This window comes from Triturus cristatus, chromosome 4_2 (genome assembly GCF_964204655.1).
Source record: "Triturus cristatus chromosome 4_2, aTriCri1.1, whole genome shotgun sequence".
In the NCBI taxonomy this organism is placed as follows: Eukaryota; Metazoa; Chordata; class Amphibia; order Caudata; family Salamandridae; genus Triturus; species Triturus cristatus.
In genome coordinates, this window is record NC_140586.1 from 786,436,957 (window position 1) to 786,581,135 (window position 144,179).

Sequence of the window (144,179 nt, forward strand, 5' to 3'; positions counted from 1 at the left end):
AACAACACACCCTTAGTTGCAGACTCAATCTGGAATCAAGGAACAATAGAAGGATAGACGCTAAGTTATCTATACCAGAAAGTGAGGAACATGAACGTGAAGAAAATCAGTTCTTACCGACGATACACAATCCAAAGAGTGACTGATGGAGTTTGCAGATTCACACTGGCTGATTCAAACCGGGCATTAGGGCAGGTTCACATTTAAAAAGGCAGGGGAGGTGATCACATGATCAATACTGAGCGTGTGGTCAAGTGACCTATCAATTACCTTGTGTTAGAGGAAAGAGGCACAGCCATTAGTGACAAGCTACCGGCCCCTCTAGTCAGGGCTTTAAGTGGGGGGTGGTCTGTGCACCCTCAGTTTTTTTGGGGCGACCTCGAAAGGTGTCTCTAGGGGGCTCTATTTTCGGGCCTCAAAGGTCAAAGGTAGGGTGACCAGACGTCCCGGTTTTTGTTGGTGTTTCGGGTGAGCATGCGCGCGCACTGCTTAAGGCGTGACGTCATTGTAGCAGGAAGGGAAATCCTTTGAAGAGAGACACTTTCTCTCTGGATTTCCCTTCTCTTTGAACACGCAGCGCCACCTACGTCATCGTGCCAGCCATCGGCTCAACAACAGCTGGTTAGAACCGGCACGACCCTGCTTTTACGGCCTGCAGCGAGATTTCTCCAGCAACTAGTGTGACTCTGCTTTGCCTTAAAGCAAGCGGGGGACGAGGGTCTACAACAGAATCCAGCAGCAGTGAAAAGGAAACTTACCTTCGTGACGCCTCCCCAGCCCTACCAGCACCGTCGGGACCCTGCCTCCGCATCAGAGCTGCCTCAGCCAGGATCCTTCTGAAGCCACACAAGACTTGCCCTCCCAACCTGCAAGCCCGCAACAAGAGTATTTTAATGGCTCTAGTTTAATATGTGAAAATATTAAACTTCTCTTGCCTCGCCTCGTGCGCGCAACGCATACCTGTAAAATGTTTCTTTTCCATAAAGCAGCCGATGGAGACTCTATCTTTGCGGCCGTGAGAGTATGAGCCAGACGTCTAACAGGGATCCCATATATGCAGGCAATTTATATATGCAGTGTTTATCCTGCGTACTATGAAGCCACCAGGAATGATCCGAGTAGTGTACAGGTGAGATGATGAGAGAGTGTCAATTAACAAGAAAAATGATAATAGTAAATGCCAGTCATCCCAGTAAAAATGGCAGTGTTGAAAGAACCTACATTTCACTAACACTACAAGGAGCGTAGAATAGGTTTGCATGATAGAAACAGCCCAATGTCGAAGCATTCCCGGGGGGGATGACGTGGGTGCAATATTATAAACTCCTGCAGGGAACACTGTAACTGATACACAGGAAGATGGTGTAGAGCCCTATATCTAAATATGAAGACAGGAGTTCTCAAGGGGAGAGGTTGCCTATAACTCACCTGGCAGCAAGGGAACTGGTTCTAGACCTACATTATAGCGTGTCGTGAACTCAACCTGCGTTATAACGTATTGCTTGTTCCCATGGAATTTCTTGATTCAAGCCGCGGGCTATCATATCTAAGGTGAATATCCAGTATACCTCTCTACTTTTTGTTACAGCATCAGGATCAAATCCTGCTTTATGATTGACTTTTTCCAGTATCAACCAGTTGATATCCTCAGGACCATGCCTTTGTTCCAGATATTGTTCTACGAGGGGGGCCATTAATTTTTTGGTGCGAATGGCAGACCGATGTTCTGTAAGTGGTGTCGCTAGTGATCTGGATGTTTGCCCTATATATCCTAATCTACAAGGGCACAGTAGGAGATATACAATGTTTTTAGTCTTGCAGTTGGTAAATGATTTCAAAGTGATCACATGCACATTGTGTTCATAAGTGGCCGTGATGAATATATGAATGTTTATTTATTATGACAAAGTAGACACATACGTGGAACAAATATTTTTTTTAATTGAAAAAAATATTTTTATAAATGATAAAACACAGTTCTATGAATTAATCATGTTGTAAAAAGTTAATTTGGGGATATGTCTCTAATATCAGCCTTTAGGCCAATAGTAAAGCAAAGTAGGTCAGTATAGAGGTTTCTCCTTAGCTTTTGTTGCTTCCCCCTTCTCTTCGACCTGAAAGTATGTAGGGGGTACCTTCTTCTTTTATGATTGTGATGATAGCACTGTCACATGCTTTAAATTGCGAGCACTTAAGGTTACGAAATACAGCATTTTGTCCATTAATGGTTTTTTGAATGGAGGGCACGTTAGTGTTCATGCGAGAATGGACTACGTGACCTTTCAGATTTTTATTATACCTTTGGGCAAACATAGGGCATGGTTGGATATTGCTCTAATCTGCATTGATGTTCAGGATATGCCAATTGGCACATATAATCTGAAGCACTCTCTCATTCAATGTAGAGTGTCTGGTGACACAAACCAGTTTGGGGTCACTTTTGTGTGTATGGTTTCCCAACTGTTGATCTCTATCATAGAACCTTGCACGCTTATAGGTCTCTCTTACCAGGCGGGTAGGGTACCCCCTGGGTGTGAACTTAGCTTTCATCATAACAGAGCTAGTGTCATAGTCTGTAAGATTTGTGAAGTTTCGTCGTAAACGAAGAAACTGCCCAAATCGGATGCTTTTCTTTTGAGTCTTAGGGTGATAGCTGTTAAAGTGTAGGAGTGTGTTCCTGGCTGTTGGTTTGACATAGAGATCCATTTCTAATGTGTGGTTATGATCTTTGATTTCTATGTCAAGGAATTCAATCTTTTGGTTACTTGAATTTTCTGTGAATTTCAAATTAATGTCACAGTGGTTGAGCCACTCGAGCAGTCAAGAAAGGAATCTGACTCTCCACACCAGATGAAGAAAATATCATCAATACAACGAGCCCAATGATTGATGGATTCATAAAATTGGGCTATTTCGTTATATATATGGATATTCTCAAAATAAACCATGTAGATGTTAGCTACCGTGGGAGCACATGAGGCTCCTATACTGACTACTTTTGTTTGTCCATACAGACATCCATTATATTCAAAAGTATTTTCCTCTAACACTATCTGTAGGATCTCCAAAATAAAGCCTGCACAACAGTCTATTTGGTATTGTTCAATAAACCACTGTACTGCTTTAAGAGCTCCTTCCTGAGGTATATTACTATATATAGACTCAATGTCCAGCGTAACAAGGGTTTCTTTCATAGCATTAAAAGGGAGACCTTTCACAGTGTGAATCATGGCTTTGGTGTCTTTAATGTGTGATGCGGTTTTGGATATATGCGGGCTTAGAGTCAGGTCCACATTTTCAGAAATTGGTTCAGTAACTGAGCCTATAGTGGTAACTATAGGACGATATGGAGGGTCAGTATTGCTCTCGTGTATTTTTGGTACTCCATATATGCTCGCCATTCTAGGATGATCAATGTTTAGGTAGTCAAATTCATTTTGGCAATCATGTCTCGATACAAAGCTTTCTTGGTAAGAATATAAATCTTTCTTTTCACTCTAGAGGTGGGGTCCAGTTTAACAGGTTAGTAATGCTCCAAATTATTAAGCAAGGCCTGCATTTTACTCACATAGGGGCTCATTATGATGGACGGTGATGGGACCGCCCGCTAGACCTGCGGCGGTCCCACCAGCCCAATTAGGATGCACCCGCCAGTATGGCAGGCGCATCCTAATTGGGCTGGTCTTTTACCATTGTGGACAATGCTGCTGAATGCAGCACCATCCACAATGGTAAAAGAGCATGCACAGCATTTCCCTGCACCACTTGGCAGGCACCACTCTGTGCCTGCCACTTGGTGCAGGGAACTGCAGGGGGGTACCGTGGGTACCCCCCAGTGCAGCCCCCCACACCCCCGCAAGGGGGCCTGCTACGGGCTCCCAAAGCCAATCCCCGCCAGCCTTTCTAAGGCAGGATCACTGCCATGGAAAGGCCTATACATCACCCACATCCTAATATGGCGGGCGGTGTCTGCTAGGCACCGCCACCATATTAGTGCCCAGCTCCCACTCAGCAGGCAATCGTAAAGATTGCCACCCGCGGAAAAGCGACGGACGGACTTGCGTCTGCCGCAATACCCACCGCCATCCTAATATGGCGGTGGGTAATTCGCATTACGATGGCGTAACGATCGCGACTGCCAGGCCGGCGGTGGCGATCGTTGCTCCATCGTAATGAGCCCCATAGTTACCAGTGTCCAGCACCACTATGCCTCCATCTTTATCACATTTTTTTAGAGTCACATCAGAGGTGCTCCTGAGTTTCACGTAGTGCTCCCAGTTCTGTCTTATCCTGATTAGGAGTGGGCCGGGGTATTTATTCGTCATAGCTTACAGGCGAGTCAGTACAGCACTCTCAAAGATACTCACTTCTGGTCCCAATTGATTGAGAGTGGGAGTGAAGGTAGATATAGGACGTAGTCCAGTCCTATTGTCCTGTTCGTTCTCATGTGGGGGTGCCTCTCTGAAAAACCTTTTCAAATGTATTTTCCGAAAAAAGGCCATAATATCTTGAAAAAGCTCAAAGATATTCACACCATTGTATGGAACACATGACAGTCCTTTTGGTAACAGGATAACCGTTGAGTGTTCTAAGGCCTTTTGTGACAGATTGAAAATAGGTATCTTTTTTACAATCTCCAATACTGAGCATTCCAGCTCACTATAAATTGTGGTTTGCTCTGTTGGTAACTGCCCCGGTTGAAATTGTCCTGACATCTTGGTTGATATCTGGGTCTCCAGGGCCCTGGACGTGCTGCACGTCTGCCTAAAAAAGGCTGTCCTGTGGTTCGGTTAGATGGATATGTTGCTGTATCACCTTCTGAATTAAATTGGTGAGAGCTTCCTTCATTTTCTGAGCCGGATGTATAGGAAAAGTAGTGATTTTCCATGTGGGTTGTTGGTATCCTGCATTCTCTGAGTCTTGGTATTCTCCCTGATTGTAAAAGTGCTCGCTCAGATACGGGTATGTCCTCTCTTTGGTGGTGAATCTTATGTATTTTTTTAACTTGTCTGCTTTTCTTTTAATTAAGTAGTCTGAGTAAGACGTAACTTCCCTATCTATGTCCTCTAGCTTCTTTTTAGCTTCATCAGAGCATTGTTCTGTTTGATCATATCTTCTAATACTGCCATCTCTGTCAGTAGAGTTTGAAGAAGCTCTTTGGCTGTTTCTATTATAAGAATCATGAAATCTTAGGAGCAACAATTTGCAATTAAAGACCATTTCTCCAAAAATTGCTGAACTTGAACAAATAACCCTGGTATATTTTGCACTCGGAGGCCTTGTGGGATGACTCCTGCCTTTAAGTAGTCAAGCATAAATTGACCATGCAGTTCTATTCTTTTGATTTTCTTCTTTAGTAAGAATAACATATTTAGATCTTCGCTATTTGCAGGATTCCCACTACCACCTACCTCATGGTTGAATTGAGTTTGGTTACCTACAAATAATGCATATTGATCATCTGTGAACCCAAACGTCTGTAAGGCTTCCATAACTGGTTATGGAGAAATTACAACGACCTGGAGTTGCAGAAGATTGACAGTGCACTTGAATTGCACCTAAAAAACATGAACAGGAAATAGAAAAATAGAGAGAGAGAGGACAGAAATAAATCCTTCAACCAAGATAGAGGTGAATGTGATAGCTAAAATAGAGAAAGCGAAAACAGATATAACCTGGGCCAAGACCTGCTCTCAGTATGCTAAACTAAACTAATGGTAGATAAATCTACCTATTTTTCACACATAAGCCCCACGCAGGTAATGATGCGTAAAGAAAGGTGAGGGCCCCCTGCTATTGAATGTGAGTTCCTTAAGGCAGGGATAGTAGAGCAAATGTAAAATCCTAAGGCAACTCAAACAATTGTCACAACATATGATAGTGAATCCATTGAATGAACCAAGATATACAAATATATCAAAAATATGTTATTGTCTAAAAACACTACAAAAAACCTTATTCTTTATATCAATTGAAATGATCAATAGTTGAATCAATTACCATGCTCACTCCAAACATATCTACATTCCCTCATTCATTTTCATACTTAGTGTACATTCAAATTAATGATCGTGAAAAGATGTATGATGAATTCCAATGATGATTTCCACAATTGCTGATCTAGCTTTTTGATAAAAGTTATTCATCAAAATTCATGTTGGTGGATTAAGCACTTTAATGGTTGATAATGCAACACTGAAAACACAATCGCCTCTAAGGCAGGACAGCAGTGATCGAAAACGTGGCTTGAAATCAGATGAAATCTATGCGCGTTTCGGCACCAGGGGTGCTTTCATCAGGGAAAGCCACAAGGTTAAGAGTCTTGATGCCTGTAAATGAAAACAGAACATGTGGTTCCTTCTATGAAACTAAATGATAAACTATTCAATATACTAACTCTTTGATAGTTTAGCATCTGTATGCAGAAAAGATTAAGGTCCCTAGGCATGTATCTATTAAGGTTCCTAGACATCCACTGCATCCACAGTTCTAAGTCCACCTCCTTCCGAGGTTTATTGAGATTCAGGATCATCCTTGTCCGGAGTTCCTCATCGTAGTTAAGCCACGCAGAACCCTCAAAATGCACCTGGACCTTTCATATACTTGAACAAAGTAATTGCCCTCTATTTATGCCTTTCACAGTAAATATTGGCATATACCAAAACTCCTCTTTAGCCTGTATGTCCCTATGTAACAATTTGAATATATCTAAGTATTCGTGTCTCCAGATCCTGTTCTTGGTCTTATCTGAAAGATGGGAACCCAGGGGCATTTCCAACCCCATGTATGGCAACCTCTTCTTATGTTTATCCTCCTCAGTGGCATCCTAGCTTCATCCTCACCCCAGCAACATCCGACTCCTTCGAGTCATTCCTCTAACCCTCTTTTCCGTCTGAAGCCTTAACGCTGCCGGACCGCTTGGGTGTCCCTTTCCCCTCCAAGTGCTCTTAACCTTCACAACTTTATTGTCAATAACCCGATGACCAATACCCCCTGACATGCAAGTCTTACCCCCAACCATCGGTTCCTCAGCACCCCACACTGACTACCAATCTCCATTACCTGAAGGTAAGAGGTCAACGTCCCACTTCTCTCTGTGACGTCGGCGCCTGCCTTCGTCGCCCAGTCCATGGGGCTGACCTTGTCCTCACTTGACTTCTGAAAAACACCAACTGTGCTTGTTGTTGCTCACTCTTTCCCTTTCATCAGACACATTCCTGCACACAGCACCACCACACTTCGGAGCAGGTACACCTTTGTCAGGCAAAAACTGCCGTTCTTTCAGTGAGTGAGCCCTCTGCATACAGGTGGCTGCTGTGGACCACCCCACCTCTTCAGGCCAATGTCCAGGGGCCATCATGCACCCTGTCGGCATTGCTACCTCTTTGCCACCTCACCTGCTGACCTTGCCACACCATCCCCTGCCAGAATGCACCAACCTGGGGGTCCCTTGCACAACCGGGTTCCCGAGTCGCAGCAACTACCTGCCTGCTTGTGCCTGGGTCTTCCCCCTCAAGCACCCAGGGCTATTGCCCCCCCTTGTCTGTACCTACAGCCCATAGACATTGCTCCTCCTTTCCTGGGACTGAGCTCACATCCCCCGGAGGACCTGTAAGCAGTGCAGCCTCCCTGCCCCTGCACATTTCTCCTCAGTCTCCTGGATAAGGAGGCGCTGTTCCCTGATCCGGCCTCAATGTCTACCCCCTGCAACTTATTAATAGTCGCACTAGGCCACATAGGTCCCTGACACCCTATGGGGACAATATCCCCTTTCACTTTCCCCCTCCCTCACAGGCCTATGACCTCCCCAGTAGCAGGCTTGTATCGTTTAGTGGCTATGCCCTTCGCCCCAGCCACTGCCATAGAGCTACCCTCAGTGACAGGGCTGGCCAATAGGTCTCTAAACCCTTCATTTCCTGTAAGATCATCAGCCTGCTGGTGAACCGCCGGCTCATCGCGCAGCATCAGCTGCCCCCTCAGTACCTTCAGGAACCTCCTTAGCGAGGGTGGGGGCCTGAACCTGGCTGGGAGGCAGCGCCACCTCCCCACCTTCTGAAAAGCCCCAGCGGAGCACTGCGTGCTCCTGCCCTGGCCCGCTCCAGATTGTTTCCCGCAGGTGAGAGCAAGCCACTACGGCCTCCGCAAACCCATCTGACGCGGAATGCATTGGGCACTTAAGACCAACCCAGGCCCGAGCAGATCAGCCCTGTCCGCTGTCCTCATAGTCTGTAAGGCTCCCTCACCTCATCAGAGTTGGGCACTGACATCCACTGATACCTAAGCTGTCTAGGTTCCAAAACCTTCAAATTTCCCTTTCAAACCCTCCCGGTGGTGCTTGGAGTCAGGAAGAGGCTGGCCATGATCATCCTGACTCTTTTATAGAAAAACTCACCAACCCGCCCCCTAAACTTGGCCTATCTGGTCTATGTCCTGTTTCCCTAGCATGAAGTACACAGGAGAAAGACTAGTCTGGGACTGTCACTTCCCCCAGGGACCATCATTACATTTTTATCAAAAGTGCTCCCTTCAAATCAGCAGGATCACATTTCCACCAGACGGTCAACCTGTATCCACCTATAGCTTAATAGCGCACTGTCATGCAAGGGGCGGCACATCCTTTGTTACAGTCCTCCTAAAATCAGGACATGCACCCACACTGCAGGACATTGTTGACTCTTCTACTGTTCATAGTTTGAAGCACAAGATTCAGTTGTCTCTCGCGGTGAGATGTCTCTGTTGCTACCCTGACGATATGTGTTTCCTGTAAGATGTCCAGGATATCTCAGCCCCAAATGCAAAAATCTCTAAAATCCACTAGTGGGTGTCTGGGAAATGCAAGTTCACCCGTTTATCATCTTTTCTCCGGCCTTATCATCTTTTCATTGACATCTTATAAAAGGTCTCAACCAAATGTTTAAGTCTTTATCAGGCTTCCCTCTGATGTGGCTTATAATGATCTGTTATTAGAATAAGTAATTTTGTGCAAAACAAATCTGTCGGGTGTTGCTGTGACCGCCCAAGGAAGGAATTACCACGTCAATTTCTCAGTCTCTGACCGTGATAAAGTATATCAGGAAGTGTGGCAGTAGACATTTATGCAGGTCGCTGTTGTATGTCTGTTCTAGACAAAGACAGCTCTCTCTCATGCAGAGAGCGCACTTTGTGAACACTGCCTGGAAGAAAAGAGAGCGCCCTTCCGGTGAAGTGCATGAAAAGGAACGTGCCGTCGCTGACGCTGCAGCTCATCGCTCGCTGTTCCTCTTTTTTCCTGCTGCAGTGGTTAGCGTTTCCTTGGTAACATCAGCACGATTAAAATTTGGGCAATACATTCAGTGTTCAACCTTTCCTGTTTAACGATATGCAGCTCTCGCCTATTGTTTTTGTGTTGGAACACGACTGATGTTTATCGACGTATATTGAATATGTCACTGAAATGAACATGGTGCTGGTTCTCTTGGTGATGAAGGGGTGCAGCGACCAGGCAGAGAATCCAGGGGCTTAACTGATACTCCTCAGACTTACATGGGAAGCACAGACAGTCCTAGGTATGATTGGACTTCTCAGGGAATATATTTCTTTATACGCATGCGATACATCTCATAACGACCGCGTTGTTACATCGCAAACCATTACATCGCAGGTCGTTACAGCGAATTGCTGTAGGGGGCGCACTGGATTTAGGAATAGTATAATTTACTATTCTTACTCCAGTTTGTGCAACAGCAGGGAAGGTGTTGGATTGGAAATCCAACACCTTCTGCCCCCTACAGCAAGTCGTTGTAACGACTAGCGATGTAATGGTTTGCGATGTAACAACGAGGTCATTGTAACGACCATGTTTTAATGGCATGCGATGCATCGCATGCGATCTAAACGCTGTTTCCCCTTCTCAGGACGCCCTTTGAAATCCTCATTCTGTGTGAACACGTTTTTCTCTTTGCATCATGGTCTTCGGCAGAGACTGCCCACTGACCTTGGCCGAGTGCAATGTATCACTGCGCCTTGTGCTCCTGCGCTACCCCTCCCCTACCGCGGCTGGAGTATTTATGAACCTGAGGGAAGAGGACAGTTTGATAAACTGCGCTCTCAACCACTAGCAGAGAATGGGTTTGCCTAAAGAATATTTATTGGGCTGGAGAGCTAAAGGGTTAATATATCAGGCCCCTTCACTTTGTAAACGTTATTTTTTCTTTTCATACATAGCCCCCGGATTTCTGACCCTATTTGTGTGTTTTAACATGGTCATGTTCACACAAAAAAATAAAAAATAAAAATCTCGCAATTATGTTAAATGTTCCCCACATTTTGCAAGTGGGATTACATGTTCCAGAGCAGCTTGAGGGCATTCCCTGCGAGAAATGAAGACACAAATGAATGGTCTTAGTACTGTGCCATTTATCACCATGCATTTATGCATATTCTGATATGTAATGAAGCAGAAGAACTTAAGAACTCAGTGATTAAACCAAATAAATAATATAAAGAGCTCAAGTGAGATTAGAGGAGACATTTTAAAAGAAAAGCCCTAAAATCATTTTCAGTGCCAGTTTTTTTAACACGTCCAATATGTGAAATTAAAAGTAAATTGTAATCGAGGAAGCCATTGGGGCTTGAGGTACATGTTATCCCAAAAAGTTAACTAAAATTACAGCTCACAGTTACATTCTATTTTCTCACAGTTAACATATTTAGCATGTCATAAACTGCAATAATTTCCAGCTGTCCATTTTAAATTGGCAAAAGGCTATTTGTTGCCAGAGACACGTGAAGTGGGCGTGGAAGCCTCACTTCTCCTCCTTTGCCACCCACAGGGCTGTGGGTGCGGAATATCGAGTGTGAAATTTTGACTTACCATAATATCGAAGCCAAAATATCGCGACCAAAAAATCATCAAGCAAGTATGTATAGGTTTACTTAAGTCCAGATATATGCTGGAGTGGAGTTAAGAATAGTAGATCTGTAGTTACCTACATTCACTTGCATCCTTGGGGGCATATTATTAAGCACGACGTTAAGATTATCGCCGCTTTAGCGGCAGAAAACTGCCGCTAATGCGGCGATAATGGGCTTGATAATAGGCCACAGAGAATTCCCATCGAAGCCCATGTTGACACCAGTGCATGGGCTTCTATAGGAATTCTCAAGGGCATATTATCAAGCCCATTATCGTCGCTTTAGCGGCAGTTTCCTGCCGCTAAAGCGGCGATAATCTTAACGCCGTTTCTTGATAGTATGCCCCGTAATATTTTAGTCCTCGCAGTGGCGTCACTACAGTTGGTGTCACCCGGTGCGGGTAACTCATGGTGTCACCCCCTCACGACTTACCGCATGGACCTCCTCCGCTCCGAGTCCACCAGTGGACACAGTTGGCAAATAACGGGACCATACAGAATCCTTAGTAACGTTTGTAAATGTAGGTCCTATATTTACAAAATGTGCCTGTTAACAACAGTGTGATAATGACTCATTAATCAGGTTGTACAGTGGGCTACCTGCTAGTCAACAGTTTATTGGAATTTATAATATCATAGGTATAGTACTTTTTACTGGTGTGGTGTTCCCACTATCCAGCAACACGATATATCAGTGGTCGAAGTGGGGGGAAAAAAAGTAGGGGAACTGTGGGCGGAGAATCAGAGGGCGGGAATAACCCAAGGATTGGATCAGTGGGCAGGGCCAGAGGCGTGGCCAGAATGTGCAAACATCCCAATTTTTTGTATTTGTTTGGTTTCACTGCCCAGTTTTATCAACCAATGGCTACACATGATTATTTAAAGTTACAATGAGTTATTGACAGTAAAATGTATTCACAAAATGGGATATGCTTCTAATCACAGAATGTCCCCAAAGACGATAAAATGTGGAAGCACAAGCCATTTGTCTCCGAGCCATGGAGTTTCTGTCATCAACACTTCTCCCTTTTCCAAAACGGCAGTTCAAACATGAATGACTAAAAATCCTAGTTTGCAAATGTTTTCTAAATAATAATGGCTCTGCCATATTTGACTCATAATGCAAGATTTGCAGCATGATCTGACCATTTAAACTAATAAATTGTTTGTAGCTCAAACGTATCAAAAGTTAATAAAAAATGTGACTTGTGTTGCTGCGGAGTAGATGACAGTTAATAGCTCACTGTTCTATGTTAGGATTTTAACTTATAAACTGCAAGTAACAAAAGGATCTCTCTGACAAAAGCAATAGCCCACTGGCCTATTTACATTATGTGCACTTTGTGATCTGCATGGTACATGTTCTTTGCAGCAGGTACATTAAAACCCTCTGAGCTACCTTTCCATGAGTCAAATCTTCCATTAGACAACATTCCGATCTCTCTCTAGGAAGAACATTAATCATCAGAGTCATCATGACATTTTTATTGTTACCGAAAATTACTGGAGGCCAGGAAGGAGGCAGCAAGTGCTTTTAAAACCATAATATACTTGCAAAAATGATGCCTCCACCTAAAGTCAGCACCTGGTGCGGTCACACCGGTTGCACCGCCCTAGAGCTGGCCCTTCTCAAGGGCCCTGTGATCTCAGTGACAGGGTCACTGTTGTTCTAGGGTGTACTGCTTCATAGGCCTGCCCGCAAGACTGGAGGTGAACTTCAGTATGAATGGTGGTGGACAAGCCTTGAAGGTTAGCCTACACTTGTCATGCTAGTGTCCACCTGCTGGTGCTACGACACTGGGGCTTATAATGTCTTGCGAAGCCTTCTAAGGTCTAGCATGAGATAGTGCTCTCTCAGGAGAGTGGTCTGGCGGACTGGTTATTAAGGCTAAACCTGGTTCCCCAGTTCCAAATTCAGCAGCTCTGGCCATAGTGCCACATCCTCTCCCCCACTGAACACCATACTGCCCCACTGAGAAAAACTCAGACTGCCTTCAACTACAACCCAATTGTTGCCGGCTATAAACACCTGGATGCGGCTCAATTTAAATTACGCACTGGGCAAGAGCAATATGTGGCCTACAAAAAAAAGTGACTGCATCCTGGAAAAAGCAAACAATCATAGGGAATGCAAAATTTGGCAAACCATGTGAAATGTAAGCAGGAACAACATGGTTACCTTAACACGTTTACACTCATTGTTCAGAAATCAGTGAGTGCTTTTGCCTGAAAAGTTAAGGACATGACAACAGAGCCCTGAATGGACCCATTTCAATAGCCATTGATTATATCCTTGCAAAACGTAAGCAGTATGGTAAAAAAAAGACAACATCCCTAGATACAGAGCAGCAGTACAAATGTTGTTTTTCAATCCTCACATTGCAGTACCTCCAGGATTGGTGCACTAGTTCCAAGCCCAGGGAAAACAAAGCCAACAAAAATAGCGCTTCACTGGCAAACTCTGTAAAAGTGGCGCTAATGTGTTTGGGTGTGAATAAAATCAATCTGGCCAGTTTGCTACCACTCTGTCTTACTTTATTTAGTTATTTATTTTTCATATTTTTTAATTTTTATTTCAGATACTGCACTTTGGAATTAAATGTCAGAAAAATAGGACATTGATTTCCGGCAAAAGTGATTTTCGTTTTTGGATCCATTGCACAGGGAAGCAAATAAAAGAAAGGAGAGGAGACAGTGCGCTCAGCGCACAGGCACCTCCTCCTCCTGAAAGATTAGGTTGCTAGACGCACACCGGCCCTGTTGGTGTCACCCCATGTGAGGGTGTCACCCGGTGTGGTCCGCACCCCCCGCACCCCCATAGTGACGCCGCTGAGTCCTCGATAATTTGGCTTCAATATTCTGGTCACTCAGGTTTCTCACTCGAAATTGCAGAAAACAACCCCCAAGGGGTGCTTCCCTCAGTTTCAACAAGACAACCACTAGCCTATGATTTCATACAACTGGTTAAGTACACATAAACTGTTGGTAAGGTGACAAATAATTCTCAAAGTCTCAGCCATTTCCCAATCGCCTGAACTCCAAGAGGCAGATTTTAAAAAAAGTCGCGTTGCGTGGCTGGGAAGGAGCAGGAGAGTGCAGATAGGGCTCTCTCCTCCTCTTTCCCTGGCACCCGTGCTAATTTCAGCGCTTCCTGTTCAAGATACCATGCCTAGACAGGTTGAAAAGCTTTTTCCACTTTGCATTTGTGCTGCACAGTGCGCACGCATGCAAAGTCAGAAAAGAAAGGAGAAATAAAAAAAATGTCTACTGTTAGAGCCTCCTTTGAAGTGGCGTTATCTTTTGGCGCTAGAGTTCTTTGTAGATAGGGCTTTGCATCAAAAGACATGGGTGGTTGCATAGGAACACTCATGTAATGCCCCGTTGGCGCAAAGTAACACCAAGCAGTGCTTTGCACTGCTTTGTGCTACTTTTAGGGTATTCCAGCTGGGAAGTAAATTCCCCCCAAAACATTTTGTGCTGCTTAGCGACACTTTTGTGATGCTAACCCGATGAAAATCTACCCCAAGTCCCTCATATATTTGCAATTTGCTTAGCATGGTGCACACATACCTTGAACCCCAGCTTGAGAAATTTTTCTGTGGATTAGCTTACATCCTTTAGTTTGCCCACAATTGTGATTTGGTGCTCTTACCTTAATCTACTCACCTGCAGTGTTAAGGACTATAGCTACCAATAAAGGAATTTGCAATTTTCTGAAAACACATCTGCGTACCATTTCCCAACAACATTGCGCCTCCTTAAGAGAGCAGCCAAAAAAAGGTCTATCACTGATTGGCCAGGTAAGAGTGAAGTATAATTTTTCATTGTGTTGGTTGGGCTGGATTTCCTGTAGGCCTGACATATGTAAGGATACAGTTAGCCGTCCATAGTATTTTCACGCACCATGATGATAGTACAACAAGTGGTAAATTAGTTTGTGTGAGGTGGAATGCCTTTTCACCCCACTGGCATACTTGGATCTACTTCACAATATGGTTAAGGAAAGTATGCATGGGGCGGTGTCCTCCAAACACCCTTAGATCCACATATTTTCTGTGGCTCTACAGTTGTGTAGCTGATGAATCATGGGCCTTAGTGTAAGGAAAGAAATATTCCCCCACTTACCACTTTTTGTACTGTAAAATGCAGCATTAATCAGGATTTAGTGGGCTCCTCAGGCCTCTGGACCCTGGTGCCACATCCTCCAATCACCTCTGGCCCCACATATTTACTGTGGCTATACAGTCGCTTAACCAGTGTTTCATGGGTCCTAGTGTAAGGAAGGATACCCCCCTCGGCCAAAATACAACAATACTCAGAATTCAGTGGGCTCCTCAAACCTCTGGGCCCCGGTGCCACTGCACCTGCTTCACTTGAAAATATACCCTACTGGACAAAATATTTTACTGAACGGTGAAATAAACAGAATAAAAGTTAAATGTGCCTATGCCATCTTAGCTAATCAAACGTCTCTTGTCCCGCAACTCCACCATTGGTAGTGCTTCTTGACTACTCCAGGATATGTGTTTGGCTCCACATGAAGTCAGACATCTACTCAAACCATAGGTCCAAGCTAATTCTGCACATCAGTTCTTAGTGTCAGGTTGTTTTCTACTGTCCCTTAGACTCATGACACTCTTCAACTGGTATACAAAAAAAACCTACAACGTGTAGGTGTCTCACTTTTCTGAATATCTTTGTGAATCAGCCTTATTGAAGTTTGATGTTAGACCCTCCGGACAGAAATATAATACATTATACATCACAAAAAACAAAAGTTAAAACAGACTTTATATACTTACACCATCTTCAAACCTAGTACGACTGCACACTCCTTTATCCCATGTTCCTCATCACAGTCTCTAGTCTATTGCTACTTTAACCTTCATTCTCATATTCAATAATGTGCCTGCAGCAGTGGGTGTCAGGCTACTAATATTTCACATGTGACTTTCTGTTAATTCCAAAATGGCTGAAGGATTTCGTTGATGTCTTGGAAACAGCAACACTGAGAAGACCTGGCCTGGCAACTCAGGCTGGACTGTTCCTATTGGAGCAGGGTAAAGACTGATTTGCATAAGGCTGGGCCCAAACTATGACAGCAAGGTGCGCAAAATGTCTATGGACTGAGATGCTTCACCGAATAAATTACCAGTGGCTGAGATTAATTCAGACATGCCATCCATCATTTTTTTGTATATTTCAGTGTGACGACCTAAGCTGAACAGGTCTGTCTAGACTGGCCATCTTGCACACCGTGCCACTGGAACCATGAAATACCCGACTGATGAGCCAGACAAATATACAGTACATTTTATAAGGAGCAAACTTCTTTGCTAGGGCTTTCATCCCACATGAACTACAATCATTAGGTGTATGTTCATATATTATACACAAAGTGCCCATGTGAAGTAATTTTTAATTTACTGGTGCATTGTCACACTCAACTGGCGAATGAAGTTGGCATATTATTTTAAAACGTTTTAGAAAGGTACATGCGAGTTGAGTCAGTAAAACAATGCTCTGTCTTTCAGTGGAGACCCCAAAATATACAATCTCGAAGTGGAGATCCAAAAACAGTGTCTTTACAATAGGTACATGGAATTATTTATACTGATAATAATAATTGATCAAGAGTGGATTCTTCATGTACTTTTGACTTATCCTGGGCTACTTATTAAGTGTTTAGTTTTGAAAGAGCAGGGCCCATTAGTTCTAGACCTTCTCTAGAGAACACACTTCGATGGTTATTTTTCAGAGCATGAAAGTGTAAACGAAAGAAAAATCGTTGCATCCCAATAAATTAGCCAATAACTCTCCTTGATTCATAACAATTAATGGACAACTATATAAGGTTATTTGGTTTATTATAAAGCCAAGATTACCTGAACATAGAGACACTTCAACACAAGGGTATATAAATACAAAGAATTTAGCATGAAGCCAAATCTACGCATCCAATTTAAACTGTGCAGCATAAACAAAGCTTAGTTCAAGAAGTAGGATACAGAGAATCAAAAAGCGTGAGTCCAAATTTACCTGTATTGAGGGTTGATGAATGAAGAGCATTAAATCTATCCCTACTCTATCACTAAGGTGACATCCCTACATAAGCATTTCAAATGCAGAGAAAAAGTGTTAATGCGTTGAGTCTTCCTAAGGAGTCTCTCCACCAGCAATACAATACAATACAATACTATACAATACAATACAATAGACATTTATAAAGCACACAGCTACCTCAAACAGAGGTTTCCCCCTGCTATCAAATGTGTCAAGTAGCATAAAGCCACTATCGCAATAGAAAGAGCTTGTTCTGAGATGCGCTCTCTCTGAAGGCAAAAAAGAAAGTGGGCACTGTCCCTAATTCCAAAAATTGGTTATCCACAGGTAGCTTATCCATAATGTACAGCGTGTGCACAAGATCACAATGGGTTGAGTCATGAGCGTACTTTTCCACGCTGCTCTCCATGAACATCCTTTGCAACAATTCGTCCTTGGTTCCCATGCTTTCTCCCATGTGAATACGACTCAGTCTTCTTCACCTCCAAACCATGTAACTGTAGCTTCTTCTCTCCTTGCCTGGATACCAAAACAAAGACATTACTTTTGCGTAATGAATGCGTCTCCGCCTGCAATGCAAATGTGAGAAAGAACAGATTCCCCAGTGCACATGAAACTTAGACCATGAATTCTAAAGCAAGAGTTTGTCAGGGGTTTGCAATTTCAGGCCTACAACTTAGGTAACATTAGAACGTATCACTTTAAGCATTACAGATTTGAATACCTCTTTTTTTTTTCAACGACCACATCTGCTAAATGCTAAAATATCATTGGTAACCATTTTTAGTATATGAGTAATGTCAACTTCACAACACAAGTTTATCATGTTAACGGTTTCCCACTAGTCACATTCATTTCCTATGGTAATTCTCCATGCTGCTTGTCAGTAACCTAAATTATGTCATGTAGTTACGTTAATACATTTTAAAATTCTAACACTTCACGTTTACCTAATACAAGATTATATGCGGGTGCATTTTACACATGATTATGATGCACCCCTACAATGAAATTAGGCTTCTGCTCCATCAGTTCCCTCCTCGAATGATGTTGAGTCAGCAGAAAAATCCTCAAAATATACCTGCAGTGTAGACTGATCTGAACAGATGTCGTAGCCAACCTTCTCTGCCTGAACTCCTCCATACACTTAAAATTCACATAATAACTGTCCTGCAGTGTTTCCATCCTTCTCTCTCTCTCTCTCTCTCTCTCACTCTCTCTCTCTCTCTCTCTCTCTCTCTCTCTCTCTCTCTCTCTCTTAATGAGTTCTCCAAGTGCCTCGCGTTGTGCCACTTATATGACCTCAGCATTACTACCAAGACAATGATACACATTATAGCAATCATGATTGGTTTCAGGATGTATCCAAAGATTCCACTTCCCCGATTTGTGAACCAAAATCCTTTACCAATCTAATCCCAAACTCCTTCTGCTGCCAAATCCTGATGTATATCAGTGATATTACTAAGATCCTTTTAACCTGTATAGAATGTATGTATTTTTTGTTAAAAGTCAATGAATTTAGTGACTGTTGTAAATAACTTTTAAAAATTTGTGTATATCCAGCTTTTATGATATGTTTTTATCGAAATAAAGCCTTTTTGACTTGACTTGATATTACTAATATATTTCTTCAAATCTTTACTTTTATCAGGGATATAAGTACAACACTGTTAGACTTTCAGCATGCGACAGACTCCGCACTCCATTGCAAGAAGCACATCTAATGCAAGGCGATTTTGCATCACCATCACCCTTATCGAGACCATCTACCCATTTATGAGTAGTAAAGACTGAGCCGTGTTAACAGATAACTCATCCACTATAGTAGACAGCCTTCTAATCTTGATATCATTCAACACTACTCCCAAACTAGGTATTATTGCTCTAAATATATCTTCCACATCCTCTCCAGCACTCAGTCTACGCTTTTCCCTGCTGTTCGATTTTCCATCAGAACTCTCCAAATCATCCACATCATATATTTTCGGGAACACAACCGCCAGATAACAAGTATGACACAATTTGCTCTGCAACCCAACATATGCATTCTTCTCACAGACAAAAAATGGTCCCGGTACCATTCGAACTGGTTCTTGCAAAAACATCTTCCAATGGCCATTGACCAAGAAGATATGATTACACACATTCTCTCCCACAAATACTGAATTGTAACTACTCTCAGCTTGACTCATGCAAAGCTTGCCTGGCTGTTCCAATCCAAAGCTATAGGACCAGAACTTCCCTTAGCCTTTTGAGCTAACTCCTCCTTGGTCCAATCAGGATCCTTCTCCTTAAACATGTTAACCAATCCCGATGTCTGTCTTCTACTCAATCTATACATTTATTCTCTATATCTGCTAGTATGCATGTTAAGTTATGTCTATGGGCATAAGCAGTTTTTCAGCGTTACTATCAGTGATAAGTAATTTTCCATTCTTTTTACTCTCCTTTGGGCATCATACTTATTCAGATGTTTATAGAAAGGTATTTCTGAAAGTACCATGTCATAAATTGAAAAGTAATACTCATAGTAACCTTTTCCATAAAGCATACTGAGGAGTAAACTACAACTAATGCCATAAGTCAAGGGTAAATGATGGTACATTATCTAGTCTTCTACCAATGTGGGTAATTGCATGCACAGATAACAATCTCTAACTTCCAGAGTGTCCACGTACTAGTATAGCAACCTAGCGTAAGCATTTAATGTATAATCTCCCTTAGACAAGCCTACATGCAGCTAGGAACTAGTTTGCGATATAGTAAGCCTTTCTCTGACCCTATTGTACCCTCTTTTGGAATAGCAGTAGTAGGTGTGGATGTCCCATGTACCCTCAGCCCATTCCCTTCACTTTCAGGAAAACTAATTATTGACTATATGATAACTAAAGCTATTACTACAATAACCCCTGCAATGAGTGCACCTACAATACATTTGTGCCTATATGATTCGAATTTCCAGACTTCATTTTAAAGTAGCTCGGATCACAGTTCAAACAGTGGAATAGCACACAGAGGCTCTTTTCTCCGCCTCTCTCCACCTATGACAAAGTTCCTGAGCGACATTTCAAACCTTGAAAGTTCTTTTTAACAGTCTCTGTTTTTACAGTATTGACACAGCTTAGAAGACCCCCTTAGGCCTCTTTATTCTTCTTCTTTTTTTTCTACATGAAATCCCTGAATTTATTCTTCTTCCATTTGAGTCTAGGTTATCTTCTTTCAAACAACGTATTTACAGTTCAAAGTTCAATTCACATACCTTATCAGGTCAGAGCCAACCTCCTCAATGACTTGTTGTAACAGTTCAGCTCTCAATTCTGCAATCTTTTGAGGAGACTGTGGTGCTCCAAAGCATGGGAATTTGATGCCTTCCAGAATCAAAGTCTGTAAACCACTTAACCTTGGTGGAAAGAGAATAGTCAACAACAGAAATGCATTTGCTTCAATCCCAGGAACTCTCAGCAAAATCTTGACAACCAGCATTGAGATCTTGGTCCTCATTCTCCCCGGCATTTGAGTCCACTCGGGAGAGGAATACGTCCGACAAGGCACTTAAACCCTTCTGGATCTTCTCGCATTTTCTGTGTTCTGCTCGGTCTCACTCAGCTTGGACTCTGAAGATTCACTTATTGGTGCAAGTTCTCTTTCAGAGGCGAGTCTCAGGTTATTTCTTCTCTGTCTTATAGCCTGCAGCATATTTCTTCCTTAACTACACACAACGTTTGTCACACTAGTCTCTTCCAATGAGTCAGACTATCTGTCACTCTCAATGGTACCATCTCCCTCAGAATCTATACTAGGGTCTTGTGTAGCTTGACGCCCCTCAGATCAACCTGGTGTATATCCAACCTTCAGGTACCTTTACAGCTTGGCTTGTCCTCTCCCGTGACCCCTCAGTCACAGCTGAAGATTCTTCTGGGAGAGGAGCTGTTTCATTAGAGTGACCTAGGACTCGCCAGGTGTGAGAGGCAAGGACCCAGTTTGGCACTCCGCCACACTTCACAGCAGTTGTAGTCACCATATCACTTGGTATGGACCAAGCCAATAAGAATCAAGAGCATTTTTCCTCACATTCTTTCTGATGAGAAGACAATCTCCTGGGTTCAGGTCATGGCAGAGATCCTTTGATGTTTGTGTAGTCGCTGCTTCAACCTGATGAGACACAGAATGAACCACGTCAGCCACTCCTTTACAGTAGTCAAGGAACAAATCATCTGAGATGTTCACTAACATGTTAGCAGGCATGGCGGGCAAATGCATTGTTCTTCCCATAACTATTTCATGGGGCGACAACCCAGTTAACCTGTCAGGGATGCTGCATCATTAATACTAAAGGTAAAGCATCAGGCTACTTAAAAAATGTCGAAGCACACACTTTAGCCAACCTCGATTACAAGGTACTATTTATTTGCTCCACCGTTCCCAATGCTTCCCGCCTTTGGCTACAAAGTAGTCTCTGATCCACATTCAGAGCTGTGCACTGCAACTTCATTATCTCTTTGTGGAAATGTGTGCCTCTATCCGACTCCAATGTAGTTGGAAATCCAAATCTTTGCTTCTGGGAATCTATCACACCCTCTAGTCGGGTAGGCCTCGACCCATCGAGAAAAGATGCACACAACAACCAGAATATATCTCATCCTATTACACACAGGCATCTCCACAAAATCCATTTTGCAAACGCCTCTCTTTATCCCATGTGTCAGCAGCTGCTAGCATCATGTTTAGTTCGGTCTTCTCTGTACTCTCACCAGTATACTTTCCATTGAAAACACATACATGAAAAGCACAGTAGCGTATGACTTCGTCATCATACCTATGTCCAATACTAACTGTTGGAAAACGAGGCAGCATCTGTGAGGCCCGCACAAATAACATGACTACATTTGCCCTTCACTGGGAACCAAACACCCAATTGTAGCGCCTTACTCTCAGAGGGTAGCATTGCAGAGCAGTCCGAGGCTTACTCAAGAGAGGTGGTGTGGGCTAGTAATCGCCATTTGCAGGTGGGCAAAAATAACACTCAATAATTGATTGTCCAGTCTGTACTTTGCTTTATAAAAGTAAGAGTACATTTATTAAACACACACACTACTCAATACTATGCACCAATTTACAAATATACAAAAGCTGTTGGAATTACTTTGTGACATTGCATAACATCTCCACCCCTCCCGCGGGGGGGGGTGGGGTCTAGTACCTTCACTCCCATGTATGCACATCATCTTGCCCCCAATGCAGGTAGTTGAACATAACCTGGAGCGAGGGCCCTGCGCACTGGCACCATCCCAGTGGCGACCCACCCCATTACGTCAACAAGCATTAAAAAGGGGTAAACCTGCCTTGGTGACACATGACCCTGATTGAGCATCTCCTACTGACCATAAAGTATGCACCTCTATATCTTAAGGGCTAGCAGTCTGGGGTCTTCACCTAAGCGCAGCACCAAGAATCCATGTTTAAGCACACTTTAGAATGACAGTACTCAGCACATTTGTGGATCATTAGAATGTATTGCAATTACAGCCATAAAGGCATCACAGATGAAATCACAGGATTTCATGTATAGCCAGACACCCTAGCAGGAAAGTCTGGCCACATAACCCCACTTTGCTTATGACATCACCTTACACCAGTACTTCACACTGAACAGGTGAACTTCAGTCCCTCTAAAAGAAATATCCATTAGTAACTGCATTTCAGTGCAATTACACCTCTTCACCTCCAGGGGATGCCCTTCTCCAGACATCTGCACCTCAGCCCTTCACTCCTTGATGTAATTGTCAAAACACCCTCAGCTGAAGAACACATAATCCTAGCCCAGAAGATATTAGTTGCTGGCTGAGCCCTGGAGGGGTTATTCCTTTCAAATCCCCAGGACACCTAGGGTGACTTGTCTCTTCATGCTGGGGGGGAGACTGTGCTTCTCCAGCAGCGCCCCAGCACCTTTTCACCATTGAGGGTGACCCTCCTCTTCTGGGGGCCACCTGGCACCAAAAACGCTCCATTTCCAGATGCCATGCAAGGCATTGTGGGACGCTTTGTCTGATTTCTTTGAATATTTGATGAGCGGCTCTCCCGCAGCACCGGGGAGAGCCGTGATGGACTGACGGCAGCTTCGCCGCATCCTCAGGCCTTGTTGGGGGGCCCGGTTCCACCCGGACCCCCAGGTAAGAGTAATGGCTCGGGGCCACCCCCGGCCGATCGGCAGATTCCCGGGGGCCCGGTCTGACCCGGGCCCCGCGATGCCCCAACACTGCTTCTGGGGTCCCGGTCCCACCCGGGACCCCTGCTTGCCATCTTCGGGGGAGGGCAGCCTAGGGGGCCCACCCCCAGCTGCCCCCACCAGCTCCCTGCCCGGCCAGCCCTCTTCTGTGCTGCCGCGTGAGCCGGCTCCTGTCTTCAGGTCTGCCCGCTCCGGCGGGCAGACGCTCGGAATCCCGCTGGTCGTCCTGGACCACGGGGGAGTGTGACGGCACCCCCCCGCCTGCTTCCGTACATCGGGGCCCGGGGATGGTGTCCCGGGCCCCCAGGCCCCCAGGGCCATCTTCATGGGGAGCGCGACGGCGCTCCCCATCTTTCACATCTTCGCGGGAGCGCGACAGCGCTTCCCCGCTGCCATCTTCAGTTGGGGCCAGGGTGGGCTCCTGGCACCCCATGGGGCATTCTTCACGGGGAGCGCGAGTGCGCTCTCCATCTTTCACATCTTTGCAGGGGGGGTGCGACGGCGCTCCCCCGCCTCCATCTTCGGTGGAGGTCAGGGTTGGCTCCTGGCCCCCCTCTTGGGCACTTCCACGGGGAGCGCAACGGCGCTCCTCAGTTTCCCTTCTTCTGGGGGCAGCACCTGGGACCTGACCCACCCCGGGGGCATCTCTGAGACCGGCAGCGGAGCCCCAAGCACTTCGTCGTCGGTCTTCTTGAGGTCAAAGGTCGGGTACCTTCTAGGGGGCATATCTCAGCCCCCAGGGGTCCGATCTTCTCCATTTTTGCGTCTTCTTGCTCCTGGTGGTGCCCCTCAGCCACTGGGAGCACTCTCCTTCACCCTCCGGGTCTCCAAGAGGGTGGATTTAGCAGGGAGCTGTCTTCACTAGCTCCCTGCACTAGCCTTTCGCCTGGCTCTCCTCCTTGGCCTCTCTTCTCCCTGCGCAGAGGCCACTGCTTCTGCGCACCGATCCTGGGCTCTTCTTCTGGTGCTGATAGGGTCCTGGGGGCAATCAGGGGGTTCTTCATTCCAACTGCCCATTGCGCCAGGCTCCAGCACCTTCAGCCTCAGCAGACCACAACCCAGAGAGAGCTTCTCTTCCTGTGCAAGCAATTTTTAAAAGTTGAGTAGGGGGCTGGCAGGAAGTCTCTGTTGGTTCTATCAAACAGCGACACATCACTTCCCTGCCCCTGCTCCCTCCTTCTGGTCCAGCCTCTGGGTTTGATCAAAATGGCGTCGTCCAGTGTCTCTGGCGACATGGCCTCTGAAGTTCCTTCCCCCGATGCTGCCTTCCCTCCTTGGTGCAGCCTGGTGCCTGGCACTCAGTGACAGCTGCTAATGGATGAGCCTGTAGCCCCACCCATATTCTCTTCGTGGAGAGGAGGCCCTAGCTTGTGGAAGAAAGGTTATCAATCCATCCAGCTGAGGTCAGCCTTCAGCTTGGGTCTGGTCATGGCTGGCTCAGAGAAATATTTGGACTCTGCAGAATACTTTTTTTCACATACTTTACAGTGGACTTAAGTACGTGTCTGGAATTTGTAGGCCTAACGGAAGATAATCTAGCCCATGGGCTCCACATTCCCATAGGGGAATAATGAAGTAAAAAACACAGTAAGACACACTGACTTTCCCTGGCATGTTTCTTTCCAGTGTATAAAGCCTGCTCCTGGACTGCGCATGTTAGGAATCTCCCCTGCGCAGCCCGTACACGTGTGCACACACATGTACACATGTGTCTTCATGTAACCAGCCCGGTGTCCCTTACTCCAGCTGCTGCGCAGTGGCCTGGTCAAGCCAGGGGGACACCAGTAAAATCCCCATGCTGTCTCTTACATCCTGAGTTCACTGTGGGTGAGTCCCAACTTATGAGGCTCCCCCACAGTAAAAGCTCAACAATTAGGTGCTCAAAATGCGAAAAATCCGGGCGGCCCATAGTGTCAGAACCACCTTCTAACACTAACAAAATCATTCTCCTTTCTGTGGGCTGCGCACTTAATGACAGCCACTTCCCCAGGCATTTGTAAAGCTTCCAACAGCTGTCTCACAAACTCCCTGTTTCTTATAGGGGACCAAGATGACATTAAGAACCCTCTCAGTGACTATAGCTGTCCAAAATCATGAACCACTCGGAAACCGTACTGACTGTTGGTATGAATTGCAACTCAGATTTGTTCAGAGACACGACATGCATATGTTAAGGCAATGATTTCAGCCACTTGTGAGGAGTGTACTCTCTGTAACCATGCAGCTTCCATCACTCCTGAAATGTTACAAACAGCAAATGCTGCTTTCAGGTTTCCTTCATTGTTTCTTAAGCATGAACCATCAACGAAGAGGACTTGCTCAAGATCAGACAATGGCTCATCGACAATATGAGGTCTTGGTTACGTACAAAGTTCAGTGATATCCAGTCATGGTCTTGACATTCTTCCCCATCAGCACTTGGAACGGGTAACAAGGTAGCAGGATTTAACACAGAGCACCACTTCAGAGTAACATTTTCAGAGGCAAAGAAACACCTGTTCATAACTTGTCAACCTGTTATTTGTCAAATGCTGTCTTTTAGTTCTCATCATCAGAAGCTCAACTGAGAGTGGTACATATACTGTCAGCGCATGACCCATCAGAATGCTTTAACATCGTTCAGTAGTGACACCTGTTGCAGCAACAGATTTGAGAAATCAGGACAACGCTGAAGCTACAGGATATAGAGTAGCTGAGAAGTAGGCCACTGGTCTACAGGCGCCGCCATGTGTCTGGGTGAGTATAGATAGAGCACAATCTTCCCTCTCATGGTAGAATAGCAAAAAAGCTTTGTTGTAATCAGGCATTACCTAAAGCCTGAGCACGACACAGACACTCTCTCAGCACCAGGAAGGTAAGTAGACAATCGCTATCCTAAGGTAGCAGATCACACACATCCTTGTGGGTCAACATCTGCAAAGGCTTCGCCATCAGGGAAAAATTACGAATCCACTGTTGGCAGTGGCCAAACATTCCCAAGAACATTCTGACCTCTTTCTGGGTACTAGCGGATTCATTTTCGTGATCTAACTAGATATTTCTGGTGGCACCTTTCTCTTGCCCTTTTCAATACGATGGCCCAAATACTGCACTTCATTCAAACAGTACTGAAGCTTACTCGGAGACACTTTATGCCCATTTGTCAGCAAGATGGTTCAGTAAGGCAGTGGTATCTTCCTGCAAGCATCTAGCGTCTTAGACGTGATGAGAAGGTCACCAATGTATTGGACCAGCACTGAGTTTGGGAGCAGAATCAAACTCTCAAGTTTCTTTTTCAAGTTCTGATTGAAAATGGATTGACTTTCAGTGTACCCTTGAGGGATACGACACCATGTTAAGACATGGTTGTGGAAACGGAAAGCAAATAAAATTTGGCTTTCCTCATGCAATGGCATGGAGAAAAAAGCCTGGCATTCAGTCTCGCAAGGAATCTGAAATAGAATCACAGAGGGATTCGATACCATGGGAAAACATGGGATCACTATGCTATTGATTTTCCTAAGATCTTGGACAATGCCATATTTCCCACTTGGTTCCCTCAAACCCATAACAGGGGAAATACACAGACTTTCCATGATCTCCTTTAGGATGCCCTGTGCAATCATGGACTCGAATAAAGATGTAATGCCTGCAACTGTTTCCTGGGTCAAATTGTACTGGGGTATTCTTGGAAACTCTACATTTGGCTAGACTTGTATGCTAACTGGCGAGACTCCTCACATCAGTCTTATCTCTTCTCCTGTGAAGTCCTATACCACTGGAGGGACAGTGTCTCTGAGATCCAGTGTCATGTCTTCCACTGTCAGTAAAGGAAATATGGCAGTGCAAAGGTTCTGGTTTGCTAGTTTTAAAACAATGTCCACATCATTAGTCTGCAACTTGATTCCCTTTGGCATACAGTAGATGATACAATTCAACTTGTACAACAGGCCACATCCTAACAAACAGACTGGACTCGAATCACAAACCACAAACTGATGGTGATCCTGGAAGGTTACGGTTTTCACCAGCACCTCTTCTATCAAAGCGTTTGTCATTCTTTTATTACAGAAACCTATAAACTTGGATCGATTTTCCAGAGAGGGGCAGGTTTGGGGCTACTGCTTCTCCATATGGTCCACTCTGGTGTACCTCCAAGACTGCGTCAAGTGTACAGTCTTCCTCCCCCCTTAGGGCACCATCATAAAGACGGGTCCATATCAAAGCCACCCAGAATCTAAATTAAGGGAATCTGTTGATATGTCTGATTGGCCTGTGGAATTCTCAGAGATTGAGGCACTTGTACTAATTGGTTCTGATTCCCTCTCGCATTATATGATCTTGGTCTTGTCACTGTCTGTAACTGATTCACACCATCTACCATCTGTATGAGTTCTCCTCCCTGGTCTTGGTTTACATGATTAAGGTGACACTCGCGCTCCAATGCCCGATCTTATGACAAAAATTACATGTAGTAGTCTTCTTCAGGTTAGCGACAGCTATACCTGTCATCAGATTTATTGTCCTATCATTCCCTGCACCTGTTCCCTTTTCTGGGCATTGCGCTTTTGGACTAACATCAATTTCTCCTTTATTCTCCTATGTTTGGAAACCATCTTATCACTGCATTATCTGGCATAACGTATAATTTTGTCTACAGACTTTTCTTGCCAACAGATTAGATGCTGTTGGATCATGAGGCTGATCTCCGGCCTCAGCCCAGTCAAAAATGTGGACACACACTGTCCCATATCTTTGGGGTTGAGCATATCTAACCCACTGTACTGTTTGAAGGCTTGTAACAGCCGTTCGTAATAGGCATGTACTGATTCTTTAGGCTCCTGGGATGTACGATCTATAATGACCCAATTGATGTCCTGTAGGGCTATTTTGGACCGCAACCATGTGATCACCTGATCGTACTTTTTCACGACTAACGGCAAAGGACCATGAGTTATTGAGTCCCTCTCTGGTTCAGCACTAGGCCACTCAACAGTTCTCTTACAGGCAGACCATAAATCACTAGGACCCATGATTTCAAACAATGTATGTAAATCAATCCACAACACCTATAAGATTTTTACAGTGATCAACTTGCTTATACAACTCACCAGACTTCTCTCTTAATCTGGTGAAATCATTTGTGAATGCAGTAAGGTCACCCGATCTTCGGGGAACATGCATGTACCCCTAACTAGGCACATCCCGTAACGGATAGGCCTCTATTCCCTGTGCTCCCTCTCCTGGAGGAGGCGTCTTTCCTGTTACCTTTCTTACGCTCTTCTTCTTCCACTACCTCTCTTCCCATTTATCCGGCATACTCCAGGCCCTTATTTCTATTACCTCTTCCCTAATGTGCGTCCACAATCCAGTCACCCTCTTCTTCTCTAAATCTCTGTCACTATAAGTAAGCCTGTGACTTCCCTGTAATGCCTTAGTTTGAGCTAAATCTACCCCATACCTCTGAGCGAACTCTGACAACTTCTCATGTGCTTGTCTTGCCCTCTGGGTGACGTCCTTAGCCATGAACAACAAATCATCTGGCTCATAGGTCGCTAGTCTGTCTAAAAGTAGACTCTCACTGATGATCTCCTACAATTCTGCCTTCATTCTCACCACATCCACTAACTTCACCTTCATTTTAGCCTTGATGGTACCCTGACTCAATTTACTATTCTGACTCTGCTTACTGTTATTATGATCCCTCAACCATGACTCTAAGGTTCCCTGTTGTTCCTTGGTCATAAACAGGAACGACAGGTCCAATGGTAACCGGTACTGTAAGAACTTACGACAACCGTGAAGCAGCATAAATACCATCCTGTTCCACACCTCCCAAGATGGACACTCCTGTCCCTCCTGCTCCTGCCAATATCATTCCGATGACCCCTGGATCAGGAGCCACGGGGACTGATAGGCTTCGTACATTCTCGGTGCCTTCAACGCTGTGTCCCCCTTCACCCATTTGTGGACTGTAAGGTGTGGGCTCTCAGCTAACAACCCATCCAACAAACTCTTAATTTTCACTACTGTCACTCCCATTTGTCCTACTGTTCCTCTCCTGTGCTCCTCCATCTCCTATGAGCTTTGAGTACAACCTCTCTCCCTCAATGGTATCCACATTCCACCTCTTAAGCCTTGCATCCCACTGTGCATTCTGAAATGCCTTCATAGTTTTCTTCATCCTCCCTTGATAGTTCTCTCTTTGCTTAGAGTGAGCTGGGAGCATCCATGCATCTAGCACTACAAACTGTGTGGGTCTGGTTAAAGGTTGCATCGCGAACATCGTTCCCCTGAGTTGAATCAACGCCTCTAGCCTGAATGTGCTAAAACATGGAAATGACAATTTGCCCTCCTTTTCAGTGATTTTGTGCCAATTTTGGAGCCAAATTTCAGTGTCGAGCCCAACCTTTGTCACCATATAGTATGCTGGAGTATCCTCGGGTGGTGCCTCTTCGCCCATTCGAGTAACAACCCCTTCATCACTCCTGAAGAGATCCCAAAATACCCTAAAGCATTGCATGATTTCAAAATGCAATATTTTTTCAATTGATTATGGCATACCAATGCTGATTTTCTGATGATATCCAACAAAACAATCATCTTAAATTCGTAATTGTCTGCCACTCTAAAAGATCAATAGAATTCAACCACTCAAGAGCATTCACACACGTTAACCCTCGACCAGCATGGATCACCCAAATCGGCATAGTCAACCCTTGTACACAAGGTCCACCAGACGATTCCTATATGTCCCATTCACACAAAGTTCCCTGTCTTAGTTAGAACTGCTGATGCCGTCTCACGACAAGTCCTCAATTCTCCTGTCAGACAATCACAATCTCGGTGTCTTCTATGACTTTTAATATTCCAGAACATTAGGCCACTTCGGGACCAGCAACTCAATTTCAATTCTTGGGCCATGTCAGATCCGAAACCATATTCACTTGACTCTTACTTTAATTCCGCAAGATAGTGCACAATCTAAACCATTCCCGTAATCTAACATTGTGCATGTACCTTGTTAATGCTCACTCCTCCTTCCGCTGCTGATCTCGCCATACAGTCAATCTCCCTTGGTCTCCACTGGATTCCTGTGCCTTCCGTTCTCGATCATTAGGCTCTAATTCGTAGCTTTGGGGTTCTAGGTTCAGCCTATGGTAGACCACTTATAGATTCTCCCCTTACTTCATGTGAGAACCATCCGACTGTGCTACCAACTGAAAGGGCCAGGCCCATTAGCTCTAGACCTTCTCTAGAGAACACACTCTGATGGTTCTTTTTCACTGCATGAAAGTGTGAAGGGGCGAAAAATCATTAATACACAATAAATTAGCCACAACTCTCCTTGATACATAATAATCCACAGACAACTATATAAGGTTAGTTAATTTATTACAAAGCCATTACTGGACATAGAGACACCTCAACATGAGGTTATAGAAATACAAAGGATACAGAGAGTCAGAAAGCATGAGTCCAGATTTCCAAGCATCAAGGGTTAATGAATGAAGAGCATCAAATCCATCCCTACTCTATCACTAAGGTGACACCCCTACATAAGCATTTCAAATGAGGAGGAAAGGTGTCAGTGCGTGGAGTCTTCCTAAGAAGTCTCCCCACCATCAAATGGGTCAAGCAGCATAAAGCCATTATCGCAAAAGAAAGAGCTTGTTCTGAGATGCGCTCTCTTCGAAGGCAAGAAAGAAAGAGAGCACTGTCCCTAATTCCAAAAATTGGTTATCCACAGGTAGCTTTCCCATAATGCACAGCGTGCGCACAAGACCACAATAAGTACATTCATGAGCGCACTTTTCTACAGTGTTCTCCATGTACATCCTTTGCAACAATTCGTGCTTGGCTCCCATGCTTTCTCCCATATGAATCCGACTCTGTCTTTATCACCTCCAAACCATGTAACTGTAGATTCTTCTCATCTTGCATAGCTGCTAAAACAAAGACATTACCTTTGCCTAATGAATGCTTCTCCACCTGGAATGAAAAACATGAGAAAGAACAGATTCCACAGTGCACATGAAACTTAGACCATTAATTCTAAAGGGAGAGTTTGTCAGGGGCTTGCATTTCAGGCCTACGACTTTATCTAACATTAGAACTTATCACTTCAGGCATTAAAGATTTGCATAACTCTATTGCGTTTCAGTGAACTCATCCACTAAATGATACAATATCATTGTTAATCATTTTTAGTATGAGTAATGTCAACTTCACCTCAAGTTTTTCGTGTTGACGCTTTCCTGCTAGTCACATTCATTTCCAACATTAATAGTCAATGCTACTTGCCAGTAACCTAAAATATGTCACATAGTTACGTTAATACATTAAAAAATTCTAGCACCTCATGTTTATCTAATACAAGATTATATGTGGGTGTGCTTCATACACAATTATGATGCACCCCTACAATGAAATGAGTCTTCAGCTCCATCATTGTCCTCCTTTTTTTTGTTTTAAAAAAAATCTCTTTTGTTAATTTTTACAATCAAACAATATTATAGAACGGCCACAATAATAATATCAGCATCAAGCAAGGGGGCTACAGGTGTTTCAGTCTGTGTCGCATCAGAGATGCTATCAATCTATTTTAAGAACCACTAGCGTCCATCCGGTTCCACCGGCTAATAGGCATACACATTATCTAGGAAAGAAAAAAGAAGGCGGGGTCAGGCCAGTGGTGACATAATAACATAGATAGTGACACATTGTCTTCTCCTTGTACGGGGTTCTATAAAAAAGGAAAACAATAACCACAAAATGAAAGAAAAGCACACAAAGAGGGAGGAAAAGAACAGAAGGGAAACAATAATTTGCAATGCAATCAGTCTCGCCTTTGGGACCTTATATTTATTTAGCTATGCAGCACATTAGCCTGGGTGCTGAAACATCTACTGTTCTTTAACATGGAGAGAAAGTAAGCACCAAACTGCGTGTCACGCTAGGTATGGGAACACATGGATAAAAATATTGCCTTCCAGTGGGAAATCGTATGGTCTAAAGCTCTGTTTTGAATATAAAATCAGGGCCTTCAGTGGTCATATCACTGAAAATACAAGCTTTGAAAAAAATATTATTGTCTACGGTGCTCGAAGAAGACAATGTCTGTGGAGTGTAATCTAGAGAATGCTAAAGTGATTTTGTTATTTTAGTGACCTCTGCTGGTCGTTTTCTATCAGGAGTAAAATAGAGGCAGGAGGTGCCAGAAAAAGAAAAGACATAAAGTCCCTCAGCAGAAAGCAATTCTGGTATTTTACTGACCTCTGCTGTTTTTTTTCTATAAAGACAGTTAAATAGAAGCAGTTGAACAGAAAAAAAGTCCCTAAGTGGAAACAGACAAGTCCTAGGGCTGATCTCCTAAGCCCACAAAGTACATACACATATATGTATATGTAAAGTATATACTAAAATATATACAAGAGGTCTTGAATTCTCAACCTAAAAAATAGAAGGGGTAGAAAAAGACCACACAAAAAAAAGTGGAACCCAATTGGTCTGAGAAGCAAATTAGCCATAGTAAGCAACCCAAGAAGCCCAACAGTGGTTGCCCCACAACAGGAACTCACCAGCGAGATAGGGAAACAAGAGACCACAGATGGATGATGTGGAAAGGTGTGTGCTTACGGCACACATGCTTCTTGATGTCAATAAAGTGATACAGTCTACCCAGGGGGAAATATGAGCTACATTGCTAGTAAGTTAAGGATGCAAGGGACCCCTTGAACAGCTTGAAAGTTCAGATTCATCCACTCCACTGCTTACAATAGTACTATCACACTTTTTCCACATTAACAGCTCAAATTTCCAGAACCCACCAGTTTTTCTATTTAGAATTCATCATCAAATTAACATAGAAGTGTATATAGGTAACCGCCTCCCTCTCAATACACAATATGCCATAACTGGGCTCCAACTGCTTTAATTGGAGCCTTTAACTGCTGATGTCCTGGTGCTGTGCCTATCAAAAGACTAAAAACTGCTCCATGAACTACACCTCTTTAGGACTTGATCCTCGTGGTGGCAGACACATCAATGATTTACTCTGGGAGGTGTAGTGTAGTATTAGAAACAACTCCGAATACACTGTACTACTAATCTAACTATGCAGATGCAGGCATTTATAGCTTGAGTTAAAGGAATATTGCTTATCATAAAAGGAATATTCCAAGTGCTAAGATAAACCTTCTGCTTGATCAGGTTCCATCACTTACGCCTCTTGTAATTACTCTGGACCAAAAATGTTAAACAAAATTTCAGGTTGGACAACCAATTGCAGCAACCACTTACAGTAGACCCAGTCATAAGAAATACTGTAAAGCAGATCAAAGCTACCAGCTTATCGATTGCGGGGCTATCTGAGGGTGGAGAGGATGTGGCACTACGGAAAGAGCTGCCGAGTTTGGAACCACGTTTGAGTCTTGGCGTTGACTCAACATCCTAGATTCTGGGAAAATCACTTAATCTACCTGTGCCTATAAAACTATATTAATAAAAATAGTAGGATATGTCATTGCGGAATGTAACTGGTGCTCATGTAAAGCACTCCAATACCTTCGGTTCGAGTTCGCGCTATATAAAACCACACAAAAAATGCTCCATCATCTCACACACCTCCACACGTCTATGTGCACCACATAGGGGTAATAAATGCTATATAAATGCTGCACTATAGGTGGCCCTGTGTCACCTGTAGCATTTTCTGCAAGTCTGACATCTTAAATTAACGACACTGAACATTCTGTGGCTTATAGCTTCCAGCTTTACATTACAGACATTAACAACACTTGGCAATGTTGCGACACACAAATAGTGCCACAGGTGGGCAATGGTTGCAGCGACCAGCGCAGCTCTTTCAATGTCCATGTCCAATCCAGTCTGCAAACTCACCTGCGTGCCAGACTCTGCCTGGCGAAAGTCATGGCTCATCCTGGGAGATAAAGGTAGTGAACACCGCCGATCCACTAGCTACACTTCACTTCCCATTGATGAACAGTACATTTTGAGGGATCACGTGACAACGGCTTCTGGTTAGCTGGTATACTGGCTTCTCATTGGATGTTAATTTAGATGCTTTTGCTGTGCGTTTCAGTGCTTCTCCGAGACAAAAATGTTCTAAGTTAGCCACGTCCCACCTGTGTGTCACAGTGGGAACACATTGAATCTGCGGAATACCAAACTGAGCCTATTTGTTTCATCTACATATTCAAAATCAAGAACCGGGACAGGTCACCAACACAGAAATAGGACAACATGTTCACAGTGGCCGTAGACACTGAAAACAGCACTCTTCAAGCTAGAATGACTCACACGCCGTACAACTATATAATACAGGCAAATGTAAGAACAATAATGAGTGTAAAGCGTCCCTCCTCAGTGATAGGTTTGATGACACCAGAGCTCGAGCAAGCTCTTTAAAAAACCAGCGAGATGCAAGTGCGATCAGAGGCATGCTGAAATATCCAATCTGCCTCGTACGTCACAGAAAGGACTTTATAAGCAAGCATTGAAAATGCAATAGGAATCGCATTTACGGGAGACCTATTGCATTAGAATCGGAAGTGCGGGTGGAAAGAAGGCACGAACGGGAGTGGGGGGGGCTGGTGTGGTCTGAGAAGTCACGGACTGCAGGAGGGGAGGGGGGAAGGCAGGGGATGAAAAATACTGTTGGAAGTAAAGGGGCCGGTAGCCGTGGAAGGGTACAAATGACGAATGAGGAGGGACTAACAATCCTCAAACCAATCGGAAGGCAGCATTTAAGACTAAAGCCAATGAGCAGAGAGTGGGCGGAGCTTCCATGAAGCTTCCACGCTACAGTATATACTGCATGCCTTGCAAAGCGATGGCAGCGCATTCGCGCTTCAACGCTAGGCGAGACCTAAAAAAGGGGGGAATATCCTAAACCCAAAGAAAAGGGGGCCAGAGGGGAGAGGAGTACTGGTAGAGGGGGGATGTAAAGGGAGTAGTTCGAACACTGTAGTGTTTGGGGATGTCCCCCAACTCTGGCCTCAGGAGGCGTCTTGCCCCGTGTAGGGGCTAGGAGGAGGAGAGGGGGTAGTGAGGGTGTAGTGGATCTTCTACCTGCTTCACCTCACTCTGAGAGATCCTCCCCTCTTGGGAGCACAGCATCCTCAAACAGCTGGAGAGCCTATAGACGGGGAGGAATGGAGCAGGCGTGTTCTAATTTGGATAGATATTGTACCAGGGGTTGCCAGATCAGTGTGAATTTGGCATGAGCCTGCACAAGGCGGCTGGAGAGGAGCTCCATCACCATTACATGCCACAGGCATGTGAGCCACACCGAAGATGGGGGGTAGGGCTTTTTTCCAGTGGAGAGCGATGGTCTGTTTAGCTCCTCCTAACATATGGAGTATCAAACGCCAGTCTAAGTGGGTCATAGCCTTGAGAGCCTGCAGTTGAAGTCCCGGAACCACCACCATGGGATCGTTCGTAATGGGAAACCCTATTACATCTTTGATGTGACCAAGCACCTCTTTCCAAAAGACCATCAAGAGTGGGCAGGACCACCATATATGCATGAACGACCCGCGTCTGCCCTACACCGTCAACACAGAACTGTGGAAGTGGGGAACATTTTTTGGAAGTGAAGGGGGTATAATACCAACGCATCATCAGTTTATAGGCTGACTCTTGTGTAATACTTTTAAAGGTGTTGAAAATGTCTCTCCATAGCTGTTCCCAATGCTCAGGGGGAAATCCTCAGCAATGTCCATATGCCACTTCGGTTTATAAGAGTGGAGAGGCAGAGGATGAGAATGTTGCAAAACCTTGTATGTTCAGGAGATCAGGTCCCGCTAGCCATCAAACGATCGTACTAGTAATTCACAGGGGGTCAGTGGGTGAGTTGCTCCCAATGTGTTTTCGGTAGTATGTAGCCAGTGCCTGATTTGATAGTACTGGGGGGGGGGGGAGATGGTAATCTTGTCTACATTGGCCAACTGTTTTAAAGGTCTCTCCCACAAAGAGGTCAGCTATCGTGTGGCATTCACCCGCCACCCAGGCTTGAAAGGAGTTCGGCTGAAGGGCCGGGAGAAAGCTGGGGTTACGGGCCAAGGGTGTGTTAGGGGAGGGGAATGAGGCGAGTCAGTGACTGATCCCTATCTTGTCCCATACCTCCAGGACCATGTTTGTGGTGGTAGCGTATAGGCACTGCGAGGATGCGCTCTTCTTGGTAGCCAGGCCAGGTCCCATGGGGGGCGACAGGTCACCGCCCTGTCCATGTGAAACCAATGTTTTTCACTTTCATGGACTACCCACTCCGAGAAAAAACACAGGTGTGATGCCCAATAATAAACAAGACGATTGGGGCATGCAAGACCCCCTCTGTCTTTTTTCTAAGGTCCTCTCTGACAGAACGTCTATACTCCGGCCAGTTTGCCTGAGTCCAGAGTCCAGTGTGGCACTGAGATTAATCCCTAAGTATCGTATAGAGTAAGCCTGGGCGAAGCACTACGCTACGCTCGCGTAGTTTGCGAAGTTCGCGCTACTTCACACTACGCGAACTGCACTTAGCGCAGTGCGAACACGCGTAGCGTAGTGTTGCGTAGTGCTGCGGTCATTTTTTGCTTGCTCGCGGTCCTCAACGTCAAGTTGGCGACCGCGAGCAAGCAAAATGACATCCCGTCGAGACTTTTTCCTTGTTCGCGATCAGCAACATCAAGTTGGCGCTCGCGAGCATGGAAAATAAACCTCCCGGCGAGATTCCCAACGCGAGGAGGTCAGGTTTCTCATTGCGAGGGGTCGCGTATGCTCGCGATGAGAAACTACCAATTCGCGTTGCTCGAGCAGCAGAAAACTACAGCTCGCACTGTGCAAGATGCCATTTTCAATGATTGCACAGTGCCGGTTGCTTGTCCGCACTGTGCAATCATTGAAAACAACATCTTGCACAGTGCGAACATGTTACTACGCAGTTCGCGAAGTGCTACACGCAGCTCGCGTAGTGCGAACTTCACTTTGCGTAGCTTCGCGAAGTGCTACTTCGCGAACTACGCCCACCCTTAGTATAGAGTGAGGACCCACTGGAACCCAATTCTGCAATCTTCTGAGGGGAAAGGGTAAGGTTTAATGCCTATGATTTGTTAATGTTAATTTTTTGTCCTGAGACCTTATTTGAATTGAGAGAGTATGAGAAGCAGGGCAGGAAGAGAGCTCTGGGGGTCGGTGAGAGTCAGGAGCAGGTCATCTTCAAAGAGAGCAGCCTTATGCTCAAGTCCCGCAAATGGGATGCCCCTAACCACCAAAGACTGGCTTATTGTAATTGCCAGGGGTTCTATGGCCAAGGCACAAAGCGGGGGCGACAAAGAGCATCCCTGGCGCATCCCCCTGTGAATCTGGATCGAGGGGGCGAGTAGGCCATTAATTTGAAGTTGTGCCGAGATCGATGTATAAGGAGCCATTAGGTGAGATATCATGACTGGTCGGAGCCCTATTCTCTGCAGTACTGCTCTGCGATAGGTTCAATCAACCCTATCGAACGCTTTCTCAGTGCAGAGAGAGAGAAAAAATGCTGGAATATTTCACAGTTGGGCTTTCTCCACTGAGTGGGCTATCCGCCTGATGTTATCTGCCCCCTGTCTTTGATGAATAAAGCCTTCCTGGTCTGGGTCCACCAAGCCAGGGAGGAACCGTGCCAGACGATGTGCCAACATTTTTGTAAATATTTAGGGGCAGATTTATGTTTCCTGGCGCATCCCTGCAAATCAGCAGGGATGCGCCAGGAAAGATGCGTCACGCAAGTTTACCCTTGCGCCACCACAGATGCGCCGCATTTACAATGCAGCGCATCATGGCGCAAGGATAAACAGATGCGTGATGCATCTGATGGCATAAGGGCGTCGCAAGCACGACGCAACTCCAGCAATGCTCAGGGGCTGCCCATACCGAACATGCTGCGTCATGCCTTACGCCTGCTTCAAGCATTCGCAGGGTTTTGACGCAGCAGCGTCGGAAAAGTGACTCAGTGAAATCTTGTAGATTTCACTGTCACTTTTCCGAGGCTTTTTCCGACGAAATGCCCACCCTGCATACATTAAACCTGACACAGGTTTAATGTAGTGCAGGGCTTTACAACGTGACGCATCTCCCTAGATGCGTCACGTCGTAAATAAGGCGCAACATGGCGCATGGTTTATGCCGCCGCTGCATCACAGAAGTGATGCAACGGCGGCATAAATGTCTCGCAAGGTGCCTTGTAAATCTGCCCCTTTGAAGTCAACATTAAGGAGGGAAATAGGGTGGTAGGAGGCACAGGATGCTGGGTCTTACCCTGGTTTGGGGATGAGGGCTATTTCCACCTTGGCCATCGTAGGGGTCACGCTGGCAGTGTCGGTGAAAGAGTTAAATAACCAAAGCAGCGGAGCCTGTAACTGGGGCAGGAAGAGACGATAGAAGGAGACCGTGAGGCCATCGGGCCCTGGAGATTTCCCCAATGGCAAGCTTTTTAATGCTTTTAGAAGCTCTTCAGGGGTAATTGAGTCTTCCAATTGCTGAACATGAGAGGGATTTAACAGTTCCCAGGGACATGAGGCAAGGAATGTCTCAGCCTCTTCTTGGGCTATTACGCCTTGGTCATAAAGGGATGAAAAGAAGGCACAGAAGGTCTGTTGTTTATCCACTTCAGATGTGGCCCATTGATCCCTACTGATTTCAGTCTTAGAAATATGGTTCCGAGAGATGCGTGCGCAAAGCCGGCGAGCCAGTAAGGAACCCAGCTTGTTCCCTCCTTCATAAAACTTCTGTTTCAACGCAAGGAGTGAATGTTCAACCTTATTCGCCCGGAGTGCTTATATTTGTCCCCGGAGCGAGGCTAAGCGTTTGTAATGCTGTCTAGAGGGTACAAAATGTTCCTGTCTCTCCAATGCCTTAATATCACGAGAGAGGACAGTTTTGACCAGGCGAGTTACATGCGTTTGGGCGATTGAGATTGAGGTGATAACCCCTCTAATGGTTGCCTTAAAGGTATCCCAGAATACATGGCCCTTGGTGTCCGGGAGGTCATTTCTTTCAAAGTATATTTCAATTGCCTGGCTAATTTCCGCTACATTGACCTGGTCCCGTAGAATATGGGGGGGGGGAGCCTCCAGCTTGGGATAGAGCGTGCTGTCGGACCCAATCCTGCCAGGGTGATTTTAAGATGGGCATGCTCCGAGATCGATATGTCTGATATATTTGTGGACTCTAGCAAGCAAATAAGTGGTTGAGATAGGAAAAAGTGGTCTATACGTGAGTATGATCGATGAACATGCAAATAAAAGGTGCAATCCCTTGTACCTGGCTCTGCATAACGCCACGCATCTTAAAGTCCCAGGATCTCAAAGTCCTGCTTGAGCGCTGCAGACATAGCCCCTGTACCTTGAAAAGAGAGCGAACTGCAATCTAGGTTTGGGCCCCATACAAGGTTGAAGTCCCCCCGAGAAGGATCAACCTTTTTCCTGAGAAACCAGCTCCTTTAATAGGTTCCTAATGTACGTGTCTTGGGGATGGTTGGGGGTGTTAATATTGATCAGTGTGAGGGTCCTGTTGTTGACTAATGCCTTAAACTGTAGGTACCGCCCCCCCTTATCTCGGACCACCCGGGCTCCCTGCATGTGTATGCCTGATTTAAGAAGAATGGCCACCCCTGCTGTTTTAGATGTTGAGGAGACCCATGCCTTACCAGGGTATTTAGGATGTGTCATGCATTTTGTGTCTGCCTGGAAGAGGTGAGTTTCCTGCTAAAAATGATGTCCTTATCTTGGATCAGAAGGTAGCGCCTGACCTTTTGCTGTTTATTAGGTACGTTAAGCCCCTTCACGTTAAGGGAGAGACATTTCATCTGTGCCATGGTCATTCATGCATGGATAAGGATGCCATTCCAAAGGAGTATCTACCCACATCGCTCCCAAGAACCTTCCCCACCCAGCCAGTAAAGCGCAACCGGGTGATGGAGACTATGCAGAGAGGTATGACTACTAGTTGAGACCACCGATCCCCATTCTCCATGAGACCAGAGATCATTGGCAGTAAGGTGGCCGGGCTGTAAGGTGCATTACAAATATCCCCCCCCAAGAGACCCACAGGTAGATGCGGGAGGAAGGGATAGAGGAAAGAACAATTCAAACAAAGAACCGGCCAACTGGGCCATAGTAGACCATTCCAGTCCTGGAGAAGGGCAACTCTGAGGAAGTCTCTCCTCATATGAACCAATTGAATGGCAGAGGGTGCCAGTTGGATCATGTAGTTGGTTGTTACCGCTACGTCCTGCGGCCGGCCTACTGTATACTGATGGGGAGAAGACTTAGTGCTCCCCGAGAAGTTCTGGGGATTCTTGATAAAGGGCATGGCTGGAAGTGACTTAACACAAGTTCAAGAGGGTTCCCTGGTCAACCACCACACCCACGACTCAAACCTACATCCCAGAGAAGTCGTGCACATACAGAGTTAGGCACTCATTACTCTCTCCCAGTCAGGGGTTGAAAACATTCTAGAGACTGTGCATCCCTGTACAGGAGGCACCCGGGGAAGAGTGCCCAGAACCAGCCGGCAACAGGCTGGGGACTGCGCCCCACCCATGGATTGAAGATGGTGGATGATGTTCTGTTTAGTCTGCTGTGAAGTGTCCCTTGGCCTCCGGGCCTGACCCCGAGGGGGTGACACAGTAGACCACTCCGGGCAGAAAGGGGCCCTAAGGCAGGCAGCCCCCGGAGTCAGACTAGAGGGCTGGGAATCCCACTGGAGCTGGAGCAGTTGTTAAGCCTCCTTTAAGGCTCTGAGAGATCGCCATCTACCCTCCCACGTGACAATCAGGGAGAAAGAGTGCCCCCACTGATATTTGATTTTTAGTTCCTTCAATTTGTCTGTAACTGGCTTAAATTCCCTGCATCGTCGCAGAGTGACTGGGGCTAAATCCTGGAAGATTTGTATGGAGTGCCCTCCATAGGATAGGTTCGATTTTTTCCTGGACACACAGAGGATTGCCTCCTTCTCCGTGAAGAAGTGCACTGGGGTTAAAATATCAGGGATTAAATTCGGATTGGTGCGGGGGACTGGCACTCGGTGTGCTCTATCTAGTGTAGGTGCGGAGGCGCCTTTGTCGTCCCTGATCTCATGGAGGAGTTCTGCCATGTAAGTCATTATGTCCTGGCCCTCCGCACCCCTAGGGACCCCTCGAATGCATAGATTGTTCCTCCTGCTCCTATTTTTCAAGTCCTCCTGTTTAATCTGAAGTTTTATATGTTGGTCTTCGAGCATTCCTCCTGATCTTCCGTCCGTGTGTCGAGTGTTCGTTTGAGATCTCTCGACTCTGGTTCTGATATCCGTCACAACTCGCCATAGGTCTTGCAGGCAGGACTTGAATTCGAATTTGAGTGAGCCAATTTCTCCCTTTATCTCCTGAAAGGAAATTTGTTATGAAGGCTTGTGTGAGGGGGCTCTCCTAAGTTCCCGTTGAGGGGGCCGCCATCATGGGGGTCTGTTGGGACATCACGGTAACAGGTGGTTTCGCCCAGAAGGAGATGACAGTTGGTTCTTTAGAAGCACAAAGAGCAGTGTCCTTTCCCCCTTTAGTGTGGGGCATGCTTTGGCAGGGAGTTCCATGTGGTCTGTCCTCTGGGGCAATCTTCAGTTTATTGGTTCAGAGGAGGCAGAAGAACCGCCCCTGGAACCCCCCAGTCAAGGATTATCAAGCAGAATCCAAGGGGAGGCAGCAAGGCAAGGAACCACCGCAAAGAAAGGGAGGCACAGTCTAGAATCCACAGGAAGGATAGTGGGTGTTCACACTCCTGTCGCCCAGTGCCACAGCCAGGCTTCATGTAGGGGAGAAGACCGTCTTGACTGCTGATCCCGCCCCAGCCACGCCACCAGAGTACCTTCAGGCGATGGGGAAGCAGCGGGGGCGACAGGGCAAGAGTAGTGACAACACAGCCCAAATCTATAGGTCCAGATCCCGCTAGGGGTCAGGGGAGTAGAGAGACGCAGGGATGCTCTGGTTTGTTGTCTGATTATGCAGCCGACCTCCTCCAATGTTCGTCCCAGGGAGATCAACCAAGTCTTTGTGGCAGAAGGATAGGGGCCATGGATCCCCACAACATCACCAACAAAAGTCAAGATTAGGCAGAGAGGCGTATGGGGGCTTAATTAGCTGGCCGGTCGCACAACTGATCCTCTCTGCCCCCGCAAGGCACACCAGCAGTTCCCCTTCACTCAAGCCAAGGGCCCCCACCTCACCTCTTTTCCTGCGCTATGATGTCATCCAGGTGTCCAAGGGCGAGGGGAACTCTGAGGAGACACAGGGGCATGCACTTCACCTCTACTGCAGCCCGGTCCCAGTGACTGTGTAGCGGCAGGCTCACGTCCACCCTCGGAACACAGGCACTGGGACCGGGCGGCAGTAGAGGTGAAGTGCATGCCCCTGTGTCAACATCATGGAACGCGCCAATTGCCGGGCATTTAAACAGATCTTTCAAATCGCCGCCCATGCTCGGAACACCTTGGTACGTCTTGAATATGGGCTAAATAAACAGCGCTACGAACATTGGGCATCATTTGTTCGTTATTATCGAGGGGTTTGTGCTGCCCCCCCAAACACAATGAAGGCAATCTTAAAGGAAATTTTCATGAAAAATGACAACCCGTGGGCAAATGGCCTTCTAACTGCTTGCACTGAATTGCACCTTGACTTGTCCAATTGGAAGGATTTTATTTATCAACCCGGAATTTTAAAAAACATTTTAAAGAAACAAGTTAGATTGCTATCAAAGGGAGAGGACTTGAAGGAACTAGAGTCCTCCAGCAGCAACATCAGGCTATTAGCCAGTTCCTTCCACGATAAACTGAGCCAGCCATACCTTGACTCCGCCTTGAACAAGTCAATTTTAAAGCAAATTCTGTCTGTGAGATTGATGGTACTACCAATAAAAGATATCAACAGCCGTTGGAAAACATTAGAGGTAGTCACTACTTGCAGATTGTGCCACCAGTATGAGGAATCCATGGCCCACATGGTCTGCACATGTCACCGTTTGAATCATGCACGTCGCACTTTATTGAAACCCTTGTTTTTAAAATATGGGATACGTACCTGGACAGACGCCATGAAACTTCTCTTCAAGCTGGAGATCCCAATGGAACTAGCAAGATTAGTGAAATTTGCCCACAAGGGAAAAGTTCTGTTACATAACGACTGTTAGAAATGAGGGGGCTCTGGTTGACGCAGGTGTGAACCCACAACAAGCAGGGACCCTTTACTTCTCGTCAGGGCGAAGGATGACTCCCCAGAATAACCCCTGCTCACCCTCTAGGTGCGTGGCGCGAGCAGTCTAGGCTAAGTCTCAGGCGTACACGGTTAAGCAAATGCAATTACACATACAGTAAACCCCTTGCATGCACCACAAACGGACACCAATCAGGAAGTATATAAAAATAAGCTTTTATGTAGATTCAGCAGATTCAAATACAAGGCCCAGTAACGTTGAACTGATGGGGCCACAATTCTTGGAAATACGATAAAGTTCTCTTTGTTTACGGAAAGTTCTTGGGGCGGGCTCAAGGTAACTGTAGGCCTCAGCGCACTTTACTGGGGTCTGACAGTAAATCAAACAATCCAATCATGGAATCCAACCAACATATACAATTTACATAGGGAGCACTCGCACCGCGACACTGGTTGGCAGTGGCACAGCGCGCTGAGCGGCCAACACCATAAAAACACATGAGGCACAGCGACAAAAAGAGGAAGGGAGACTCACGCCAAGGTGCCAGGTCTAACACGTGTCCCCTCCAGCTGAAAAGTGGGGAGAACTACCCTACCCCAGGGAGTTCCTCCTCACTAAGGCGGAAAAATCTGGACAGACCGTCAGCATTGGCGTGATCTGTACCAGGGCGATGTTCCACCGTGAAATCCATACCCTGTAGGGAAATGGACCACCTCAACAGCTTTGGATTCTCACCCCTCATATGCATCAACCATCTGAGGGGCCTGTGGTCCGTCTGAACCCGGAAGTGAGACCCAAACAAGTAGGGTCTTAGCTTCTTCAGCGCCCAGACCACAGCAAATGCCTCACGCTCAATAGCACTCCACCTTTGTTCCCGTGGAAGTAACCTCCTGCTAAGAAAGGCTACGGGTTGATCTAGGCCCTCCTCATTAATCTGTGAAAGAACAGCCCCCACACCATGCTCTGAAGCGTCTGTCTGAACGATAAACTCTTTGGAGAAGTTGGGAGCCAAGAGCACGGGCGCCGTGCACATAGCAGTTTTCAAGGCCTCAAAAGCTTTCTGACAGGTGTCAGTCCAAATCACTTTCCTGGGCTGCTTCTTCGAAGTCAGCGCTGTCAAGGGGGCAACCATGTTGCCATACCCCTTGACAAACCTCCTGTAGTACCCGGTGAGACCTAGGAAGGCTCTCACCTCCGTCTGGGTTTTGGGCGCCTCCCAGTTCAGGATGGTTTCTATCTTGGGCTGAAGGGGTGCCACCTGGCCACTCCCAACTTGGTGTCCCAAGTACACCACGGAACCCTGCCCGATCTGGCACTTACTCGCCTTGATCGTGAGGCCTGCCTTGCGCAGCGCCATCAACACTTCCCAGAGGTGACGCAAGTGTTCCTCCCAAGTGGAGCTGAACACTGCAATGTCATCCAGGTAGGCTGCACTGAACGAATCCAGCCCAGCCAACACCTGGTTGACCAATCTCTGGAAGGTGGCAGGGGCATTCTTCATCCCAAATGGCATAACCCGGAACTGGTAGTGCCCATCTGGGGTGGAAAATGCTGACCTCTCTTTGGCCCCCTCGGTCAAGGCGATCTGCCAATACCCAGACGTTAAATCAAACGTGCTGAGGTAGTTGGCAGCCCCTAGCCGTTCGATGAGCTCGTCAGCTCTGGGGATGGGGTGTGCGTCGGTCCTAGTGACCGAATTGAGTCCTCTGTAGTCCACACAGAACCGGAGTTCGGGTGTGGCTCCCGGCGCTGCAGCCTTTGGGACCAAGACCACGGGGCTGGCCCAAGGACTGCTAGAAGACTCAATTACCCCGAGTGCAAACATCTTGGAGACCTCCTCCTTGATGCATGTCCTCACCCTGTCAGTCACCCTGTAGGCCTTGTGCCGCACAGGTGGACTATCCCCAGTGTCCACATCATGGACGCACCAATCAGTGACACCAGGGACCAGGGAAAACAGGTCAGAAAATTGTCCCAGCAACTGGCGACAATCATTCTGTTGCTCCGGGGTCAGGGTGGAAGAGAGGAGGACACCATCCACTGACCCATCTTGCTCCTTGGCTGACAGGAGGTCAGGAAGAGGTTCTGTCTCCTCTTCCATTCCAGCATCTGTTGCCAAGAGCATGCCCACTTGGGACCTCTCCAAGTGGGGCTTGAGGCGGTTGACGTGTAGGACCCTTAAGGGGTTCCTAGGAGACTTTAGGTCCACCACGTAGGTAACAGGACTCTTGCGCTCCACCACCTCAAAGGGACCGGTCCACTTATCCTGGAGCGCACACGGCTCCACGGGGGCCAAGACCCATACTTTCTGCCCAGGCTGAAGCTCTACCAGAGTGGCGTTCTGGTCGTACCACCGCTTCATCTCCTCCTGGCTGGCTTCCAGATTTGCCTCAGCAAGTTGCCTGAATCGCCTAGTCTGATTCCTGAAGGCCAGCATGTAACTATATACATTCTGGGGAGGTTTCCTGGGAGATTGCTCCCAGCCTTCTTTGACCAGACTTAGAGGTCCTCTGACTGGGTGACCATACAGAAGCTCAAAGGGACTGAACCCCAGAGACTTCTGTGGCACCTCACGGTAAGCGAAGAGAAGGCATGGTAAGAGGACGTCCCACTTACGCCTCATGGGTCCTTCTAGGCCCATTATCATGCCTTTGAGGGTTCGGTTGAATCTCTCAACCAACCCGTTTCCTTGGGGGTGGTAAGGGGTGGTGAACTTGTAGGTTACACCACACTCTTGCCAAAGAGATTTCATGTACTTGGACATGAAATTGGTACCTCGGTCAGACACCACTTCTAGAGGGAATTCCACTCGGGAGAAAATTCCCATCAGTGCCCGTCCCTCCACGGGGGCCGTCACTGTCCTTAGAGGAATGGCTTCCGGGTACCGGGTGGCATGGTCCACCAGGACCAGGATGAACCTATTTCCCATCGCTGTCCTGGGGTCCAGTGGCCCTACAATGTCAATCCCCACTCGCTGGAAGGGGGTACCGACCACAGGGAATGGCTGGAGTGGAGCCTTCTGCTTCCTTCCACTCTTTCCACTTGCCTGGCAAGTCTGGCATGTCCTGCAGTGAGTATCTGAACTCCTGCGCATTTGAGGCCAATAAAAGTGGGTGACAAGCCTTTCAAAGGTCTTGTCCTGCCCCAAATGCCCTGCCAATGGCACATCGTGAGCCAGCCCCAGTAGGAAGGCTCTGAAGTCCTGGGGTACCACCAGCGCACGGGCTGACCCAGGCTCAGCAACCTTAGGCTCTGTATATAGGAGGTCGTTCTCCCAGTAAACGAAATGTGATCCTGACTGATCACCTGCGGCCTGGTCTGCAGCCTGCTGCCGCATACCCACGAGAGAAGGGCACTCCTTCTGTGCCTTGCAAAAGTCCTCCCTGGTGGGACCCCCTTCCTGCTGCCAATGGGTCAGCTCCGGCAGGTCTCCCAGTTCAGCTATCTGCTCCCCTGTAGGCTCCAGGGCATCCCCCTCAAGGTCTGCTTCCTCCTGGACCGTGGGAACTTCAGGGGCCGGCTTCCCGCGCCCCTTGCTCCTTCTCTCTGAGGCCGGTTCCTGGGCCTCCCTCTCAGGCTCCAGGACCTCTTGAGAACCTCTACTGGCTGCCATGGACCGTGTGGTGACACACGCCCAATCCGGCATACCCAACATCTCCAGGTGAGCACTCCGCTCCACCTTAGCCCAAGGTGAGCTCTCCAAATCGTTCCCTAACAAACAGTCTACAGGCATGGCGGGCCTCACAGCTACCTGAAGAGTACCAGAGACCCCCCCCCACTCAAAGGGAACCTGAGCCACCTTGCAGTGTCTCTCTGTGTTGTCAGCGGCAACAACGGGATAGAATGCATTGGGGACCACCTGCTCCTGAGACACCAGGTGACACCTGACAGCTGTCACACTGGCTCCTGTATCTCTAAGAGCTTCCACTCTATGGCCATTTATGGTCACCCACTGCCTGTACTTCTTAGTGTTCTCAGGCAGCTGGGTTGGAGGGACCACTTCACGGTCTCCTAGCGAGACCAGGGACATCTCTGCGAGACCCCACCCACCTTGGACATCCCTCTCCTCCCCCAAGGCTACACTAGTCACCTGCCGGGATGGAGCACCAGTGGGTGCTGGTTTACCAAACAATGGACACTTTACATCAGAGGCAAAATGCCCCAAATTGTTACACCTGTAACATCTTACGGGCCCCTTTTGAACAGGAGGACCTGTCGGGGCCCCGGTCGGTTTCTGGGGTGGGGGAGGCTGAGAACCCTTCCCTTGGTTCCCTTGGGGACTATTTTGGGGCCCTTTTTGGAACTGCTTCTGTTTACCCCTGTCCCCCCCACTCTTCTGCTGGGGACCCTGCCCACCTTTGGCGGAATCTCCCACGGTACCCTTGTGGACCCTGGTACTGACCCAGCGGTCCGCCTCCTCAGCAAGCTTCCTAGGGTTAGTCAGCCTACTATCGATCAGGTGCTGGCTTAGCTCAGGAAAACAATTACTGGACAAGTGCTCCCATGCCATTAAATCAAGAAGCCCTTGATAATCATTTACCTTACTACCCTTTACCCAACCATCCAGCGCTCTGCAAAAGAAAGTCACATACTCCACATACGTACTATTGGGAATCTTAGTGCAACCCCTAAACCTCTGTCTATATAACTCAGGGGTCAACCCATACCTAGCCATCAATGCTTCCTTCATATGGGCATAAGAATTATGAACATCAGCAGGTAAATCTAACAGTGTGTCCCGCCCTTCACTCAGGAACCGTCCCCACAACCCCGCTCCCCAATCTTTCTCAGGGACCCGGTGGGAAGACATGGCTACCTCGTAGGCTCAGAACCACTGCCCGATGTCGTCATTCTTGAAGAACTCCTTCACTACATCCTTGGGAATATAAACTCTTGGTTCCGCCGGTACTGGCGGTGTGCTGCCACCAGAGGGATTAAGCTCCAAACTTTTTGCTTTCAGCTCCAGCTCCCTCAGCTTCATGTCATGCTCTAATTGTAGTTTCTTTTCTTCCATGGCTAGTCTTTGTTTTTCTTATCCATCTGCCCATGAAGTTTTGCCATTTCCACCTCGTGTGCCCGGGTTGCTGCCCTGTCTGCCAACTCTTCTGGCGACAGGCCTCTGCCAAACTCATGGACACTTTCTGGTGGAACCACTTCCACCTGATTCTCTGGTGCCTTTGACTCATACCAGGCCCTCAGCGCCTTCACGAATTGGGTCTTGTTTTTCAATCCAGTTTGGGCAATTCTGAACTTGGAGCAAAAACCTTTCAATTCTTCATTGCTATAATTCCGAAGTGCGCTTTCTTCCCAATCTATGTCCTCAAATCCAGAGATTATAGAAGCTGCCCTTCCGGCGGGAAGTAAACCAGGCATGGTTCTATCAACGGAGATTCTTGGCAAAACAAAAACAAATTCTAGTCTTGTGGCTGTGTTACTGGTCTGCTCTCACTACGTGGTGATCAGTGATTCACTATACGCAACCCACAAATGCAAATCCGTAAATCCCACCGCTGCCACCAATGTTAGAAATGAGGGGGCTCTGGTTGACACAGGTGTGAACCCACAACAAGCAGGGACCCTTTACTTCTCGTCAGGGCGAAGGATGACTCCCCAGAATAACCCCTGCTCACCCTCTAGGTGCGTGGCGCGAGCAGTCTAGGCTAAGTCTCAGGCGTACACGGTTAAGCAAATGCAATTACACATACAGTAAACCCCTTGCATGCACCACAAACGGACACCAATCAGGAAGTATATAAAAATAAGCTTTTATGTAGATTCAGCAGATTCAAATACAAGGCCCAGTAACGTTGAACTGATGGGGCCACAATTCTTGGAAATACGATAAAGTTCTCTTTGTTTACGGAAAGTTCTTGGGGCGGGCACAAGGTAACTGTAGGCCTCAGCGCACTTTACTGGGGTCTGACAGTAAATCAAACAATCCAATCATGGAATCCAACCAACATATACAATTTACATAGGGAGCACTCGCACCGCGACACTGGTTGGCAGTGGCACAGCGCGCTGAGCGGCCAACACCATAAAAACACATGAGGCACAGCGACAAAAAGAGGAAGGGAGACTCACGCCAAGGTGCCAGGTCTAACAACGACTCAGAGACTAACTGTAATCTTGATCTTGCGGTCCCACCTTTTCTTAAAGTAGCAACTACCAGAATGTTTTAAAGAAATGATTATGTCTAATATATGATTAACAGGTTTGTTAAATGAAATGACCAAGTTTCATCTAAACTTAAAAAAGTGTCTGTACGGAGTGCGCTCCAACCAGCCCTTTTCTTTTGTTAACAATTTTAGTTAATTGAAACAATAAACAAAATACAAATACACAGGCACACAAGAATGGAGGGTCCACTGGCCGCAAACAAATGGTGAGTTTCCAGGAAGGGGCATGGTGCCTCATGGCCCGCGATGCGGTGAGTCTGTGCGATGTACACCGGCTGGGTGCGTCGTAGCCCAGCCTTTGCAGTGTGGTGGGCTCTCCTCGCGGAGCCAAGGCCCACAAGATGGCAGCTTGATGAAGGTCCAGCCGTCCGCAGGAAAGTGTTGCCTGCCAGGGAGGAGCCCGGTCCCTCAGGGCTCCCTCCTTCATTCACTCAGCCCACAAGGCAATGGGGAGAGGGCCCGGTGTGCGGCGATCTCGCCGGCCTCCAGCTGGAAGTTTCTGCCCCAGGGCGATGATAGGACGGGTGGCTGCCCCCAATTCTGCCGGGCTCGAGTGTGCAAGGTTGAGAAGGGTTGAGCGGGTAGCGTTCCAGGCTCGGTTCGCTGGCCCGATCCCTCACAGCCAGCCTCCGGGGGTCGGGCCAGGAATCTGGTCGCTTCTGCGGTACTCCCAGGCAGCGGCAGGAATGTCCGGCTCCACCAAGACCGGGGGCAAGATGGCTGGCGAGGTAACCCTCGCGAGTGAGTTTCGCTCAGGAGCCCCCGGCACAGGACCGGAGACCGCCTCGGGACAGCCAACTCGGACCCCCAGATGTAGCCAGGCTGTGTCCCCGAGGCCGCACAGCTGTTTCTTGCGTTTGACCGGTTGCCGTGAGACAGAGCAGACCCGAAGTGTGTCTTACTCCATCGGAGTCTTGGCCACGCCCCCTGTCCTCCTTTTTTAACCTAAAGCATTGGACTGGCATGCAACCAATCCAATCCCACAACAGCAGACCCGGTGCTAGGAGGATAAGAGCTCCTCATTCAGCATAACACATTTGCCTGGAATTGTTTAGCAACCTTGGTATGCATTCTGAGGTCCTTAAACAAAACAAATAGGGGCAGGGAAAAGATGTGGCAAGGAAGTCTTGGAGAAAATCATAATGCAGCAGATGCTTCTTGAGAGCATCGATTAGAAAAAAGATTAATGGGTGGGAAATTCTATGTGCATTACCGTTTTTAGCTAGTTACACAGTCGAATTCATATCTGTTGTAGTAAAGGGATCACAACTCACTTACTCGTTAAGCTTTTACTTTTAAAGATCATGTATAGAGGAGGTCCATAGTTCCACCAAGATTTGGTTAGACTCACTGTATAATTGATTTCCATAAAAGCTCAAGTAGCCAATTAGATACTTAGATTGCAACAGGTATCAGATTTGAGGAATTATATCATTAATAATAACGCTAGCTGACTTCAGGAGGAGACTCAAGACCTGACTCTTTGACTAGCCCAGCAACCCAGCGCCCGGATACCCTCACGGGTGATAAGCCATGCTCTAGAAAATACTGATTGATTGAATAATAATAGTAATAATAATATTGTAATGATGAACAAAGGATAGAAGAATAGGCATTGGTATGTGCATTTGAATTCGCTCGCATTCCACCATCTGATCAGACCATCCTACTCACAGCTTGATAAAGCAAACAATATGGCGCCTACTTCCGGGAAGCCTTTAGATGATGTGATCACTGAAGAAGCCGAAGCCGATCCATTTGGGACTCACTTCACTGTTTGGACAGATCACAACCCTCTCAGGGCAGGTGGCCATTTCAGAGGAGGGGAGAGTTCAAATCTACTGAGATGGTGAATGTTTCTTGAACACATGGGACTTTCAGTGGAGCACAAACTTTGCATTCATCATCACAACACAGATGGTCTGTACAGAATAGTTTGCCAAGATCAGAGATTCCCAGTGGAGCTGGGTTGCATTTTCAGACATTCATCAAGCTGCGTGTGTGTGCAAGAAATCCTGTCTGCCACAATATGTCTCCAGAATTATTGCTTTGTGAACTGCTGTTTGTTTACATCTGCTGGAGTCTGAGACGTGCTCAACAGCTTCCATAACGCAATTTTAATTAAGCATTTGCAAAGCCAGCAGATCTGGTTTTCGTTTTGAGTGTTCCTTTAATATGTTTTATAAAAAGCCTGCTCCATTGCAAAGCAAAAAACAATTACTTTCTGTAATGAGACTAACAATTTAATGTTTCATGAATTTGTGTGCTTTTCAGAGGTAAAATAGTTCTTCATGCATAGCAATAGGAAGTGGAATAATACAACAATCAGCCAATGGCATGACATTTGAGAGGGGATACCCCTCTAGACAGATCCAATCCTCGCTCTATCATTACTTTAAATAACACATAACAGTAGGTGGCAGACAACTGCACTGCCAAGCCAGCCATACAAATTGATTATCCTTCCCTACAGCACAGTCCTCTGATCATATTACCAGTCAAGAAACTGTAGCTATGAGGTGTAAATGAATAATAACTTGTCTACTGTAAATATGTTTTCCCTTGTAAAAGGGATCAATTGTGTATCGCTGTTATGAGACCAGCAGAAAAGGAACAGCTTTTTCCCCAAAGCCTACCCTGCAGTTTTTCTGAATCTTTAGGTGACAGCCACAGCCTCTTCCAAAGAATTCTACACATTAATATCTATTAATGCATGATAGATAGAAACTTCATTTTTGAAAGCTACAGGGATCTGACAATGCACTCCAAATGCAGAAAACGAAGGAATCTAACTTCATTGTAAGTAGAGTTTTGCGAGGCTAAAAGCATCAGACGTTCCCTAACCTCTACATGGGAAACCCAGATACCCTGTGAGGAACCCGAGGGTTGAACCTCTGAGGAGGAGCTCCTGGAAGCAGAGTAGATTTCTGGCACACACCATGGGCCGCTGATGCTGGAGGTCCCAATAGATATTATTGCACAGCACTGGTATTAGCATGGTGGGTGTAAAAGTTAGAGGTTCAATGGAATGGAAAGGCATTTATAGAGCGCATGGCTACCCGGAAGCATCCCAGCGCTGGTTTGGCAGGTCGTGTTGGCATGCCAGTGGGAATCTGAAAAGTGCAAAGCTGACAAAGTTTTAAAACATGAGCGAAAATGGGGCTCTATATGACAGAGGAGATGTTTCTGCTACTGTTAGGGGGGGACCAAGCATGCTGTCTGGTAACCAATCACCATCTCCCAGTGTCCTCTGTGGAAGTCACTGCCAATGAGCTATTCAGCTGAGAATGGAGGATATGGTTGCCGCGTGGAGTCTATTTTCTATAGCCGCAAACATTCAGTGCTAAAAGCAGTCCTGAGTGACAGTGGTAAAACGATCCCTTGCGTCTGTTATTCCGTCCACCTTGGGAGGTGATCTGGATGTAGAGGTGGTTAGATGATATCTGTGAAGTCAGGACATTTTACCCAGCTTCATGATGTTTTCCTTCTTTGCCCGACTTTGCAAGCAATATGCAAAGTTTCCTCAACACTTTCCCAACATATAACTACAAAGGTTTGCAAGTTTGGTATTCCAAAAATGGCATGCTTATACATTTAAGGAAATCAAAACTATTACACACGTTTTTGATGTGCACATTATATGTTGATGTTTAGCAGGGATATTTAAGACCTATTTAGAGTCCAAATACTTACTAGAATACATACTGAAGCCTGTGTCTGGAGACCCGGATGCACTGAAAGTAACTACTTAGGGTTCTATTCACAAAGCCATTTGGAAATGCATAAAAGTAGTGTCTCTGAAGTACTCTTTTATTTACTTTTACAAACCTTTGTTCGTTAGCCACCAAGCAACTAAAATGAGAATACAATGGAAATATTCAGGTAATAGCCATATACAATCAGAACTTATAGAAAGGTCTGTTACCTCTTTGTACTCGTACTACTAGGGAGTTGGATGTTTACGGGCTTGTAAGGCATGTAAGACTATCTGATTGAGTACCTCTGTAGTTCTACTTCCTGTCCTCAGAACTGCTTTTGTGAATCACACTCAGTGGCGTAGCTGGGGGGGGGGGCCGGACCACCCCAGGTGGCACTGTTTTGGGGGCGGCAGCCGCACGGCACTGGTGGCCTGTTGCGGCGGCCTTTATAATTTATTTGGGGACACTCACTGTCTGACACTTTGTCAGTCAGTGTCCCCTGTCCCCAAATAAATTATAAAGGCCGCCGCAATGGGCCACCAGTGCAGAGCGCACGGCCGTGTTTGAAGTGCAAGCAAGCTCACGTGACCTGCTTGCAACTGCTGCCTGCACTAGCTCACGCACACTGCACGCACGCTGCACGCACCACCACCTAGCATAGTGGTGGTGGTGTGGTGCGTGCGCGAGTCGCAACCGGGTCACCGAGGTCACAAGAACATGGAGTCTCTCCTGAGCAATGCCAACCTCCCGCGCCCAGACACGGGCTAAGGCGGGGACGAGTCCCAGGTCCCGCAGTCATGCTGAGCTCAGCTGCCGCCCGCGGTGCGCGTTGAGCGGGCGGCATTTCATCAAAGGTTTGTGCTGCACTTTTAGGCGGCGCCGTAATTCTGAACTGCGCGATAGCCTGGGAGCCAACTTCGAGCTATTCGACCCTGTCCCGGTGGGGATCTTGAAGAATGGATTGATTCCAACCACCGACGCACGCCATCCAGGACAGGCAGGCCCAGGCAACGCCGGCCGCGGCTAAATTAAGTTGGTCAACAGCCTGCTAAGTGCTGGGCAAGGCAGCTGAGAGCGGCTCAAAGCAGCATGATGAGATCCCGCCTGGCGACTCGACCCATGACCTCAGGCCTACCTGTGGCTTACTCGAGTGAGGCAGGCCTTCTGAGTCGTCGGCGAACCTGTGCAGAAGTATAGGAGCTGTCTAAGCTTCTCATGTCGCTGCATCTGCGCGCTGGATCCGATGCACAGCTGCCACAAGAAGTCATTCATCTTCAGGAGTCAGTACGAGTGCCGGTATGTTTTAAAGCAAACACTTCTGTACAGTGCCATATGTATTTTTTAGACTACTTTTACAGCCTGCTGCATAACACGCACTGGTGCAAGTACTCTTAGATAGCGCGGGCTTTTTAATGCTCACTCTCTCAAAAAGTATATATTGGAAATAAAACTGCCTACAGCCGAGTTGTGACCCCTAGGCTATGTGTACTTTAATCAAACTTTTCTCCTGAGGCTTGCATGCACCCCCATGCTTAATTGTGTCTCAATGTTAATTGCTTAGACTAGCAATGCAACGTGCTTCAGATTGTTAATAAATAACATGCGGCGACGCACACCCTGCTGTTATCCGCGAATTGATTTTTATGAAATTGCTCAGTGTCTCCTTTTGAGATGAATTACAGTCTGCAGAGGGGTTGTGACCTCTAAGCTACGCGTGTACCCTTCCATTTCCAGTGCTTTGCAGTCGTTTTAAAATTTTCTTACAGTTTCTCGTTGCTCAAATGGGTGTAATTTCTGATATTTATGTTGCCGTTGTTTTTATTGCTTGATTTTCCTTGCGAAAAAAGTGTCACTCATAGTTGTTGAAATGTCACTCATAATTACGCTGACATTATAAAAATGTCACACTTAACAATCTGAAACCTTGACAGCTATGCTTCCTTTATGTCCGTCCTGCTGTTGTTAGCTGTACTTCCGGTGCCAATTGCGCCCCTCCAAGTGCACAAACCATGAGCTGAACATTGCAGGCATTGCCCTGCAACAGTAGAAACGTAGACATGGCCGCCGGTTGTACAGTGGGGTGTCGGAGAACATTCCATAAAGTATAGAACCCTGCGAATGCTGGTAATTTCTAAGTTTTTACCTCTTTATTTGAAATGTTATACCACACGCAGACGACATTAAAGTACTCTACAGTTATTTTTTTTACAAAAAAATGTGAGAAATGATTCCAAATAATAAACATACATATTTGCAAAGAAATGTTCAGGATGACGTCAGAGCATTTTGAAATTTGTAGATACATATTTTGAGAAATGCATCCAAGTCATATAAATCCATGTTAGCAAAGACATGTTGTCTTATAGTGAACGTTAAGTCGTTTGTTCTTCACGCTACAATATTTGATTTGAGAATGACACTGCATATGTGGCAGTGCAGGTGCTGGAGAGAGCTGCAATTAAATGTCACAAATGTTAGTGTTAGGTGTTATGATGCATGAATATGGACTTTTACTGGATAAATAAAAAATCCATATTCTGGGTGCTGTTATTGAGATGGAGTGAGGGCCTACTTTGGAGTTTGGCCGATGGGATACTCAGACACAAATGTATTACAGGTGCATTGTAGCCTATAGCCTTTGTATACAGAGCACAGGATATGTGCCACTGTGTGGCAGAGTATTCCATTCACCAATCTCTAAATAAGGCCATACACATTTTTGTATGTTGAATTTCAGAGCTACAAGCATCAGTGCTTCTTTGTTTCTGGGGTTTCTGTTTTGCCCAGTGACATGTAATTGCTGATGCTAGGTAGGTTGGTGAAGGGCTTTGAACAGTGACGGCCCGTGTAGGGCGTTTTACCGGGGCGGTGATGTGGCGCAGAGGAGGGGCAGGGTGGGGGGTTGCAAAATGCGGCATACGGCCGAGTTCAGGTAAGTTCCGAAAAAAATTAATAAAACGAATGTCGTTGCGCGCGCTGCATCGCCAAATGCGATGCAGCACACGTAACGAAATTCGTTTTATTAATTTTTTTCGTAACTTACCTGAAATCGGCCGTTTGCCGCATTTTGCAACCCCCCACCCTGTCCCTCCTCTGCGCCACGTCACCGCCCCGGTAAAACGCCCTACACGGGCCGTCACTGGCTTTGAAGGATATGCACACTGTCCTGAGTATGCAGTTTTTCTCTACTGGGAGCGAGCTCAGACATTCTCGAACTGATGAGCTGTGGTCTGCCCTTTTCCATGTTTGCAGTAAGCCTTACTGCTGAGATTAACAATAATGTTGGGGAAGCCAGGCTCGATAGGCCAGTGAGTAGGGCAGTTTCACATACCTACCTGGTGACATCTAGAGAATGGACTAAGTTTTGCAGATCTTGTTTTTAACATAAGGCACCACAGCATGCACAAATCTTGCACTGAAACAAGATCTGTTATTCTCGAGTTAGGGCACGAGATAGGGGTTGCCTTAAAGCTGGTATTAGTGTTTGAGTTGGAGTGACAGTCAATATTAGTGTTAGAAAGAATTTGGTTACAACTAGGATGAGGGTGATGGTTAGATGAATGGGATAGGGGTGGAACGAGGACTGGAATTATTAGCATTGCTTGAATTACACATAGGTTTAGACATAAATGATTATGCTTAGATTGCGGGTTAGTTTTAAGGTTTGGATGAACACAAGTGTTTCGATTGGGTCTCACCGCATGCTTGTGGTTAGGGTTTGTGTTCTAGGTTTAGAGTTACAGTTAAAGTAATTGAGCTGACGAGCTTGTGGAGATACACCTGTGCACCTGTGAGAGGTACTGTGACCTGAAAGGATTGTGGCAGATTGCTCAGCAATCCCAGATTAAATTTGTTCATCACAGTTTTAAAAGCAGCATCATTCCAGCTCGAGACGCTGGGAATGGGTGTGAGCAAAAGAAGCGCGGTGGCTCACAGGGCACGACGCTCTTTCTCTGGGCCACTGCAATGCGCCATGGGACGCGCTTGCATGTTTAAAAAAAACACAACCTCGACCACTAATAACACGGGACATGCTGCCACTTAGAGCCTATGCATGTTTTTATGACCCTAGTGCCTGCGGTGAGAAATACCCACTTTTGCTTCAAAATTTCCGTTTGGCGCAAATATTTTCTTGTCTCTTTATTCAGTGATTTTTCGACTGGCTAAACTAGAGTGTGTTAGTGTGGCACTAATTTGGCAAATCTGACAGACAAACGCAGCTCTCCTGTCAGGTTCCGTGAAATTTACTGCAACCCCAGGGGCGATGCGTCACAATAACTTTACTAAACTCTAGTAAAAGATTATATCAAGGAAAATAGGCTAAATGGTGCTCATTAATGTCTTGCCAACGTAACATGTCTTATAAATGACAGGAGGATAAGAAACAGTTTAAAAAGGAAACGCAAAAGAGGCCTGCGCACGCCAACAATTGTGCAAGGAGGAATCCAGACTGCTTAACACCCAGCCTTAGCACAGAGGCCAGCAATTTACAAATAAACATAGAATTGTCAGAGACTGTATCGAGCTCTGAAAACTATACAGGGCCTACCACAGCAGGCTTTTTTTTTTGGCCACTCTGGTGAGACACTAAAAACACACACAACATGCGCCCCTCTTTAAAAATGCAAATGAGTAAAATATCTGGTTACCACATTATCAGGCCAATACCTGCCTTAATAATGTCCAGAGGGCTTGTGACACATTCATATGGGAGGGGGACTAGAATTTCGTTGAGTCAGAGAAGGTGATAACCAAGAGAAACAGGATTGGGAACACTCAGTGGTGTTCGAACAATTTTCAGAGTGGCGTCGCTGCCATCAATGCTTCATCACTGAACTCACAATGTTGAACATATATCATTAAAGCATGGTGTGTTCGCGCAGTGTCATTTAAAGACAGCACAATCTCCATTTAAGTGGTCACTTAACTTGCAAAGACATACAATTTTACAGATAAATCTAATGTAGCGCACAAACGATGTGTGGAAATCGGGTGTCAATCAATCAAACAAACAGGATTTGCATAGCTCTACTTACCACCTGTGAGGGTATCTAAGCGCTGGAGGGTGGGGGCGGTGCTGCTGATTAGGGATGTTAATTGAATAACCATGTTTTTAGGCCCTTCCTGAAATCCTGCAGGGTGGCAGTCTGGTTGTTCTCCTTTGTACTGCCGGTCACCGGTGTATTTAACTGTGTAGCCTTGGACTGTGTCATGTATGTGCATGTAACTTGCATGATCGAGGTAACTATTAGCGGCGATACTACGTGTCTCTCGGTCCTTTTACCCCAGCACCCCTCCCCCCCCTCACCCCCCTCTCCAGGGACGGCAATCTGAAGAATAGCCCTGGGCGCCACAAGCTCTAGCTACGCCTCTGATCACACTCACTGTAGAAAGATTCAGGACTGAAACCTGAAGCTACAGGATCATAGCCAGGGCCTCTGGAAAGACATGACTGTGCAAATTTGATGCACTTGCCACAAACTTCATCATCTACCACTTAGCTCAAAAGGATGAAAGGGAATTAAAATGACTGCAAAAAACGTACTTACCAGGGCAAGACAATGGCCACATTTGTTTGAAACAGGAAACAAAAACCTTCATTTTTTTTTTTATGTAAATCAAGCATGGTGGTTAAAAAAATGACTCTTTTTTATGTCATGATTTTTTTTGTTTTGACTTCACAGACACTATTTTTAAGGTTTCATTTCTTGAATCTTACACTACCTCCTAGTGAGACATGTGCATGAAAATAGAAAATACAGTATGCTGTTTTCAAAAGCTTAGCAGGACACAAAGGGGCAGATTTACAAGCCCCTTGCACCTCTTTTACGCCGCCGTTGTGTCACTTTTGTGACGCAGCGTCGGTGCAAAACCAGCGGCATGCTGCGGGGTATTTATAACGTGATGCATCTGGGAGATGCATCACGTTGTAAAGACCTGCGCCAGAAGTAGGCGTTCCTGCGCAGGGGGGGCGTTCCGTCGCAAGAACGCCTCCTAAAAGTGGCTGAGTGAAATCTACAAGATTTCACTCAGTCACTTTTGAGCCCATGCTGTGTCAAAACACTGCGCCTGCTTAAAGCAGGCGTAAGGATTGACGCAGCATTTCAAAGATAGGGCATCCCGGAGCCTTGCTGGATCTGCGTCGCGCTTGCAACGCAACTTCAGCACTGCGCTGCCTTTATGGCACAGATGCGCCACGCATCTGTCCATTTTTGCCCCAAGGTGTGCCGCATTGTAAATGCGGCGCATCCATGGTGGCGGAGCCGTGACGCACAATAACTGGCGCATCCCTGCTGATATGCAGGGATGTGCCAGTTATTGTAAATCTGCCCCAAACTGTTTACATTCTTAAATATAATTTTAGTAGTTGAGATAGAATAATTCCTTCTTTGTTTGTTTCACTATCAGCACACATCTTTGTTGATATCAAAGACACTTTCGTCAAGGCTGTTGTTGTGTGAAGAGGGGACTAAGACTTCAGAAGAATCACAAACGAGTTGTATCTAGTTTTAAAGTCTTAGCATCCTACTCCTTGTGAGAGGAGTACAATAAAATATGAAATATACTGGTTGCTGTTGTCCTGAGCTGCATTTAATGGAAAGAGGTGCTACAACATAGCATAATAAAGTCCTCCAATCTAGCAAAATACCCAGTGGCCCTGATCCTAAATACTGCTCAGTTAAGGATAGATGGTCATGCCACTGGACAGTTGCTGAGGCAGTGGCACGTTTCTGCTGTGCTTTACATATTTATAAAAGTCTAATTTAGTTGTTGCATTTTTCCATATTACATTATCCGGGTATATGCTTGGGGTCTCCTTTGGGAGAAAATAAATCTATGAATGAACAGTTGTCAGTTATTGGATCCCTGGAGTTAGATGCTGTAGGAAACTGCCTTTTTTTGGTAGGACCATCCCCATTTTTATTATGGACAGCTGCTGCTGTGTTTTTTTGATTTTGCACCGGGACACTGCGAACCAGGACAGGAAATTGGCTAGACTCCTGAATGGTATTTCAATAACCTATAAGTCCCTAATATATGTCACAAAAATTTACCCAGGGCCTGTAAGTTAAATGTTACTAATGCAGCATACGTTGTGCCACCACTAATGTGACCATGCGTAGCATGTCTCTAGTCTGCAGCTTAAAACTGCCACATCGACATGGCAAAATAAACCTTTTTCCTGGCTTAAACCTTCCTTTTTTAATCATTATAAGTCACCCCTAAAGTAGTCTCTTCATGCCCATATGGCAGTATGCCTGGTATTTAATTAGGGCACGTGTACTTATGTTTTACATGTCCTGGCAGTGAAAAATCTGCAAGGTAATTTTTCACTGTGGCAAGACCCATGGGAAAACACTGGGTTACATTAGAAAATATTATAATGCCTACCTTCCGTTTGGGAATAGCTGGGATTTTTTTTTTCAATGGCTCATTTTAATGGTAATTTAAAATCCAACTTAATATTCAATTTGAATATTAGATTAGTACTTTGAAAAATATTCTAAAACGTTTCCTGCCTGAAATGTGCCTTACTGCCATTGGTCAGTGTCACCTGACTGTTGATTGCTCCCCTGTGGTAAAATGTGTATTGCCCCCCGACAGTAGACAAAGGTCTTAGATTTGGGGAGATGTTTTTCGCCCTCACATTATAGCCATCTGGGTTGTGTTGAGGAACTTAATTTACTTCATTTAATTGCCTACCCTGTCACAGGCAGATGTAGGTCACACCTGCCCTACTATTGTCCTGCTAGACTGCCGGACATCAATCCCAGTGGGCGAGCGGCTGACTCCCTCAACCAGATTTGAGTGACCACAAGGTAGAGTTTACCCATTATCAAAGCTACATCTCTAGGTGTGCACAGAAGAAGAAAGATTCTGCCATGTTGAGTTTAGGTAGCGAGTGTCAGTGTGGGTTAGTTTACAGAACGAAACACATAGGAATTACTACAAAAGTGGTCAGGGTCACCACTGGGAACTTTTACCCTATTAGTTTGGGAGTGGCCAGGAGTTTCCCCCACCCACAGGCTGTCACTGGACAATTATGTGGCACTCCCAGTACCTGTTGAGAACACCTTTGGATCTGTGGAAGTAGAAGTACACATGCTGTTGTGACCAGTGAGGAGACCCCCAAGGTCGATACCTGGGTTATATGACAGAGGCATGCATGGCTAAACCACTCTTACCTCTACAACGTTGCCCGAACAATGAATGTGTCTGGACAATGCATTCACGCATGCCTGTACCACGCAGTTGCTTTACTATGCAATTTCCAGGTAAAGGCATGAATGGTAAAGGAATATGTGTGGAAAAGATCACACCTAGCCTCTCCACCCTGAGACCTAAAATCTACCCCAACCTCCCCAGCCTTAAAAACTACCCTTACCCAGCCTGAGCTCTAAACACTACCCGAACATGAGCCCTAAAACCTACACTGAGCCCTAAACACTACCCGACCCCGAGCCCTAAACACTACCCGATCTCCCGAGCCCTATTAACTAGCCTGACCCAGCCCTGAATCTTAAAAACGACATCAACCCCCAACACTATCCAATCTCCAGAGCCCTAAAAACTACCCTGAGTCCCTAAAAACACCTCTGATCCCCATGAGCTTTAAAAACTTCCCCAAACCCCATCTCTGAAAACAACCCCCACCCCTGAGCCATAAAAACTACCCCCAACCCTGTGCCCTAAAAACTTCCCCCAACATTTAAAAATTACACCCCACCCGCAAACCTGGCCTTAGCCCCTCATAGCTGTCCGTGTCGAGCTTTCTGTCTCGACGCTTCCTGTTCCTGTTGCTGTTTTTCTCATTCAGATATCTAAACTGCGCACTGCCTTAACCCCACGTTTGCGTGGTGTTTAGTTGAGGCATATGCATGGCTATGGCAAGCATTGTTCTGCTTGCAGGGAAATGGCACACATGGCTCAGCCCACGTAATAAAGGCTGTTTCCCCTGGACTTGCTGCCACTTGTACCCAGGACTGAAAAGTGGACTTCAATGATAAGTTGGCTAACATCTTGTTAAGATACAGGAACACAAAAGCTGCAATAATCACACTTTCTTGACTAGTCCAGGTGGCCAGTTCCAACTGAACCTGCCCCAGACCCTACTGTTGGCCTCTACTGGAGTGAGTCCTGACCCCTAAGTGGTGTCCATGAGGTCCTGAGCCCTTAGATAAGTTTAAGATTGTACTCCTCCTATCCCTGAAAGCTGGGACTTAGAAACAATTCCAAGACTTCTTGCTTGGAAAACTGACAGAAGAACGAAACTTACCCACCAAGCAAATCTGCCAAGTGTGCATCATTGCTGGGCCTGACTTCACAATAGCTCTCGCTCAATGCTGCTCAATGCTGGAATGCTCAACATCTTAATGTTTTCCAACCTTCGGCAATTACTGCATCGGGACACTGTCCTTCTACAACTTGTCCCTGTCGATCCCTGCTCCGGGCTCTTGCCTTCAATGCAGACAAACCCATCAACGACCCATCAACATTCAGAACTGTGTCTAAGAAGGCAACTCCTGATTGGGATGAACCAGTCATTGTATTAGGTCCGTGATCTACCACAGTTGGCCTTCACTTTGCCTTTGCCCCAGTCTAGCGTGACCAGTTGCCACTTTGCACTTGTTGGTGCTAAAATTTAACTTGAACTTTAAAAATGTGTATCTCCAGTTTCCCTTATGGGTTTTTTGTTGTTTTGTTGTTATATTGTTATTTGCAATTGTGTCTCTTTTTATAAACTGGTGTGGGATTTTATTGTGAAATATTTTTCACTTTGTAACTGTTTTGGTACTTCTAAATGGTGTGCAAGTTTTCTTAAATTAAGCGTGCCTGCTCTGTGCAATTTCGGAAACCTTACTGCCATAACACGGATAGTACCATTAGTACTTATGCTGGACTATTTTCCACCCCAACTAATAATCCACTTTCTTACAGATTTTGCCTCCCTAAACCCCCAACACGCCCCCCCCCCCCCGGCATTGGTGTAGGAAGAGTGGGGGATGCAGGGGACATACCCCACCCAGATTTTGTAGTGGGAGGAAACACGGGGGACAAGGGTGGGGGGGACGAAGGAACAAAATAATTTCCCATCTCTCTCTTCTGTCTGTCATAGGGCATTGGCATGTCAAAGCACTAGTGCTTTATGTGCCAATGGCCCTGCACTTGACATGTGACCTTCCCTTTTGTTCTGCCGCAAACCTCCAGGAATGTTTTCCTACCACCCCTTCCTGGCAGCATGCAGTCTGCACTTCTAGGACAAAGGAAGAGAGGTAGTTTGTTGATTGCTGTCTGCATCCTGCCTCTCCACAGCACTGACCCTAACTTGTTTGACTGCTTCACACTGTTCAATTCAGCCACTCAAAGGCTAATGTTTTGTTGAAATGTTAATGTTGCGCATTTGAACCTGAATTAGTATCAGACATAGCCTACTCAACTTCAATCAATTAAGCACATATCTTGCGGTACAGTGTGTGTCAGATCTGTTGATCTGTATTAGTATTTACACAAATAACAATTTAAATACCACTATTTTATCTTTCTTTTATAGAACAGCTCGACCCAATCCACAGTGTCGGAGTGCTTTACATTACACATACACATTATACATTGACAATAAATCGTGTGCGTAAATCAATGTACAGGATGTGTCACATAAGATTGTGAAGGTTACAAGATGTAGGAGTAACATGTCCTTTCCTTCATAGTTCACTGTGCTATATTAGAAGGATTACAATTTATGAACTGTAAGTAACTAATGGATCTCTGTGTTAAAAGCAATAACCCACTTACCCATCTACATAAAATAAAAATCTGGCATTTGTGTCTCACATGATGTGCTTTGTTGGAGACAAATTATGCCTCTATGCTACTTTGATTCAAAACTGGGACTAGACAAAACACCTATCTCTCCAGCAAGTGCATTAACCTCCAGAGTTACCTTACCATTATTATTATTTCTTGAGATTTATTGGGTACATAAAGGTCTATGCAGCAAGTGCCTTAACCCCATAAGATATTTTAAAATGCGGACTTTGCAACCAATTAAGCAGAACAGATACACTGCCACATTTCTCTTATAGTCAATTTCTTTCTGATAGAGTTTTAATTTATAAATGTATAAGTAGAGGCCTAGATCTCGCGCTGGGGTTGCATCACTTTTTTGGCACAACTCTGATGCAAAATCTAATTTGTTAAATATTGTAATGCGCTCAAATGTACTCATGATTGACCTGCTTAATATATGTGAAGTCTTAGAATCTGATGTCATTTTTTGTGATACCACTTCCTGTGAGGTCATGGGTAGCGATGTCACGTGCGATGTCTCACGCTGTGATGCCACTTACATACTGCCTAACTTGGTTAGTGCCCCATTTTTAGGTCTCGCCTGATCCAGCGCATGCGCTGGTCTGGCCGAGGCATTTTGTATACAGGCTTTTCAAAGTGCTACCGTGGCCTAAAGCTTCAGTGCACGTGAACGTGCACGCGCGCAGCGCCATGTGCCTTTCCTCCGCAGCACGCGATCGCAATCGCGATCACTTTCACGGCCGCCGCGTGGCCAATGCTTGTTTTATTTATTATTCTCCCTTAGCTCTATAGGGGTTGACGCGCGTCACTGTCTGGCTTTTTAGCTTTCCAAAGCTACACAGCTTCCTATCTTATTTACTTATGAGCTCGCGCAGCCACACATCGCCCTTCTCACACCCAGGTCTGCTTTCACTGTCCTGCCAACCCATAACGTTTATGAATGGCCCAGGTGGGGATTGTGAGTCACTGCTACATTTAATTACTTTGCCGTTTTTGGGCAACCCCAATCTATGATATTTATTCTTCTGTTGTATTTTGGTGCAACATAATTTCTCTCTGCCCCCTGCGCCACACGGGAAGAGTTTGGGCACACTTCCCCATACATTTTTCATGTTTCATTTTCAGTCTGTTTTCACTCTTTTAATGTCTTCTCCGCGTCTTGGTGGTGCAGCAACCAGGCACAGGAGGGCCCATCTGTCTATCAAGTTGTCCTTACGTCATTGACACGCAGGACTGGGAGCTGAACCGGAGAATTCCGTATTGGCCAATTGCCAACTAAGTCTTTCTTCATGCATGGTTGACAGTTGCTTTTCGAGCGCAACACATTCTGTTTAAAAACGGGTTGCTTGGCCCACACGGATCACTGCTACAACAGGTAAGCGCCTTGGGGCATGAATGCTTTGGTGTTGCTTTATCTCCCTGATTTAGCCTGCATTCTGTGTCTAACTTAGTGCTTTCCATACCGGAAGGCCGGTACGAAGGTTTTCCTTGGAGCTTCTTTTAGCTTTTCTTAGCGGTTTCCTCCTGTATGTTATCTACCCTCTTTCTTCTAGTGCTTCCTAAACCCATAAGGCTTTCACAAGCGTAGTTTGACAAACCTAGTATTCGTATTGCCATTTGATAGGTTTGGTGTACATTTTGTATTATTGCCGGCCCGGCGGCGATCACGTAACTTAGTGTTATTCCGCACTGTTGTGTCTCTACTAGCTTCCTTTGATAACGGAGAAGTATAATTGATGTTTAATACATGATATGCCACGCTTTTATTATGGTTTTTATCTAACATGTGCGATTTTTTACTCTCTATTGCAGGTTACTGTATACGTAGTCCAGTCTCATTGTCTGTCAGCCTTGACCTCTTCCCAGTTTTTCTACACTGGGTTGCGGCGTTTTTCACCTCACGCACGAGACACTGTTATTCCCCACTGCGCGCTCTTTGCATGAAAATTTCCAGGCATCTACAGGGTGTATCTTAAGGGCTATAGCTACACTGCGCGTAACCGTATATTTAGTCCCGTCTCCTTGCTTATTAACCTTGACTCCTTCCCAGATTTTCTGGACTGGATTGCGGCGTATGTCACCACATGCACAAGACCGTGTTCTTTCCCACTGAGCACTCGTTGCATCACAATAGCCAGGCATCTACAGGGTGTTTCTTCAGGGTTACAGCTTCTGTAACCACGCCCATTGACAATTCCTCTTGACATACCACAGTGGCGCCATTGTTCTTATACCACTGTACTCTGCTCCTAAGTGCTAGACTCATGTAACCATCGCAGGCCAGAAAGTACGCGCCTTGATTTGTTTATTCTTATTTTCCCCAAGGATTACTCTTACTGGCCCTTATTAAGGAGGCCGATATATCATTTTGAAGCGACAAGACTGAGTGCCGTTGAATCCATTTACAGTACAGGGTCCGGAGCAGGCTGGGCCCGTCAAACCTATGTTTCCTATGCATTAGTCGCATACAAATCCTTTCACCAATTTGGTATGTACCCCTCAGACTTATTCACATCTTACACGTTTTTTATTTCCAGTTTATAGGTCACATGAGCTCCCATGCGCCGCCAGTCACTTAATTTAATATATGTCAATTGAGTGCAGGTTGGAATAGTCACACCATCTGTATATCTTTGGCACCCCCATCCCATTTTTTTCCTACACGTTTTGTACATAGCATAGATCTTTACAAAGATCGAACTTTTCCAACTATAGGGGACGTGTGTTTGGGTTTCATCCCATGTGAGAGATACATATTCTCCACTTACAGTACATAGGAGCCACCAACTCGGAGCAAATGAGTCCATGAATATACTATGACAACAATTCAGATCTTACTCGTATGCACACGATATCACCGATTATGGGTAGACAAATCTTAGAAGTGACAACGCCAGTTGTCACATCCTTTTTAAATATCTGTTTTGAGTAGTGTTAGCTTGTGTTAATTTTTTTTTGTTGTTTTTAGGTCTCGCCTTGCTATCGCGTAAGCAATCGCAAAGCAAGACTATTGTAAGGGGGCATTTCAAAGTGCTCCCAAAAGCGGATTGCATGGCGAGCGCGCGCACAATCACGCGCATCGGGCCGCCATGCAATCCGTTTGGCATCGCACTTCAATGGGTCTGCTCCCCCGCCTGGAATGCGCTTCCCCGCCAAGCGCACGCGCCACGCTCCGCCGGGCTTGTTCATTTGGTGGATTCCTTTCTGTTAATCAGTTACCCTCACACCATGCACCCACCCTTAACCCCTTCCTCTATTTTACTTCCCTGGGTAATAGCGCCTGGGAAGGGCATTGCCTTGATTACACTGAAGTGTGCTTTTAGGAGGTGGACGCAGGCGATCATGAGTATGGTGCTTTATTCCATTTCAAGGCCCCAAATTGAGGAGAGCCGTGACCTAACTACAGAGCGTATCATTAAGGTAAGAACGTCATAAATACAGCTTTGTGTACAATGATTCTGTTGTAAATAAAAACTCCAATCCCAAAGGTTCAGGAGAAGAGGTTTATTGAAGCGGATCCTTCAGCCTCTCGCTCTGTAATGCCAACATTCTAACTTGAGCTTCAGCCCCAACATTCTACAGCTGGGCAAACCCATATGGCGAGGAAAGGGGGGGGGGGAGGGTGGAGGGAACGGGAACAGATTACAACACATCTCCCTGCAGGACGGAGAAATTTAAAAACAGACATAAGTTAAAAAGATAAACATTCCCCAAGGCCTAAAGGGTAAATAGAAAAATACACAAGAAATGCAATCCCCCACATTTCAATTCACTTAGCAAGCTCTCTAAGGCGACTGGAATAAAAGGATGAGAGACCAAAGAAAGAGTACGGTTACATTTTGTAGTCAGACTGCCAACTTGGGGGTCTACGTACCCTTGCAACTTTGGGCTCCTCACTACTGGGCGTTGCAAGACTTTGATCATCCCCACAGGTGGGCTTGGAACCACAAGTGCTTGGACAACCAGCTATGTTGTCCATGCTCCACATGCCTCCATCTTCTAGCACTACTGAATTGTTGTTAACACGAGTTATCCTCAGTGGTTTGGAAAATGAGGAGATCTTGGATTTAGACAGAGAAGGCCTCTTGACGACCACCCATTGGCCTTCTCTCCACCTTTTTTTGGATGCTCCCCAACGTCTGTCGTACCTGTGCTTGTACTCTTGTTGATGTTTCTGAGTTTTCTCTAACACGGAGTCTCTGTCCACCCACACAGGAGTTCCTCCGTTTAGCCAGTTGGGAGTAAGTTTAGAACCAGGGTTCCTACCTTTGAGTGAAACAAACGGTGACACTCCTGAGACAGCGTTGGGAGTCGTATGATATGACCACAGCATTTTCCTAATGGCCTCCTCCACCGGTACCTGGGAGCTCAATGCAAGCTGAATGGTGTCCTTTAACATCCTGTTTGCCCTTTCCACCAGTCCATTGGCTTTGGGACAGTAGAGTGGGGACTTGAGATGTGTGATGGACAGTGTGGACATAAACTGCTTCATTTCTGCTGAGGCAAATTGGACCCCGTTGTCAGTTATTATGACGCCTGGTATGCCCTCTTTAGAAAAGGTATCTCTTAGAAAATTTAATAACGACGCGGTAGTGATGGAAGATACCATTCTCGTTACAATCCAATGAGAGTGGTAGTCAATAAGAACGAACATGAACCTATGAGATTGGTTCAGTAGATTTAGGGGACCAATTATATCCAATCCCAACTTTTCCCAGGGTATGGTGGGGACCTCAACTGGGAATAGCGGTGATTTACGGACAACTTTGGTTTTGTCACTGGAGCCGCAGGCTGCGCAATTCTTTATTTGATCCTCCACTCGTGAATCCATACCGGGGAACCAATAGTACTGCCTGATCTTGCTTTTCGTCATGCTCCTCCCCGGGTGGCCCTCATGTGCAATCTGAATTATTCTTTCATACATGTTTTTCGGAGGAATGATCTTACTTCCTCTACAAATTAGGTCCTTTACAATGGATAGTTCATCTTGCACCGGCCAGAATTGGCGGATAGATTCCGGCACCTCAAACTTGTTAACAGGCCAACCACTGCGAATCATGTTTCTTAATGTAACGAATTCACTGTCATCTCTTACGGATTTCTCCCACTCCTCACGATTGATGGCCGGAATTTCAACCAAAAGGATTGTCTCCTCCGGTGGGTTTTGCATCGGGTTCCCACAGGTCACAGGTAGCCTCGAGAGACAGTCCGCTACCCTATTCTCACTTCCTGGGACGTATAACATGGTGTAGTTGAACCCTTGTAGACTCAGCACCCATTTAGATATCCGTGGAGTGGTACTTTCCAGGCGTTTAGTGGAGAATAACGGTAGTAAGGGTTTATGGTCCGTTCTCAACAAAAATGGGATACCCCATAAGAAATACTTAAAGGGGTTTATGGCCCAATAGCAAGCCAAGGCTTCTTTTTCTATTGTAGAGTAGTTTAGTTCGGCATCTCTCAATGTTCTAGAAGCGAAAGCTATCACTGTCTCTTGTCCATTTGTCCTCTGCGTAAGTGAAGCTCCCATCCCCTTCATGCTAGCATCTGTGGTAAGAGTGGTTTTGGCATTGGGGTCAAAAGCACTCAGAATAGGTGCATCAACGATGGCGTCCTTGATGAGTTGGAAAGCTGATTGATGATCTTGATTCCAATCAAACTTAGATCCCTTCTTCAGCAACTCTCTGAGGGGACGCACCTGATCTGCAAAGTTTTTGACGAACTTGGGCATATATTCCGCTAAACCCAGAAAAGATTTGAGCTCATCCTTGTTGGTGGGCGCTGGGGCTAGTTTAACGGAGTCTACCAAACTGGATTTGGGTTTGATTCCCTCGCTTGAGATGGTGTGACCGAGATAGACCACAGATTCCACCCTGATTTTGCATTTGTCTTTCTGAGTGGTGAAACCTGCTTTACTGAGTCTGGTCAACACCGCTTCCAGAGTTTTATTATGTTCTTCAGCTGATGAACCGTGAATCAGGATGTCGTCTTGGAAACAAAGAACTTTTCCCAGACCTTGCAGTATATGTTGCATGACGCGTTGAAATACTGCCGCAGCAGATGCCAGACCAAAAGGCAATCTGGAAAACTGATAAGCCCCATGCGGGGTTATGAAAGAAGTGAGAGGTTTAGAATCCGGATGGAGAGCGACTTGGTGGTATGCTGAGGATAGGTCTAGAACTGTAAAGACTTTTGCTCCATGGACTGCAGACAGCATTTCATTAATGTTGGGGAGGGGGTGTCTGTCCACCCAAATATTAGAGTTCAAATCCCTAGGTCAACACATAGACGGATCCCCTTGTTTCCACCTTTGGCTGCTACAACGATGGGCGCCAACCATTCAGAGCTATCAATTCTTTCTATGATATTGCACTCTTCCAATCTGTCCAGCTCCTTCTTGAGCGGTTCTCTTGTCAAAAGTGGGACGGACCTTGGTTTGTGGACGATAGGTTTGGCATTGGCTTTAAGTTTGATTTTGTGGAGGAAACCTTTTAGGAGTCCAAGTTTGTCTGTAAACACCTCTGGGAATTTATTGCAGATTTCCATCCCAATGTTGGACCTGTCGATCAGGTACACAGGTTCAGGCGCGTTGGGGTCTAGTTTGATTCCCAAATCCTTTTGGTGTTTCCATCCAAGTAGATTAGAACCATTTTTTGTGATGTAAACTTTCCCCACGGTCGATCTATCTTTAAAGTCAATGTTCATAAGTAGCATCCCCACAAGTGGTATGGGATTTTGATTATATCCCCCTGGTTTGATGTCTGGAGGCAAAAGACTATACACCCGTGCCCCCGAATTAGCCAGAAACGTAGCTTCATTCACGAGTGTATATGGGGAACAAGAATCTGCATAAACCTCATACTTAATATTGTCCAACAATATTTCGCACTTTGGGTAGGAAGTGCCATTTCATTCAGAAAAGTTGGATACTTGGAAAACTATATCATCGCTAGGGAGTTGTGGATCTAGATCACACCCTATCATGTGGGTGACATTGTTTTTTGCATTATGACACACTTTAGAGAACTGGCCCCTTTTCTTACACTTGCTACATACAACGCCCCTTGCAGGACAACTCACGCTGTTGGCCAGATGATTGGGATTTCCGCACCTGTAACATTTAGGTTTGTTACCCGATGCAGTGTGTACCTCAGGACCAGAAAATGGAGGCTTGTGTTTGTTGTCTTTACTGGAGATTTTGTGTACACTGTTCTCCGCAACTTGTTTTACCTCAACAGCTTCCTTCATTTTGTTCATACAGTAAGCTGTATGCTCTATGCTTTTAGCAATATCAATTGCATGTTTCAAATCTGGGGCTTCTGCTAGTAGTCTTTCTTGAATTTTCTTGTTACTAGTACATCTTACTAGCTGATCCCTAATTAGAGACTCGGTTAACATACCAAATTCGCACGTAGAGGCTAAACCCCTCAGAACAGCTATGTAATTTATCACTTTTTCATGTTTCCCTTGGATACGCAAGAAAAATTTGTGGCGTTCCAAAACAATATTAATTTTGTCACCAAATTGTGCTTCCAATTTCAATAATGTTAACTGATACACATCATGTTGGACATCTCCCTCGCCCACTGCCCCCACATTTACATTTTCAACAATAGAATCAGGTAGGTCATCAAAAATTTCCCTCCCTTGCTTTCCCAGATTATGCAGTAGGACATGTTGTTTACGCACCGCAGAAAATCTGTCACCCCCAATGGCAATAAGGTAGGATTCAAATAGGGTTACCCATTTTTTCCATGGAATCACAGGATCCCCACTCTCATCAAGGAATGAAGGGGGTTGAGACATTCCAAATGCGGACATAATGGAGAAACGTGGAAGAGGAAGAAGAAAACAACAGAAACAGGGGAAAAGAGTGTTAAAATAGAAAGAAGAGAATGATAAGGGTGAGAAAATAGAAAGAAAAGAATGATAAAGCCTCGAAATAGAAGAAAAAACAAAACAATAGAAGAAACAGAAGAAGTTAATGGCAAAGCACAATTGATACCACCCAATTTGACGCAACTGTGTAATAGAAACTGAACCTGTGGGTAGAGCAATGAATTAGTGGGACATAAACATTGTGCGTGAGCTGAGCCTGTCGAAGCAGGCTGAAATGAATTATGAGGAGAGTTTCAAGGTGCAATGTTATTATCCCCCAGCAGGTGGAGCAGTGCCGGAACAGATGAGGAGCAGTGTCTCTCTTCGGAACGGCCTCTGTGAGATCCAGTCAGTGGAGGGGCGGAAACTTCAGGAAACGGACTATCCCCCCCCCAGGAGCAGGAAGCGAACGCTGCCTCAGCGCTAACCAGGAGTCAGAAGCACTCACCACCGAAGGCTTCAGGCAAAAGAGGCAGACACCGTCAGGCGCAAAGAGCAGCACCGGAGCACACGGACCTCTATGAAGTAGCCGACAGCTATGAGACTCCAGGATACCAGGGCAGGCAAATCAATATCAGGCACTCGCGACGTCAGTGGGAGCAATGGCAGGCAAAACGGCAAGCAGCAACGGCAGGCAGCAACCTCAAGGGGAACAACGCTGAGAAGCAGGCAGCCAGGGACTCACCAAACACGGAGTCAGCAGCGTTTATATGTGTCGTGGGAACGATCACCCACTCAGGCGGCCACTTAAATGAGTGAACAATGGCACTCGCGACTGGAACAGTAGAAGGCACAGCTCCCTGAGACGGACAGCCAGCGACCAGGAAACCCAACGAAAGGCAGAATGACACTGGGGGAAGGATCCAGACCGTCCCCAGCACGGTAAGTTGACTCGTCTCCAAATTTAATGTTGTAAATAAAAACTCCAATCCCAAAGGTTCAGGAGAAGAGGTTTATTGAAGCGGATCCTTCAGCCTCTCGCTCTGTAATGCCAACATTCTAACTTGAGCTTCAGCCCCAACATTCTACAGCTGGGCAAACCCATTAGGCGAGGAAAGGGGGGGGGAAAGGGAGGAGGGAACGGGAACAGATTACAACAGATTCCAAAGACTATAGCACATCTATTAACGTTGCAAAGGCATCGCAACAGCAACAGGACAAACGCATACACCTAAAACTTGCAGAGCCTCGCACCCGGAGTCTCTCTTCCGGGACCCCTCCCTGCCAGCTCTCACAACATCCACACACCACGTATAGCTTATCTCCCTCATCAACCCATAAATCTCAGGCTGCTTGTTTCCTTCGCTCTCACATCCTAGCCCAACCATTGCACACCCGTCTGAAAAAATTACTTGGAATATGTCTCATGATTTTCTCTCCCCAGCAGTCAGCAGCCAGTCTGTGCCACCTCCTCCCTCACAACACCACCTGCTGTCACTGCTTGTTTACCATCTTATTGTCAGTTGCCCATTTTTCTTGGCTCGCCCCTTGTCTGTGCGTTACCAATGCTTGTTTTAACTGTAATAGTGCTGTAAGCTGTTAGGGAGGGAGAGGCTCATGGCTACTTTTTCAGAGTTCTTTTAATTTTAAAATTGTTACAAATCACATCCCAAACTCACCTTGCTTCAGGATATTACTAAAATAAATGTATGGTTTTGTAAAATTTTAGCTGGTGCTGTTGCTCTAATTTTTGTGTTGGGCGGAAGAGTTTGCTTCTCGTTATCTAATCTCAGTATGGCAAGGAATGTGTGTGTTTTTTAAGCAGCCTGTGGTGTGCCTTGCTTCTTGTAGGGGATGGGCGTAAATTAACAGATCTGCCTTAGGAATGACAAAACCTACCCTCTTACTAAAACAGCTGTTCCCTATGTGCTGCAGTATCAAGCTCCATATAGAACGCCCAGGGTAAACAACATCAAGTGGTTAAAGCCTTCAGTGCATAGCTGCTGCTCTTTAGTACTGCTCATAGCACCACCCGAAAGGCTGGTGCCACATCCAGGACCTGGCATAATTTTTAGGGATTATTCCGTAGCTGTGTTGAGTTTGCATTGCCTTTTTGTACCAGTGTCTGTAATATGCGAGACAGAGTAAGAGCACACAAACACAAAGATAATCATTCATTCCGTATGGTTCGGAACTGTTACTTTCCGCTCCCCACCCCTTGTTGCTTTTTACAAAGCTGCATCTAACTTGAATTCTGCCTTTTCTGACTTCCCAGTCTTCCTACGGTTATATATTATTTTTGTGTTACTTTTTGATTTACCTTTGCATTAAAGCAGTTAACAACTACATTCATTCAGTCCCACAAGGATCACCTCGAACTGAGCATAAATATATATGAAAACAAATCATCTGATTTACTTTATATCGCACTCCACTACACACAAAAAAAAGTAAAAAACAATGCCATTTACAACGCCAATAGCTCTAGCTTATACAAATGCGAGACCTATTGCATTGCAAATGCTTGTTTAGGACTTGTGCCCTGGTGGGAGAAGTATAATGGAGACTGGTGTTGGTGGTTGTAGGAGGCTGGCTTAGGATATGGTGCACACTATTAGGAGGGATGCACCTAGCACTAATACAGGCAAACCGTATGGGGATTGTAATGGTTTTTGATAACCATAGAAAACTCTCAAAGTGGTAGCTGTGGAGGGCAGCCCTCAGGCTCATCTTGAAGGATTATAAAGCAGCTTGTTTTACCACATTTAATTGACAGTGTATATTAGATGAAACAACCACACAATGTTTATGAAAATAAGTCTATTTATTAAGCAACACAATCACTAACACATTGGTATATCTCCTGGAGATATCAACAATACACACAAGAATACTTCAAAATAATCAGGTAAATAGCACAAATATACACTGCTCTACAGGGGGAGACCAAACCATATACTAAGAAAATGGAATGCGACTTGCAAAGGAGAACAGGACTTGGACCAGAAAACTCAGAGGTGCAAGGGACACATGGAACTACCCAAGGTAAGTAAGGAGAAACCCACTGAGACTGTGTGCAAAGTAGAAACACAGCTGCGTGCCTAATGGATGTCAATGAAGATGTCACAGTTTTAAAAAAGAGGGACCCTTCCAAGGGGACCCAGAAGAAACCCTTTGGAAGGTGGGAGGTTGGAGAGCCACCCTATCCAAGAATGCCCAAGGACCAGGTTACCTCCACCAGGGAAGCCAGGTGCAAAGGGGTGCCATAGACGGCAATGGAAGACTTCAAAGAAGATGCCTCTGGAGAACCCTATGAAGGAGTCCGGTGGAAACCAAGAGTGTATTCTTGAATAAGAGAACCTGCAAGCAGAGGGGACAGAGTCTAAGCCACTCGTAAGTGACCAAGAGGCAAAGAAGCACAATGCCCACCATTGTCGGGAGGTTCAGGAGTGAAGACGGTGACCTTGTCGCTGCAGCTGTGAGGACCAGGCGATGCTGAGGAAGACTAGGAGCCATGCACGAGCTGTCCCACATCAGGTGTCGGTGTCCAGGTGGTCCGTGTTCAGCGGGAGCACCAACAAGCCATGGTGGCCACAATTGGTGTGGAAAGTGAACAGATGCAAATGTTGGGATCAGCAAGGTCCAAGGGACTCACTAAGTGCAAGAGAGTCAGAGCAGGCCCCAAGCAAGCAGGGGATCCCTCCGAAGCAAAGGAAGACCCTCGAGAGGACCCACAGGCTGAAGTCACAGAAGCCGCAAGAGGACCTCAGGCATCTCACCAAAGATGGAAGCCCACGGTGCAGAGGTTGCAGTGAGGATGCTGATCTTTGAGGGATGAGGTGCTGGAGCTTTTTGTAGCCCGAAGATCTCTGGAGGACAGTGCCAACTAGCCTTGACAATGGCAAGTTGACGTTATGCACAGGGGTTTGGTTATAGTGGCTCCAACGAGGGATACTGTCCTCAAAATTGCAGAGAAGATATGTCAGGCCTCTAGGGAGCTGCAGAACCACCACCTGTGTTACTGGGCCTCAGGACGACAGGAGCAGCAGACCAGACAGCTTTGCTCTGGTGCCTGCAGATTCAGGGGAGTGACTCCTTCACTCCAAGGGAGATTACTTCAGAGTTCCTTGATACCCACAAGCCTTCTGAAGAACCTGTATGAAGAACAGACACAGATGACACAGATGACGCAGAAGACTTGAAGAACTGCGAGACCAGGAGCAGCAGGAGTCTTCCTTGATGAAGTCCACGTGGCCAGACGGTCAAATAGTGTCTTGGTTTCAGAGGTGATTCTTGTTCCACGGTGAATTTAATGACCCACCCACAGGAAGCTCTTAGGGAAAGTGTTGGAATGACTCTGTGGTCCCTCCTAGAGAAGGTGCTGGACAGAGGGAATGATTCTCCCCTGTCCTTTGTCCTGTTTCGTGCCAAAGTGGGAACCAAGGGGTCTTGCTCTGGCTCAAACTGAAGTATGCCAGGAGAGCACCAAATGTTCCCTTCAAAGCAGTCTGGTGATGCTGGAAAGTGCCCCCATCCCATCCCAATACACTAAGGGGCTGATTACAATGGCGGGGGGATCGCCACCGTCGGCCCGGCGGTGGCGATCCGCCTGCCATCGTAACATAAATTACCCACTGCCATATTAAGATGGCGGTGGGTATCGCTGCAAATGGAAAATCCGTCTGCTGCTTTACCGCCGATCAGCAATCGTAACGATTGCCGACCCGGGCGGAGCTGGGACACATATATGGTGGCGGTGCCTAGCAGGCACCGCCATCCATATTATGATGTTGATTTTTGAAGGCCTTTCCATGGCGGGAAAGGCTGGTGGGGATTTCCTTTGGGGGCCCATAGCCCGTTGTGTGCCCCCGGAGTAGTGTGGGGGGTCCACTTGGGGGGCACCCATTGTACCCCCCTATATTTCCATGCACAAGGTGGCAGGCATCATGCGGTGCCTGCTATGTTTTGCATGGAAATGCACAACATGGAAATTTAGCATTGCGGCGGGTGCTGCAGCCAGCAGCACCCGCCGCAATGTTATAATCAGGGGTGCCGGATCGCCGCATGGCAGGCGGCCGGATCCATTCCCGCTAGGATTGCGGCCGGACCGAGGTCTGCCCGTCATCCTAATAGGCCCCTAAATCCTGTCTGGGAGGTGGTCACATTTCCCTGGGGCAGGATATGTATTTACTATCCTCCCCTGCTTGAGCTCAGCTCAGCAGCAGGAGGGCACAATCGTGTCTGTGGTCGGCATCAGCACTAGCTTGTTGACAGACTCTGAAAGGCTGTTACCGGGAGTACAGGGGGGTGCCCTAAGGAGCCGTGAGTACATGAAATCATAATTCCAGCACCGGATTTGGTGTTGGGGTATGATTCCAACATGTTTGATACCAAACGTGAACCGGTTTGGAGCAGCCATTATATAGTTAGACATCTCGTAATGACTAATGGCCACCATATACCTTAACATGACTGACCGCACATACAAAGCCTGGATAATCGACTCCTGGGTTTGCAGGGGTGTCCTGCTCTTGCAGGGGCACCCTCACACTTGTCACCAAGCACCCTGCCCTCAGGACTAAAGAACCTACCACAGGGGTGACTTATAGGTTTTAAGCGCAGCAACATTAGATTTATAAAACTTATATCTGTTGTGAGAGGTGCAAGCACCATTTCACACAGGCTGAAATGGCAGAATTAATTGTAGTCAGAGTTTAAGTGGACTACCATGGGTGGTACAATACATGCTGCAGCCCACGTGAGACCCCTTGGGTACCTATGCTCTGGGTAACTTAGTACAATACACTAGGGACTTATAAGGGTACACCAGTAGCCAATTGTGGATGTACCAAAGTACTTCCGAGAGCCAATTTAGGGGAGAGAGCACAGTTGCTGGGGTCCTGATTATTAGGATCCCAGCACACTACAGTCAAAACAAAGGCAACAAGTCAGGGTAACCATGACCCCAAACGTAAGAAAATGACACTAACCTTGCTCAGTTGAGTCTTCATTTTCTAAGTGGAAATATCTGGAAATTCCATCTGTTTTGGCAAATGTCCATCCCCTATAGTGAAATGGACCACCTCAAAAGTTTTGTGTTTTTTCCCTTCATCTAAGATGGACTTATGGTCTGCCTGAACAATGAAGTGAGTGTCAAACAGGTATGGTCTCAAGTTCTTCAAGGTCCACACAACCGCAAAGGCCTCCCTCTCAATAGCCGATCAAAGCTTCTCTCTGGGGGTCAACCCCCTATGTATAAAAGCTACTGGTAGATCCTGGCCCTCTCCATTAAGCTGGGACAATACTGCACCTATCCCTATCTCAGAAGCATCTGTCTGGACAATAACTGGTTTGGTGTAGACAAGACTTTGCAGAGTTGGAGAAGAGCCTTCACACGGTCAACCATGAAAACTTACTCGAACGCCTCAAACTCAGGATGGGTTTGGATGGCTCTGTGCTAGAATGGTTCAGGTCCTTCCTCCAAAACCGATCACAGAGATTCCTAATTAACGGCAACCTATCTACTCCCTCTCCGGTCACGGTTGGAGACCCCCAAGGATCAACCCTGTCCCCCACCCTCTTCAACCTTTACCTTGAACCGCTTACTGAAATACTGCGCACTGGGAATATCTCCTACCATATGTATGCTGATGACACTCAGATCTACATCAAAACCTCATCGCTTGAGGAGATCCTCTCCCTGAACGAAGCCCTGAAACTGACTGTCCAATGGCTCGCCTCCAATCAACTCAAACTCAACGCAAAGAAAACCGATTTTCTCCCAATTTCACCTCCAAACACCAACCCGGAGAGCCAAATATGGATGAAGGCTATCACAGCCTCAAATTGACCACCGACCATCGTGGACTCAGCCAAACCCCTGGGTATTACCCTTGACTGCAACCTGAACAACCAGGACCACGTCAACTCGATGGCCAATGCAGCTAGATTCCTCCTGAGTTACCTAAGGACACTGAAACCCTTTCTCGATGCTCCCGACCTAGAAATGGCAGTCCAAGCACTAGTCATCTCTAGACTGCAATATGGCTGCTCTACCCTCTCGGGTTTACCCAAGATCTCCCTGGCACCATTAAAAGCCTGCTTCAATGCGGCTGCCAGACTGCTTGCCGGCACAAGGAAATTCGACCACATTTCTCCACACCTGAAAGCTCTGAACTGGCTTCCTCTCGAGGCAATAATACAGCTTAAACTAGCCTGCATTACACACAAGGCTTTATACTCAAACTCCCCCGCATATCTTGCACAGAAACTTATGGTTTCCGGAGGTACCAGAAACTCTCGGCCCTCCAGAGACCTATTGCTCCAGCATGCACGTTTTCGGGAAAACAAAACTACAATCGGGCCTTCACTGGGGCCGCTCCAAGAACATGGAACTCTCTCCCACCCGCCATCAGAAGAATCCCTTCTTTTGCTCGCTTCAAAAAGGATGCCAAAACCTTCCTTATGGGCAAATTCCTCCTTTAAATTCTGCCTTCAAACACCTTTGAGACCCTGATCTACTTCCGACCATTGCCTCCCTCGGATTACCCAGTCACCCCACCAAGATACCGGGGGCCTTGTCTGAGAATTTGTAATAGTAAAATATACATACGTGTCCCTCTATCCCTCATGCAACCTGCAATGGGGCCCTGTCTTGAGAAATGGTAACTTTATACTGTACATAAATGCCCTTCTATCCCCCTATGCACCCAGCACCCCCCCCCTTAATCGATTGTTTATTCCTGTGATTCCAAGCCTTTTTGTACATTGCTATGACTCCTGTAAAGCGCTCTGATACCCTAACGGGTCAAGTTCGCGCTCTATAAAACACAAAATAAATAAATAAATAAATAGCATATGGCTTGCTTTAGGTCATCAAATGCCTTCTGACAGCTAACTGTCCACTGAACTTTCTTAGGCATTCTTTTGGACGTGTGATCATTAAGGGGTGCTGCTTTTGTAGTACCCAGTCAGGCATAAGAAAGCTCTGACCCGAGTCTGTGTGATGGGAGGAATCCAGTCCATGATGGTCTGAAATTTGCTCTCAAATGGTTGAACTTGGCGTCCATCTGCAAGATGCCCACTTACACAATCTTGCTCTGCCCTATCTGGCACTTTGTGGCCTTGGTAGTGAGGCCTGCCTTCTACAGGACCTCAAGTACATTTCTGAGGTGGACCAGGCGATCCTCCCAGGTAGAGCTAAAAACAGTTATATCATCTAGATATGCTGCACTATAGGCTTCCAGACCTGTTAGGACTTTATTTACCAGCCTTTGAAATGTGGCAGGTGCATTTTTCAAACCAAAAGGCATCACAATAAATTGATAATGCCCACTGGGGGTTGAAAATGCTGTTTTTATTTTGGCATCAATCAATCAATCAATCAGGTGTTTGTTGAGCGCGACTACTCACCCGTAAGGGTCTCAAGGCGCTGGGGGAGGAGGGTGCAGGTTCCAGTCCATCAAGGAGGGTCTGTCGAAGAGCCAGGTTTTGAGATTTTTCGCAAAGATGGGGAGCGATGTTGTCTGTCTGAGGTGAAGCAGAAGGGTGTTCCAGGCTCTGGCTGCGAGGAAGGAGAAGGAGCGGCCTCCCGTTCTGGTCTTTATGGTTGTGGGAGACCATGGCGTAGGAGGTATGCTGGTCTGGTGTCATGGAGGGCCTTGTGTGCGTGGGTGAGTGTCTTGAAGGTGATTCTGGCCTCGATGGTGAGCCAGTGGAGTGTGGCCAGGTGCTGGGAGATGTGGCTATGTCTTGGCAGGTTGAGGTCCAGTCTTGCGGAGGTGTTCTGGATGTTTTGTAGCTTGCGGGTGAGGTTTTGTTTCTTCCGGTGTAGAGTGCATTGCCGTAGTCGAGTCTGCTGGTGACAAGGGGGCGAGAGTCTGATTTGCCAACAACCAGCAGTCAGGTCAAATATACTGAGATATTTGGTAGAGACAAAGCATCAATCAGTTAATCTAGTCTTGGAATTGGATGGGCAATCAGTCCTAGTGACTGCATTGAGGCCTCTATAGTCAACAAAAAACCTTATCTCTCTCTTGCCATGCTGGGTGTGAGGTTTTGGTACAAGGACTACAGGACTAGCCCAAGGTCTATCTGAAGGCTCAACAACCCCCAACTCGAGCCTCTTTTGGACCTCTGTCCTGATGCAATCTTTCACATGGTCAGGCTGCCTGTAAATTGTGTTCTTCACAGGCAGGCTGTCACCTGTGCCCACTTCATGGGTACACCAGGTGGGTTAACTGGGTGTCATAGAAAAGACACCGGGAAACTGATTGAGAACCTATCTGCAATCAGCTTGCACTTAAAAGTGAGGCTGTCTGCCAAGAGACTACTCCTTTAACTGATCCATTAACAGGGCCCCGAGAGAGGAGATCAGGGAGAGGGTCACTCTCTTCCTCCTGTCCTTCATCAGTGGCCATGAGCAAGCTCATGTCAGCAAGGGCAACATAAGGTTTCAGGCGATTCACATTAAGTACCCTGTGGGGACTTCTTGGAGTACCTACGTCAACTAAGTAGGTAACCTCACCTTTTTTTTCCTGTATAGTGTGGGGCTACTCTACTGGGGCCACAGACTCCAACACCCACACTTTCTGTCCTGGCTCGTAAACAGTCAGTATAGCCTTTTGGTCATGCCAGGCTTTCTGAAGGCCCTGGCCTCAATGTTTTTGCTGGCCTTCTTCATTTACTAAGCCATGCGAGAACACAGGTCCAGTACATAGTCTACTCTGTTGTTTTTAGGAGGCTTGAGAGGTTGCTCCCATCCTACTTTCACTAGACATAATAGACCCCTAACTGGATGTCCAAACAGAAGTTCAAATGGGCTGTAGCCCACCCCTTCCAAAGGAACCTCTCTGTAAGCAAAAAGAAGGCAAGGTAGTAAGACATCCCATTTTTGCTTCAGATTTTCTGGGAGTCCCATGATCATACCTTTCAGGGTCTTGTTGAACCTTTCAATTAGATCATTGCCCTGTGGAAGGTAGGGTATGGTATACGTATTGTTAACACCACACTTTTTCCACATAGCAGTGATGTAGCTAGACATGAAGTTAGTACCTCTACCTAACAAGACCTCCCTAGGGAACCCAACTCTGGAGAAGATTCCTTTGAGTAGCTGTAGTGGTCCCTAAGGGGAATAGCCTCTGGCTATCTAGTGGCATGGTCCACCGCCACTAAGATAAAACAATGTCCAGATGCTGTTAGAGAGTTTAAGGGACCTACAATGTCTATCCTTACCCTCTCAAAGTGAACCCCAACCACTGGTAGTGGGATTAAGGGAGGCTTTGTGGTGCCACCTGATTTACCACTGACTTGGCAGGTGACACAGGAGCTACAAAATTATTTGGTGTCTTCAAACATATGGGGCCAGTGAAAGTGAGGAACAAACCTGTCCCTAGTCTGGCTTTGCCCAAGTTGTCCTGCAAGGGGAATGTCATGTGGCAGGGTTGGTAGGAAACACCTGAATGTATGAGGTATGACCAACCTCCTGGTGGCACCAGGCTCGGGGTCTCTTTTTATAGAAAATAGGAGCCCATCTTCCCAATAGGTGCTTGGGACCCACTGACATTCCCTGTTTCCTCTGCAGCAGCTTGCTGTCTTAGTTGTTCAAGAGAGGGGCAGGCCTTCTGCTCCAGACTCAAGTCTTCCCTGGAAGGTCCCTCTGCCTCCAGTAGCTCTGCCTTGTCAGAGCCAAGCTCCTCTGGGACAGTTCCTTCACAGGCACTGAGATCATCTCCCTCAGGAGGCTGATTCTCACCGGGAGTCTGAGAGGCAGATACATCTTTTCCCTTCCTGCTCCTTCTCTAGGAAGCTAGCCGGTCTATTTTTTCAGGATCCAGGGCTCCCTCAGTGCCTAACTTCGTGGCCTGAGCCCTAGTGACAGCAAATATACTGGGTGAAACTCCCCTAATTTCTGCATGAGTCCTGAGCTCCACTTCAGACCAGGTTGAAGTTTCCAAATCATTACCCAGTAGACAGTCCACAGGTAGGTCTGAGGATACCACAACTCTCTTTGGGCCAGTTACCCTTCCCCAGCTGAGACTGACAACTGCCATGGAATTTTCTGTCCTGACATTGCCAGCATTGGTCACTTAGTAAAACTGACCAAGTAGAATCTGCTCAGGACACACAAGTTTCTCTGTCACCATAATGACACTGGCACCTGTGTCCCTGTAAGCTACAGCTTCCTGACCCAATGGCTGTTTTCTGTATTTGCCCAGGTTAGTGGGATGTACAATAAGGGTGACACGCTCAGTGCTTCCATCATAGACTAAAATAGCCTGTGTTGGTGTCCTGACAAGGCCAGAACCCACTTCAGTATCAAAGGTTAATCCAGCTAAACTCTTGGGGTCACTAATACTACCAGTGCTATTGCTAGGGGCGCTTGGAGGTTTAGGAGTAGTAGTAGTAGGATTGGTGGTAGACTTAGATGAATCGGCATCAGTTGCCCTATGGCCTTTTTCTGTGATGAGACAGAATATCGATGGAGAAATATCGAGTTGCATGAATATCGGGTCAAGAATATCGATGGCTTAAAGTATTGAGGTATGCTTTTTCATTGTTAAAAAAAATAGTTTTTTGCATATTTTAGTAATATTGATTTTGAAGGTATCGATGTAAAAAAAATTGTTGGAAATAATATCGCCTATTTTTTGTTTGTTTTTGTTTTATGTTGAAATTCAGTTTTTGAATATTTTAGTAGTAGTTACTTTATATGTTTCAATTTATTTTTTAATGTTAAAATGTTTTTTTTCATTGTATTTTCGCTTATTTTTAAGGACGGGATGTTGGGATTATAAGGGATAAGGGTGGGGAGTGATTTAAAAATGTTTGTTTAAAGTATTAATTATTTTTGTAATTTTATTTAGCATTTTAGGAGCAGGATGTTGGGTCTATAGGTTATAAGGGTGGGGAGTAGTTTTAAAATGTTGGATTAACATAATTTTACAATTAAAAAAATGTGTATTATTGAAAAATGTTAATAGTTTTTTTTGAAAAAATTATTTTTATTGTTTTAATACAAGAAGATTACAGAACAATTCTTAGCATCAGACATGAATAAAATAGAAGCAATGGCATCTTCACACAGGTGAGTACACAATATGCAGTACAGTTAGATGAAATGTGAATTTCGTACATCATACGGGCTCACTTACTGCTCTTTACATATCAAGTTAAGGCACATGCTTGGCAGAGAAAACACAAGTCCCTGGGCTAGTTACAGAAACTCACAAGGGACCATGACAGTGCAGCAGAGTCCGCAACATAATCGCAAATGAATTGTGGGATATAACGCACACCACAGTAGATTCATTATAACAATAATGCACATATCAAGTATTAAATTCGGCATGAATGTCTAGCATGTAACACAGTTCTGAAAGGTGAGGACCTTCACTGCGCCAGTGCCTTCGGCATTTCAGACGGGGATTCTGTCGAGCATGCGAGAAGGTAGCCCTGTAGGGGACTCCATATATTTCTTGGCTTCAAGGCACGGGGCAAGGTTTCAGCATACAGAGTCAATTGTTCTTGGCAATATATCAAGTCCTCAAGCCACTCCTTGAACTTTTGCGCCCGCCCCCTACCTCATCTGCAAGCCACTCTACGCTTAGCTAACAATAATGCAAAGGCGAGATATTTGCGACATGACTTGGGAATAAGCTTAGTGTAGCCTATTAATGCTGTTAGGGGGCCGATTCCGATCCTGTATTTTTTTTTCCCATACGAATCGTACAAGTCACGTCCGACCCGTGAAGTACGATTCGTACGGGAAAAAGTACATACGGATCGGCCCGATCCGTACGAATCATAGCGGGAAAAGTTGTACGAGACGGACCCGGACACTTTTCCGTACGAATCGTAAAAAGACAGTCCGAGAGTACAAGTACGATCCAGACCGGCTTTCTGATTTATGAATCGTACGGAAAACGTCCCGTACACGGGGAATGACTTGTACATATGCAATGTTGGTGTACGCACCGAACATACACAATGCCGTTGTACGCACCAATGTTGTAGTACGCACCGTACATAGCGATGGCGGTGTACGCACTGTACATATGCAATGGCGGTGTACGCACCGTACATAGCAATGGCGGTGTACGCACCGTACATAGCAATGGCGGTGTATGCACAGTACATAGCAATGGCGGTGTACGCACCGTACATAGCAAAGGCGGTGTAGACACCGTACATAGCAATGGCGGTGCACGCACCGTACATAAGCAATGGCGGTGTACGCACCGTACATATGCAATGGCGGTGTACATACCGTATATAGCAATGGCGGTGTACGCACCGTACATATGCAATGGCGGTGTTCTCACCGTACATAGCAATGCCTTTGTACGCACAGTACATACACAACGCATGGGGGTGTGTGCCTGTACGAATCGTACCCCTGTACCGTACTGAACCACAGACAATGTAAAACAGCACAAGGTGGGTCTATTCGACTCACACAACACCACAAAACACGTCTACAGTGCACTAAAGATGGAAATGACTGACCTGGACACATCCAAACAGGCAAACAGAGGGGCAAATTCACAACCACCCCTTATAACACACCCACCAAAAATTCAAACTGAGGCCCACCCACAAATGGACCAATAAAAAGGGCCCACACACACAAACCATGAGCCTTTGCAACACTCACTGCAGCTAGAGAGCACACACCAACAACTGCACCCATCCACCTTAACATATACACTACAACCTCCTTCACACATACCTCCTCTACACACTCACACCCACACCATCACATTCAGACCCACACACCCACACCCATCCACACCCTCACCCCACACCATGCCCACAGACAAGAATCCAAAGTTCACAAGGGAGGAGCTGGAGATCCTTGTCAATGAAGTCATCAGAGTCGAGCCACAGCTGTTTGGAACATTGGTCAGACAGACCAGCATAGCTGAAAAATCACGGCTGTGGCAGAGGATCGTCGATAGGCTGAATGCTGTTGCACCCCTCCGAAGGACCAGGAATGAATGCCAAGCCAGGTGGTACGATCTGCGGAGGGCGGTCAAGCGCAAAATGAATGATGGCTACGCCCAGAGCAACATCACTGGAGGTGGTGCGCCCCGCAGACCAGTACATTACCATCCCTGGGAGGAGAAGGTGATGGCCCTGCTTCCGCCGGTGGGAGTACATGGACTGCAAGGACTTCCAGAGCCTGGTGAGTACACAAACAACTTACGTAACATGGGGGTAATGGCATCCACACCCTAACTACACAAAATGCACGCAACTACCCCCAAGCCCTCACCGGCCAGAACCAGTCAAAAATAACGCTAATGCCACTAACATGTGTATGCTCCATTGAGAAAGCAAGGCCATGCTATGTCCCAAGCTACATGAAGCAGCAACCCAAGAATGGATGTTCGGTATGCTGGGAGGGTGGGTGGCACAAACCACATTGTTGAACTCCAAATCAGACACAATTGCCCTCATCCCATATGGTCCAGGTACATACCCATGCAGCATGCACAATGCACATGGATTGGGAAAGTACTGACAAGATAGCTCACACTCGGCCCGGGTGTAGGCAGCACAAGGCCCTCCTGTGACCAGTGCAAACATAAACACCAAGACAACCAGGTCAGATATCTAGGACAGGAACTCACACTCACTGTCATGGCAGCATGCTCCATGGGGGGACAGCTACATCACCTGGGAGCCCCAGTGCCAAATCACACTACACCCACCAGCAGGCCCTGTCACACATACCCCTTACACAAGCAGACACCCCTGGGACAGGCAATGGATTTACACACTGTCACAATGGACATGTAACACAACAACACCAATACATAGCCAAAGAAGCATCCAAGCCAAAAATCTACATGTCAAAGACTCAGGAGAACATATCAATCTCTTCCCCACAACATACCCATCCACAAGTGAACATTGAGGAGAATGCTAGGCACATACAACTACCTGGAGGAACAGTGCCAACTTGAATGTGTATGATACATGCATGTTGCATGCAACAACATTAACATTGTCTGTCTCTCACACACAGGCAATGTGATGAATCTACCCCCAACAATGGGGGTGAAGATTCACAGTCACAGGCCCGGGAGGAACCTGATCCCACTGGCAGCGACGCCTCTCAACATTCCGCGGATGACCCCGACCGACCTGGACCCTCTGGTGTCCAAGCCCCTGCAGAACCTGGTTCAGGACCATCTGTGCCAACCACCATCCCCATTCCCGCCACTTCCCAGGAGACACCGAGGAGCCCTGCCCGCAGTGAACAACTGAGCCAGTCTGACCAGGAGGGACAAGGAGCGCCGGGCACCCAGGAGGAGGCAGACAACACTGCTACTGCCATCCCTCAGGGGTCCCGTAGCCCCGATGTGCCCACAACAGCAGGCCAGGCTCGTGTGGGCAGGGGTGGTGGGAGTGGAGGCAGGCGGAGGCAAGAACCTGACCAGCCAGCTGAAGGGACCGGTATGTCACACATACACAACATCATGGAGGCATACCGGCGTGACACCAGGGAGTTCAGCCAGGTAGTGGTGACCCTCACAGAGATCAAGAACCAGCAGGCCGAGCAACACGCCAGTCAACAAGAACACCAAGGACGGATTGCGTGCGTGGCCACTGGGTGCTGGTGCAGTGCCCAGACCAGTGGGACACAAGGAGTTGACACAGCCATAAGGGGACAATCCTCAGATGATGACCTCAGTCCTGTCCAAGTCCAGCCTCAGGTGGCTGATGTTCAGCCATTCATCAATGGATCTCATGCCTTCTTGAAGTTTGGATCTGGCAATGGCTGGCTCTTTGGTGAGTTTGAGGAGCAGCTGGGTGTCAATGGCATACGAGATTATGATGAGGTCGTGTGCGCATGTGATGGTGGAGAGGAGGTTCATGGAGACATTGAAGATCGTCACGCTGAGAGAAGAGCCCTGGGGCATGTGCCACATGACCCCAGTGTACTATATGCTGCAGCGTGGAGGCAGACGCCCTGGGCCTTGCTGGTGAGCTACTTTCTGATTGAATCCTGGGCCCTCCTCTGGATACCAGTGTTGGAGATGTGTGAGCTGTCAGTGTGGTAGCACATGGTGTACAATGCCGTTGAGAGATCAAGGGGGGTGGGCTCACCATTGTTGAGCAGGACAAAGTTGTCGTTGGTGGTGGCAATGATGACGGTTGCAGTGGTGTGATTACTGTGGAATATGGTCTGGTGCCGGTTGCCTGGAGCTGGTTGCGTGGAGGAAATTTGTCAGTTGCTTGTTGAGTGTCTTCCGGATGACATTTGCTGGGTAGGGAAGCAGGGTGATGTACCAGGAGATCCTGCGGTACTGCCGTCCGTTGTTTAAGAAGGGCCTGGGTCTCTGCATGCCTCCAGCACCCATGGAATGTGGCTAACTCAAAGGAGATATTCAGGACGCGCTGGACGTGGGCTTCAAGGATGGGGAATGATGTGGTTGAGATGTTGTGTGGGAAGGGGCCTGATGGAGAGCCAGAGTGGATGGTGCACATGAGCCAGGTGGTGTACTTGCTGCTGACGGGAGTCCAGAACCTGAGGGGGGTTTGTCCTGCGGATAATAGTGCTGTCTGCCTCTGTGTGCCAAGGCTGTTGTGTATGGCCATGAGCTAGCAGTGGTACAAAGTTGCAAGGGATGTGATCTGCCTTGCAAGGGTGGAGTGTCTTGGATGGAGATCTGCTGTCAGTTCACTCACAATGCTGATGAGCTCCTTGATGTCGTGTGTTTTGGTGTCTCAGCACTATCTGAAGGATCTCCACTTGTCCTTGCTGATGATATGGTGATGGCTGTGTGTGGTCTTTTCCAGGCCTGTAAGGTAAATGATGGCTCTTTGTGTTGCAAGGTGTGCACAAGAGTCCGGCTTCGTCTGTAGGAGTCCAGTAGGTCTGCCTTGTCCCAGGTGCCTTAACTATTGTTGTGCTTCACAGGAAAGTCCGTCAATGTGCAAAGATTGTTGGATCAGTTGCTGATCAAGTGCATGAGGTTTCAGGGTGTTGCGTTGGTGTTGTTTTGAGTGTCCCACACAGCTTGTCTGTGGTGACTTACATCAAGCATCTTTGGGGGATCGTTAGCAGGGTGTGGGACAGTGTGTTGCTTGTCAGAGATGTCGATTAAAATGTTGATGGACCAATGATGGATGGTGGTGTGGTTCTCCTCCAGCCAGAAGTTACTGGCACCCAGCCACATGTAGCCTGTGGAGGTGAGGGCGTGCGTGCAGATGTACGTGTTGATGGCTTAGCGCAATTGTGGATGTAGGCCTGGATATCTGTAGATGAGTGTTACTCTGAGGGTTGCCAGGGAGTTGCTGCAAACCCAGATTTGTGACTCTGAGGGTGTACTTGTGAATGAATTGCAATTCATCCTCCGGCATTGTTGGTGCCGTCCCTGCAGGTGATCTTGTATCCGTCTGAGATGGCAATGAAGAAGTCGTGTGCTGAGGATGCCTATGTCCAGGTTAATGTCATGAAGGTGATGTGTGGGCCTGTTGTATTGAGGAGGTAACAGAGTCCATTGGCTTGCTGGTGGACGGAGCGGGTGTGGAGTAGGAGGCACATGACCTGGTTGTTCTGACAGGGTCTGGTAGGCTGGGCAGCGCTGTGTAGGCAGTTGGAGTTGCACACTCAGCAAGCGAAGGTGTCGTGTGTGTGCTTAGGGATTGCCTGATAGCAAGTGGATGATTGTGTGGAGGACATTGCTTGGAGGTTGGCTGCAGCATGAGCCTGTTGTGTGACGTGGGTCATGCAAAAACCAGAGGCTCGGGCACTGTGCACGTTGCAGGCGCAGACGGTCCTGCCTTTGGCACGGCGTTGGTGCAACAGTGGCACAGACAAGCTGCTGGCTGCATTAAGAATGGGTGGAGGGGGGAAGAGAGGAGCATTTTGGAGGCGTGTGGGTTGCAGAATCATGGCACTCGGCGGGGCGGTGCCGCAGGTGACGCAGCAGCAGGTGGAAGGGGTGAGAAACTAGGCAAAAAGTAGCACACCAAGACAAGGAGGTCAGAAAGGCACAGTGCAACAGGTGTATGTAAAGGAAGGGGTGTCAGTTAAATCATGGGTCACTACGAGAAAATGTATGACCAATCACCAAAAATGACGGTCACAGGGTCAGGCAACAAAATGCGGAGCTGCGCACAGGAGACACACCATCAGCATGTTTTCACGTCACGTTGTGTGGAGCAACCTACACTAATACATACACAACCAGGGACTTCATGCACAATAGATATTATTAGCCATGAAGAACTACATGCATGTTGCCGAAATAGACATACACATATGCTCAATATTTGACAAGTATGCCATAGATGACGCATGCAAACTGGCAAGAGAGCTGCAGTGACAGAGATGAGGCACTTTGGATTGTGCTGAACACCTTTATTCCACATACACACACAAAGGGAAATGCATCCATGTGAACAGACTCACAGGTCAGTTGACAGAACATGTGGGACATACGCTGGACCCCCCCTTCACGACACGGATGATGTCAATCCCAATGAACTTGCACACAATTCAAGGGGATGAGCCAAACAAATCCTGCTGCACACGGAGAGGCTGCAATTCCCCATAGAGCCTGTTGTTGTGATGTCCCACACTATGTCCACCCGTACCATCCGCAATGTTTCAGAGGCAATGTTTACACACATTGATGCCTTCATCAGACGCCACACTCCACTACAGATGACAGTCAAGAAGGGTGATTATCATGTCATGGGAGTGATGCTACATGTTATATGCTCCATGGTGAGAAGACATGTATGCATGGTACCACAACATGCACAGAAGCAGGCCCACACATTCCCAACCCGTACCACCACCAAAAAGCCTTGCTGCTATCCTTACCCAAACTGACATTTCCACATGTCCGTGCATGGAACGCTGATTCAGCACACGTTGCAATCCTCATGAGGAATATCAGGAGGACAAAGATGACACGAGCAGACAACAGGCGCAAAAACCTGGGAATGACAGACACACAAGAAGTCACCTAAAACAATTCTCGCCGCACACATGGACATTTACAAAACATGAACAATGTTGGACACATGTCAATTTCAAAGAAAGTCTCTCTGCAAATCTGTGTGGCATGACATCATCACTCGAGTGACACATCAGAACACACATCAAAGTCACTTTGCATTCAGTCAGCTGGACACACACATTGCAACACATGCCACTCAATGCTACAAGCTTGCACACTCATACCCAGTGACTCACCATTATGAGAAGAAGTTGCGTATGAGCTGACTCCGGATATCATCCTCCTCCTCATCACTAGCCTCGTGAGCAAGCCCTTGATCCTCCACGGGTGGATGTTCCTGCTCATCCGGATCCAGGATGAGTGGCACTGCCTTCTCAACTGCCATGTTGTGCAGCATGCAGCACACGAGGAAGATTCGGCAGACCTTCTCCGGGGCATAAGGGAGGGACCCGCCTGTCTTGTCCAGGCACCGGAATCAGCTCTTCAGGAGGCCAAACGTCCTCTCAATCACTCGCCTGGTCTGCCCGTGTGCATTGTTGTACCTGTGATCTGCAGCTGTTCTTAGGTTGCAGAGAGGTGTCATTAGCCATGGCATGTTGGGATATCCAGAGTCCCCTACATGGAAACATCATGTAAAAAAGTGGGTCAGGAGATGCCGTAAGAGCCAAAGATACCGCAACACACAGGACAAACAGAGTATACCCACCAACAAGACATGCTCGTTCGTTGTGCAGCCGCAGCATCATTTGTGGCACCCTGCTACGCCTCATGATGTAGGCATTGTGTGCTGATCCTGGAAAACGTGCACAGACATGGGAAATCAGCATGTTAATGGTAATGTTTTCTATTGCAATAGGCTTGTTCCTGTGCCTGGGGTGGTACCAAAGCCACATGTGTACCATCAATGGACCCAATGACATGGGGCATCCCTCCCAGGGCATAGAAATCACCCTTGACATCTGTCAACTCCTCGGGAGTAGGAAATTTGATGAATTCATCAAGGTGCTCCAAAATGGCTGCTAACACATCACGCAGGACACGGCTGAACATTGTCTGTGACATGCCACCAACATCAGCTATGGTGAATTGAAACGTACCTGTGGCAAAAAAATGTAGGGCTGCCATCACCTTCATCTTTGGGGTCAGCGCAGTGTGGAAATGTGGATTTTCCTGGTCAGTTATGTCCCCTATCTTGGACCCCAACGGTTCTATATGCATGTTACAAGTACATGTATGTTCCCTCCAGTTCCAGTTTCTAAGACGCAAACATATGTGTGTCTACCGTCAACATGTTCTCTGTCAGATCCGCCATCAATGGGCTGGATATTCGATTCCTAAGTATAAAAGGCCACCGACTTTATATGGCCAAGTTACTCCATTTTTACAGTTCAGGCGAGTAGGCCCGATTCTGTCCTCAAAGCCTTTCCCTGCTCTCTGTCTCTGACAGCTTCAGCTTGAGCTCGCATCTGTATCCATGAACTTTGTCCTACTCCCTGTGCAGCTAACGGTGCCTGCCTCGGCTAGTTTTCGCCTGTCTGCCAAGAAGTTGTATTTCACCTTCGAATTATCTATTTTGCTCTTCAGCCGATGCATTCTTGCCTAGTAGTTTAAGTAAACATTCCTCCAGTTACCAAGCAAAAGGCCAGGCTTCTCTGTCTTCATGCAAGTGATTCATAGCCCTGTTGCTATGGAAAGTTTTCTGCCCCTCGCATCTCATATAGACACTTAGACGCTTGTACACGCACACAGTCAGTATAGAATAGATTCTGTCCGAGAGTCTCTTCCTTGTGGATAACATAGTTCTTTAAACATAGGATGTTAGATATGATTTGGGATTAGGATGACTTGACCCCAGACTTCTCGTCTCCACATGTAGAGCTAAATGTCAAGTCCCCTTCACCCCCTAGTTACACGTCAATTACACGTCATGCTGCTGCGCGCGCATCTATGCCAAGTATTATCTTATAGATCCACCTATGTCTGATAATTCTAACCAATCATGTTTCTTTTATTCCTTATTACGCCTAGTTTCGATTATGTCACTGTCACGTCACTTTTCTTATCAAATGTCACGCCTTCTACATTCGTTTCATTGTAATGCACTTATTATAAAAATGTATGTCTGTTAATAAATTATTGTACTTCACTTCCTGAACCCTCGTGGTGACGGAACCTGAAGGCCGCCACTCGAGTCGGCCATTTTGAATGGAATAAAGCCCATTAGAAAACCTCTTATACCACGGATTCTGCCTCTTGTTATTTTGAGCTATTTTACTTTATTTTAAGACTCCGTACGAAATTCAGTCAGGTAATATTTATTTTATTTACCACATAATGGCGCCCGAACAGGGACACTTTCTCATCTCACGCGCCGGCGGTGCGTTGCAGGCCCGGTCTCCTGCCACAGCTGGACGGACCATAAACGCGTACCAGCAGGATTTCCTGTAAGCTCCCTCCGGTCAAGCGGGGGCGACTGAGGCTGCGATCAACCCAGACGAGGCGGTGAGAAGTGCGAAGTATCCCGACCAGAGCCTAGCTGAGAGAGCAAGATCCGAGGTATACAGAGGCCCACCAGGTTTTCCGAAATTCCGACGTCCAGAGGGTCCGATGTCCGCAGTTATCGAGTCCTGTCCATTCTCTGAGGCCTTCCGTTTCAAGGGGCTACTCGGTGAGTACCATCGCCGGGGAGGCATGTTGACGTGCACATAGGTTGTGCCGGTCAAGACGGATTTGGGTACACAAATCCGGTCTGCACTGTTTAGCAGTGTATATGTACTGTTTAGCAGTATATCAAGTATTCCGAAGTATTCAGTTATTGTCAAGAATTCAGCGTGGTGATTAGTTAGGCAGACTGTCATCATTGTCGACCATTATTAAATGTTTAATGTTTAATGTTTAAAGTATTCAGAAAATGTCTTGCATATTGTGGTATGAATGACTGTTCATTGTTCACTGTTCATTATTGTGTTTCTCGTATTAAGTAAGTTCAAGAGTAAGTATCAGATCAGTTGTTAATATGCCGCTCTTCTCGAAGTTAAGACAGATTACCACCAGAAAAGGGGTGCTTGAAGAAGCAGTTCCTATTCCTCCTAGAGACACTCCAGGACATTTCATGTACCATAAAAATGGCATAGATGCCATATTGTTTCTTGATCTATGGGTAGATTATACCAAGGGATTACCGGAAAGTCAAAGGTGGCCCATAGCGGGAACCTGGGATGCAGAGTGCATCATGAAAGTGGAGGAAGAGTTATGGAAAAGAAAGGTCAGACAGTCACAGAAAGACGCTATCGAGTTATGGCGTAAAGAATCTCATAGACGAACAGAAAAAGCACGTAGACAAGAAGAGAGGAGTAAAGAAAGTTCAAATAAAGTTCAAGAAAATCTATTAATTGAGGAAGGTATCCGAGTGAAATCAGAACAAGTAAATAGACAAAGTAATGCTCTTATGAATGGTATGTATCCCCTTCTAGCCGAAGGATTACCTAAGGCTGCTCCAGAGATACCAAAAGACTTGCCACCCCCATTATTTCCAATTAAGGTACATCCAAAAGGGCGTCCCAGAACCGCAGAAGACGTTTTCCTTTCCTCATATCTAGATGATGCAGCCCCCGAGTATGCTAACGCCACACCACATAGACCGTCTGGCGGAGGGGTTCAACGTCAGGATCAGGTATCTGTCCCCGTGCAACAGCAAGTCCCGACGCAAGTTTCGGCAAGCACATCTGTTTCCGCATCTGTTTCCGCAGTCGACTCTACAGGGGTATCGACGCCCATAGTTGCTGTATCACGTTCAACGAACCCTTTCACACCCGACGCCCCAGATGGGGCCACGGGAGGTGCTAGCAGTACTTTTACACCACCTAGAATAAATAAACTTGTCTTTCAAGAGTCAGCACATTCACGTACACCTAAGTTCGTAAGTGAACGTGCGCTTAAGGAACTCCTTGTAAATTGTAGATATGACCCGGTGGTTGGTAAAGAGGATGAAATGGTCCTGGCATCATTACGTATTAGGCGAGCCGCAGAGTATTTAGCAAGGTTACCAGGGATGACTACGCATCTGGATAACATATATCATTTTGTTCAAACAGGACGAGATCCAGGATGTATTAACAGAGCTATGGAATTCCAGAAAGTAGAAATACAGGGGGAACTGTTACGTTTCCTCATAAACTGTGTGATCAGAAATCAAGATCGTCCGGGGGTAGACATGAACGTAATGCTTACTCTTACAAGATGGAGTCAGAATATATCAGAAGGGAGACACGATAAGCAAAATTGTATAATAGCCATGTGCCGAAAAATCCGTAAAGAAATAGAACGTATTCATGCAGAAAGATTGGGAACAGACGAGTTTGAGCAAGATGAAGTGTCCGAATCAGGGGACTCTGCAAGACAGTCAGAGACCATAGCCTATGTAGGCAGAGGAAGATCCTGTGAAAATACTAGATGTTTTTCTGATCCCATACATTCTGTATGTCCAAATAATAGCAGAACGTATCCAACGCCTGTAATAAATCTGAAGTCTCCTGAACATTCGTTTCAAGCCGCAGATAAAATACTACGAGAACGAAGGGGTTACCACCTCCTCGATTCCATGGATGAGCAAGAATTAGCCAGATCAGCCGTTCACTGGATCGTTAGTCCTGAAAAATATGGTGATGAGACCGTAGCACACACGTTTCTCAATCTCAGTACAGATGAACAACGTTTAGCTGGAATCTATATGATTCAGCAACTCCTCATATTATATAAGAGCCAACATGCTGATCCTGGTCCTTTACCTGATATATTAACGGAACTACTCACGAACAGATGGAGAGGTTCTAGTAACAAGTTAATTAAAGAGATATTAGTGTCACGTAAACAGTATGTCCTTTTTGTAAGTCCGGATTCTCTCTCGCTGCCCCATAGAGAAAGAACGCCGTACTATATGGATAGACAAAATCCTTTACGAGAAGTGCACCCAATAAAAGGCGAAGACAATGAGTTTCACCGTGTATTTGTTTACACACCCATATCAAAAATGGAATTATTAGAAATGAAGAAAGTAGTACCTAGCCATGATAAAGACCCAGCGGGTTTCCACCGAGAAATTAAAGACATGTTACCGATGGGAGAGTACACCTTTCCTGATATTATGACGATATTAAAGGTGCTTTTGCCTGCTGGCATATATGAAAAACTGAAAGAAAAAGAGTGGGAAGTGGGAGACCAAAAGATAGACTGGACAGCATTAGCAGAGGAAGAAAGGGGCCGAGCCGCAGGTTCAGGGCTCGGGGATAAAGTTAAACTATTACCAGGTTTACTAGTACAGGTACTGCCACGTTTATTAACTACAAAAAAGGAAGATTGGGGTGCAATCACAGCCTGTAAACAAAAGCAAGATGAAGACACAAGCGATTATTATGCTCGATTTGAAAAATGTTTTGGTATAAATAGTGGTATAAAAGCAAGTAGTGACTCATATCCACATTTATTTGTGACAAAATTAGTGGAAAATGCATTACCTCCAGTAAAGAATAGAATATTGAAATTCGAGAGTACCTGGCAAAGTAACACTCCGTCGCAAATGCTACAAATGTTACAGTATCATCACAATAGAATTAGGGATGAACAAGAACACGAGCATAGACGCATGAAGGATACAAAAATGAAAATGCTAGTTTCTCAGACAGTACCAGCAGATGGTCACAAAAAGAGTGTGACACATTCTGGTGATTCTGCAGTTCCTGTAAAAGGAACCTGCAATTACTGTAAACAACTGGGCCATCATGTACACGATTGTCCAGTCCTGAAACGTAATATAGCTACAGGCATTACAAAGGAGAGACCACGATTAGTTAGACAAGATCAGAATGAACAAGGAGCTATGCTGCATGGACAGTCCGTGCCAGTTCAGCAACAGTCCATGCCAGCCTCACAGCAACCCATACAGTTTGTGCCAGCTGCACCACCGTTGCCTGCTACTGCCACACAAACCACAACACAACAAATGTATCAGACTGCACAGTATGAATACCCTGAGTATCAGCGTTACGCATGAACCAGCCTAGAGAGGGAAGTTGACTTACCGCTTATCGAGATTCCGGTAGATCAAGAAGGACCTTATGTACATAGTGAATTATTAGGTCAAGATAGAAAATTCTTACTCGATACAGGGGCAAGTCGAACAACCATAAAACGTAGTGAAGTTCCAGGGGCACCCCTCTCAGGCTCTCAAAATGTTTCCCTTGGTTTTTCAGGAAAACCTATTGTTAACGAAGTATCAAAGCCTCTACCACTTACGATAGGACCTTTGACACGAATTACAGATTTATTGCTTACTAAATCATGCCCAGAAAATCTGTTAGGAATTAAAACTCTGAAAGCACTAGGAGCCATAATATGTTGTTCTCCGGAAGGAGTAAGGTTGTTTTTACGTGATTTTAAAGGTCACTATGTGTCTAGAGACATGGATCCCCGACTACAGATTTTACCAGTACATCTATGGGCACAAGGCCCTACGGATGTTGGCTGCATGAACATTACACCCTATCGAGTCACACTGAAAGCAGGAGTGGTACTACCACGAATGCGACAATACAAGTTACCGCATGATGCTGTAGTGGCTTTGCTGAAAATCATTGATGAGCTAATTGCCCAGGGAGTAGTTGTAGAAACAGACTCCAATGTATGTAATTCACCGATAATTCCGATTCTTAAACGAACTGATCCTACTGCTCCACCAGTGTACCGATTGGTTATTGATTTGCGTGAACTAAACAAGTGTATTGTACCACAATTCCCTGTGGTCCCTGATATATCATCGTTATTGACAGCAATTGATTCCGAAGCAACATTCTTTACTGTAATTGATCTCAAGAATGCCTTTTTCAGCGTCCCAATAGATCCGGAAAGCCAATACTTGTTCGGATTCAGTTTAAATGGGCGCAGCTTTAAATTCTCACGCGCTCCCCAAGGATTTACAGAAAGCCCCAGCATCTACAGCCAAGCACTGAAACGAGAACTTGACAGTATCCACATGCCAGTCAATACAGCACTGCTTCAATATGTCGATGATCTGCTGATCACCGCGAGAAGCGAGCCAGAATGTGAAAAAGCTTCTCTGACAGTTTTACATTTTCTAGCCGACAAGGGGCACAAGGTGTCCCCTTCTAAGCTGCAATTCTGTGTTCAGCGAGTTATTTATCTTGGTCACTCGCTGTCCAAGGAGGGAAGGCAGCTTACACCAGATCGCATCCAGTTAATTGCTAACATGTCAATACCCCAGACACAAAAGGAGGTGCGGGCTTTTATAGGCCTCACTTCATATTGTAGACAGTGGATCCCTCAGTACGCATTTCTAGCAAAACCACTCATTCAGTTAACCACACAGGAGGCAGCCACATCGACTGTTCTCCCTTGGACTCAGGAACATACACAAGCTTTTGAAAGCCTAAAGGAAGCTTTATGTCAAGCACCTGTTTTAGCAACACCATGTTATAGCAAACATTTTACACTCTTTGTTACAGAACGCGAAGGTACTGCCTTATCAGTACTCACTCAGGATCAAGCAGGATCACGCAAGCCATGTGCTTATTTTTCCAGTACATTAGATCCCGTAGCTCAGGCTTTGCCTGCATGCCTGAAATCAGTGGCAGCGACAGCTTTAGCAATTAGACAAAGCGATGCCATAGTATTAGGACACCCATTGACAGTACAAGTACCACATGCAGTAGAGGTTCTTGTGAACCGAACACAAACACAACACTTGACCATAGCAAGACTTACTGGTTATGAACTGACATTGTTTCAACCACACATAGAGATCCGACGGTGTAATACATTGAATCCTGCTACACTATTACCTGTAATTGGAACAGACCCACTAGCTCATGATTGTGTTGAAATCATTGAAATAAAGACGAAACCTAGACAAGACTTGACAGACGTTCCATTGCTAGATCCAGACCTGACGTTATATGTAGATGGTTCGTGTATGAGGACAAGTACAGGAAATTTAGTTGCCGCATATGCAGTCACAACAGACACTGAAGTTATTGAGACAAATTGTATAGATACTTTGTCAGCCCAAGCAGCAGAACTTGTTGCTCTAACACAAGCCTGTATTCAAGCCGCGGACAAGAAAGTCAACATATATACTGATTCACGTTATGCATTTGGAGTCGTACATGACTTCGGAGTGCTTTGGCGGGAGAGGGGTTATTTAACTTCTCATGGAACACATATTCAACACGGGTCCCTCATTCATGCTCTGTTAGACGCGATTCATTTACCGACTGCAATATCAATTATGAAATGTAAAGCACACACGAAGGTTACTGATATCATTTCTCAAGGCAATGATTTAGCTGACAGAACAGCCAAACAGACTGCTCAGAATCGCACATCCGACATGACAAAGCCAATAGTTCAGACACCAACACAGTGTATGACAATTAAGGATCCCACACTTGATGTAATTGACATACAGACACATGCCACAGCAGAAGAAATAAAGAAGTGGACTGAACTAGGAGGGATCCAGACAGATCAAGGATGGATGACGAAAGAGAAATCTGTATGGTTTCTCCCTGATTCCATGGTTCAAGCCATTATAGCTACAGTTCACAGTCCAGCACATTTAGGAGAGAAGGCTATGCTAGACAGCATTCAGCACATTTGGTTCAATAAACATTTACGAGCAGCAGCTAAACAAAAAGTTCGTACCTGTATGATATGTTGTCAGTTTAATCCAGGAAAGAGTGTTCCCGTAGAGCAGGGTGGATTTCAGCCTCCTGACCATCCTTTTGAAGTCCTCCAGATGGATTATATTCAGATGGAACGTTGTCGAGGATTCAAATATGTCCTCGTAGTTGTCTGCGCTCTCTCCCGTTGGACAGAGGCGTATCCCGTATCAGATTACACTGCCCCGACTACTGCCAAGCAGCTAGTTCGAGAATTCTTCCCACGGTACGGTTTACCACGTGTTGTATATTCAGATAACGGCCAGCCTTTCTCATCCGAATTAATGAAACATGTCTCACTTTTGTTGGGATATCAGTGGAAATTCCACTGTGTCCGACACCCCGAGGCAGCAGGTCTCGTGGAACGACATAATCAACTTTTAAAAATCAGATTGTCCAAAATATGTCAGGAAAAAGGTGTGGACTGGATAGTAGCCTTACCAGTTGCGCTATTCTACATGAGAATGGTAGCACACTCTCGAACAGGGCTATCCCCGTATGAGGTGATCTTTGGTAGACCACCGAATATGTGGGGGACGCCTATACCCCGTAAAATAACTGATGTTGACTGTAATATGCTGACAGATTACCTGGCTTCCTTGATGTCTGCACTACAATCTTCTCGTTCACAGGTGGTCGCAGCTTTTCCTGACAACACTGAGGTGAAACCCCATGACGTGGTCCCCGGGGACTTTGTCCTGGTTCGGAATTTTGATAGGAAAAGCCAATTGGATCCTAGGTGGAAGTTGCCTAAGCAGGTCCTGCTGACGACCAGAACAGCTGTGAAGATCGAAGGACGGAAAGGATGGGTGCATTCCACCCATATAAAAAAATTTCATGGACTACCTTCAGATATAGACACTGTGCCCTGCACTCCCTCACAGACTGATTCAAAACTTCCTTTTGTTGAACAAAATGACTCTCAGTGCTATAAACAGAAACTCAGGTCCAGATCTAAACTGTCGGACGATTTGATTGTTTAAGTCCTCTCCAAGGTGAAGCGGTTGAATCTGTCCCGACATGTATCCCTTAGGTCTGAATGATGCAGAGTCCAGAATCATAATGAAACGACATGCTTATTGTAAATTACTGCGTAACCACTGTATTGTGACATTATTAATTTTGTTTTTATTGAGTATTTTAGTAATTATTACGAGTATGATTTTGCACATATATCATCCTGTTTCTAAACGTGTTTTCAATATAACTGATGAACATTCTTTTAGTGACCTACCGCCACATGAGTTGTCCTATAGACTTGCGCTGCGCAATAACACATTCATTAGTATGTTACATCATTCCCATCAGACTAGTAATGCGACAAATTGTTGGGTGTGTGGCCGACTCCCTCCCTATCAGAATAACAAAGGAGTTCTGCCTTTCTTTCCACATCCGTTTACACGCAATGGCTCCTGTGGAGCATGGTTTAGTTTATTAAATTCCATAGACCCAGACACAGCAGTTTATCAACAACATTGGATATGGGGAAATCTAAATCTAGTTTTATTCAAAGTCTGTCACCCTAATAAGGAGGGTCACCCCAGTAGAACAGGAACTGATTTAGAAAATGAAGTGTATAAATTAGGTAATTTTACGCCTAATCTTATGATTTTGAATGTCAAATCCGAAGTTGAACTAATTCTGCCCACTATGTCAGTATTTCCAGTAAAGGGTGAATTATGTGTGAGAAAAGTTGGTTCCATACATATGGGCCATAGCCAATGCGTTACTACAGTAGAATATAGTGATCAAGGCAAATCTTCATTTAGAGCTTCTCGCCATTCTTACTTTATATGTGGTCAGACGGCATATATGCGTCTGCCTCTAGATTGGGATGGTACCTGTTACATAGCATTCCTTCTGCCACCTGTTTTCCTAGCTCCTCCTGATTATTATCGAAATGTTCATTTAGTACACAATAGAGAGCGAAGAGATCTCCCAGTTGTCGATTATACTGAGACGGCATGGGACAAGTATGTAGATTTCAATAAAGGTATCTTTCCCTATATAGGTACAATATCAAATAGTAAGCTGATACGCAGACTCACCAAGACTCTTGAAGCTGTAGTAAACGAGACTATAGCCGCCCTAGGCAATCTGACAGAGGAACAATCAGTGATGAGAATTGTTGTTCTCCAGAATCGTCTTGTCCTTGACGTCATCCTGGCCGATAGGGGCGGAGCTTGCAGGGTCATCGGATCCAGCTGCTGCATTTTCATACCAGAAAATTCGCCATCTGTATATAAAGCTATAACACGCCTTCATAAGATTGTAAGCCAGATACACGAGAATCCAGGCACTTGGACGTGGTCCGGGTGGTTTTGGAGTGTGATATCAGCCTGGGGATGGAGAGTTCTATCCTTCCTAGGTATTGGCCTTCTTATGCTTTTCAGTTGTTGCATATGTTTGCAATGTGGACCAGCGATTTGTGGTCTGTGTGCCACATCGTGTATTCCACATCAAGGTTTTCGCTCAAGATCCCGGAAGAAGAAGGAAGAAGAAATGATGCTCCATGAGCAAATCGATGGAATGATGAAGATTGATGTCTCGTGAAGGGCAAGAAGGGGACAAGGAGGGAATGTGGAAATGTGGATTTTCCTGGTCAGTTATGTCCCCTATCTTGGACCCCAACGGTTCTATATGCATGTTACAAGTACATGTATGTTCCCTCCAGTTCCAGTTTCTAAGACGCAAACATATGTGTGTCTACCGTCAACATGTTCTCTGTCAGATCCGCCATCAATGGGCTGGATATTCGATTCCTAAGTATAAAAGGCCACCGACTTTATATGGCCAAGTTACTCCATTTTTACAGTTCAGGCGAGTAGGCCCGATTCTGTCCTCAAAGCCTTTCCCTGCTCTCTGTCTCTGACAGCTTCAGCTTGAGCTCGCATCTGTATCCATGAACTTTGTCCTACTCCCTGTGCAGCTAACGGTGCCTGCCTCGGCTAGTTTTCGCCTGTCTGCCAAGAAGTTGTATTTCACCTTCGAATTATCTATTTTGCTCTTCAGCCGATGCATTCTTGCCTAGTAGTTTAAGTAAACATTCCTCCAGTTACCAAGCAAAAGGCCAGGCTTCTCTGTCTTCATGCAAGTGATTCATAGCCCTGTTGCTATGGAAAGTTTTCTGCCCCTCGCATCTCATATAGACACTTAGACGCTTGTACACGCACACAGTCAGTATAGAATAGATTCTGTCCGAGAGTCTCTTCCTTGTGGATAACATAGTTCTTTAAACATAGGATGTTAGATATGATTTGGGATTAGGATGACTTGACCCCAGACTTCTCGTCTCCACATGTAGAGCTAAATGTCAAGTCCCCTTCACCCCCTAGTTACACGTCAATTACACGTCATGCTGCTGCGCGCGCATCTATGCCAAGTATTATCTTATAGATCCACCTATGTCTGATAATTCTAACCAATCATGTTTCTTTTATTCCTTATTACGCCTAGTTTCGATTATGTCACTGTCACGTCACTTTTCTTATCAAATGTCACGCCTTCTACATTCGTTTCATTGTAATGCACTTATTATAAAAATGTATGTCTGTTAATAAATTATTGTACTTCACTTCCTGAACCCTCGTGGTGACGGAACCTGAAGGCCGCCACTCGAGTCGGCCATTTTGAATGGAATAAAGCCCATTAGAAAACCTCTTATACCACGGATTCTGCCTCTTGTTATTTTGAGCTATTTTACTTTATTTTAAGACTCCGTACGAAATTCAGTCAGGTAATATTTATTTTATTTACCACAGCAGTAGGATACCTGTGTCACGTTTGGAGGTGTGGTGCCAGCCTCTCGGTCAAGTCCTCAATCAACTGTTGAGTGAATCTGTAACGTCGGATACAGGCATGTTCCCTCATGGCACCCAAGTCTGGCATTGTTCTTGGGACAGGCGGTGCCCTGCAAGACATTGTTTGTAAGATTGAAGATTGAGAGTCTGCCAATATCAATGAACATAGCACATGCTACACTGCTAGTACACATCAGGTAACTATGGATTCAGGTGTGTGCAATACATACAGGACACATATGCCAGCTTGCTGGCACTCCTACAAAAATCCAGATACACCTGTTGATTGTCAAGTCTACATGACATGCCCTGAAATGAGTTGGTGGCCAGTCTGAGTGAAGAGCCACAGATGTCACCGGAGTGACACACAACCACATAGCTGCATTGGAAGGATATCATCTCATCCACACAGCTGACTGCAAGGCACACACACAGGTCACAAGGAATTTCAAATGTACATATCAAACACATTGTGATTAAGGGGTACACGTAACAAGAGAAAGACACAGCCATTGAGACAACGCAGACATGTATGACTGGGAAAATATGATGTCCGATGCACACATACCCTACAGCGGTGGGAATCCACATGTGGCATGGTGTGCGTAGATGTGTCCCATGCCCATCTCCACACAGACCCATGTAGGATGCACCAACAGCAGATGCAGTTGACGGAACACTGACATCAAGCTCATGGGAACACATGACACACACCTGACATAGTCACAAAGGGGCACGCAGATCGTGACATGTCAGTTGATAGAGTGTCCCTGTCCCTGGCATCAGGAGACAGGTGCGGGTGGTGATGACTGTGCCATCCCACTGCTGCTGTGCATGACACAGTTGGACTACAGACACACATGTGGCAAGTGTCAAGGTGATGTGTGCCACATAGTGCCCCATCACACATGACATGTGTCCACAGGCCATCACACATCAATTGTGCAACTAGATGAGATGACCTGTGCAATATCACTGGCTGCCACACCTAGGGCCTGCACATAACAGTATGCAATGACAAGTACTTGATGGACATCCTTGTGCGACTCGTAGTCCTCCATTCCTGGCATGTGTGCACCTGTATTACCATTGTAAGCGTGTGAAATGCATACCCGTATGTGTCAAACGCACTTTACTACTAGTGCGTACCCGTAAGTGTGAACTAGTGCGTACCCGTACATGTCAAACGCACTGTACTACTAGTGCGTACCCGTAAGTGTGAACTAGTGCGTACCCGTAGGTGTCTAACGCACTGTACTACTAGTGCGTACCCGTACGTGTGGACTAGTGCATACCCGTAGGTGTCTAACACACTGTACTACTAGTGCGTATCTGTACGTGTGAACTAGTGCGTACCCGTAGGTGTCTAACGCACTGTACTACTAGTGCGTACCCGTACGTGTGAACTAGTGCGTAACCGTAGGTGTCTAACGCTCTGTACTACTAGTGCGTACCAGTGCGTGTGAACTAGTGCATACCCGTAGGTGTCTAACGCACTGTACTACTAGTGCGTACCCGTACATGTGAACTAGTGCGTACCCGTAGGTGTCTAACGCACTGTACTACTAGTGCGTACCCGTACGTGTGAACTAGTGCGTACCCCTAGGTGTCTAACGCACTGTTCTACTAGTGCGTACCCGTACGTGTGAACTAGTGCGTAACCGTAGGTGTCTAACGCACTGTACTACTAGTGCGTACCCATATGTGTGAACTAGTGCGTACCCGTACGTGTGAAACGCACCGTACACCCTCTATCATCGTGTGTGTACGCTTCGTTTCACCATTGTACTTGTGCCGTAGGGGTACGTGTGAAACGCACCATACACCCGCTATCATCGCGTGTGTATGCTTCGTTTCACCTTTGTACTTGTGCCATAGGGGTACGTGTGAAACGCACCGTACCTGTGTGTGGATTTCAAAATTACATAGGGGACACATAAGGGACAAGTATTAGGCCCTAAATGCATGCTGGTTGTCATGGAGACACAGTTTTCAGTTGAAAAGTGTCGATCATGTGTCCTGGAACAGCCAGTTGGCCACAAAATACAATGTTGCAAAGTGGTTGTTGACTTGACACGATGCTCAAAATTTGAAGGATGCGAATGCTGTCATTGGTGTATGTTTAAAGTCATTGGTGTATGTTTAAAGGGATTGGAGTAAACGTAGGATGCAAATGAGTCTGACCAATCACTATGTACTCCTCTAAATTAATGCCCCTCAGCAAGACAGATATAAGGCAGCCAGAACCCATGAGAGGGCACTTGCCTGCACAACTTTCCAGTGGACCACACTGCTGCCGTCTCTGCTTCCTTTGGACCATGTCAGGTACTGTGGAGAGGGCCCAGCCATTCACCTAGGAGGAGAATGAAGCCTTGCTGGACGTCCTCCTCCCACAGTACAGCAAGCTGTATGGGAGACCAGGGGAGCAGGTGAGTGCTGAGTCCACTAACTTTGCCTATGCACCTGTTGTGTGACTGTCAATATTGTGTCCAGGTGGGATAGACATGCAATGTTGTTTAGAGTGGGTCCCGGGGGGGGGGACATGCTGATGTCTCTCATGCAGAGCATAATGTAGTTCCTGTGTGCACTCCTGACTTGCATTGTGCTTACTGTGACTTTCACTGCATAGTGTATGACACTTTCAGCCTGGCAAATCCTTGGTGTTTTTTTTTCCTATTGTCCTGAGGTGATTCAGTGGTCCCCCCGGTGTGACAGGTGACTGTACCCACAGATGTGTATGAGTTGAGTGGCCCTGTGGTGAGAGTGTCCAAATGATGTATACGACCTCATGGACAGTGATGTGTGTGAATGTTCCTTGTCATGTGGGTGAGTGTCTATGTGAAGTGTTGCACCACAGCTGCATGGAGGAGGCAACATATCAACCCATCTGATGTGACAAGTAAGCCGTGCTGTGTGTCTGACTTGCAGAGCAAGCATGACACCTGTGACACCCCACTGGCAAGTGGCACATGTGCAGAGTGAGGGTTGAATCCGCTGTTGTCAATGACAGGCGAGTGATCTGTGCTTGGGTGTGTCTGTCTAGTATGCTGATGGTGCGTCAGTGGAGTGGGACACGTGACTGATTGGCACGTGCTGGCCTTCAGCCTGCTGTTGCATGTGCTGCACAGTGTGTGGCATGATCAGTGAGCGTGTCACACCCCTCATGCCAACCTGTTGACTTTCAATGCCATGTAGTGCATTGGGGCTTGCACACAGGCCAATTTCTTATTGTGGATGATGTAATTCCTGTCTGCATCCTATGCCCTGTTCAACATTTCAATGATGTTCAAATGTGTGTCTCTGGTGTATTGATGTTGTGTCACTTTGTCATCCTGACAGGTAACTGCCTACTAGAAGGGCGTGATCTGGAAAGACATCGTCAGGGCCGTGAGATCTGAGGGGGAGCGTAGTCGGCAGCTGCCACAGGTCTGCAAGAGGTGGCAGGACATACAGTGCTGGACCCGTCGGATCGCCCAGATCCAGCTGGGGCTCGACAGTCCTCGCCCCCACGGCGGCCGCCGACGCCTGACCCCCCCACATGAAACGTGTCCTGGCGGTGGTATTCCTTGAGCTCGATAGGCAGTTACAGGAGAGACTGCAGCAAGGAGGGGGTAGGTACATGGCTGTTTGTCGTGTTATGTGTCGCCAGCTTGTGGAAGTGCTCTGTAGCCTGGATACACTCCCAGAGTTAATATGTGCAGTACATTTTCTGTGCCCCAATGTCACCTGGTGCTCTTTTTCATCCCTTTCCCTCCTTGACATGTGTCCCCTGGTCTGTGTGTAATCACATTTGCACATGGTCATCTAGGGTGCCAGTAAATCTAAGTGCACATTGCTTTCGGCATCATGTGGGAGGGTGGTCTGTGACTTGTGTTGGTACCTTGCCTGTGCCATGACCTGTTCACTATGTTGGGGGTCCATATTTGTTGGCACTGATGATGATTCTCAACATAGGAGTGTGAGCTTTCAACTGAACACCCTTGCAGCATGCATGACCAATGTTGTGGCCTCAGACATGATATGCATATTGCCATGACGGTTGAACATGGTACAGTCAGCTCATTCCAGGACCACGGAGAAGTGTGCCCACTACAGGCCCCTGAGACACCCTGGCCTCCTAATCATGTGTGTCATCCAACACTGTGCACATTCTCTGTGTGTTCAGCATAGGTCTGCCTCTGTGGCATTGTTCCCTGGCCTAGCTAGTATTTTGCAAATGTGTGCTACATGTGTCCACTGGACAGGGATACACCATTTTGTTTGTGCATACTCCCACTGGGCAGTGCCTGTGTGGCTATTCACAACAATCTGTTGATGGTTGTTTGTCACAAATATGTGATGCCAGCCCCACGAGGTGATGTTGTGTAAATGAAGCTATTTTTCCAGCACAGTTATTGTAACCCTGAATAAGAGGTGTCACTTCTTGATCTGTATCAATCACATTGACTCAGGCATGGGGTAGGGTGTGTGGGAGAGGCATACATGTGCAACCCTGATTTTTCATTGCCAGGTCTGACTTGTGTGTGAGACTTGGCTGTACAAAGAATCACCGTGCAGTGCCCCTGTGATGCTGGCCAGTGCTTAATTTACCTGCTTTGTAGCCTGTGTCAGTTTTTTTAAAATCATGATTCCTGCTCATACATTTTTAGCACCTGTGTGTGGTTTAGATGCAACGCTGTTTGGACTTTGTGTGCTGACATCTGTGTGTACATTCCGGCTTGCCATGAGGGTGTCCCCACAGTACAGCTAGGCTTTTTTTCTACCCAATTGCAGGCCCATTAGCTTATGCATTGTCCTGGGTGTGGACATGTGTGCCACTCAAGATGACAGGCAGTAGGTCATATGTGTAGCCAACTGTGTAATCAGGTGATGGATGGCCATGTGACAACTGACATAATTCAAGTTGTTACTCTTAAAAAATTGTACCTTGGCACTCACAGCACTTGTCAACAGTTCTTCATGTTTTAAATGTGGAAATTTGATGATTTGTGTTAAGAACACTGATGTGCCTGCATGAAAAATGTCGCCCAAGGAAGTGCACACCAAACGACATTTCCACTTTCATGGAACACACTGGCACATTTTCTAAGAAGCCACTGTTAGAATTAAATGGTGTTGCAGATTCTCCATATACATGTTCCCACAGTGCTCTTGATTTTGTGAGACTCCTTTGTTGTTGGTGATACAAACTGACGAGTCTGAAGACATCAAGACCTCCGTGGGCCCATGTATATGTACTTTCTGCAACACCATTAATTTCTAACAGTGGCTTCTTAGAAAAGGTACCAGCTTCTTCAATGACAGTGTAAATGTACTTTTGTGTGCACTGCCTTGTGCGACATATTTCATGCAGGCACATGAGTGTTCTTTTCACGAAATGGCGAATTGGCACCTTCAAAACATGTAGATTGTGTAAAGTATTGTGAGTCCCAAGGTAGCAACATTTTTTCGTTTTGTGTTCCAAAGTACTTACAGGTCTCTGAGTGTGGTGACACCTTGAGTATTGAGGTGTGTCAATTTACATTGGGTGCACCACTACTGTTTCTTACAGGTTAAGCAAGAGGTGGCATGACTTCATTGTATTGTTGTGCTCACCAGTTCACAGACACTAGCTTCTTAGTGTATTTCTCATTCAAGTTGTGGCCTTTTGTGTATTGAGTTTCCTGGTGTCAAAGTGGCATGGTGGGTCTACCAACTGGGCAGTACAGGGCTTACATATGTGCGGAGTTATCTAGCTGTTACTCATGATACATTGCCTGATATGCACTGTGACCAATTGTTCTTGTGCTGATGTCTCAGATATATACAGGTGACTGATGCATTTCGGTTTCTTTTCCTTGCCCACAGCATCACCATCCGCAACCGAGGGAAACACCTGCATGGACCTGGAAGAGGGACCCAGCGACAGTGCCACCAGTGCTGTGGAGTCAGAAGGAGCCAGTGGCACGGAGGGCGAGGGGAGTCAGTCGGAGGACCTGTCTGGAGGCGAGAGCAGCCACGACGCTGACGGGTCTGAGGCTGACCTCCTGAGGAGGCGGAGGATGCAACACCAACTGGCAGCATCCCCACATCTGTCCCCGCCTCCTCCATTACCATCTCCGCCCTCCCAGTTGCTCCCGTCCCTTCTGTCCGTGCAGAGTCCCACCATGTCTCCTTCGGCCCAGGCACCGCGCCCCCCGCCCCTGTCACCCCTGCTGCCCTCAGTGAAGAGTCTGTGGACATACTGCGGCAGTTGCAGGTTGGGCAGGCATCGGTGCTGACTGTCCTCCATGGACACACTAAACTGCTCACACAGATGGTGTCGTTCATGGAGGGCATGTCAGCAATGATGTGTGACCAACGCAGGTTTCTGCGGTCCATGGACTCCCCTCCTACCCCGGAACCATCCACACTGCCCTCTCCCATGCCTGCCAAACACACACCCAGACAGTCACGGGCACGCACCCCATCAGACACATCCAGCACACCCCCAAGTAAGGCACAGCGCACACCTCCTGGCACGCACACTCAGGGGGATGTAGGCACACCCACAGGGGCTGGTGGCAGACGACATACACGCAGCCACAGTTGCAGTCCGCAGTCCTCACAACCCTGTTCCTCCAAAACCACTCCCCTTAGCTCCCCTGCCAAACTCTCACCTAAGGAGACCTATATGGTTGAGCTGGGCCTCGCCACCACCCCACAAGTGGGCGAGGAAGTCCCCGGGCACGGGAGTTGAGTCCCCCACCATGTCCACCCCCTCCCCCAAGAGCGCTGCACCCCATCCCTCGCCCACCACACCCTCCGTTGGCCCTGGGGTATCTTCAGGTGCAGGGGTTAGGATGGAGGCCCTAGCAGCAGTGTGCAGCGCCGAGCTCACCTCCACCTTTGGCGCTGCCCCACCCCCTGTGGTGGAGACGTCCACCCCTGCACCCACCACACCTATCCCTCCCCCTCATGTCCCTGCGGTGCCTGGTCCTGCCACAGATGATGCCCCCCCGGTCGACGAACCTTGAGGTTCCTTAGTGCAGGCAAGGTAGGGGTGGACGCGGTCCCCTACGTCCACCCTTGGACTTGAGAAATGGACTGGCCATTGGCCTTTGTACATAGTATCTTTTAAATGTATTTATTTTTGGTGCTGAATAAAGCCTTTTCTTTTACTTTCAACACTATTGCATTTCAGGTACTTGATGTTGGTGATGAGGCTCCAGGAGTTGGTGTTGTGGTAATGTGTTAGGGTTCTGAGAAATGTTTTTGTATGATGGTCATGAGGTGGACAATGGTATCTGTGTGCCATCACAATGTCTCTGCAAAGAATCATTGGTACTGTGTGTTCATTTAGTTTGGAGACATTGTCCCAAGGAGTGTTCCTTCTTCTGTGGCACCTGACATCTTCCCTGCAAACAGTTGCACAATTGTTGTGCTGACCTGTGTCCACATTTCCTTTGTTGGTGACGGATCCCTTCAACAATGGCCATGCCTGCTCACCGTTGTCTCCTGCTGAATCGTCTGTGCCATCCTTGCTAGTCACTGTACTTGTGTTTTGTCGAAATGCCTTCAGGGACAAATTCCCCCTTTTCAGCACTATGCATGTGTGTAATCACGGCCTACCACACAAATGGTACTTGTTATGCAGGGTATTTGGGCACCTGACTCACAATTGTGGGCATTGTATCTGGTGGAATTGAACCCTATTCCTTCCATGAAAGACAACATCTTGGTGTCTGGACCAGCACCTGTACATTCCTAACACTCCTGGGATGTGCGTGACAGTGTGTGTTCCCTTGGCTATCTTAGTTTTGTATGCAGTTACATGACTATACAGTCTGTTGACATGAAATCAGGGTGTGTATTGTGCTGCATCCGCCATGGGTGGGTATGCATGTGTTATATGTCCTCACACCCACATGTGGTGTGTCATGCAGTGTGTGACAGACATCCATCGTCCTGGGAGTGGGACCCTGCTGTCAGTGATGTGTTGTAATAGCACTAAAATCATAGTCCAAAGTTAGCGATGCGTCCATACCGCCATGTAGGTGTGGTCATCTGATGATGATGTACACCCCCCATATCTCTGTCCACTGCTGGGAGTCCTCTGCACCCACCCCTCATAGGTCTGGACACTGCTGGGAGTCATATGCGCCCACCCCTCATATGTCTGGACACTGCTGGGAGTCATATGCACCCACCCCTCATATTGCAGGCCACTGCTGGTAGTCATATGCACCCACCCCTCATATTGCAGGCCACTGCTGGTAGTCATATGCACCCACCCCTCATATCTCTGTCCACTGCTGGGAGTCATATGCACCCACCCCTCATATGTCTGGACACTGCTGGGAGTCATATGCACCCACCCCTCATATTGCAGGCCACTGCTGGTAGTCATATGCACCCACTCCTCATATCTCTGTCCACTGCTGGGAGTCATATGCACCCACCCCTCATATCTCTGACCACTGCTGGTAGTCATATGCACCCACCCCTCATGTTGCAGGCCACTGCTGGTAGTCATATGCACCCACCCCTCATATCTCTGTCCACTGCTGGGAGTCATATGCACCCACCCCTCATATCTCTGTCCACTGCTAGGAGTCATATGCACCCACCCCTCATATGTCTGGACACTGCTAGGAGTCATATGCACCCACGCCTCATATTGCAGGCCACTGCTGGGAGTCATATGCACCCACCCCTCATATTGCAGGCCACTGCTGGTAGTCATATGCACCCACCCCTCATATTGCAGGCCACTGCTGGTAGTCATATGCACCCACCCCTCATATCTCTGTCCACTGCTGGGAGTCATATGCACCCACCCCTCATTTGTCTGGACACTGCTGGGAGTCATATGCACCCACCCCTCATATTGCAGGCCACTGCTGGTAGTCATATGCACCCACTCCTCATATCTCTGTCCACTGCTGGGAGTCATATGCACCCACCCCTCATATCTCTGACCACTGCTGGTAGTCATATGCACCCACCCCTCATAATGCAGGTCACTGCTGGTAGTCATATGCACCCACCCCTCATATCTCTGTCCACTGCTGGGAGTCATATGCACCCACCCCTCATATCTCTGTCCACTGCTAGGAGTCATATGCACCCACCCCTCATATGTCTGGACACTGCTAGGAGTCATATGCACCCACCCCTCATATTGCAGGCCACTGCTGGGAGTCATATGCACCCACCCCTCATATTGCAGGCCACTGCTGGTAGTCATATGCACCCACCCCTCATATTGCAGGCCACTGCTGGTAGTCATATGCACCCACCCCTCATATCTCTGTCCACTGCTAGGAGTCATATGCACCCACCCCTCATATTGCAGGCCACTGCTGGGAGTCATATGCACCCACCCCTCATATTGCAGGCCACTGCTGGTAGTCATATGCACCCACCCCTCATATTTCTGGACACTGCTGGTAGTCATATGCACATACCCCTCACATGTCTGGACACTGCTGGGAGTCATATGCACCCACCCTTCATATTGAAGGCCACTGCTGGTAGTCATATGCACCCAACCCTCATATCTCTGTCCACTGCTGGGAGTCATATGCACCCACCCCTCATATCTCTGACCACTGCTGGGAGTCATATGCACCCACCCCTCATAATGCAGGCCACTGCTGGGAGTCATATGAACTTACCCCTCATATCTCTGTCCACTGCTAGGAGTCATATGCACCCACCCCTCATATTTCTGGACACTGCTGGGAGTCATATGCACCCACCCCTCATATTTCAGGCCACTGCTGGGAGTCATATGCACCCACCCCTCATATTGCAGGCCACTGCTGGTAGTCATATGCACCCACCCCTCATATTTCTGGACACTGCTGGTAGTCATATGCACCCACCCCTCATATGTTTGGACACTGCTAGGAGTCATATGCACCCACCCCTCATATTTCTGGCCACTGCTGGGAGTCCTCTGCACCCACCCCTCATATTGCAGGCCACTGCTGAGAGTCATATGCACCCACCCACGCACCCCCTTGGAGCAGTACACTGCTGGCCTGGACCTACACACACACCAATATGAAGGTAACATGCTGGGCCAGTCCTCTGAGCCCACATTCCTGGCGTGTGTACGCCTCGTATTCCAAATGTACTGGTGTCGTAATGGGGTACGTGTGACACGCACCGTACTCACGCATTCATTGCGTGTGTACGGTTCATATCACTGTTCTAATGGTGCCGTAGGGGTACATGTGGTACGCACCGTACCCACGCATTCATTGCGTGTGTACGGTCCGTATCACTGTTCTAATGGTGTCATAGGGGTACGTGTGGTACACACCGTCCCCACGCATTCATTGCATGTATACGGTCCGTATCACTGTTCTAATGGTGCCGTAGGGGTACGTGTGACATGCACCGTACCCACGCATTCATTCCGTGTGTACGGTCCATATCACAGTTCTACTGTGCTGTAGGGGTACGTGTGGTACGCACCATACCCACGCATTTATTGCATGTGTACAGTCCGTATCACTGTTCTAATGGTGCCGTAGGGGTACGTGTGCAACGCACCGTACACATCCACTTCCATTGTTGCGGTACGCAGGTGTTGCTGGCCACGCCCCCCAAGTGACCAGACCCTGGTGGTAATGTATGGCCTTCATATTATAGGTTTGGCTTTGAGTATGGGGTTTGTTTCCTGCCCTTCACCCCCACCCTGGCCCCTGGGTGTTGTTCTCACCTTCTGCGGAGTGTGCGTCGTGTGCGGTGCACCAGGTCGTAGGCCAAGAGGACCGGGATGACACGTACGACGGGGTTCATGGCGTGTATGTAACGTACCGGGTCTCCGTTGCGTAGGACTCTCCTTTTCCGGCTGTGTTTGACTCCCGTAAAAAAAGAGCCGTACGGAGTGACGTAGGGACGAATTGTACTTGCTGGGCCGGAAACAGCTGCCTGAATACGTCCGGACGTCGCGTACAAGCTGTTCCAGATCAGAATCGTAGGTTTTTTTGACCCGTACGGGCTTTTTTACGAAACGTACGGAAATAGGCTTTCTGTACGAATCGTACTTCCTAGGTTGTACGGAAAGTTTACCGGGTACGAGTCGTACGGGGTATACGCTCCATACAACGATTCGTACAGCCTTTTTACAGGATCGGAATCGGCCCCTAAAGGTGTGCGCTCTAAAGTAATTGGAACCATCTGGTCTAAGGCATCAAAAACTTGGGCCCAGTATTCACTCACTCGTGGGCAATCCCAGGCCAGGTGTAAAAAGTCAGGCCCTGGACTACCACATCTTGCACATCCGTCTGTAGTTCTCAAATTAAATCGGAACGTTTTAACAGGAGTATAATATAGGCATTGCAGGAATTTATAGCATGTAATGCGTAGCCTAGCATTGGCGGATATTTGTTCTGTTTGAAGGCAGCAGTATGTCCATTGGTCGTCTTTTATGTCATACACCAGTTCCAGATTCCACTTTGCACGAGAAGAGCTGGGAGGCTCCACCTGTTGGGTGCGTATAGTGTGGTAAAGCGTGGTAAAGTGTGGAGACCAAGTGCCCCGGCAATGCAGTGCATAGGAGCATATGTAAGGGAGTCAAGGTGGGGGGTTCTGAGGAAACTCTGGGGTGATAGATCGTATGCCTTGATGGAGCCGCACATAAAGAAATATATCCAGCAAGGAGGGTTGTAGCCCTTGAAAGAGATGTTCAGAGGTTCAAAATTTCCCATTTTGGTAGAGATCTCCCCATGTGGCGATTTTGGTGCGCTGACAGAGTTTGAGGAACCCTGTTTCTTGTAGTAGCGGCATGCGTGGATGATAGGAGAGTGGGAGGAGTGGTGAGTATAACATCGGACATTGAAGGAGAGTCAGAATGCGACGCCAGGCGTTTACTGTAGATGTAATCGTGGCAGACGCAGTGTCACGCGTGCGGGGGGGTGCGCTCAGCATGCCATCCAAGGGGATGGGGTCCGCTAACCAGTGCTCCGCTGCAATCTGTGGCATGTATCTAGGGGGGTGAAACCAGTAGAAGGCATAATGGGACTACGTGCATGTGTAGTACAGCTCGAAATCCGGTACATCAAAGCCCCCCCTCTAGATATGGGGAATGCATCCGATAGATGACCATTGATTAAGACTCTTGCCATCAGGAGCTGATATAGCAGTCTTATCCAGGACAGGAATTAAGTAGGAGACCCCATACGTTGTAGCACCCCGAGTGGATAATCCCATTCAACAGAGTTGAATGCTTTAATGGTGTCCAAAAAAAATGCCGCCATGCGTCAGTTCAGGAGCAAGATTCTGTAAAATGGAGAATAGGGTACGGAATTGTGTGTGGTCGCTCTGCCCGGGACAAAACCCGTCTGATCAGGGAGCACTAACCTTTCCATTAATAGGGCTAGGCGATTTGCAATAACCTTTGGCAAGATTTTAATATCGCAGTTAATGAGGGATAACGGCAGATAGGAATCGCAGTGATCAGGTGATTTTCTGGGTTTGAGCAGAGATGTGATAAGTGCCTCTCTCATGGAAGGGGGAAGTGTGCGATTCTTCATATATCTCCTTTTAGATCGTGGCCATCAGGTCAATATAGGTTTTATAGAATTCAGCAGGCAGTCGGTCAAGACCAGGGGTCTTCCCGGACTTCATCTGCATGATGGCCTCTCGGATTTCGTCCAGTTCGAAGGGGGCGCATAGAAACTCCCTCTGCGAATCACCCAACCACCCAAGGGCAATGTCCCCTAGAAAGCTGTCTAGCTCGAAATGATCCCTCCGCTGTGAAGCATAAAGTACTGAATAGTGGGTGGTGAATGTAGTAAGTATATCAGCAGTGTCACGTTGCAATGTCTCTCCAGGACCAGAGATCTCCAGTATACAATTGGAGAAGTGTGGTCAGCATATTGTTTCAGCTAAGTTCTTCCCAGGTCTCTCCCCCTTGCCGTATCGCCAGGCCACCCAATATTTCCCTTTAAATTTAGTTTCCCGATCTGCAGTCGTGGTGTATTCCGATAGTTTTTCACGGAATTCATGCTGAATGTCCATACCTCCTCCCATACTCAGTTGTATCTCTAGGTCCTTAAGTTCTGCTTCTAATCGTCTAATAGTGTACCCTATATATCCCTGAGAAGCATTTGGAGATACAAAATCTCTGGACTGTCACCTTAAAGGCTTCCCAGATAGTTTCCACAGTATCTACAGAACCTCTATTTATTTGGAAGAAGTCTTGAATTTCGTCTCCCAATTCGCGGTGAAATATCGCATCTAGCAGCGTTAAGGGTTGTAACCTTCATGTGCGGTGTGGTTTGTTATACCCAGGTGGGGCAATTGTAAGTTTACCCGGGGAGTGGTTGGAATATGTTCTGGCCAGGTGTGTGACATCCTTTATCGAGGGACCTAGTCCATGAGACAATAAACAATAATCTAAACGTGCCCAGGAGGCAACTTGCGTTGTAAAGTGTGTGCCCTCCCGTGTCAGTGGGTGAAAGTGAGGCCAGGCATCCAGTAAACCAGTTTCTGTCTTGATTCCCTGCAGGACATGGTATGACCTATTATAATGATGTGGTGCGGGATTCAATCTGTCTTCAGCTGGGTTAAGAGCCACGTTAAAATCCCCGCCCCATATTTTATGGGAAGAGCCTATGTCCAAACTTTTCCCCCGTAGCACAGTGAAAAACTCAGGAGAGTCAACATTCGGGCCATAACAACTCACCAGGGTGATGGAGTCCATGCCCATTCGTCCCCATGCAATAGAGTATCTCCCATTGTGATCAAGTAATGTACCAGCTAAGGCAAACAGAGTCTGTTTTTTAATAAGTATAGGCGTGCCTCTGGCGTAGGAGGAGTATGAGGAGAATAGGCGGTGGTCTGCCCACTTATTAGCAAATGCAGTGGGATGTAATGGATTAATATGTGTTTCCTGGAGTAGCGCGATATGTATTTGATGCCTATCTAAGTACACCAATAGCTGGCGACGCTTTCACGGGTGCCCCCGCACATTCCAAGTGACGATCTGTAAGCTCCGATGAGCCGTCAAGTCAGCCATAGGTGCCAAAGGTGTGTGATAAGTGGCAGCGTGTCCCCTGTGAACTGTGTGTAAGAAGCGATGTAATACCATACGCCTGTCTGTCGTGCTGCAGCAAAATAGTTAACAATGGACATGAAAGCAAGCCCTCTACCCCCCCACCCCACCCACAACAGCACCCCAAATGTGCCAGAATGACATTTCCCACCCTGAACCCAACAATACTCAAACTGATCAAACCAGGTCAAACAAGACCAACTTAGAAGAGGGTCTTGTGGGGGATCACCCATATGAGGGGGACTGCTGGTGGGCCACAGGTACCTCTGATCTTCCAAAGACAGCTGCGTTAGCAGCAGGGGGACACAGGGAGAAACAGTGGGAGGGTGCTCAGCACTATGTCATAGAGAAAAAGTACAAGTGTCAAAGTCATATAAGTAGCCCACTGTGTAACAAGAAGATGCACTAAGGGTGCTAGGTACACTTAGCTGACATCGTCTAGTAGAATGGGAGTAAGAAATTGTCCCGCTGCATATGGGACGAAGAGACGTAGGGTAGAAGAGTGACAGCCTAGTTTATGAAGGACTGGAGGCTTTGGAATGTTCTGGCTGTTTCCACTGCTACGAGGGGCCATAGGCCTCAGGAGAATGTGGAGTGGAGGAGCGTTCATTGGAATTCCGGCGAGGTGAATGTTGGTTGATGTATTTGAGAAGCTTTTCAACTTGCTGTGAATTCACAAATATGCTTTGCTTGCCTTGATGGGTGACCCTTAGGAGCACCGGATACAGGAGTGCAAAGTCAATTTGCGCCTTACGGAGTGTTTGTTTCATTGTGAGGAACTTACGGCGAGCCTCCTGTACAGCTACAGTGAAGTCGGGATAGATGGTAAATTCCATGCCTTCATATGTCAATGTCTTCTTCTCGCGTGCCAACCGGAGTGCGGTGTACCGGTCTCGGTAGTTAAGGAGCCGAGCAACAATAAGACGTGGGATGCCACCCGGAGGAGGGCAAGGGCCGAGAGACCGGTGTGCACGCTCCACAGTCAGGTGAGAGGAGAAGGCACCTGCTCCAAAGGTGTTGCGCGGGAGACGTCCGATGAAGTCTTCCATATGACCAGTGTTGTGGTTCCCGAAATGCCTATGACGCGTATGTTATTCCTGCGACTTCTAGCTTCAAGGTCTTCGTTTTTGGAGGTGATTACTTTCAGGAGCTTGTCCATTTGCGTCATTTGCTGATGCATTTGGGACGTAGTGTCTTCCGTGTCTGAGATCCTCCGTTCTGCCGCCTTGATTTGCTCATCATTCTAATCCACCCTCAGCACCAGGAAGTCTAAACAACTGTTCATCGTGTCCATCTTGCCTGACAAGGCCGTGAGACTGTGCTGCATCACCAGCAGCAATGTTTTTACCTCGTCGTCTGAGGTGGAAGTTTGTGCTTGGGATGATTCCTCAGCAGTTTGTGCTTGTTCCTCTGTACATGAACGGGTGACCATCTCCTTCGCATCAAAAACAAGCTTGGATTGCCGGCCCTCCAGCTTCCCCATGTTGGCAAGGTGAGGTTGATTGGGCCTTACGTCCTGAAATGTCGTCGGAACTCCATCTGAGTCAGGCCATACAGTAATCAGTAGAGAGGGCCCCAGGAACGGATCCAGATAAGGCACCACCCAAACCGCATGGAGGATAGAAGTAGTAGGAGGCAGCTGGTTTGTTATGTCGAGACTTTAGCGGAGAGGGCCTGACTAAGGCAGGTATAGTCTCACAGCGTGAGTGGGAGCAAAAGTCTATACATCAGGCAAACCGGTCAGCATCAGGCGTGGACCACCACCAGTGGGATACTCTGGAATCTTGTCGCGGGACAACTTGCAGTTAAGAGGAGCTACGGCGGGTTCAAGTTGCAGCTTCTTGCACCGGTGTGGGCTACTATAATGTCCATTTGGCCTTGGTGTAAGGGGATCAGATACCTCGTTGCAAACTGCCCTGGCGGTCCGAAGAAGGGAGGGGTGGAGAGGCGGCGAGGACTCTGTGTAGCAGCTCCCCACCACAGATGTAGGTCGCAGGCGGTAGTCACTCACCGCGCTGCACAGAACTCATCCGAGACTGGAGCAGTAGCGTGTCAGCTTCTCCCTATGATGTTTGGTAGGGAGTGGCACTCTAGTTCGGGTGGGCAGCGAAGGGCAGATAATGGTGAGGGCCCGAGTCCATAGCTAGGCCATCATATGTGAATGTGGTCTCTGCGCACACCCACCGTATACGTCTGAGCCAGATCCAATGTACAGCCATCTCCACCTCCTCCACGATGTAGCTGCCGAAATAATAGGGAGCTGGAGGTGTGGGGCTCACCACGGTAAGACATGGGTTCATTGAAGGGTGCAGAGTAAACAGATCCTGTGCAATGGTGCTAGCCGGCAATCCGGGGCCGTGGCCCAGTGCCACGTGTGAGGCCTGGGGCTTGCGTAGCGGCAGAAGCCGCAGAGGGCACCATGCAGCTTCGCGCCCGTCCCCTGCTGCAGCCAAGAGTCTTCTCGATGGAGGACACCGGGGGTCCGGGGAGGCTGAAATTGACACCGGAGCTGGAGGGCACCTTGTTACGCTAGCGACAGATGTTGTGGTCAGTTTTCTCCCGGTATGAAGAGGAGAAATGAAGGATTATGAGGCCGAGCTACCGGAGCCTCACAGAGGAGCGGCCATTACGGTTGTGCACCACCTAGCACCCCCTTTTAATAGTTTTTTTTATGAAAAATTGAAAAATAAACTTTTTGGAAAAATGTAAAAGTTTTTTTTTTGAGGTGTAAGTATTTTTTTATTTATCTTTTTATTACGACCAAGCATAAAAACACGCATTGCATTACAATTAGGGAAACACGACCAGCGAGTATTACAGTGAGTCATTGGTTAGTCTTCGTATAACTTCTTTTGGCTCAGAGATGTAATGCAAATGATCTCAAAATGATTAAAATTCATTTTTAAATGTAATTTTTTTTAAATATGTGTTAGTAAAATTAAATTTTAATTTTTATGTATATATTATTTTTTATTGTATTTGTTTTACAAATGTGTAAAATATTTGTAATTTCTTTAATTTTTAACATTTGGAAAATTTAGAAATGTTTATTTTTATAAAAAATCAAGGAAAATTTAGAAATAAAAATTTAAATGTATTTAATTCTTTTAGGAAGAGACAAATTCTAATTTTATTGACAATTTAAATAAAAGTAAAATATTGTTATTTATAATATGTTTTTTATTTTTGTTTTTTTTAAATGTTTTCAACAATTTATAGGAAATGTTTGTATGTTTGTTTTTATAAATTCATGTTTTATTCATAGTTTTGAATTTTGTATTTTTTATATATTTAAAATGTTTACATTATTAAGCACTTTCCCTTGGTTTATTTATTTTGAAGTTTGAATATTATTGTTTTAGTTGATTATCCAGCACTTTCCCTGAGTTTAGTTGGTTTTGGATTTGGAATAGTAATTTTTAATGGTTTATTGTCCAGCACTTTCCCTGAGTTTAGTTGGTTTTGGAGTTAGGAACAGTAAAGTTGTTATGGTTTATTATCCAGCACTTTCCCTGAGTTTAGTTGGTTTTTTTGGAGTTGGAATAGTAAACTGTTATGGTTTATTATCCAGCACTTTCTCTGAGTTTAGTTGGTTTTGGAGTTGCAATATTAATTTGTTTTAGTTGATTATCCAGCACTTTCCCTGAGTTTAGTTGGTTTTGGATTTGGAATAGTAATTTTTAATGGTTTATTGTCCAGCACTTTCCCTGAGTTTAGTTGGTTTTGGAGTTAGGAACAGTAAAGTTGTTATGGTTTATTATCCAGCACTTTCCCTGAGTTTAGTTGGTTTTTTTGGAGTTGGAATAGTAAACTGTTATGGTTTATTATCCAGCACTTTCTCTGAGTTTAGTTGGTTTTGGAGTTGCAATATTAATTTGTTTATGGTTTATTATCCAGCACTTTCCCTGAGTTTATTTGGTTTTGGAGTTGGAATAGTAATTTCTTTATGGTTTATTATCCAGCACTTTCCCTGAGTTTAGTTGCTTTGGAGGTTGGAATGGTAAATTAGTATGTATGGTTTATTATCCTGCATTTTCCCTTAGTTTTGTTGGTGTGGAGGTTGGAATAATACATTTATATGTTTTATTATCCAGCCCTGTCCCGGAGTTTAGTTGGTTTTGGAGTTGGAATAGTAAATTATATGGTTTATTATCCAGCACTTTCCCTGAGTTTAGTTGGTTTGGTTGTTGGAATAGTAATTTTTTATGGTTTATTACCCAGCACTTTCCCTGAGTTTAGTTGGTTTGGAGTTGGAATAGTAATTTTTCATGGTTTATTGAATAGCATTTTCGTAGACTTTATATGTTAATTAAACATAAGAAAGGAGACGTATGTCCTTTTTTTATTGTTAATATTTTTATTTACAAAAACATGTATTTATTTTAGTTGTTCACAATTAAATTGTTTTTATTAAGTTTTGTTATACAATTTTGGAAAATATTGAAGAACATGATTAACAAATGTTGATGTTATTTAGAATCCATTATAAAGCATACACTTTTTTAACATATATTTTTATTGTACATTTGCAACATTACAAATATATTTTTACATGCATATTTTTTTAACAGTTTTTAAAAAAGGTATATTTTTAAGAATCATAGTCATGTTTTAGTAAAGTAAGTATATTTTCAGTTCTTTCATTATAGACTTTTTGATTTGTGTTACTTATTATGTCTTTTACAAGAAAAGTAAACAATTGAGTACATTTATTTTTACCTGTTTTTTAATAAATTTTAGATTTTATTTTTGATATAAAATTATATATTATGTATTTTACACTGTTATAGTTTGTACATTTTGTTTTTTATTGTATAGTATATTAAATATTATAATTTCGATCAATATTATTTAATATAATAAATAATTTACACATTTGTTTCACAAATAAATTTTGCATGATATATTTTTTAATTAAACATTGTTATATTGTTTGCATATTTATAATAGTCTTCTTGTAATTTTATATGTTGAAGTTGAGTACATTAAAGAAATATACATTTTAATATATATTATATGTTATGTTTTGTGATAATATATTATTTAATCTATATTTAAACAAATGTGGAAAAAAAAATCTATATTTCCCCCCCAAAATATATATTTAATTTTTGGGATTTTTTAATAATTTCTCCATTCTTGTCTATGGGGGTAGTAATTTTTCCATTTTTATTACTTCACATTTTTTTTTCAATTACCTCACTTTTCTTTTTATATGTTTCGTTTTTAGGTCATTTGGAAGACGGAACCTCGTGGTTGTGATCTGTGTTTCATCGGTTAGGGTAAGTTTGATTCAATTTACTTTTAAGGTGGTTTTAGGGCAGGGGGGAGGAGGTAGTGTTGTTTTGGTAGTTTATTGTTTGATGTGTTTGACGTCGTTTTGAAGAGTAGTAGAGTATTCTATAGTGTTAGTTGTGGGATGTTTAATTATGTTATCTTGTATTTAAACATGTAATTAATGTGTGTGGGTTTGTATATGTTATTGTGGGGTGGTGTTGTTTTTTAGAAAACATTTTTTTTTGCAGGTTTCCCGTTTCGTGATGGTGCTGAAGACGCATTCTTTTTTAAAGAAAAATGTATTTTGCTACCTTTTTACATTTCCTTTTATTTTTCGGAAGGCCCTCCGAGAGCTGTCCGTAGCGTTACCTTCCGACCGACACGTTCCGGGAGCCAGTCCATCCAAACGACAAAGTACGATGCGCAAATGTCTCCAATTCCCAAGAGACACGTACGCTCCGATTCCTGGACCATTTTCCGTACGAACAGACTCCTTAATCGCTAAATGGAGTAGTCCGGAGGCATATCCAAAAGCAGTTTCCGTCTGGCCAAGTATGATGCGTACTTCCTACGCGCCGAACAGGTCGCTACCTCCAGCACATCACAGCATCCAAAAGAGCTGTATTTCAGCTCCAATTTGCTCCACAACACGGTCACTGATACGAGACGAAGCAGCCATGTATCAGATCGTGCATGTCACCCCCATACTGTGTGCCTACGGTCGATTCAACAACCGTAACTGACCCGTTCGTCACAGACATTAAGTCAGACACCTACCACACAAAAACATCATGACCCCGTGAAAGGCAACACTCCCATAGGGAGTGGATGTCCATCATTTCGAGTATTGTCCACCTATTGGGGAGTGGATGTCTATCACTACAAGCCTTGTCCACCCCATAGGGGGTGGATATCTATCCCGACCGGCATTGGCCACACCATAGGTGGTGGATGTCTATCACTACCTGCATTGCCCACCCCATAGGGGGTGGATGCCTAACACTACCAGCATTCTCTACCTATAGGGGGGTGGATGCCTAGCACTACCAGCATTCTCTACCTATAGGGGGGTGAATGTATATCACTACCAGCATTGTCCACACCATAGGGGTGGATGTCTATCACTACCAGCATTGTCCATACCATTCAACAACCGTAACCGACCCGTTTGTCACAGATGGTAAGTCAGACACCTACCACACACAAAAATGTCACGACCCCACGAAAGGCAACACCCCCATAGGGGGTGGATGTCTATCACTACCAGTATTGTCCACCTATAATTGGGTGGATGTCTATCACTACAAGCATTGTCCACTCCATAGGGGGTGGGTGTCTATCACTACCAGCATTGCCCACCCCTTAGGGGGTGGATGCCTAACACTACCACCATTGCCCACCCCATAGGGGGTGGATGTCTATCACTACCAGCATTCTCTACCTATGGAGGGTGGATGTCTATCATTACCAGCATTGCCCACCCCATAGGCTGTGGATGTCTATCACTACCAGCATTGTCCACTCCATAGGGGTGAATGCCTAAGACTACCAGCATTCTACCTGTAGGGGGTGGATGTCTATCACTACAAGCATTGTACACCCCATAGGGGGTGGGTGTCTATCACTACTAGCATTGGCCACCCCAAAGGGGGTGGATGTCTATCACTACCAGCATTGCCCACACCATAGGGGGTGGATGTCTATCACTACCAGCATTGCCCACCCGATGGGGGGTTGATGTCTATCACTACCAGCATTCTCTACCTGTAGGGGGTGGATGTCTATCACTACCAGCGTTGTCCACCCCATAGGGGGTGGGTGGCTATCACTACCAGCATTGGCCACCCCATAGCGCGTGGATGCCTAACACTCCCAAAAGTTGCAATGCTAATTTTGTGTTATGTGTGCAAACTGCATGTAAAACAAATACATAGAGCGACATTCTGAACATCCCCATCTCTGTAGTGACAAAAAGGTAAATCTGGGTTTCAAGCCCCCAGTATTGTCAACCATAGTGGATTTGGGGTTTAAACCCGGCAACACTGTAGTGACAAAAGGGTGAATGTAGGTCTCACACCCCCAGCATGTTCAAGCAATCATGTAGTTTTTGGTGCCAAAACACACAAGCAATGTAGTGATGAAGTAGTGTTTGTGTGCCAAACCACAACAGAACTGTTGTGGCAAGCATGTTTGTGTGTGTTACATACCCCAGCCATGTGCCAGGGCCAGTAGAGAAAAAAAAACAAACTGAACATCCACTCAATGCCATTCAAACACAGTCGAAATACATGGGTGAAGATGTGCAAAGACAACCAACAAGCCACACACCTCAGAACAAACACAACATCTGTGTGTGTTGAAGTGTTTCTTGCCTGGCACAATACACACGATGTGGGTCAGAACTCCACTGAGACATATGGGTATGGAGCACAATCTGGAAGTATCCCATCATTTGGGATAGTGAATGTGGCCAATCAGGCATTGTGTGATGAGTGGGTGCACAAGAGTCACATGCAGAACAAGCTTGGTGGAACAACAAACAACACATCAAGAGACTGACTCTCTTCCACAGTATCATCAAGGCTACAGCACTGTGGTGACAGTATCCTGTCTGCTGACCCTCTGTGATGCCAAATAAGGATGTGGGCCATACTTTTGAGCACACTCACTATTGCGCACTGTCACATGCCTTGCAAGAACAACTATCTTCTCACATACCCAGCCATTACACCCAGGGCATGGCCGGTAATGTGAAGCCACATTGTAGGTATGGGGCCTTGCCAGGAGACAAGTCACACTTGGTCAGTCTAAACACAACACACATTGATCACCAGCAATGTGCATCATCTGAACCTACATTGACAGGTGACATTGCACAGGCACCCATGACAGTGTGGATCACTGGCTGTATGATGAGGAATACATTATTGACCACACATCATTCTGATCTCAATACAAACATGGGTCCATGTACTGTTGTGCATGACAAATGTGTCAATTTCTGGATCAGGAAGGTCCACCTAGCACGCCACATACTAGGACACACACAATTGATGGTTGAACAAGAGTTGCCAGACACACATATGTATGGGACACAAATTCACAGCATCTGGCCACAACAACACATACTCAAAACATGCAGGGCAACATGAGTAAACACACTCACAGAAGAATGACATTTTGATGAGTTAGTGTACAATGAAGCAATCATATATAGCAGAGCAAAGGGAGTTAAAGATTTAATTGTACTCACCCGAGTTGGCTCTTTTTCTGCAAGTTGAGGCCTGACTGAAGGACTGCAGGAAGCTTCGTGGGCGCTTACCAAGAGGAGATTCCTGGTGGCCGTCCGGCACTTAGAGGGTGCCGCTCCATCATTGTGGGTTGCTGTGGAGATCGACTGGCTGGATCGGGCTCACTGTCGCGGGCCCACTGATGCGTGATCTGTCTCCCCGTCCTAGCTGGCTGGTTGCTGGACCGGCAGGGGTGAGTTGCATTCACTTGAGTTGGCTCATTTTGCTGCTAGCAGTAGACAGAAGGACAGCAGGAGTCGTTTGGGGCACTGACCAAGCTGAGATCACAGGCGGCCATTCCAGGACGCTGAGGGTGCCTCGCCGTCGTTGCGAGCTGCTGTGGAGGCCACCTGGTTCAATCAATCAATCAATCAGGGGTTGGTGAAGCGCGCTACTCACCCACAAGTGTCTGAAGGCGCTGGGGGAGGGGTAGGTCTAGCTGCTCCAATCAGTTGAAAAGCCAGGTCTTGAGTGCCCGTCTGAAGGTGAGTAGGATAGTCGAGCGTCTTATTTCAACTGGGAGAGCGTTCCATGCTGTGGCGACGCTGTAGGAGAAGGCTCTCTCTCCGGCTCTGCTACGGTGGATGCGGGGGACCTCTGCCAGGGCGAGGTCGGAAGAGCAAAGGTTCCTCTTGTGTTTGTGGAAACTCATTCGGTCGTTGAGGTATTTGGGTCCGATGTTTTTCAGGGATTTGTAAGCGTGCGTGAGTAGTTTGTAGGTGACACTCTTCTCAATGGGGAGCCAGTGGGGCTCTCGTAGGTGCTGCGTCATGTGTTCATGGCGTGGGAGTCCTAGGACGAGCCTGGCGGCGGCATATTGGATGGTTTGAAGTTTGCGAAGTAGCGATTTGTTGATTCTGGCATAGAGGGAGTTGCCGTAGTCGAGCCTGCTGTTGATGAGTGCGTGTGTGACGGTCTTTTGGCAGTCTGAGGGGATCCATTGAAAGTCTTTCGTAGGGTTCGGAGGCAGTTGAAACTGGCGGAAGCAATAGCGTTGATTTGGGGGTTCATGGAGATTGAGGAGTCGAGGATTATGCCGAGGTTCCGAGCGTGGTCTGTTGGGGTTGGAGGGGGGCCGAGGGCGGGAGGCCATCAGGAGTCGTCCCAGGCTGAGGGGCTGGGTCCGAAGATGAGAACCTCAGTCTTTTCGGAGTTGAGTTTGAGGCAACTGTCCTTCATCCAGGTGGCTACTCCACTCATTCTCTCCTGGAAGCTCATTCAGGTGCCTTCGGGGTTGCTGGTGATGGAGAGGATGAGCTGGGTGTCGTCGGCTTAGGACATGATGCTGAGTCCATGCTGTCTGACGATGGCGGCGATGGGGGCCATGTAGATGTTGAAGATGGTCAGGCTCAGAGAGGATCCCTGGGGGACTCCGCAGATGATGTTGGTGGGTTTGGAGAGGAAAGGGGGGAGCATGACCCTCTGTGTTCTGCTGGAGAGGAAGGATCGGATCCAGTTGAGGTCGTCTCCGCGAACTCCCGTGTTGTGGAGTCTGGTGGTCAGTGTGCGATGTGAGACGGTGCCGAAGGCTGCAGAGAGGTCGAGGAGGATGAGGGCTGCGGTGTGTCCCTGATCGAGCAGCATGCGGATGTCATCGGTGGCTGCGATTAGGGCTGTCTCGGTGCTGTGGTTGCTGCGGAAACCAGATTGGGAAGGGTCCAGTATATTGTTTTCTTCGATGAAGGTTGTCATCTGGGTGTTAACGATTCGTTCTGAGACTTTGGCCGCGAAAGGAAGGAGGGAGATGGGTCTGTAGTTCCTGAGGTCGGTTGGGTCCGCCGATGGTTTTTTGAGGAGGAACTCACTTCGGCGCGCTTCCAGTCCATGGGGCAGGTGCCCGAGGCCAGGAAGGAGTTGATGGTGCGGGTTAGCTCGGGAGCGATGGCCGTGATGGTTCTGTGGAAGATGTGCGGGGGGCAGGGGTCTGTGGGGGCACCCGAGTGGGTCTTCTTCATGGTGGTGGTGATTAGTTCGACTGAAGCGGGGCTCCATGTGGAGAGTGTTGGGTTGGCGCTGGTCGTGATTGTAGGGGCAAAGGCCGTAGTTGGTTTGTTGAAATTGTCGTAAAGGGTCATAATCTTCTGGTGGAAGAAGGTGCTGAGCTTGTTGCAGAGATCTTGGGTGGGTGTGATGTCAGTGGATTCGCATGATGGTTTGGTGAGACGCTTGATGACGTTGAAAAGTTCACTAGAGTTTGCTGCGTTGGCGTTGATTTTTTCCCTGATGAAGGTTCTTTTGGTGTCCCTTATTAGTTGGTGGTAGTTCTTCATGGTGGTCTTGTGGTTGATGAGGGCTTCGTTTGTCTTCTGGTTCCTCCATGTTTTCTCGAGTCGCCTGCAGGCGCGTCTAGTCTCTAGGAGTTCGGTGGTGAACCAGGTGGATTTTGCGGGACGTATCTTGGAAGACTGCCGGATGGGGGCTAGTGTGTTAGTGCAGCTGGTAATCCACTGGTGGGTCATGGAGGAGGGTAGTGTTGAGGAGGTCTGGAGTGATCTTGCTCCAGTTCCATGTAGGCGGGCGCAGGGCTGGTTTGGGCGTGGTGCTGGAATTGAAGGTGAAGTGGATGCAGTGATGGTCTGTCCAGGGATGCCGGGTGGTGTGGGTGAACCGGATATTCGGCACTTCGGTGAAGATGGGGTCCAGAGTGTGTCCCGCGTTGTGGGTGGATGTGTTGTCTAGCTGCTTGAGTCCTAGGTTGGCGAGATTCTCCAGTAGCGCTTTGGAGTCGGGGTCCTGAAAGTTATCGAGGTGAAGGTTTAGATCTCCTAGCAGAATGTAGTCTGTGGAGGTGATGGCATGGGCTGCGGCGAGTTCTGTGATGGTGGCAATGGGTTGGGCGCACAGTCCTGGTGGTCTATAGATGAGAGTGCCCCGTGTCGGTTCGGGCGGTCTAGCCTCTTGAGCTTGTAGCCATCTGGTATGGCTGTGGCGATGTCAGGTCCAGAGCTTGCGTTCGTCCAGGTCTCAGTGAAGAAGGCGACGTCGGGGGCGAGATAGTCTAGTAGGTCCCAGATTTCTATGGCGTGCCGGTGTAGGGATCGTACGTTGAGAAGGATGCAGTTTATGGTGCTGGTGGGTTGGATCGGGCTCACAAGCCCACTGATGCATGATCGGGCTCCTCGTTCTGACGGCTGGCTGTGTGATCGGTGGGATCGGTGGGGGTGAGTTGGAGCCCTCACACTCCCCCTTGGTCATGGAGTCGCTTGCAGGGTTGGGGCGATATCGGTTGACCTCTATGGTGGAGTCATGAAATCAGCTCCCTGCTATTGGCCATGGAGGCGGCCTGCATTGATGAGAGCGTCTGTTTATTCTAGCTGCCCGCTACGGGCTGTACATTGTGAGCCTTCTGGTCCTACGAGGACTGTGCTGCCTGGCCTACTCTTGTGCTGTTTTTGAGACCCAGAGAGCTGCCCTTGCACTTGCGCTGAGCCCCGGAGGTCTGACTCGCACTGGAAGGGCTGCCCTCGCACTTCCACTTATGCTGAGCCCCGGAGGTCCGAAGTGCTTTGGAAGGATTGTCGCGCTGAAGTGGCCTAGATTGCTTCTGCCCGCCTCCCTCTGTGGTTGTGCGGAGCGGTGAAGTGGAGCTCCTGGTCTTGATGGACACACGGGTGAGTCTGAACCCTCTTGCCCCCATGGTTCAGGAGCTGTTAGCTGGGATGAGTTGAAAAGCACAATTTGCAGTTCAATGTCGGGGGAACAACTCCTTGCTATGGTCCGGTTTGGGGTGGCCTGGTATGCACAAGTTATTTCGCCGCCCTCACCATGCTACACTTGGAGAACCTCCCCAGTCCCCTGAGGGCTGTGATACGGGTGTTGTCTATACGTTGGTGTGAGCCCTTGTTACTTGTGCCTTTGAGATGAACCTAGATTTCTTTTTGACCAACGCCCCCTGCTGGGAAGGCACCTCGCTAAGGAGCATAACTCCCAGGCTTGCTGACATGATGAGGTTTAGGGCTGACCACTTCCCCTACTATCAGCGCATTGCTCTGAGCTGATGATCTTTAACCTACTTGTTGGTTGTCTGGAGCCACAACCACTACACAACGAGAAGCTTACCCAAGCTACCATAGGTCTTTTCACCGAGCTACAGTCAATGGATATGTCATGGGTCACCACTTTTTTCTTCTGTGTTGCTCAACGACCCTTCGATTCAAGACCTATTCTAAATATATGATCAGTATGGCAGGACACTTCACTGGCTAATATATGGGGAAGCAATCTTGGTTCAGTCGAGCTGCACTAAGGCACATTTAGGATACTTTCAGTCCTGATTGTGTTAGAAAGGTTGGTCTGTCCCCCTGGCACACTTGGAATCGGCCTGATTGCAATCTACCTGGGCGCTACTAGGTTCTAGGCTTCTGTTTGGGTCTATAGATTCAACTAGTTACCATGGCACAACCTTCTACTCGTTCCTCTTATTGGCTCTAATGCTTGCAAGATTATTTACCCTCCCAATCTCTCGAAGAAGGCAGCTAAGACTTTTAAACACAATCTACTCAAACACTATCCTGAAACCTTCATCTCTGATACTTACCTATGTGCATCCAAGGGCATAGTGGTGACAGACCTTATCTTCTACACTACCAGCAGAGCCCAGTGGAGAAGAGTTTTTACTGATACGCTTCGTTCCAAAGCTCCATGTAAAACCCCACACGGTTTCTGTATTAACATAACTCCGTCTCGTTTCCTCATTGCGGAACTGACCATCTCCCTCTACAATAATGGCAACATCCTCATTCAAGCCTCTGAGGTGTATTTGAATCGATTTGACAGAATATTTAATAAGATTAAAAATTCACTTAATAACCCTGATCCTGCCAATTTAGGTCATTCCAATCTCCCCATTATGGCAACACCTTCTTCGCCCTCCCTCCCCTCCAAACATCCTAGGCTTCAACCCCAAACTTACCAGGCCAAAATATTTTAGTCTTCTCATTACTACGGAACTGCCTGCTACCTCACACTTGGGGGGCACACCCTCCACCTCCACCTCTCTCATGTTGATCCGCTCTGATACTGCCCGCAACATTACTGAGTTTAACATTCGCAATACCAACCCTGACACCATATGCTTCCCATCTCCTAGTCCCAGTAACTCTAATCTGACTGCACCTCCTAGTACCAGTAACTCTAATCTGATTGCTTCTCCTTCCATGCCCACAACTTTAACCTCCAGCACCCTTACTTTGAACCCTTTACATCCTCCCTCCTCCTCTACCTCTACACCTTTTGCACAGGATACTACCTTAGGGCCCCCCTTTCCTTTGAATCCTCCTCGACCTCCCGCATCTTCTTGCTCTGAATGTGTGTTGTTATCCCGCATTCTTTTTCCCCGCACGACCGCGTTGTGATTCCGCATACCATTACTCCGCAAGTCGGAACAACGACTTGCGGAGGGAGGGGGGGGCGCTGGATGTTGGAATAGTATAATTTACTATTCCAACTCCAGTCTGTGCGGACAATAGGGAAGGTGTTGGATTTTAAATCCAACCCGTCCCCCCCCCCCGCAAGTCATTGTTACGACTTGCGGAGTAATGGTATGCGGAATCACAACGCGGTCGTTGTAACGATGCGTTGTGATTCCCTGCGGGGAAAAAGATTTGTGGTAAACATTGTGTACCTCTTGCTCTACATCCAGGGCACAGGATACTACCAATGCCCCCCCCCACTTGCATACTCACATTTTTTCTCCTCAACCTCCTTCTCAGATCCCTGAATCCATCTATACCAATCCTACCCCACCTATGAATCCCATAACTGAGCTCAAGCAGGGGTCCATCTCCCCCCGTGCAAGCGCTGTGAGGAGAAGGGGCCTCTCCCTTCATCTTTTTCTGGGCGGGTACCTGACTGTGACAGCCTTCTACGGATTGAGTAAAAACTGGCTGAACTGAAGTTGGACCTTCTTTCTGTAAAGGATAACCTCCAGACCCACCTACACTTCTCATTGACGAATGAGAGGGTGTGCAAACCCCTTTTTCCCCCGGGGTCGGATCTTCCTACGCCCCCAGCAACTACTTTAAGTGGTGGAATGGAAAGGTCCTCTGACACTTACCCGAGTAACCCACACTGGCCCTCTCGTCCTCTACCCAACCTCCATTCTACACCCCATAGATTCCAGCCTCAATTATCGGATGATGACAGGCTCGCACTCCTACTATCATATGAGGACTATGCGGTCTCTCCTAGCATTATACCCACTACCAGATCTGATCCGGATAGAGTACCTAGTGTTAACTTTAGAATAAGGATAACTTACTTCAGATCACCACGTCGCACCTAGTGGAAGCAACTACAAACTCTCATATCAAATTGATGCTTCTCAACTGCAGATCAGCAGTGAAGCACGCAGCGGATATCTTCGAATGCATCATATCACAAGAATTAGACCTTCTTATTCTTACAGAAACGTTGCTTAATGACTTCTTCTCCCCAATACTGAACATTTTAATTTCTCCTAGCTATGACATTATCAGATGCGATAGGGCTATTAAATTTGGGGAGGGGGGCATTGCCTGCATCCATCGATCTAGCCTCGTTTTGAAGCAGACTCATAATGATCTGATGGCATCTCTTAAACCATCGAACCATTTCAATGAACCACTCCCCGCCAAATTGCTCAAAGACCTAGACATGGCCATTCTGCCTCTTTGGTCCAGGATCATCCAACAATCTCTCTTACAGGGGAGGATTCCCGACTGCCTTAAAATGGGACAAGTCACACCCATCCCCAAGAAGCCCAATGCAAATATTAACAGATCCCAATAACTTCCGGCTGATCACCAGCATCATGTCATTAGCGAAATTGCTCGAGAAATGCGTTCACACACGGCTCTGCGACCACATCGAGAAATTTCAGCTCCTAGACCAACATCAGTCAGGCTTTAGATGAGGTCATAGCACAGAAACAGCTCTTACTCACATTGTTGATGACGCCTTGAGAGCTCTTGACCAAGATGCGCCTTGTCTTCTAATTCTTCTGGACTTGCCCTCTGCTTTTGACACTATCTTTCCTGCAAAAACGAACACAAAGAATCAAAGTCAACCAATCTCTGGTGGCCAGCACCACGTTCTCTATTGGGGTACCTCAAGAATCTGCACTCTCGCACATGCTCTTCAATCTATTCATGGAACCGCTAACTGCTATTCTGAAAGGTTCAAACATTCAGTACCACATGTACGCGGATGACACTCAACTGTATTTGAAGATCTCTTCTCCAGATGACATTAAAACTCTTAATGGAGCACTTAAAAAAACTCAACAACAGCTAACACATAACCATCTGTTACTAAATTCCCTCAAAACTGAATTTCTCCTGATTACCCCCCCCCCCCCCGCAACCAAGAGACCCGACACAAAACTGGATCAAAATATTCTCTGTACTCAACTGCACGCCGCATTTGGTGCTCAACACTCTTAGGAAAATCAAACCTTTCCTACCTCCCGTGGACATCCAGTCAGCAGTCCAATCCTAAGTTATCTCACAAGTAGTATATGGCTTGGTGACCCTAGCTGGGCTTCCTAAATCTAGGTTAGCTCCGCTAAGAGCTACTCTGAACGCCTCTGCCAGACTAATCACAGGTGCCAGAAAGCATGATCATATTACCCTGACTTAATTCAGCTTAACTGGCTTCCCATTGAAGCAAGGATCCGCTTCAAGATAGCTTGTCTGACACATAAAGCTATTCATTTCAATAACCCCGTTTACCTGGCAAAAAAACTTGAGCTCTCCGGTTTCGGACGAAACTTAAGAAGCTCCAATACCCTACTTTTGAAACCAACTAGATTCAACAAAAAAAGAACTTACAATTGCACCTTCTCAGGACTGGCTCCAAGAATTTGGAATGCCCTTCTGACGGAGATCAGAGCCAACACCTCGACTGCTTCATTCAAAAAACAAGTCAAATGGCTACTTTTGGAAGAACTTCATCGGCAATAGCCTCTATGTCATTTGCTAGACATTTTGCTCTCGTGTTTGACAATCATTTTTACTTTGTGTTTGGAAATTTGTGCTTGACAATCATTTTTACTGGGGGTTTGAAATATATTTTGTCGTTCTTTGGACGTAGTGCGATGCTAAAACTGCACTGCCCTGTCTAGTAGGGCTTTTACCTGTTTGTTCACTTGCTAACTCGTCTTTCCCTAGCACCCACATTTACTTTTATGTTTTAGGTTCCTCTTATGTTGCCTTATTGTATTGTACTTATACTGTTTCTTCACGTCAACGTTAGTCTTCCTCTTTGTACAGCGCTCTGATACCCGTCTGGGTCTTGTTTGCGCTTTATATAACTTTTCAAATAAATAAAATAATACTCACATGACACACACCATGGGCTCAGGATATGTCACAGATTAACACACTGCCATGAGGTGATTTCACTCCTTTGGAAGGTCAGCTTTGTCAAGCTTGGTCTTGGGAGAGGTCTACCATGTTTGAATGAGACTCAGACATGGATCCAACAATTACAATACACAGAATACTTTGTTACCATCAGCCTGTGTACATGTGTGTGTCCAAAGTCATCTGCACGTAGTCAAACTTCATGTTTACCAAGTTGTACTAATGAGACAGATGACTTGTTCATCATCAATGCGCTAGTTTGCATGTCCAGCATAGACGGTTGCACCTTGAAAAAATTGTACAATGTGCACAAATGTCAGCACGACCTATGTGTAAAAGTGTAAGTCAAAGATAGTAGGTTGTTAAAAGCAGGTCACACTCATTGTCCAAAATTTTGTGGATCATGACAACCTGCAATTGCAGACAATGTACACACTGTCACCGAGTCTGACCCATGAATTTTCAATTTACAATGGTGAAAGTGTTGCCTGACACACAAAAAATGATGTGGCAGTGTCTCGGATGGCCTGAGTTGGCATACCTGTCCTTGGTCCATGTGATACATGTGGTCACACAGAGCACTATGCAGTGGACTATACATTTTGAATACTTATCCATTTCATTTGTCTGAGGCATCAACATTGGTCTCACCTGCTGCACGTATGTGTAGAATTTTTTTCGCAAACCTGTGTGCACCGAAATCACCATTTTCAACATATATGTATGTCCCACACAGAGTACAGGTCATATTTCAGTCAATGTGCTGACACATGTCAGGCAATTACATCACTCATGATGGTCAACTCAGTGCACTTGTTGTATATGGTGCTGATCACATTAACCTTGGACTACAGCAAATACACAGGACCTAAGTGAACCATGTCACAGACGGAAAGGGACACTCCTGGGCATCAAATGATAATGGGGCATAGTTACATTTTGCCACAGAAGTGGTGTCTCAGTAGACAGATGACCTGTGAAAGGGTTACCAGGCTGAGGGAGTGCAAAATGCATGTCAAACATAGCTCAGCAACATGGCTTATAATCACCCCCTCCTTGCTTCTGTCTGGCCTTCAACTGCCCATCCAGGTCAGGGAAGACCACCATCAGTATTCGGAGCATGTGGGGGGTCAGGGTCCGTCATCCACCCCTTTTGCGAGGAGGTGACACCTTCAGCTGGACTCTTGCAAACCTCCGTGTCCAGCCACGGAGGTCCTGCTACCTCTTCTGGCAGTGGCGGATGCGGTGTTTGAAGACCCCCACAGATCTTTCAGCCCGCCAAATGTCCTTCTTCTGATGGGCATGGACAGTTAAAGATGACATAGTGACACACCATTACTCCACATGCTAAATGCTCATTCATCACACACTTGGACATATAGGTCATTGTCAGAATGGCAGATAATGCTAAAGGTTTGACAAGTATCATCCTGGGAAGTTGTCCTGTGTGCAAGGCTCCCTTAATAACATGAGAACAGTGCATCAAACACACTTCTACATCACTGTACCTGTCACGAACATGATTCTACACAATGTAAGACTTACACTAACTATGTGTGCATGCTTGCCCTTGGGGATCACAATGCTAGTAGTGCCTGTTTTGAAGCATGGCCAATTGAAAGGGCAGTGTAATCAACACTCACCTGCTCCCCTGGTTTTCCATACAGCTTGCTGTACTGTGGAAGGAGGCTGTCCAGCGGGGCCTGGTTCTCCTCCTCTGTGAAAGCTGGTGCCCTCTCCACAGTGTCATTGTAGATCCCAGAGGATACCGAGACAGCAGCAGAGAGATCTTGAAATGCAGTAAAGTTGCATGTAGTGCAGGAAAGAGAAGTCTCTTGGGAACAGACAGATTTATTTCTGTGCAGCAGAGGCGGATTCTGTTCCATGCGTCCAAAGCAATAGGTCCGATTTGTTTGCATTACCTGAATTTGGCCAACTCATAACATTGCACGCATCGGACACGCCTCCCGCGTCGTTCAAATATTCCGCATCATAACACTATTGAGTTTGATACATTGTTGTTGCAAGTTAACTGATTCTGATTGCACGCGATTTGTACACGAAGCGAAACGCGCATCTGTCACCATGACGACCAATAGCCAATGGTGTGCCAGGCTCAGTTTGGATGTGGAGAACGCGTCCTTTGAATACTCACCCGCATCTGTCAGCATGACAACCAACATCCAATGTGTGCGCCAGGCTCGGTTCAGATGCGGAGAACGTGTCTTTTGAATACTCACCCGCGTCTGTCACCATGACGACCAATAGCTAATGTGTGCGCCAGGCTCAGTTCGGATGTAGAGAACGGGTCCTTTGAATACTCACCCACGTCTGTCACCATGACGACCATTAGCCAATGTGTGCGCCAGGCTCTAGTCGGATGCGGAGAATGCGTCCTTTGAATACTCACCTGCGTCTGTCACCATGATGACCAACAGCCAATGTGTGCATAGCTGCCAATTTTTCACATTGCTATGTCTGTAATTTTCATATTTTCATTGAAATTATGAGTGACATTTCAACGACTATTAGTGACACTTTCTCCCCATGAAAATCAAGCAACGAAGATGTTTAAAACATGTAAATATCATGAATTACACCCATTTGAGAAAAGAGAAATTTAGAAGATCTTAAAATTGCTACATAGGACCAGAAGTAGAGGGGCTCTACCCGGAGACAGACTGCGTGACTGCAGTGCTCAGTAACAGAGGGCAGGCAGGCACTCATTCATTTTTGTGTCTTGGCTGCTTCTTTAATACGTGACTTGTCCATTCATTGGATGAATCAGCCTTTGATACACAGATTGGTCATAGGAGAAAAGCTACAGAAAAGTTAACAGAACAAGGTTATGTTGTCATTCATCAATCTAAATCAGATTTGGGGATAGAGTTACTTGTGACACTAAACTTGCAGACAGTGGGGATTCACTTCGCTGCAGGGACCCACAGATTGTATCTAATGATGCAAAAATACATTTGGGTTCAACTATGCCAAACGCCTGACCCAAGCAGGAGGCTTGTGAGTTTCAAAAGTGAAAAATCTTCCTGCGTACGCCACAGAAAGTGTCAGTGTAACTGACGCTACACCTGTGGAGCAGTGCCAGTTGCTGAAAAGCAACGTGAACAACAAGCAAGGCATCACATCGCCATGGAGATTATCGTGAGGGCAGTGCCGGGAATGATATGTAACAAGCAGGTCACAAGTAAGGACTCTGAGGCATTGTCGCACCTCGGGTGACTTTGCCACTCCTACCGAGGCTTTTGTGGCAGGTCGAAGGAACGCAAGTGGGCGGGCCGGGTGGCTAAAGAAACTGTCCAGCCCCACTCCTGCTTCCGCACTGAGAGTCCAGGTGTTTTTGTCAGACACAGTAGGCCCAACTGGGTCGGGTCAGTTGCACCATAGTGTTCATTACCACAGCACCGCAAGTTCATGAGTCATTAGGCAGCAGCCAATAATCTGATTACAACAACCACCCTCTTGCGCCATGGGAGGTAGTCTAGGCTACGTAACAACCCACTTGACCTATGACTGAGAGTCTGAAAGAACTCACACTTTCTAATCAATGTCTCTCTAATAGCCATTGGCAGGCACAACTTGACATCCCTGAAATGTATGCCACGCGGTAATTGAACCAGTGCTGCGTTGTGGCATCAAGTATCTCAAGAGTTTTGCACAGCAGTGTGCACCGCACCATGCCTGTACGACCCAACTTTGGTGTAATTACAATTAGCAGCCAGTGCTTGGCTGCAGAGCGTTGGCACAGGCTAATATGCGTGACTTTGCATTTTCAATGCGGTAATGTGGCCCACCACACTGAAATGGTTAGTCTAATGCCTGATGTGTGGTGCTTGGCAGGGCTGTGTGTGCGTCATGCTTGGTTCTGATGCGGCACATGCGTGCACTCAATACTCACCCACGTCATTCACTATTACAGTCAACAGACAAAGGATGCGAACCATACCTTTTGGGTGAGGCTCAGGTGCCCTTCACTAATCAATCAGCATGTCAGACAGTATAGCAAATCTTTATGTTCTGCTGCATTACATGTGTGGGTACAGTGATTCACATGTCATATTGGACAGAGTACTTCATAGCTCACACTCCCATGATGAGCCAACCTTGATGTGCACCAAATACAGTGTTTATGAGGAACCCTACAACTGTGAGTGACTACTTCACAGATCATCCTCCTAGGTTTGGACACAGTCCCAGGGGATCATTGTGTGAACACAGGTTACATCCACACATTATCACTGCTTTATTGGACTGTGTGTTAGAAAGTGCTTTGTGTGAAGTTATTTTGAGTGAATCCACAGTATCTGAGTCTTGTACAACACAGACACTCCATTGTTGATGTTGTTAATGATATTTACTTGAGACATCAACTTGTATTTTGCATGTGAGTTGCTGTTGTGTCTTTGTGTCACAGACATACATGTATGCCTATCAAAAAAGATGTGCTACACATCATGAATGTTTTATGTATGTGATAGTACATGTATGTCAGACATTACATCATGACAGTGTCCCCACTATGACAGTTGTGTGCATGGTGACACGCTGTCTGTATCTAGTGTTCCACCTAGGTGGCATTACATGATCCCTGTCTGTGTACCTTTCCACCATGTGCTGGTTGTTACAAACATCTATCTTTGATACTTTATTAGGTGTGTATTTAGTGTGTAATGTTTGATCACATAGACTGTGACAGACACCAGTGATTAGTCACAGCACAGCATTGCAATTGTGGACAAACCATTATAAAATGAAATGTTCGGGAAGGGTCACACAGCTGCCCTTTCTGTCAAGGCTCAACATTACACATCTGAGTTCGTTGCTTTGATGTGGTATATGAGTTCCTTACAAAATTTGAAAGTGTTTGAATAATGTTTTGATTTGTTACCTATGTATCGCAGGAGACCAGCTGTCCACAGACCCTTCCACAACCTACAGACCATGGTAGAACATGACAGCATCAGACGTTACCGCTTCACCAGATCACTCATTGAGGAGTTGGCAGAGCAGTTGGTCCCCCATTTGCTACCTGGATGCCCATATCTATTTGCGCTGACCCCCAAGGTGAAGGTGATAGGAGCCCTACATTTCTTTGCCACGGGAACCTTCCAGTATACTGTGGCTACTGCTGGTGAGACTGCCATGGTAGCGGAAATCAACCGTCTGCCGGTACCGCGGCAAAACCAGCGGTCTGATCAGGATCAACCTCCCCAAAAATCAGACCGCGGCAGAATGAGGCCACCAAAGACCACCTGTAGTGGGCAGAGAAGGTGAAAATCTGTCCGCGGCAGACAGATTCACGGAAGAAACACACCAAACCGCCGCCAGGACAGCGGAAACACCGCACGCAAAATTAAGAAATCCCCGATGTGACCGTGGTACGTTCTGCTGTTTCCGACCACCGCGGTCACAAATAGTGATGAATGAAAGATCCGGCTGCGGACGCTCGGTGAAAAAATTGGCGGACGACAAACAAAAACACAACAAGGCCACCAAGTGCACACAGCAAACTAGCCCTGCCCCCAAAACACCGAACACATCCCAAAGACACACCCCCATGGAAAATCCAAAAATACAAATCCCAGGATAACCCACACAACACACCTGACAGCAATACTCCATCTTGACACACCCACATAGCTGAGCATAAAACCAACCCCTTCCCTGACCAGAATCCTTTGCAATACTCCACAACTGAGGGGCCCAACACCAGAGCACAAAGGAGAGGCATATCACCACACATCACACCAGCACAACAACACACACACACACCACCCACACCACCCCCACCACCCTCACAACTGCACTTCAAAACATTAGCGCACCACACACCATGGCACCATAGAAAATGCCCAAATTGACAGAGAGTGAGTTGTCTGTCATGGTAGATGAGATAACCAGAGTAGAACCACAATTGTTTGGTAACCTGGTCCAACAGACACCATTAGCCACCAGAAATCAAATGTGAGTAAGGATAGTTGACAAGGTCAATGCAGTAGGGACCACCCCTCGCAACAAACAGGAAATCATGAAGCGGTAGCATGACCTGAAGAGTGTTGTCAAAAAGAAGAGGAACAAAAACCATGAGCTGGCTCACAGGACTGGCGGTGGCCCTCCCATTCCACCAAGAACATTCACTGCATGGGAGGAGAAGGTGCTTGCCATACTGCATCCAGAGAGTCTCACAGGAATAGCTGGGGGAGTGCAGGCTGGTAAGGACAAACAAATGTAAACCATGACACTGCCACGTACTGTCTTGCACAACTACAAAGCTACATCTCCGAGGCCCAAGTACATTCATACGTACAACAATACCCAACACAGGTCACACAGATGTAACATTCACTCCATCTGAATCACCCCAAAGTTAGCCAACATTCACAGAGTTGTATGTGTCCAGAGAACCAGCACTACAACTCCCACCAGGCCTCCCTGTCCCACCCCTGAGCAGGATGGAGCACTCTCCCCAACCCAGAAGCAGTTGGCAGCCATTGATTTGTACACCTTCACCTAACAGGTAGGTAGCCATCTTAACAGTGAGGGCTGTTTGGGGGTGGGAGGCCTGCACCACAACTCCCACCAGGCTCCCTGTCCCAACCCTGAGCAGGATGGAGCACTCCCCCCATCCAGAAGCAGTAGGCAGCCATTGTAAGGTTCATCCTCACCTAACAGGTAGGTAGCCAACTTAACAGGGAGGGGTGCATGTGTGTGTGTGTGTGTGTGTGTGGCCAGCACAACAACTCCCAACAGCCCCCTTTGTCCCACCCCTGAGCAGGATGGAGCACTCCCTCCCACCCAGAAGCACGTGGCAGTCATTGTATTGTACACCTCCACCTAACAGGTAGGTAGCCATCTTAACAGGGAGGGTGCGGGTGTGTGTGTGAGGCCAGCACAACTCCAAACAGTCCCCCTTGTCACACCCCTGAGCAGGATGTGGCACTCACCCCCCACCATGAAGCATGTGGCAGCCATCGTAGTACACCAAACAAACGTACAGGTAGGCAGCCATTGGCCAAAGTTGTTCTGTTTGTGTGTGGGAGCCCTGCACTACTACTCCCACCATCCCCCCTTGTTCCACAAATCATCAAGATGGAGCACTCACTCCAAACCAGATGCATGTGTCAGCCATTGCATTGTACACTTCAAAGTAACAGGTAGGTAGCCATCTTATGCTCTCTTGTCCCACCCTTGAGCAGGATGGAGCCCTCCACCACACACACACACAGATGTGTCACCAATTCCGCCCAAATGTAAAAAACATAACAGGTAAGTAGACAGTACATGCACGCAGCCATTCCTCTAAAAAACCATGGTGCCACATGACAGCACCAGCCCTCTCATCCCACAAAAATACACACAGATCCTATTGCCACTTACAGTGTGTAGACAGCTAAACAAATATAACTGTTACAGCAACTAAAGTATGACTCATCAATTCACATGTTGAAGAAAGTCTGTGCACAATGATGCACAGCACTGAATGCCATGTGTAAGTGCCATGGGGCCAGAGCATCAAGGACCATATGAAAACGAAGCAAGCATGGTCTGTAGTACAAATTGAGATTTGCACAGGACATGACAAAGGTATGCACAAGATAACAATGGCTAGTTAATGCTCAGATGTAACATCTGCCAGGCAGAGTAATCAACAAAGATGCTTCATATGAAATTGTTGTGGCGCTAGTCGTTAGATGACAACATGTCCCTGTAATCACAAAACATGCACGTGGTGCAAGGTAGGTATTGACATGTCACACCATAGACAAGTAATGCATGTACCGCCACATCATGTCAGGCTGCACAGTAGTGTGCAGGCAAACAATGTGACAACTAATAAACTGTGTGGTGTATAACCTGTGAATAAGATACATCGAACACCAAGCTTAAGGGGTGCACTTCAGTGACCATTCCCCTCTGTCCCACACGTAACCAAGAACTGACTGCAGAGGACAACAACACCAACCTGAAGAGCCAGTCTCCCCCCCGGAACATGGACTCTCTGATGTTGACTCCTGGAATTCTGAGGACGCGAAGCTCGAAGCCGGCCCATCTGGTGTGCCAGGGTGCAACAGGTCCTAGGATCCAATTGTCCCCCCCACCACATCTGCAGCAATACCAACTTCTCCGCAGACCCCTGCTGTAACGGCCTGTGCGTCCTCCTCCACCACCACCACCACCACCACCACCACCAGTGCTGCCTGCAACACTCTCCCTGCCCCAGAGGATGACCACCCCACACCACCAACTGAGGAGGGCAGGGAGAGGATGCAGGTACCTACAGTAGTGAGGCAACAGGTCTGTGGCAGCAGGGCAGGTGGAGGGCAAGGTTCAGTCAAAGACAACCAGACACTGGGAGTGAAGCCCTGCACAACATAAACAGAGTCCTTGGGGCCTATGAACAGGCCCAGGGATGAATGGGTCGGGCTGAGACAGATTCACGTGAGCTCCTCCTGCTGATGAGGTCCATGGACACCCGCATGGGCCTAATTGTGGACCCCTTGGGCCAGCTCTTGGCGGTACTGAGGGACAGGCCTGTGCCACAACAACACCTCCACCTCCCTCTGGTGGGCCGCAGGATGACAGTTCACCATCCTACCCTGGGGACACCGAGAGGGGTGAGTCCTCAGACCCCACTGGCCCCGCAGAAGGGCGCCCCCGCAAACCAACCAAGGGCCCGTCCTAAGAAATCCCTGGGAGTATCCCGTGGCAAAGCACCTCCCAAACGCCAGTCACGGAGCCAGCCATGATGGCAACACTCTTCAATACTGCATTGACTTTTTGGACTGTCCTTACCCACACTGCCTTGTGAATGGCATCTGTCTGTTGGACTGGGTCACCACTACTCGATTGTCTCATGTACCATAACTGACAACTCACTGCTTCATTAATCACCTTATTGCAAATATTCACCCCATCACATGTCCCCATTGAAAATAAACACTCCTTACACACACATGTTGTTGTGTCTGCTCTGTGTTTATTCCAGGAAGTGCAGTTTTCACCATGATTACAATGTACCTGGAGTATGGAATGTATGTATGCAAGGAGAGGGTGAAGGGACCTAGGAAACCACAACAGAACAATATTCACTAGTCAGGTGTTGGCATCACAGCCATCACACACTTGTCATCAAGGTACTACAATCTGCACACATTACAATGAGCAACAGTGCCAACATAAACATCCTGTAGATGTGCCAAACTACCCTGTCCCAGAAACATCGGCAGCCTCCACTGAGTCAACAACTGGCTGCAGTCACAAAGCTAACATACACCTTGCCAACATCAGTGACATCAGCAGACAATGGATCCTTTGCACATTGTCACTCACCTTCAAGTGAAGTAGCAGTTGATGAGCTGTTGATGCAGGTCGACACCTTCCTCCTCTCCACTATCCTTGTCACTGGACATTGGTTGGTTTGAAGGCGGGGGCCTCGGCTGCTCATCACCGTCCAGGAGCAGGGGGATCTCCTTGCCCAAGGTCAGGTTGTGGAGCATGCAGCATGCAACTACAATCTGACACACCTTTTTGGGCGAGTACATCAGGGCACCTCTGGTCTTGTCCAGGCAGCAAAAGCGTGACTTGAGGAGACCAAAAGTACGCTCCATCACACAATGGGTCCTTCCATGGGCATCATTGTGGTGGATTTCAGCCGGGGTCCTGAGATTCCGCAGTGGGCTCAACAACCAAGGATGGTTGGGATATGCAGAGTCACCTAGGTGCAAGATCCACAGACCTACTTTGTAACACAACAGTGGCAGAGGACAGCATGTCACACACACAGCACGCTAATTGACTCTGCATACTCACCCACAATCC